The sequence below is a fragment of the Haemaphysalis longicornis genome, unplaced genomic scaffold (genome assembly GCF_048455015.1).
Source record: "Haemaphysalis longicornis isolate Haplotype H1 unplaced genomic scaffold, Haemaphysalis longicornis Haplotype H1 scaffold_6, whole genome shotgun sequence".
Lineage (NCBI taxonomy): Eukaryota > Metazoa > Arthropoda > Arachnida > Ixodida > Ixodidae > Haemaphysalis > Haemaphysalis longicornis.
This window is the reverse complement of record NW_027526407.1, coordinates 171,486,359-171,630,537: the sequence shown is the minus strand read 5'-3', so window position 1 is coordinate 171,630,537 and position 144,179 is coordinate 171,486,359. Positions and strand designations below refer to the sequence as shown.

At 48.9% G+C, this 144,179-nt stretch overlaps 1 protein-coding gene across 5 annotated transcripts; it reads left to right on the top strand.

Annotated features, from left to right (window-relative positions):
• Positions 1-25,942: 25,942 nt before the first annotated feature.
• LOC144141265 (uncharacterized) lies at positions 25,943-96,555 on the top strand. Of its 5 annotated transcripts, XR_013316504.1 has the most exons (6): positions 65,834-66,080; positions 70,553-70,671; positions 73,679-74,119; positions 77,377-77,598; positions 94,656-96,032; positions 96,118-96,555. XR_013316504.1 is itself a non-coding variant. In XM_077672838.1 (5 exons), the coding sequence occupies exons 2-5, from the start codon at positions 70,561-70,563 to the stop codon at positions 95,352-95,354; spliced, it is 1,473 nt and encodes a 490-aa protein (XP_077528964.1). In that variant the 5' UTR covers positions 33,528-33,656; positions 70,553-70,560; the 3' UTR covers positions 95,355-96,555. The 5 variants fall into 5 exon arrangements, 4 of the variants coding, with proteins under 4 accessions (XP_077528960.1, XP_077528964.1, XP_077528962.1 ...); XM_077672838.1 differs by lacking the exon at positions 65,834-66,080 and adding an exon at positions 33,528-33,656 and having other exon boundaries at positions 94,656-96,555; XM_077672836.1 differs by having other exon boundaries at positions 94,656-96,555.
• Positions 96,556-144,179: the final 47,624 nt, after the last annotated feature.

Here is a 144,179-nt window from a genome sequence, read left to right as displayed (position 1 = left end):
ACTCCAGGCCGCACTTAAGCGACTGGGTGCACCAAGCACTGGAAGGCTTCCTGTTCCCCACGGGACCGGAGTCTTCGAGCACCTACTCAACTTCCTGGTCGTGAAAGGACGCGCAGCATTTGTAGCCGTCGAGCCATGGACGAGACGAACTTGACATTGACTATCTCCCACTCTCCTCCCTCTTTCGTTTTTCTTCCTTATCTCTCCCTCTTCCTATCCTTTGGAACCCCCGCTCCCCTTTTTTGGACTGGGTTGTATAAGGGTGCAGCGGTGGCGTAGAGGTAGAGCATCCACCTCGCATGCAGAAGGGCCGTGGTTCGAATTTAAAAAAAATCCGCGTATTGATGGAATTGCAGAATGGGGCTTGGGATGCGGCCTGACCCCGGCGACCATTGCCGGTAACGCACTCGCTCACCAGAGCAGGATTGGCCACCATGGTGTAGTAACGGCCACAACATCCCATGAATACGCCAATTAACTCACGGCCCTCAGTCTCCAGTGGCTGCGAAGCAACTGACGACGACGGTGGTCAGACATGTGAGGCACCACAGGGTGCTAAGAATACCTGGACCCGGACAGGCTGCCATTGGAATCTGAACCTGGCAACGTTTAACACGAGAACCTTATCTAGCGAAGCGAGTCTAGAGGTGTTTTTCGAGGAATTAAAGGGCATTAAATGGGATGTCATAGGGCTGAGTGAGGTTAGGAGGACAGGTGAAGCCTTTACGGTGCTGAAAAATGGACACATCCTATGTAACCGTGGTCTAGTGGAGAGAAGAGAACTGGGAGTGGGATTTCATCATCATCATCATCACCAGCCTGTCTACGCCCACTGCAGGGCAAAGGCCTCTCCCATTATTCTCCAATTGCCTCGGTCCTGTGCCAACTGTGACCAATTTATCGCCGCAAACTTCTTTATCTCATCTGCCCATCTAACTTTCTGCCGCCCCCTGCAACGCTTGCCTTCTCTAGGGATCCACTCTGTTACCCTTAATGACCAGCGGTTATCTTGCCTTCGCATTACATGTCCTGCCCACGTCCATTTCTTCTTCTTAATTTCTACTAATATGTCTTCAACACCAGTTTGCTCCCTGACCCACTCCGCTCTCTTCCTGTCCCTTAATGTTACACCTATCATTTTCCGCTCCATTGCCCGCTGAGTTGTTCTCAATTTAAGTTGAACCCTCTTAGTGAGCCTCCAAGTTTCTGCCCCGTAGGTGAGTACCGGTAAGATGCAGCTGTCATACACTTTCTTCTTCAGCGACAATGGTAGGCTGCTATTCATTATCTGAGAATGTCTGCCATATGCACCCCACCCCATTCTGATCCTTCTAATTATCTCTGCCTCATGGTTTGGATCTGGGGTCACAACTTGGCCTAAGTAGATATATTCGCTTACCACTTCCACTGCCTCACCACCTATGTCAAACCGCTGTGCTGTCCTGAGGTTATTGATCATTACTTTAGTTTTCTGCATATTAATTTTCAGTCCCACGGTTCTACTCTGTTCGCCCAGTGCGAAAAGCATGCTTTGCAATTCGTCCCCCGAGTTACTTAGCAAGGCAACGTCATCAGCAAATCTGAGGTTACTGAGGTATTCTCCATTAACCCTTACACCCACCTGTTCCCAATCCAACAATCTGAATACTTCTTGTAAACATGCTGTGAATAGCATTGGAGAGATTGTGTCTCCTTGTCTGACACCCTTTCTTATAGGTATTTTACTGCTCTCCCTATGGAGCATGATCGTAGCTGTAGACCCATTGTAGATATCCTCTAGTGTTGTTACATAATGCTCATCTACCCCCTGGTTCCGTAATGCCTGAATGACTGCTAGGGTTTCGACCGAGTCAAATGCTTTCTCATAATCTATGAAGGCTATATATAGGGGTTCAGTATACTCAGCGCACTTCTCTATCACCTGATTGATCGTGTGAATATGGTCCATTGTTGAATAACCTTTACGGAACCCTGCTTGTTCTTTAGGTTGACTGAAATCTAAGGTTGCAGAAATTCGGTTAGCGATTACCTTGGTAAATACCTTGTAGACGACTGACAGTAAGCTGATCGGCCGGTAATTTTTCAAGTCCTTCATGTCGCCTTTCTTATGAATTAGGATGATATTCGCGTTCTTCCAAGATTCCGGTACCATTGCGGTCATTAGGCAATGCGTATACAGGTTTGCCAGTTTTTCAAGGACAATTTCTCCGCCATCCTTCAAGAGGTCTGCTGTTATCTGATCCTCACCAGGTGCTTTGCCCCCTTTCATTTCTTTCAAAGCCTTCCTTACTTCTTCGGTCGTTACTGGTGGGATGTCTATCTCCTGTGAACTACTGTCTCGTTCGGCATTATCCTGTATGTCCTGGCTACTGTACAGATCCCTATAGAACTCCTCGGCCACTGTGACTATTTTATCCCTATTTGTGATGACATTGCCTTGCTTATCCTTAAGTGCATACATCTGATTTTTCCCCACGCCAAGACGTCTCTTCACTGCTTTCAGGCTACCTCCGTTCTTTACAGCGTATTCGATCCTCTCCATATTATACTTCCGTATGTCAGCTGTCTTACGCTTATTGATTAGCTTGGAGAGCTCCGCTAGTTCTATTCTGTCAGCTGCGGTGGAGATTCTCATGGTTTGCCGTTTCCTGATTAGATCTTTCGTTTCCTGTGAAAGTTTACCAGTATCCTGTCTAGCTATAGTGCCCCCGACTTCTACTGCACACTCCGTAATAATGCGTGTAAGGTTGTCGCTGGCTTCCTGCGTCGTAAACTCGGCTTCCTCGTTAAGAGCGGAATATCGGTTCTGCAGCGCGATCCTGAATTCTTCTACTTTACGTCTTATTGTTAGCTCATTTATCGGCTTCTTTCGTACTAGCTTGTTGCGGTCCCTCCTCAAATCTAGCCTAATTCGGGATCTTACCATACGGTGGTCACTACACCTTACCCTTCCGAGCACTTCCACATCCTGCACGACGCCAGGGTTATCGTATAATATGAAGTCTATTTCATTTTTGTGCTCCCCATTCGGGCTCCTCCAGGTCCACTTCCAACTCTCCCGTTTACAGAAGAAGGTATTCATTATGCGTAGGTTATTCCGTTCTGCAAACTCAGCTAGTAGGTCCCCCCTGCTATTTCTACAGCCCAGACCATAGTTCCCAACTGCCTTGTCTCCAGCCTGATTCTTGCCTACTTTAGCATTGAAGTCCCCCATAACTACGGTATACTGTGTTTTTACTTTAGCCATTGCCGATTCCACATCTTCATAGAAGCGTTCCACTACTTGGTCGTCGTGGCTGGATGTGGGCGCGTAGCCCTGCGCCACCTTGAGCTTGTACCTCTTATTTAGCCTAATTACAAGACCTGCTGCCCTTTCGTTAATGCTATAGTATTCGTCTATGTTGCCAGCTATGCTTTTATTGACTAGAAATCCCACTCCCAGTTCTCTTCTGTCCTCTAGACCACGGTAACATAGGACGTGTCCATTTTTGAGCACCGTAAAGGCTTCGCCTGCCCTCCTAACCTCGCTAAGCCCTATTACATCCCATTTAATGCCCTTTAATTCCTCGAACAACACCTCGAGACTTGCTTCGCTAGATAAGGTTCGCGCGTTAAACGTTGCCAGGTTCAGATTCCATTGGCGGCCTGTCCGGATCCAGTGATTCTTAGCACCCTCTGCTGCGTCACAGGTCTGACCGCCGCCGTGGTCAGTTGCTTCGCAGCCGCTGGGGACTGAGGGCCGAGGGTTAGTTGGCGTATTCATGGGAGGTTGTGGCCATTACTACACCAGGGTGGCCAATCCTGCTCTGGTGAGGGAGTGCATTACCGTCAATGGTCGCCGGGGTCAGGCCGCACCCCAAGCCCCTTTGTGCAATTCCATCAATACGCGGATTTTTTTTTTTAATCCGGTGGGAATTGTCCGGCACCGGGATTCGAACCACGGTCCTTCTGCACGCGAGACGGGTGTTCTACCTCTACGTCATCGCTGCAATGGAGTGGGATTTATAGTCAATAAAACCATAGCTAGCAACATAGAAGAATACTATAGCATAAACGAAAGGGCAGCAGGTCTTGTAATTAGGCTCAATAAGAGGTACAAACTCAAGGTGCTACAGGGCTACGCGCCCACATCCAGCCACGGCGACCAGGTAGTGGAACGCTTCTATGAAGGTGTGGAATCGGCAGTGGCTAAAGTAAAAACACAGTATGCCGTAGTTATGGGGGACTTCAATGCTAAAGTAGGCAAGAATCAGGCTGGAAACAAGGCAGTTGGGAACTATAGAGTATCGGCACTCTTTTCTCTCATTGTTATGTGCCACCGAGATTTCCATTGGTCGGTCGGCACCACGTGATGTTTGTTTACATATGGGCGCAGCCATTTTGTTTTTGGACGCCTCTCCTCTCTCTCTCCTCGGCTGCGCGGGCGCTAGAGCGGCCGGTCGCACTCTGCCCGTCACAACCGGCGGCGGTTCCGGTCGGAGAGATGGCAACACTGCAAGCCAGAAACAAAATGGCCCCCAGACGCCTCCGGGTGCGCGAAGTGGCGGTACTCCTAAGCGTAGCTTATTTAGTGACGCTGCTAGGAACTATGGTCTGGGCTGTAGAAATAGCAGGTAGGACCTACTAGTCAAGTTCGCAGAACGGAATAACCTACGCATAATGAATACCTTCTTCTGCAAGCGGGAGAGCCGGAATTGGACCTGGAGGAGCCCGAATGAGGAGCATAAAAATGAAATAGACTTTATATTATGCGATAACCCTGGCGTCGTGAAGGATGTGGAAGTGCTTGGAAGGGTAAGGTTAGTGACCACCGTATGGTAAGATCTCGAATTAGGCTAGATTTGAGGACGGACCGTAACAAGCAAGTACGAAAGAAGCCGATGAATGAGCTAACAGTAAGACGTAAAGTAGAAGAATTCAGGATTGCGCTGCAGAATCGATATTCAGCTCTTACCGAGGAAGCACATTTTACGACACAGGAAGCCAGCGACAACCTTACACGCATTATCACGGAGTGTGCAGTAGAAGTTGGGGGCACGATGGCTAGACAGGATACTGGTAAACGTTCCCAGGAGACGAAAGGTCTAATTAGGAAACGGCAAACCATGACAATCTCCACCACAGCTGACAGAATAGAACTAGCGGAGCTTTCGAGGTTAATCAATGAGCGTAAGACAGCTGACATACGAAAGTATAATATGGAGAGGATCGGATACGCTGTAAACAACGGAGGTAGCCTGAAAGCAGCGAAGAGGTGTCTTGGCGTGGGGAAAAATCAGATGTATGCACTTAAAGACAAGCAAGGCAATGTCATCACAAGTAGGGATAAAATAGTCACAGTAGCGGAGAAGTTCTATAGGGATCTGTACAGTAGCTGGGTCATCCAAGATAATGCCGAACGAGAAATTAGTTCAGAGGAGATAGGCATCCCACCAGTAACGACCCAAGAAGTAAGGGAGGCCTTCAAAGAAATGAAAGGGGGCAAAGGTCCTGGTGAGGATCAGATAACAACAGACCTCTTGAAGGACGGTGGAGAAATTGTACTTGAAAAACTGGCAAACCTGTATACGCAATGCCTAATGACCGCAAGTGTACCGGAATCTGGGAGGAACGCGAACATCATCCTAATCTATAAGAAAGGGGACATGAAGGACTTGAAAAATTACAGGCCGATCAGCTTACTGTCAGTCGTCTACAAGGTACTTACCAAGGTAATCGCTAACAGAATTCCTGCAACCTTAGATTTCAGTCAACCCAAAGAACAAGCAGAGTTCTGTAAAGTTTATTCAACAATGGACCATATTCACACGATCAATCAGGTTATAGAGAAGTGCGCTGAGTATACTGAACCCCTATATATAGCCTTCATAGATTATGAGGAAACATTTGACTCGGTCGAAACATCAGCAGTCATTCAGGCATTACGGAACCAGGGGGTAGATGAGCATTATGTAAGAATACTAGAGGATATCTACAATGGGTCCACAGCTAGGTACCATTATCCTCCATAAGGAGAGCAGTAAAATACCTATAAGGAAGGGTGTCAGACAAGGAGACACAATCTGCTTGCCTTGCTAAGTAACACGGGGGACGAATTGCAAAGCTTGCTTTCCGCACTGGACAAACAGAGTAGAACCGTGGGCCTGAAAATGAATATGCAGAAAACCAAAGTAATGATCAATAACCTCGGGACAGCACAGCGGTTTGAGATAGGTGGCGAGGCAGTGGAAGTGGTAAGCGAATATATCTACTTAGGCCAAGTTGTGACCCCGGATCCCAACCATGAGGCAGAGATAACTAGAAGGATCAGAATGGGGTGGAGTGCATACGGCAGACATTCTCAGATAATGAATGGCAGCCTACCATTGTCCCTGAAGAAGAAAGTGTATTACAGCTGCAGTACTCACCCACGGGGCAGAAACATGGAGGCTCTCTAGGAGGGTTCAACTTAAATTGAGAACGACTCAGCGGGCAATGGAGCGGAAGATGATAGGTGTAACATTAACGTACAAGAAGAGAGCGGAGTGGGTCAGGTAACCAACGCGTGTTAAGGACATATTAGTAGAAATTAAGAAGAAGAAATGGAGGTGGGCATGGCGTGTAATGCGAAGGTAAGATAACCGTTGGTCATTGAGGGTAACATAGTGGACCCTAGAGAAGGCAAGCGTTGCAGGGGGTGGCAGAGAGTTAGATGGGCAGATGAGATCAAGAAGTTTGCGGGGATAAATTGGTCGCAGTTAGCACAGGACCGGGGTAGTTGGAGATTAATGGGTGAGGCCTTTGCCGTGCAGTGGGCGTAGATAGGCTGGTGGTGATTTCATTTCTTTTCATTTCATTTATTTTACCCTCAAGGCCAGAGGCATTACAGAGAGGAGTGGGTTACAAACACAAAATAGCAGATAGTACAATGTAGCAAAAAAGGTAGTGTATAACAGGTCTATGTCGTTCCTAAAGTAACAATGTTAGCTAAAGTTATGCGAAACTGTTGATGGTTTTCAATGGCGGCGATTGGTCCGGGAAGGTGGTTCCAGTCATATGCTGTGCGAGGCATGAAAGATTGAGAACAAGATTTTGTGCGACAGGACATGATTGCAACTTTATGACGGTGATCAATGCGGGCAGAAACATATGACGGCGCAGAAACCAAGATGGAACGCAATATAGGGATTGTGATAGTATATTCTATGAAATAAACAAAGACGAAAATACTGACGACGATGGGCGAGCTGGGGTAAATGCAAGGTATTTTTCATGGATGTTACGCTAGATGCTCCACTGTAATTGCCTGTAATAAATCGCGCAGCGTTGTTTTGAACGAGTTCGAGAGATTTGATTAAAATTTCAGTGCCAGGATCCCATATTAGTGCAGCATATTCTAATTTAGATCTTACCAAGGATGTGTACAAAAGTGTCTTAAGAGAAATAGGAGCAGATGAAAAGTTACGGCGAACGTATCCAAGCATGCGGTTGGCGTTGTTAATTATTTGTTCAATATGCAATGCCCAAGAAAGCGACGACGTTATGTGAACTCCTAAGTAGCGATACGACGTTACGGCTTCAAGCGGAACGTTGTTGAGATGATAAATGGCTGGAGAACATGAAATCCGTGAGACACGCATAGTTTTACATTTAGTAGTGTTTAGTTCCATGTGCCACTTCCTACACCATGCGGATACCGCGTCAATATCATGCTGAAGCATGTTAGTGTCGTTATCGTTGATTATTTCGCGAAAAATAACGCAATCATCGGCAAATAGGTTAATACTAGAAGAGACACAATCAGGTATATCATTAATATAAATTAAAAAGAGAAGGGGGCCTAATACCGAGCCTTGAGGCACGCCAGAGTGAACAGGGCTAGGAGATGATTCTTGGTCATTACACGTTACGTACTGTGAGCGGTTCAGTAGAAATTGTTTTATCCACAAAAAAGTGTTACTGTCTATGTTAAGTTGGCTAAGTTTGAAGAGAAGGGATTTATGGCATACTTTATCGAACGCTTTTGAAAATTCAAGAAAAAGGCAATCTGCGCATGAACCATGGTCAAGAATGGTATTAAGTTTATGAGTGAAGCAAAGTAACTGAGTTTCGCAAGTGAAAGTCTTCTTGAAACCGTGCTGATAAGGCGAGAAAACGAATTTGTTTCAAGGAAAGTTACTAAGTGGGAGTACAAGATATGTTCTAAGATTTTACATGGGATGCTTGTTAACGATATGGGTCGGTAATTGTTAGGCGAGTCTTTTTTACCGGACTTATGGATGGGCACCACCTTCCCGACCTTCCAGTCAGCAGCGACCGTGTGTCTGTCTAGTGACTGTTGAAAAATATGAGCCAAAATAACCGAGGAATGCAATGCAGTGTTCTTAAGAAATTTCGAAGTGATAAGGTCAGAGCCGGGACTTGATGACACTTTCAATGATTCAATAATTTTGGCAACACCTTGTGGATCAATTATGACAGGGTTCATTGATATTCGGTCTCACAGGAAGGTAAATCTCGAGAAGAGGTTACAAAATTTTGAGAAAATGCACTGTTAAGTACGGATGGACAGTCAACATTCGGTGTAGAAAGGCCACTGGAATCGACTAGCTGTATAGTGTTACGCTCTGGGGGATTAATAACGCGCCAAAACTTTTTAGGATCGTTAGTAAGCATAGAGGGCAATGTATGTTGAAGATAATTATTTTTCGCACGATTTAACTCGTCAACGTAGGCGTTGTTAGCCGTCGTCAACGTAGGCGTTGTGATGATGATGATGATGATGTATAAGGGTGAACTCCTCTGTGAGTTCAATAATATCCCCCGTTCTTTTCTCTTCCCTTATTTCTTAATCAATCACTACCACCACACTGCCTGGGATTGCAATTGTGTCCAATGCGAGTTCTGTGCCATGCGTGCTGACAACGCTAATGGCATGCGCATACTTTTGAGGTTACCGGGCAGCATCTGTTAGCGAACCGCTTGTTTGTTGTCCTCGTAGCATTTTCTTATAAGAAAATGCTACGAAGAAAACAAACCAGCGGTTCGCTAACAGATGCTGCCAGAAAATGCTACGAAGACAACAAACCAGCGGTTCGCTAACAGGTGCTGCCCGGTAACCTCAAAAGTATGCGCATGCCATTAGCGTTGTCAGCACGTGGCCCCGGCTGTCCTTCCGTGCGCATTGAATACGGGATGCACATTTCTAGAGATGAGAGCAACGGTGATAAGTTGGCGTAAGGCAAGGGTGGTGCGCTGTTTACTAAACGAGTTTTCTTGTGCGTCGTCGTAGCCAAGGTGACGTAGCGTATGGCGACCCGTTTTGGTGAGTTTGAGCCTTTCGAGCTGGCTGCTCTTGTGGGTTCCCGCGAGTTCCTCTCAGGTGTTGTGCAGACCAAGTTTGATTAGCTTGTCGCCAGAAATGTTCGGGGTGGGCCAAGTGCAAACCTGTAGGCCTTCCGAATAAGGATATTCAGTTTGTCGCGCTCGCTATTCTTGAGACTGAGGTATGCTAACTTTAAGATATCTCGCACTTTTTTCTAGGTAAGTGAACTTACACCAAAAAGTGTTAAAATAAAAAGTTCTTCTGTAATCTTGTTTTCTCTAATTTGTGAACAAAATGGTGCGAGAAAATGTCATTTCCGGGTTCATAAAAACAAGAAGAAAAGGAAAATTGAATAACATTTATTAAGATACTCTGCAGCTTTCGCATCTTCTCGTGATTCTTTTCTCCGTGTTCTGCCCCCCAACTCGTCCCCTGATGAACCCCGTACGAAGACCCAAATTTTCTGCATGCTCTAGGTGTTTTTTCAGTTAACAATGGCCTGGCAAGGGTAGTGTGAGATGGGGTCTACACTCCACCTCCCCCCTCAAAAAAATAATCACTGATCATCTCCGACGAGTCATCTCTAACGATTGAGTGATCATCACCTCCCTCTCTCCTTCTCTTCTTCCCCTTGTAGTTGGGGAAAAGAAGAAGGGGAGGAGAGGGGGAGGTGATGATCACTCAATCGTTAGAGATGACTCGTCGGAGATGATCAGTGATTTTTGGGGCGAAGCACCTTAGGGCCGAGGCTTGTCCGTCCGGCGTCCGTGCTCACGGCACAGCACCGTGTAAATCGAAACATCTGTTCACAAAGGTACACGAAAGGTTAACAAGAACAAAATGAAAGGTTCACAAAAGGTTAGAGAGAGAGAGAGAGAGAGAGAGAGAGAGAGAGAGAGAGAGAGAGAGAGAGAGAGAGAGAGAGAGAGAGCGCTGCGGTGCAAATGCGTATATAAGCGCGTTCCAGACCGGACATTCTCGTCCTGCCATGGATGAAAACGAACGTAAGGCGCGGCATGCGGCGGCTCAACGTCTACGCAGACAAGCTACCCCGGAGGTGAGAACTCGGGAAGTGGAGGCAAAACGGCAAAAAGCCAAGCGGACCCGGAGTTGAGTGCTCGGGAAGCAGCGGCTCAACGGCAACGCCGACAACAAGCTACCCCGGAGTATATACTGTACACACGCGTTGTCACTCATTTACATGCGCCAGTGGGCAATGTCACGGATGATTTACGGTAAGAACGAGCCCCAGTGCTTCGCCCACTTGTCATGATTCACTTCGTGGAGCGGCGTGAATTTCAGATATTTTGGGAGGAGGAGTGTAGACCCCGTATCACACTACCCTTGCCAGGCCATTGTTAACTGAAAAAACACAGGCATGTAGAAAAATTCGGTATTTGTACGGGTGGTAATCAGGAGACGAGTTATAGGGCAGAGCACGCAGCAAAGAATCGCGAGAAGATGCAAAAGCTGCACTGTGCCAAATGAGGTGTTTCAGGTCTCAAAAAACGTTTTGCTGGCAATGGGGACAGTGCAGAGAGACTGGAGAGTCCACGTGCAACTATTTCTGCAGTGTAGAGGATGTAATGGCAGCATTAGCGATTGTCTTGTTAACAAAGACTTCTGCCGAGCGGTGTAGGGTGGGGACACCATGCAGGTAAGGAGCGGACGTGATCCGCAAGGGCTCCGCATATTTCACTGATTGTGCCGTGTTAATTACATCTGACCGCAGTGATTTTGTGCTCATCGTGTGTGTGAAGTTCCCCGGAACTGATCGACACCAATTTTGGCCCCGAGGACTGGATTCTTCGTGAAATATCAGCGATTTTGTGCCCAGCCCCCGCTAGGCCTATTCAGCCACGCCTAGGCTTCGCACGAATACGGCTCCCCAGCGGCGCGCCGGCGGTGGCTGCTAGGCCTACCGCTCCGCGTCGGCAGCTCGCGCCGTGCGGGCGCTCGCTGCGCTCGCTCGCTCCTTTCGCCATGGCATCGCCTTCATCCACCGACATCAACCATGACCTACCAACGGCAGTTAACGCTCAAATTCCGGACGGAGCCGCCGAGGCCATGGATCTCAGCATGCCGGCTCCCGGCACGGACTCCACCACGTCGCAAGCCCCGCCGCACCGAGACACGTTTCGCCTGCACGGCCGCGGCGTCGTCGCCGTAGAGGGCGAAGACCTTTCACCACTAGACACCGACGGATGGAAAATATCAGGAAAGCAAGTAATACCCCTGTCACACGGCAGATCTAATGACATTTACGGCAAATGTCATTCGCTCTAAATGTCATTAATTCGGCGCTACACGAGAAAACCGAATGACATTCAAGGCGAATGACATTTACCGGCTAACTGAGGTCCCGGACCTCAGTTACACCTCAGTTGGCGGCCGAATGAGTAGCCTCGACAGCAGTAGCGCGTCCCTAGACCGGAAAATTCAGTAACAAACCAAAGAATACTGTTTCTAAAAACTGTCAGTAAACTTATATTTTCTTTTTTGTATTGTTGTTCTAATAAGGAAAGACCAGCAAGTACTAACAAAAAAGAAAATCTCGTCCCCAGTGCGCGCGCTACCCTAATCCGGATTTTTTGCAGACTTGTCTCAGCTTGGGATGTCTACTGATGTCACCTAAATTGGTGGTTTTCGTGTTTTTATCTAAAAAAATATTCTTTTGTTACGTTTTTTTTTTAAATATTACGTGTGAAAACATTCTATATGCGCTTGAAATGTAATTTTGCGGTTTTGCGAGCTCGCTAATCGTCACCGCAATCACAATCAAATGACATTTGTTCCGCCGTGTAGACCCGCACGGCCGAGCCGAATGTCATTTACAGCTAATGTCATTCAGTTTGAATGACATTAGATTTGCCGTGTGACAGGGGTATAAGCCAGCATCTACTAACACCACCGGCCTCTGGCTCCTCCGAACCGCGGCAGTCCAACCGCCCCGACCGGAACCCTAACTTCGCCCAACGCGTCTCCGCCCGTCTTACTAAAGCAGCCCGCATGCCCAACGTGCTACCGAAGTCCGATACCAAGATTATCATCCGCCCAAGAGGAGGCCTTAACTTCGCCAGAGTTGAAGCGAATATTATCATGTCCGCCGTCCTAGCAGCAGCACAAACACCAAGAGAGACGGCGCGAGACGACACCATATGTACCAACCCAGCTCAAAACATTATCGTGGTCAGTACCCCCAATGAGGAAAGAGCCAGGCAGTATGCTCGGATTCGATCCCTGCACGTCGGAGGCCAACAACACGAGGCGCACGCGCACGGCCGCTCGATGGAAACTAGGTCCGGCCTGCCCATTCACGCGCCGCCAATGGGCAGGCGCGTGACAGCGGAGTTGTCAGTTGCCGCCGCTACTTTCGGCGGGGGCGCCACACATCGGTGACGGCTCCCGCGGCCCTCGCTTCGGAGCGCCTACGGAATATCGACGATCATCGCCCCTTTAAACGTCGTTTACTCGCGTTCTAACACACGTATCTGGAAAATAATGACACCACAATTTACGGCAAAGATATATCTTCAATGCCTAAGAATTTCATCTGTTTGATGACGGTAATTCTTGTTCGCGGTTTAAAAAGACGAGTGCGATGCGGCCGCTCCCGCAACCCAGTTCCCGCGATGTTCAGGAATATGACTGTGCAGCATGTTACAATGCTAATTCGCTTTAAACACAGCAGCGCGTTTGTGTTGGAATATAAAACTCCATTACTGCTCCCATGCACCATGCTAACTGAAGGACAATTCTAAAACGGCCGTGTTTTAACCTTGCCAAAAACAGGCTCAGCAGCCCCAGGGCAGTCTCATGTTTGAATTCAGGCACGGTAATTTTGATCCCAGCCAAATGTCCCCAAATGCTGAGAAATTGCAGAAGGTCACATTTATTAGTAAACCGGATATTTACTCGTTAAACAGGGACATAAAATGCTTAGATGCGCTGTGTACGATGCGCGGCGTACGTAGATGCGCTGCTTTGCCTGAGGGAAACACCTCTGTACTATCGGTAATGTGTTTGGGGTTTGCTTTCTTCTTTCCGTATTTCGTTTGAATCGTGGTTTGATTTAGCATGTGCGGTCGAGTTTCCTCTATGTGTGAAATCTTACGTGTGAAATCTGATAGGCCGCTTGCGTGGATATTAATAGATTTAATAATAACTGCTTGGCAGTGATAACGTGTATTTTTGCGTGATTCTATGTTGTATAGCATTTACGCTGCTTGTCATTTTTCATTATGAACGGAACCGAATTAGCTCAGCTTCCAGTTTCAATAATCTGCACATGTTAACTTCAGGAGGGTGGAATCGAAATTAACGCGGGCAAGCAACACGGTTGGAAGGATGAATGCGGCTTGCAGCATCGCGCGTCGGCGACGGGCGAGGGCATGGAAGCGAAGTTTACGGTTGCCGCTTGTACTCGCGGTGGGGTGCCACGTATCGGCGCCTACTCCGGCTTGGGCGCGAAGAGCAGCAGCGGTGGGAATATTGAAGCACGCGTGAGCGCTTTGAGCTATTCGTTTCGCCGAATTCCGCGCACAGCTCGTGCAATATATCGTACTAGTGTGCTCCTGGTTATGAAATGCCCAAAACTGCTGCGTGCCGCGCTGCAAGTCGAATTCCTAGAAAACCCCGGGCGTCTGCTGCCACGAGTTCCCTCCAAAGAACGACTCCGAGACGCCTGGCTGCACAACATCTCCCGTCAAGGGATCAACAGGGGCAGCCAACGGAAGCCAAGCTCCAGATCGGTCGTTTGCTCGCTGCACTTCAAAGAGGATGACTACACGGTGGGATTGTAGGGCAAGTTGTTGCTGCCAACAGCTGTGTCGACAAGATTTCCGCCGTACCCAACGTACGTGCTGCCGGAAAGCCCGAAAAGGAGGAGGGCGCTTGTTCGGCCGCTGCTCGAGGCGTGTGCGTCGGCATCTCAAGTACGCAATCAAGGGCAAGTGAGCACAATGGTTGCAGAAAATGGAACGATTGAGCGTTCAATTCTGGGCCTAACGGATAATGAAGAAAGAGGTCAACCGCACTCACCGAAAGAGGTTAGACCCAATCCTGTACTCTCTCACGGACATGCAATCATGCGGCCAACGTAATTTTGAGACTCGAGAATGCCAGACTTCGTTCGATCTGACAGGCTTTTTCGATAACACCAAGAGAAATGCCCGCCGCCTTAATATGAAAGAAAACAGACTAAACGAAAAACTACAAAAACTGCAAAAACGCTGCGACGAATTTCGTGAACAAGTGAAGAAGTTCGAGGGGAATCGCGCTGTACATGCAGTTCGACACAGCGGACGAATTTGTAAGCTCCTTTCAAACGCCGTATTCCCACACCTCGCAGACTGTCCGCTGATGTGGTGCGCCAGCAACAGGGACCCGTACCCTGTCATGAGCTTTGCTAAATGTTCTTAAAAAAGCTATTGACGCTGCGTATTGCCACCTGGGCTGGCGACGTTACTAGCTCTTTAGAGAATCTACTGAAGCTTTCAGGAAAACATTTCTCGCCAAAAGTTTTCCGCTTGTAAAGCTGATTGCTGGTGAACCATAGGCGAAGATGAATTGCATATTTTCTCACAAACTCAGTAAATCCCTCTCTAAATGTTGTATTAAATTTACCTTTGCTGTCACATGGATTTAATACAGTTTAATTTATTTTCCAACTGTATATTACGTTGTGCAACTAGTGTAAATCAAAGAACGACTGCCGAAGTTTTACAGCATTCTACTGCATCCTGTACTCATTTCCGTGTTTTGGTTCCCATGTAAATAGTGTTCTTGTTGCAATAAATGAGTTCATAGTTGCGTTCGATCTGTCCATTTCATTCGTGTGTCTTCCATAATTTTGTGTACCCGGTAACCTAACGCGCCGTCGAACAATATTTCCAAAGCAAATGGACCAATGGATCCTAAAAGGTATTAGATTATTCCAGTTCTCTTTGAAAACACCGTTAAAGCAAGGTGTGAAAATATCCAGCCACATTTGTCAAACGCGCATTGAGAAATGGGCGTGTACGACACAGCACGAAACGTTCATGTAATTTTTACGTACGCTCAACTTGTAAGCTGTTTTGTAATAAACAAATGCGGTTGCTCAGACTAGCTTGCCATGCCAAATATTATTCCTGAAAGCCTTGGGAAAGTCTTTAGAAAGAAATCCGCCTATTGCGCTCGACGTTAGCAATACGCCACCTGCTAACGTCGCATGCGGCACGCTAAAAGGAAAACAAATGTAGCGCTGTGCCTACTTCTGAAATACTAGTTAGTCCGTGACGCCTATATTGTGAGTTTCCGCCTCACTTATCACCGCGTAATATTATAAATTATAAGGATGCTGACTTCGGCCGTCGGTGCAGTCATGAACAACTTACACCGTATTGAAACCGTGACCGCAGCCGGCAGCTGCCGCTCATCTTTCACCGATGATTAGCGCCACGACTGACGCTGCGGCGGAAAGGGAAACTAACGCCGTCACCGGCGGAGAGGCGCGTTCGGCAGGCCGGACCTAGTTTCCATCGAGCGGCCGTGGCACGCGTATCGAGCGGCACCGCACGGCACCGTCAAGGGAGTAATCCGAGGCATCGCCGCGGAAGACTCCCCCCTCGAGATACAAGAAAATGTTGTCAACAGTGCAAATCCCATGGCTTTGGAGGCTCATCGCATTGGCAGTACAACGACAGTGGTGGTGCTTTTCGCGGGTACCAAGGTTCCTAACTTTGTCAAGTATGGTTCCATACTCCTACGCTGCAGTCTGTATCGCCAGCACTATGACGTTTGCCGCCGCTGCGGCCACATCGGACACCGAGCGGACGTCTGCCCACAACCGCACAAGATTGTGTGTTTCGCCTGCGGGACCCCAAACCCCGGGCAAGGCCACGAAAAGCAGTGCACACCCCATTGCAAGTTGTGCGGCGGCAGCCACCCCACGGGGACAGCCGGCTGCACGAACAGGTACAAAGTCCCCATTGTCGTGACGCGACGGCGCTGGGAACGCCAGCTTGCAGAGCAGGAGCAACGCCACCAACAATATGCGGCCAACTCGGAAGAATTCCCGCAGCTGCCGCAGCTGGAACAGCAGCAGACGCCGCCGGTCGGAGGAGAGCGCACGGCACCCGGGACACGCAGGAGCCGATCGCGCATGCGCCAGACCGCCAGAGAGCGTTCAGCGAGTACCAGCGACAAAGGTGGAGAAGCGCGGCGCTCCGCATCGAGACAGCGGGCCGGAGGGATCACCGGCGCCACCGGAGGGACCGTCAGCTGGGCGGACGCGGTGCGTCCGATCAGCCTATCCCGACGCCCTCTTTCGAAGCACGAAACACCAAGACAACTGAGCAGCAACGCCGAAACGACCCAACTCCGACACGAGAATGCACAGCTTCGCCGACACATCGCAGAACAAGACGCCAAGATCGCCGCCCAAAACGCCACAATCAATGCGATCAATGCCAAACTTGAACAGCTGCTAGCCCTGCACCAGCCCTGTGAAAGCCCGGCACAAACTACCACAAGTGTACACAGTGCGCAGTCATCGACAGTAAGCACGCCCCCCGAAATGGACACTGACACTATGGAGCTCGCAGAGGCCCGCCCAATGGTGGACAGAGGCTCGAGAGTTGGCAGCGGCGTGGAACCTGGCCCAAAGCGCCGGGCGCTGGAGAACTCGAAAGAGCGACGTATACTCACCCGCCTCGACCATCAGCGGGACCGACAGGACAGGGTCGAGACAGAAATCAAGTCTATATACACACGTCTAGGGACCCTAGAAAGTAACGGACAACAACTCGTGAGCACCATGCAAAACATCCAAACCATGATACTTCAAATCCAAGCGCACCTACAGCTGGCACCCGCCACGTCGTCCTCATCACCACCCCAATACCCAACGGCCCAACCATGACACCGCCCTCGAACCGACACCGTCCTCTTAGAATCTGGCAATGGAACGCAAACGGACTCCACTTCAAAAGAAATACGCTACAACAACACATCCGGCAACTCGATCCCGAGTCCACACCGGACGTCCTCTTACTTCAGGAAACACACAGCGAGCAAATCCTGACGATGCCTGGGTACCATGCCTACGCCATTCCCCCCAGCGCCCGGGGTGAAGGTGCGGGAACAGCTCAAGGCGTAAGCATCCTAGTCAAGAAAGGCATTACATGCATCGAGCACCCACCCATCGCTGCCAGCCCCATAGAATACGGCGTAGCGGAAATCGTGCTAGGCAGACGTAAGAGCAAAGAAAGTATCTTCGTAGTCACTGCATATAGCAATCCGAGACACTACAGACAGAGATTCCGCCACTTCTTTCGAAGACTGATCCAACTAGCTGGAAGCAACACAGTGCTCGTCGGAGGTGACTTCAACGCCCCACATCAAGCATGGGACTACCCCCGAACGACAGCTAAAGGACGGTCACTGCATGACGAGGCAGGCGACACCGGCTTCTTGCTCCTCAATGACACGACGTTCCACACCCGCATCGGCACCTCGGTGCAACGGGACACCAATCCCGACCTCGCCTTCCACCGCCCGGCCCCGCACTGCGCCGCAGCCCAATGGAGCCATACGGGCCACTCCCTCGGGAGTGACCACTACATCCTCGAAGTCCTCGTCCCGACGAGTCAAGTGGTCCTGTCGGCCAAACGCCGCACGCAACATCTCACGGACTGGGACGCTTTTCGGCACGAACTCGAACAGCTTGACACCCTCGACGGAAGAGACAACATCCAGGCCATCACGGAGTGGACACAGACACTCCAACGAGTCAAGAAGCGCACCACGCGGGCCGTCGAAGTCCCCGAACAGGTGGACAGTGTAGACAGTCACCTAGCCCACATGCTCGAAGCTCGACAGTCCCTGCAACGCAGGTGGAAGCGGTACCGAAGCAGCCGAAACCTACGCAAGAAAATTGCCCAACTCAACAGGGAAATCGAAAAATACTGCGCAACTCTCTGCCGCCAACAGTGGCACGCAGTGTGCCAACAAGCCGGGGGCCAACTACATGTCGGACGCACATGGCATCTGCTCCGATACCTGCTAGACCCAGCGAAGTCCAAGACCACCCAGCGTACCCATCTCGAGCGTACGATACATCGGGCGACGCGAGAGAACGGCTCCCAAGACACGATCCGCTACCTGCAAGAGAAATATCTCCCCACCACCCCATCTGCAAAGCTTCCACTATATGGCGGAGCCGCCAACCCTGACCTCGACCGGGACATAGAACTCTGGGAAGTGCAGAAAGTGCTCCAGAACCTCAATGCCACCTCGGCGGCGGGCCCAGACGGCATCACCAACAAAGAGCTACGCAACCTCCCTGACACATCCCTAGAGAGACTCACCCGCTACTTCAACCACTGCTGGCGTACGGGCCACCTACCCCAGAGCTGGAGAGACTCCAAGACCATCCTGATACCCAAGCCAGGCAAACCGCCCCATATTGGCAACCTCAGGCCGATCTCACTCACTTCGTGCGTTGGCAAGTGCCTTGAACACGTGCTCCTTAATCGTTGGAACCACTACCTAGAAATGAATCACAGGTATCCCGACACCATGACCGGATTCCGCCAGGGCCTCTGCACGCAGGATGCCATGCTCCTCCTCAAAGGGGCCGTCTACGACAGGCGAACCAGCGATACCAAGGCCATCCTAGGACTAGATCTGCAGGGAGCGTTTGACAACGTGAAGCACGCGTCCATCTTGGAACAGATCTCGGCACTCAACATGGGAGAAAGGACCTTCGCGTACGTTAAAGCCTTCCTGTCGGATCGAACGGTCACCATCCACGCGGGGGACCTAGAACTCCCGACTAAGAGGCAAGGCAGCACAGGCACACCGCAAGGCTCAGTCATATCCCCCCTCCTCTTTAACCTGGTAATGATGAGAGTCGCTGCGGCCCTCGACAGAATCCCAAGCGTTAACTACAACCTTTACGCCGATGACATCACCATATGGGCCGTCCACGGAAGCGACGGTCAGATCGAGGAAGCTCTACAACAGGCGGTGCAAGCAGTGGAATGCAGTCTCGACGGAACGGGACTTAGGTGCTCGCCGACGAAATCGGAACTGCTGGTCATAGCACCGAGCCGCACTCGATACGGAGCCCAGCCCAACATCAACCTCCACACGGCGGACGGGAGCGCCATACCACGAAAGGACATGCTGCGCGTGCTCGGCATGCACATACAAGCTAACGGCGCCAACTCGCACACGGTGCAACGGCTTTTACGCAAGGTCACTGCGGCAATGACGCTCATCCGCAAAGTCGCCACACGCCACGCTGGGATGCCGGAGGCCAGTGCACTACGGCTAGTGCAAGCGTTCGTGGTCAGCCACGTTGCATATGTCGCGGCCTACCACAACTGGACGGCGGCGGAGACCCAACGCATAGACGCGGCCCTCCGCTAGGCATACCGCGAGAGCCTAGGACTGTACAGATGCACTAGAACGGACCGCCTCCTTGAGCTGGGTGTGCACAACACACTCGCCGAGATTGCTGAAGCCCAACGCATGAACCAGCTAAATCGCCTCTCAAGCACGCCCACCGGTCGCCACATCCTCGACAAAGCAGGACTTCGCCCTCTCTACGATCCCCCACCGCAAGCACAACCCCTACCCCCGGTCTTCATTCGCCGCCTGCACATCGCGCCCATTCCAAAGAACATGCACCCGGGCATCCACGACGCTCGCAGGAAAGCCCGGGCTAGAGCCCTCAGTAGACTGTATGCCAACGACGAGAGTGCACGATACGTAGACGTGGCCGCATACCACGCCAGACCCGGGCAGTACGCGGCAGCGGTCGTGACAGCGACCACGGGCGTCACAGTCACCGCGGCCAGCTTCCGAGCAAGTACACCGGCGCAAGCAGAAGAAATCGCCATCGCCCTCGCCGCAACCGACCCCGGCTGCGCAGTCATCCTCAGTGACTCAAAATCGGCCATACGCAACTACGGTACCAACGCTGTGGCGGCAATCGCGGCACGAATTCTCAGCAACGCTCCAGGCTCTACCACCCGACCCTTGAGACTGCAATGGTTCCCTGCACACGAGGAGCAGGCCCCCGGGGTAGACCGCGCCCGCAACCGCAACATCACTGCGGACCGGGCCGCTCGCGAACTCGCCAGTTGGGCGGCCCCCCAGGCGAGGTCTCCCCCCATGCCCCTGAATCCCGGACGGAGATCCCATGAAGATGCGCCCTACTTGCTACCTACACCACCAGAAGACTATGGCACCATACTACGGTGGTACCGCGACACCAGGAGACGGTTCCCGGCCCCACACCCCAACCTCACTCGAAGCGAGGGGACCCTCTATCGCCAAATACAGACAGACTCTGTGCTCACACCAGTACTGGGCCGCCACATAGCCCCCGCAATCTACGAGACATCCGCGTGTACCGTCTGCCGCGCCACTCGCGGCACGCTGGCCCACATACCCCAAGACCCCGCACCCTCAAGCATCCGACAGCTACCAGTGACAGTGCGAAGAGCTATCACCTCGTCAGACTACAACACCCAGAAATTAGTCGTCCAGTGCGTCCGGGAGGCCCTGGAGAGGCAGCGGGTAGGCGGCGCGAGCCCCTTGGGGCCGAGCGCTGGACGCCTGACCTGAAGCTCCTAGGGCTGGCCCGGATGATGCCATCGGCGCCACCGGACCGTTACTAGTCAATAAAGTATTTTCTCTCTCTCTCATGCAGGTAACCCTGCGAAGTCTTCTCAGCGAGCCGCTTTCTGCGAGAATGTCTAGCATGATCCAGTTGGAGGCGCGGATGTAGACCTGGATCAGGTACAAGATAGGGAGCAATCAAGGGAGGTGTAGACTGAAGGCTCTCCGGCGCTGCATTAAGAGCAGCGTGATTGCCGACCCCCTGGGTCACATGCCCCGGAATACAGTTCACGCGGACCTGCGTTCCGTTTCGGGTCAGTAGGATTACCATGGCCTGGGTGTGATGAACGGTAGGGTGATCAGAGTAAGCCCTATTGAATTCTCTCGTGGCGGCGTGGAAATCAGTGAGGAGGCGGACCCTGGTAGGTGGTGGTGCACGAGCCATGTAGGTCATGTGATCCAGGGCTCCTAGGAGACCGTGTAGCTCGGCTTGGGGAGACGACGGGGTGATGGTAGCCCTAGTAGTGGCGCCGCTAAGATCAGGACATTCTTCGCAGTGCCACGCCAAACCGATAGAGTTGTTCTATAGGCTGGCGTCTGTAAATATGTCCACCTCGTTTGGTAGTCTCTGTTCCATGCATCGGCGGAAAGCGCGCAGGCGCGGAACGACGCTAGCTCGAGGGATAGCCGACCTTTGAGAAGAAACGTACGTACGGTACCTCGAGCCCAAGGGGGAGGAGGAGGAGATGGCGTGGGTCCGATTGGGCGCGTTTGAGAGTTCCATGCAGTAAGAGCAGCACCCTGGATAGTGAGCATGCGCCGGCGTTGATGGTATTTTTGGGTCTCTTCAAGAATGTCTGGCAGGGGAGGCAGAGGAAAGGCTGAGAGGCGCACGCACCAAAGACAGTTGTCGGGCCTGAAAAGCTAGCCGAAAGGTTCAGACCACACAGAGTCCATGGTTCCCGGCTCCAAATCCAGCAGGATGGTCTTTGGCACGTACTTGCCTCCTACAAAGTAACAGAGGCATGGTCAGCATAAAGGCACCGGCCACAAGCACTGCCTTCCAAAACAAAGACTCTGGAACAGTGGAACCGATAAATGGATATGGACAAAAAGGAAGTCTCGACTACGAGATGTTCCGCAGGACAAAGCATAAACATGTTTGATCCTTTCGATTATTAACCGTGCCGAACCTTAAGGAGTGTGTAGCAGGCACAGCGAACACGTAAAGCTCATCAGGGAACGTAATATTGCTGAAAAGAACCGTGCAAAAGGCCCCCAGCGGAGGCCTCGTCGTGGTACACGTTTATGCGCTGGAGCTGGAGGTCAGAGTCGCCGTTGTACTGCCAGTGGTGTCGAGGCCGTGCTCGTCAGATATCACCTCCCAGAAATGCGCGGAAGAAGAGCGGCGGCGGATGAGCATCAGGTGGGCACAGAAGTGTGAATCAAGCTCAATTTGCGTAACAGATTGTAAGAAAGATATCGTACGAGGCTAAGTAAACTTCCGCCGTTAGTGCACACAGCGCACACCAAGTCAAAGAAGTTCAGATTTAAAAAGAACCGTAAAGAGAACAAGGAACCAACAGCTCAGGACAAAAGCGGCCCAGGATCTTGGCATCCTGGATCCTGGTCCAGGATCTTGGCATCCCTGTTCAATACGCCGAAACGTATTGAACCGGGATTTGAACCCCCCTACTCCCCGACACCCCCCGCCCCCCATGAAGGATTTCGACGGGAAGCGTATTTTGTAGCGCAAGCTACACTACACTACCTCGGCGCTCTTCGCGGAGGGACCAGTTTTGACCTTGAGAGCTAGAGGCCAAACCTCACCTCCTTCCGCAACCGCCCGGCACGGAGCAGCGGCCCGATGGCGGGGAGAAATAGGCTTATTCTTGGATGAAACTAGCGCGAACTTAAAGAAAGACAAGGGAAGCGAAAAACAAGGACGGCCGCTGGTCTAAAAACTTAATTTTAATGTCAGGAAGGGTGAATATACACACTTAACACAAAATAATGAGAAACACTGTGCATGAGCAAAACAAATACAGGTGATAAAGCAACTAGATAGACAGCGGCTACAGTCAAGGCCCGCGCAGATACGTAATCTCTGTGGGATGAAGACACACGCTTGCTTGGCAGATACACTTGTATATTCTTTCTGCTATTCCTCACTGTTCTATAAAGTTTTCTCCTGTTCCTCCTCCTCCTCCGCCTCCTTTTTTCTATGTGGAACGCTTCCACAATTTCGCGGAGCGTTTGTTCACGGTGCCTAAATAAAATGTCAGTGGCAGAAAAATTAGGTTTACATCCGCGGCAATTAGTACAATGACGGCGGGTCCTTTAATGACAATTCATGCTCTCTCAAGCGCACGTTGACACAACTTGTGTTCCACTTCCTTTGTCTTTGTTTATTTAAGTTTGCGCTGGTCTCATCCAATAATATGTCTTTACAACTAGCCCAGCTTGCAACCCTCATGCCAGGGATAGGCGAGGAGGAAACGGGGACATGCGCGGAACCCGTGTCGTCACCTAGCGGAGGAAGACGAGGAGCCGCCGCCTCAGCGATAATCGCGCGCCACAAATGGAGGCCAGGAGGCCACGTGCGGTGCAGAGCCGTGTGCGATGGAGGAAGACGAATATCCAGCTGTGGTCGCTCGTACAGCGGCGAGGCTTAATAGACGCCGTGAGGCGAAAAAAGATGATGAATAAGCAGTGTATTGCAAACATGCAAACATGACTGTATATCATTGCGAAAGCACACGTCGACCACACCTCGACAATGGGCCCAGCCAGGGCAGTGATGATCTCGCTGTCAACTAGAGTTAATCAAAGCTAAACCACAGCATTTTTTTTTCTTTCACTTCACGCACTATCATTCATTATCATCGTCAGGGAACGTTGGCTTCCTAGCATGGCGTGTTGGTGTACAACGGTATTAGTGAGGACACTAAAGCTAGCTTCGCTTTAATGAGAGGCAGTTATCAACAGCCAGGTCACTATATGTCCGCCATAACGTCATCGGTAAAAAATGCGCGGCACAATCGCTAACCTTTTTTTCGAGATACAAATCCCATAAACTGTTGAATAATGATCTTGAAGGCGGCCCAGCATGCAGCCAAAAAAAATAATAATATGCACCCATTTGCTGTTTTTTTTTTCTTCTCCATTTTCGCCTGGTTTCACTAAGTGACTGTGTCATTCAGAACACCGATTTTGGAGCAGCTCACCAGACGCTGGGCGATATTTGGCTGAGAAGTTGGAGCACCTGTGGCTAGTACATTGGGCGATTTGCAGCGGCCTCCTTACTTTATATTCCCTTGCGCAAAAAGACGAAGACACAGGAGAACACGCACGACTCCTGTACCTTCGTCTTTTTGCGGAAGTGAACGTACAGCATGGAATACCTACTCGCCCAAACTCGCATTCTATATTGAGGCATCTGCCCATCGCAAGAGGCCTATTAGGCATGCTACGATAAAGGTCAAGAAACAATATACACGTAGGGATTCAACGAACCCAGCGTCGCTGTTCCATTGACTGCGGCTCGGCATAGCTTTTACTCATCGCTACCAACACCTCATCGGGGGTGCGAGTGGCCCCGACTGTGAAGTGTCTCATATACCACAGGTTATTGTAAATGTACTGTGCAACTGTCCCCGTTACGTGCATCACCGTGGAAAGTTAGTCACGTCGTTTGCCCGGTTAGACAATCGGACATTGTCTTAGGACGTCCTGCTGGGACTCGCAGTTTTCAAACAGGGCGTTTAAAGCAGTGCTGGCATTCTTGAAAAGCAGCGGCTTGGCTTCTAGGTTACAATTCAAGCCCCGTTGTGGTGATCTACTAAATATGTATCTGTACATGGTATACGATTTTTTTTGTATATAGTTACACCCTCACCTCTATCTCAATCATCATACGTATGACCCTTTATCGATGCTCTTTTCCCTCTTTCCCTTCCCTCTCAGAGAGTAGCAAGCCAGAACCTATACGATCAGGGTGACCTCTGTGCTTTCCTTCCATTTATTAAAATTACTCATAGTACGTGCCACTTCGCAAAGAACTGAACAAGGGGAAAAACCAATACTGAGAAGATTGCAGGCAAACACGACCTCAAGTCCTAAAAGAGTGCAATGCTACATTCCCTGACCTCTAGGGGCCTCATTGCATGTACTGCTGTGTAGACGTGGGCCTATACCGGATATGGCATGCGCATGCAAAAACAATACGGAAATACCTAAGGTAATGTAATCCACAATTGAGCCGTGGGAGGAAATGCTGTCTAGCGTACACCCGAAGGTTCAGCAGGAGCTGATCGCAAGGCCAAGACAAGAGAGTCAGCGAGGTCCAAAGGACTTCCAGAATAGGGGGACCGATACCAGTATTAGATCCAAATAAAGAATGTTTTCATCATCATCATAATCATGAGAACTCAATGAGAGGCGATGCTCACGCATTCTGCAAGGTGCTGCCGGAATTTTGTCTCGAATGTCCGCGATTGTTCGCCAAGAACGCTATTGTTTCTATACTTTTGTATTGGGAGTGGGCCGGTTACTTGATAAGGTGAGCGCATGTGCCGACGTAGATTTTCCTCTTTAAGTGTACATACCAAACTTACAGTTGGTATAGTCAGTATTCGTCCTATCTTTCTCCTTCTTCTTGTCTCTATGTTAAGACGGCACTGTTTTGCCGACATAATACCTGACTAACCTAATCGTCCTTCGTTCCCAATATGTTTGTCTGAAATTTAATTGAGCCCAGTAGGATCGAAAAAGTAAGTTTTATTTGTCCTTCTGCGCACTCAAAAATTATAAAGTGGTTTGTAAAGCATTAGCACGGAAAATAATTTCAATTTTTTCACTTTGTATTTATCTTTATCCATAGTACGATAGATAAGCTCGCTAAACGCAAAACGAAACAGAGAACGGCAGCGTCCACTGTTCGCGCGAGTACGAAACCGAAACTACGAAACCGAAACTGTTGCGCTTTTGGATTGTAGCCAGCGCAGAAGCCAGTGTGCCGGCTTCGTATCACGCAACCACGACACCGGCAGCGTTCTTCGGACAACTGCATAAAAAGAACAAATTGAAAGAGATGAAACTTCGCGTTTCGTATTTCCTGCCAACTTCATATGTATAGTTCGTATCTCGGTTGTGTGGCTGAGACGCGGTTGATCCACCACTCCTGAATGAACTCTACTGTGGAACAAAAGGAACGTTGTTTCTTTTCTGGGTGTTTAGGGCCGCCGCTTCAGTGACTCGTCGAACCAGCGGCGCACTACCTTCGAGGTACGTCGGATATCATAGCCAGTTGATGTGTGACAACGTCTACCCTTGCAACTGACGGAAGTTGCGAACGCCACGCGGTAAAGCGGCCTCCCGATTTCTCAAGAACTTCCTCGTGCAACCGGTGACCATGGGTTCGGAAGGCGCGGTGAGAGAGGTAATCGAACTGTTTGGGGACCCCGACGAGCTTGCCGAGAGTCAGGAGCTGATTGTTCTGATTCTGGAAGAGCCCTGGCCGGAGAAAGGGCATTCAATCCCGAAGGGCATGATGCTTAGCCCGGATTCGCGGCGTCTCTGCACGAGCGAGGCGGCCTTCAGAGCCACCCCTGCGTTCCTGACCAAGCAGCGTTTCTCGGCCGCGGCGTTCGCTGGCTGCGCCAAGTTCGACTCGTCGCAGGCGTTCCTGGACACCGCCAAGAGCGTCTTGCAAGGCGCGCACACGCTGGTCCTCGTGCACAATAGGTGAGCGCATGGAGTCTTTGGTGCTACGTCAGACTTTACATCGCCGTGATCAGCTGCTGGCGTAGGGTACAACAACAACAACAACAACAACAACAACAACAATAATAATAATAATAATAATAATAATAATAATAATAATAATAATAATAATAGTAGTCGTAGTAATAATACTAATAATAAGCGCTCGTGTTTAAATCTGTGTGCCTGTCTGTCACAGGGATAAGCAAGAAATGTTTCTCGTGTCTTCGCTTGCTCATGCGATCTTGCATGATTGGCTGCCCGTTTTCGCGCTCGTAGCCAATCGCGTGGGACCCGCGAGACACCGACCCCACCGGAAGATTGCCGGCACTCAGCGCTCGTCTAAAAAATTTCAGGGTTCGCACAGGTCCTTGAAAACCTTGAAAACCCTTGAATTTAGAAGTGTCAATTTCAAGGCCTGGAAAGTCCTGGAATTTTTAAATGGTCCTTGAATACCCTTGATTTTTCCGGAGAGAATCAATGGCCCTGCCTTTTCACAAGAATTTAAAGTGTTTTTCATGGATTTTAGGTGTTAACAAATGTAAAGAAACATTGTAACAATCAAGTTTCAGTGTATGGTGTGAAATTACGTTTGGTGGATTTTCATTATTACAAGGCAACATTGGGAGCAGGCACTTGTCAATCCAATTCATATCGTGATACAATCCAGTGAAAGCCAGCTTCTGTTCTCTATCTTGCATCTTCCATCTAGTCTGCCTCATACGCTCCATCTACGTTTGCTTGTACGTGCAAATGGTGGACGTGCACATAGTTCATCCTGCCTTGAAGCAACACTTGCTCCAGCTGATGCTCTTGCTGACAAAACAGGACATGCAGGCAACATGAACTAAGTTTTGAAATCAAACAGCGTCAGAAAAACAAAGAAAAAAGAACCTGTAAATACCAGCCATGAAATAAAAAAAGTAAAGCTGGGGGAGCATTCACGAACCCGTTAGCGCCTATCTAAATGTGCACTAATGTGCTTAGGAATTGGGCAATAACGGAATTTTGCATTGTGTTGAAAAAGTTGTAAATAATCCCGGATAAAACATTAGATGGGGTACTTGGAAATGTGTTTTCTGGTCCTTGAAAGTCCTTGAAAACCCTTGAATTTTTGCTTTTGAAGCCTGTACGAACCCTGGACTCTTCTTCCCGTCGTAGGGCTATTTTTTCGTGTTTAGTCATGTGCGAAAAAACTCGCATGAACACACGGTTTTCAGCTAAAACAAAATGAAAAGGCAGGTAATGGGAAGTAGGAGGAGATGGGTGAAGGAGAGCAGAGGTGTTATTATACCTGGCAGGGCGACTCAGTCTGTCGTCCGTTGTCATTTGCAGCGAAGGAAGCAAATATTTGCCAACTCGTTCACACGTACATTGCGGGCACGCCGCTGTCGACACCGCAACTCAGTACTCAGTTGCGAAGGCCGAACTGTCCCCTAACGTTAGTGAGCAGAAAAACGAACCTTGGACCACGGCCGGCATGGAGAAAAGACGTCCGGTCTCGACTCTCCTCCTCCCACGCTCCCCTTACTTATGCCTTCGCAATACCGGCTCGGCGCATGGGATTTTTTTTTTTTTGACGCGTAGTTGGGGAGAGGGGGCTGACCGCACGAGGGCAGCACCACCTCACCGCAAGCTCTGCGTCGCCGCGTCTCCGCGCAATGCAAGAGCGAGGCAGCTTGAGCGTCGACAACGTAACCAGTGAGCTTTCGCGGCGGCATTTCCGCATGAAACGGGGGACAGTTGGTGCAACTGATAGGGCCCAGATTTTTTTTCCTGTTCTGGTATGTCGTTATTATACGCGAGGCAGTTGTTTACGCAATAAGATCAGAGCAAACGTTGTTCGCGTAATATGTACTATATTTGCTTGCAACATTCCTGACTTGAGGCACACCGTGACACATAAAGCTTTATTTTATGCCCAGCTTTATACAATTTTACGAAAGAAGCATATCCTGTATGACTATACCTGAATAAAAAAGCAACACACTCCACAATAACTGCCTGATATAGACGTGTAAAACGCACAAAATTACACCAATGACGAGAGAGGACGACAGGGACGAGCGCTACTTCCAACTAGCATTTATTGGCAGCTCAGGGATGCTGGTCCGATTCCCGGCCACGGCGGCTGCTTTTTTGATGGAGGTGAAAACCGAAAACGCCTGTGTGTTTGAGGTTTCGGCGGTCGTTTGAGGTACCTGGTTGGTCAAAATTAATCCGGAGCTTTCCACTATACGGTGCGCCTGATAGCCTGTTTAGTGCCAGTGCATTTAACCCCATAATCAACCAGTAAACATTTATTCGTAAAAACGCTCATATGTTACAAAAAAATGCGCACATCAGCGAAAAATTAGATTCCGCAGCGTATATCACCATCTGACAGGCAGCAAAATGGCAATATGTTTTGACACAGCTCGTGTTCTTAAGTACAGATAACAACTAGGCAACAACCGACAACTGTGTGACAGCCGGTGCCACACACAAAAAAGAGAGGAAAAAAAACCAACGCAGAGAAAGCAGGGTGTGGCCGTTTGGAATTATTCAGGGGCAAGATATACAATTTATTTGACCGATAATCCCAAGATATACAATTTATTTGACCGATAATCCCAATGACGGTATACTTATGCGAGTGTGACCAAGGCGAGCCATCTAAAACGTCCCAATGGTTTCCCTTGCGAGCTGGTTTTTTTGCTTTGCTATCCCTACAGACTCATTAAAGGAGCCATGAAGAGAAAATACAACTTCGCTTAGTTTGAAAGAACTAGGATTCAGTGTCTCACTCAGCTCCATTACAGCCACAAAAGATGATTTTTTAACGAAAAAAAAGCAAGAAGTATTTAAAAACTTTCAACTTTTGCGCCACAGTGACGTGTTATGAGCAAGAATGACGTCATACGGGCCAACGATAAAACATAATTTTCAGTGCGTTAACTGCACGTTAGCATTCAAGTGATGCGGTCAAATGGAACTAGAGGTCTCATTACAGACGTCCAGTCATGTGTCGTCGCGACAGGTCAGTTAGGCGGCCGCCAATCGCACAAACAAGGTTCCATGACGTCATAGAAAAGTTGCGGGAAATTGGCTAGAGGGTCGCGACTGCTTCACACGTTTCCTTCAATATCTCCGTTATTTGTTCGAAGATTGCAATGATATTGGTATCATTGTTGTCGGGACTAGGCAGCCTTTCTAATAAACCCAACTTGTATTTTGTCTTCATGGCTCCTTTAAAGGAGCCATGAAGAGAAAATGCAAGTTGGTTTTATTCGAAAGATTTCGTGTTTTATAGTGCCCCCAGCGCTTGCCGGATACAAACGATGCTTTATTCACTGAGAAATTAAACAATTTAGGTTAAAATTTTGATTTTCCCGCTCAATCGTGCGTTTTCGTGGTCCCAAGTGACATCACTGAAACCGACCGCTCTGCAGCCTAGAGTACCTTCATTCACGCATCCGCCGTACAGGGTAGAGACACGTATACGCTGGCGCCGCCATTTTCGGTTGCTCGCTCGCCGCCGAAGCAAGTCATTGTGTCAAAACCGCGCGAAAATTATCGCCGCAACGCGGTTTACTGAAGAAGTTTGAATCATATTGTCTGTTTCGCGTTGCTAGGTCTCGTGTGAAACGAAAAGAATAACGCGTTGAGCCCGTTGGCCCAATTGCGGCGGCACGGGACCGTTCAAAGGTTGTCTCCACCCTGTACAGCGGTGTTGGTTTGTTCCCGCGTTTCTTTACGTTCCGTAACCTAGATGGCGCCACCATACCGTGGCAAGCGTTTGGTTTGTTTTTGCCCGCATTTAAACCTGGCTTGTTTTTGTTCTGGGAGAAAATATTCGTTCCCTGAAACAGTGCTCGCTCGACAAATGGGGTCACGTAAGACACCGTTGCTTTCGTCAATCGGCCAGTGTCGTCTGAGACAACCCCAAGCCCCGTAGTGCTGTGTAGCGAAACCAAGCATGCTGTGCGCAGTACGAACAGCAGAACGCATCAGTACTTCTATGTTTACATGTGCTTTCGTAACTTCCACTGTTTGTCCCATCATTCTTATTGCTTTGTAAAGAATGTGCCCTAAATTTAAGCGCAAATCGCTCGTTCGTGTAGTTTGTAAGTTCTACCTAATTTGCGTCTGCTTCTGCCAGCCTCCGCCAATCGCAGAGCTTAGCTCATGTGACGACATAGGTTCTGTTGCGGGAAATGAGCTGGTGGGTCGCATGACCATTCCCGTTTTTCTTAATTATGTAGCTTATTTGAGCGAAGTTTACGTTAAAAGTGGTGTCAGTATGATTCTAACGAGACAATCTTTTGAATGAACCAAACTTGCGTTTTCTCTTCATGGCTCCTTTAAAGATAACCGTGCATTCGCATTTCCGGCAATGTGCACCATGAGTTGCAGTGTATATAAAAAAAATATATATATATTCCTTGTGAGCTGTGTTCCTCCCCCGCTGTGCAAGTTTTTCCGGTTGATTTCTCGGAAAAATTGGTGAGTCCTGGATATTTATATACAGTTTGGCAATGCTCCTTGACAAATCGTAAATCCGATTGTTGAGGGGATAGCAGTTCAACGGTGAGGCTTCAACTGACCAAATAATGCTAGCTTGTTTGAAGGCAACAGCACTACCATAAGGCGCTCGCTTAACTATATTTTATGTGGTTATTGTTCCGCCAGCGAATCAACAACAAGGCGGCAAAAATCGTCTGCTCCAAATCGCCTGCCCCGAGAAGGCGAGGCTCATAGTTACACCGTGCTTGCATAAGTTCACATCCGGGTGTTCGTTTTTAGTCAAACGGGGCTTGCTCAAAACGGACACTTTTGAAACGGGCACAAAACGGACAAAACACGAGAACACCGCCCCTGGACAGTCTGCTGGAGATAAATGTATATCTGTTACCGTTATACGGTCACCGGTCACCGTTGATCATACGGTCACCGTTGATCATACTGTGCGTCCGTAAACATTGATTTGAAAGTAAAATCGACTCTGAATTTCGTGCCTCTGTTTTGTGAAACCAGGAACCAGCTTTCGGACCTGCTGGCGTGGTTCCCCGATGTGAGCACCCTCGTTTTGCACCATGACCTGGCCCTGCACACCGACGGTGCTCATAGAAACGAGAGACACGCCAAGCCGACCAGACTGCAGCGGCTGCTGGGAACCACGCCGGCCTTGGGCGCTGACCACTTGCTTCTCGACAATAGGGCCATGCTATACCTGTTTTCCAGGACGTCCCAGGTGAGCTTGGAGTTTGGTAGTCACTGAATCACAAAGTCACGCGCAGTCAGTCAGGCTCTTGCGCGGAGCAAAGAAGCCAGTCCCAGTTCATTTCTGTTGCAGGGGAAAGCTTAAAATATAATCGCTTGATGGGCAACAAAATGGCTACGACAGGCGGGAGGCATTTGTAGGCTAAACGGTCGCCGTCGCGACTGACGACTGAACTGGTTCCTGCATGCGGCTCCCGGGACAGTGCGCGAAGCGGCTCCTGCTATCAAGGCTGTATGCGAGATCAACTGGCGATATGTATGCAACATGGTTTCGAGACTGCAGAAAAACAAAATGGCGAAGAGGTTGTTTGCGTTTTCGGTGGCTTTTGACTCGCGGTCTGAAGAAGAAGCGCGGAAAATTGGACGCCAAGGGTTTTAAACGTCCGAGATTTTGAACGGTGTGAAACATTGGCTCTATGGAGCTCGTGACGGTGCCACGACAGAGTCCGGACATTCAGGCAGGTCAGAAAACTCGGGCACCGAAAAAAAAAAATCAGTCGCGACTGTATAATCATTTAGTTGTCCATGTGTCTAGGCAATCGATAATCTAGGCGTGTGTCTAGGGAATTTCTTTCTAGTTGGTGATGCCTGCACGCAGTTCCAGTGGTGGGTGCCTTAATACGGTAGTGCGGTATCAGGAGATGGGGGATGTTGTGGTCTCTGTTTAGTGTCTCGTCTTAGCATGACCATACTGCTTGCGGGACGCCGTGGGTAACCGTGCGATCCGGGCTAGTGTTCCTGGTACTCCTGGTCCTGGTATGCACGTCGCATAACAAAACATTCCGAGCAACCGCCCTCACCCGTGCAAGCGCCCCAACCCGAGTTTTGGCAACTTCAAATGGCCTCCTGTTTCCGAGTAAGCACCGCCGCACAACAGCGGCGCCCCCTCAGCTCTAGCCATTGCTCTAGCCGTAGCCATTAGCCTTTGCGGGCGTGAACCTCAAGGGTGTCAAGTGAGTCACCATTCGTTCATTGTGCTTCAACCTTCAACGTGGTCATTTTGGCGCAGGAAGCGTTCTTACACGGCTGCAAACAAAGTTGGGGTGTTGTAGTCTCATCGCAAGGGTAAAAGAAATATCCTCAAGGCCTCGCGGCACTAGATGTCGCAGTGGGTCACTTAGCTGTGCTCGCCTATACTTGACCCGGAATCAATCCACCGCCCTTCCTTCGTGCCACGAGGTTTACACGTAACCTCTTGTTCTGATCTGTGCCTCCAGTCCAGCGTTAAAAATTCGAATTCCATAGGACAGCTTTCTAGACGTTGCATTCAAATAAGGTACAATTGTACGCTGGTCGCTTTAAGTGGAGCTGTGTGTGATCGAACGGACCAAAGAGCCAAACCAAGATATCTCCCCTAGAACCGACTACTCCTCACTGACACCGGCAACTAATTGTAGACGAGGCTGTGCGTGAGTGCGTTCGAATGGATACACCTTCCATCATTTGAGTGACTGTGCCCTCTCCCCTGTTGCAGCTGAAGGTGGTCCGAGCGCCCATGCAGGAGATATTCGAGGCGCTGAACAAACCGCTGCCCAAGGGTGACCTCCCCAAGCACAGCAAGGACAAGTGCACCGTGGCGATACACGGCTACGAGGAGCTCGTCCTCGGCTGCACCGTCACGCGCCACAACGGCAACCCGCTTTCCGTGACGGAGATCAGCCCCGCCGGAGTAGCCAAGGCCTACCACCACTCCCGCGCTGCCCGCTATCTCCAGGTCAGGCTCGCCGGCACCCTTGCGGTGCGACCTCGTTTAAGGGGGCTCACCTGATAAATTCCTACGGGACTTACGAATGTATGACCCACGGGCTTCAGTAGCATCGTGTACAATAACAAAAGTTTTACAAACCCGTAAAGGTATTCCTACCAGCGTAGTTTTACTTTTCGAAATGCATAAATTATTTAATGAAATAAAAGAATATTCAATAAACTGCTTGATTCCTCTGTCACAGGAATCGGTAAAACACGAAAGTGAAATGTGCAGCGAAATCTGAAGCTGAGCATGATTTTCGGGCCGGCGGCTGTCTAGTGGGTGTGCTTGGCGAGCGACGTCCTGCTGGCGGGTCGCTTCGCCAAAGGTGTACCGGCGTCATTTTCGTGAAGGATATGGCGTAAGTGAAATCTTGGTGTATCCCGTCATAAAACACTTTCGTGTTAAAATATAAAACCCAAAAACAAAATCCTAAGTATAACACCCTCTTCACTACTAAAGGTTGCTTCCCCGCAAGAAGACCTTTTGTGCAGGGGTGCACCCTTTACAGTCCGCTTACTTCGTTGTACTGGCGTCATTTCCATCACGGATATGACGTCAGGGAAATCTTCGTGTATCCCGGAATAAAACACTTTCGTGTTAACAAAGCAGAAAGAATAGCTCGTGTGCTGAAATGCTCGCCCGCAGTATCGGATGACCATCAGAATCAGTGTCGCAGCACTATGGCCAATGATTATTCAACTGGAAGCTGTGTAAGTCCTTTGTCGAGGTTTTAGGCTTTGAGTCGACATTGCCCAGAGTTGTAGGCGGTCTGAGCACAAAAAAAAAACGCTTTCGCGCTATCATCTTATTAGAATGTGCTTACAGATCCTCTGCTACGTTTTTACCGTAGAACATGAAGTCCGTATATGCGCGGCTGAGAGCCAAAATTTCGCCATTCGTAGCTGAATTCGGTAATCATTGTGAAACTGTGAGCGCTAAACTATCCTTGTCACCAAAAAAAGCTGTGTATAGCCAACGTATGCTCCCGGTAATGACATGTGGGACAAAAACATGAGGTCTCACGCAGCACCATGAAAGAAAGCTTGGATCAGCACAACGGGCCACGGAGAGAAGGTGGATAAAAGTAGCACATTGAGACAAGAAATCAGCGGCTAGGATTAAGCAACAAACTCGGGTGGAAGACACTCTAGTTCAGCTTAAGCGAAAGAAGCGTCGCCACCTGACGCGGATGACGGCCAACAGGTGAACGATTCGTATGAGTGGCTGCCATTGGACCGTAAACGACATAGGGAAATTGACGAACGGCTGGATCGATATCTCGGGGCCAAGGAACGCGCTCGTCAAACCGACGAAAAGAGTGGCTGCAAAAATTTTGGGGAGGCCTTCGTCCTGCAGCGGGCACAAATGGGCCGATGATGGTGATGATGATGATTGTGGTGGTGGTGGTGGTGGGGACATATGTTTGTGCGTATAAATAGTGTACGTTCGTTACGGCACTGTCGCCGCCATCGCTATCATCATAATGACCATCGTCGCCGTCGTTTTTCATGCTAGTGATCATCCCGAAGACCTCCACTTCCTGGCGGCGTATTTCCAAACGCTTCGCTGCACAGAGCACCCACGTGACATGTCGGTTCGCGCGATGCAGAACGGTAATGAAATGTCGTCATTGGATGCGCCCCAAACCGAAAGCGACCTAAAACATACCAAATTACTATTATTAACAAAAGCAACACGTATATTTGTGTTTAGACACAAACATTAAATTTAGAAAACAGGTAAGCAATGAAAAAAAAAAGAGATAGACCTGCTGGGGCTCGAACCCAAGCCGTCAGCGTCAGCACTCAGTACTCCACATCGATGACACAGAGCCCGACGGGCGGGCTACTTTTAGCAGGCGCTCAAAAGAATGGCGCACGCAGTGACATCACACATGTCACGTGGGTGCTCTGTGCAGCAAAGCGTTTGGAAACACGCTTCCTGGCGAGCGGCTTTACGCTCGGAGAGGAGGATTTTCCGTCGGCCGGAAGCATCACAACTGAGTTTGGTGATTAGTAGGGACCGGATTTTAAGCAAATGCCTATTCTTTTTCTTGCGCCATTTTGATATATGAGTACGAGTAAGAGGTTAAGAAGCGCTGTTATGGTGTTTTTATAGTGCCTATGAATGCCTATTTTGGCGTTTCTGCCTAAATGCCAGGAAATGCCTATTTTAAATGCCTATTTTTCATATCAGCCGCTATACGAACATTATTTAGCCTCAAGTTTCGCTTACGGGTGCAGTTTGAGATTGCTGTTTACGTTACGGAGCAGCATTGACTCTTCAGAACTCTGTAGTGCTCAACGTGTCATCCAGTTCAACCAAGTCCTGGAAAAGAACCGTCAACAACAGTATAGAATGGTACGCTCATTATTAGAAGGGGCACAATATTGAATAAAGAGATCTGGAAGCGTGCTATTATTTTCGCGGTTTTCACCATGATTCTTAGACTACGTTCCTTGTGCTTTCCAAACAGATTTCTTCAAACATGATCAGTAGCGTTTTCGTTTCTATAAGCATGCTCAAATCCGACCCCATTTTCAACGCAACGGTTGAGAATCGAACGCGCCCTTGTTAGCAGATCCCTCCCGTATTGTAGAGCCGACGGCGAAGCATCACTGCACAGCTGCCTTTCCTAATTACGCCTTGAAATTCACATGGCGAAGCGCTCGGAAACGCGCTTTTCCGTCAAATGTCTGTTCGGCTGCAAAACGCCGTTACAAAAACGCTCTTTAAAGGGACCCTGCCACACTTTTTTCAACTTTTTTTGAAATCCTAAATGCTCGCAGAACGTAGTCACCCAACACATCCAGTACTTAGATTAGGGGTTCGCAAAGTACCTCAGCCAAAAATTACTGATCTATGCCCATAGATAACTTCGAAACTTGCAGAAAAGATTTTTCCCTCTTTCCCGGTCTTGACGTTCTTCGACTCCTCGAATTACGTCACTGAGGCCATGTAGCGGCTGTTGGCCGGTTTTCCTTCAGTTGCAGAAATGAACGATTTTCGATAGCAACTTTAAAAATAAAGCCACAAAAACAAAGCAGAAACGGAAGGCGTGTCTGATGCGACGAGCAGTTCACGCAGTGGCGCTCCCTGCTGGCGATAACTAGCTTTCTCAGTGCTTCCAGACGCGAAAGAAAAAGTGAAAGCGTTTATCAAAACTGTTGCAGGGTCCCTTTAAGTGTATTTTCAGTGCATTTGCCAGTGTTAAGACGTCTTGATTGTTCAATTCGGATATAACTGCGTAAGAGAAAATTTAGGCTAGAGTTGTGTCTAGCAGTTTTCATGCAAGAACGCAATTATTTGTTGATAAATCGTGGTTTCTTGCTTTTATTATTTGTGCCTATTTCTGTTGCGTAGTAATTGAAATTCCGTGAGGCAGAATTGAAGTAGCGCTTTTTAGTCAGTACTCCCCGCTCTCAAGTATTCTTTTTTAGGCGTGTTTCACTACGTGCGACGCTCGAGCAAGCCACAGTGCCATTGAACGTGAATGTGAGCGCGGCGGTTGTTGAACTAGGCCAATCGATAGCCTTTAGTTTAGGAGTTTTATGGAACAACCGAACAGCCATGTTCAACTGTTGGCTCCTTTGTGCCATCATTAGTAATAAAAATTTAGGATTTCCTGTCGTCGCGCTCGTCTCTGTTTCAAATCATTTCTATTTACGTAAAAGTTTATTGTGCCTATATTTACGACGCTGGAGACCTAAAACGTTGTTTTGACCGCCTATTTTAGGCGCCTAAAACGCGCTTTGTAATGCCTAAAAATCTGACCTCTGTGATGAGCCAGAAAAGTGCCTGTGTTGTTGCGAAGGTGTCATCCCGCCGCTGACAACCCGTTGCTGCATACGGGAAGGCGTACCCGAGCCGATCTCCGTCGCCTCCGACATGCATGTGTAGCGTGGTGAAGCGAGCGGCCAGCCAATGTTGCTTCCTCGAAGAAGACCAGAAGCCGAAGGCAAACTTAACTTGTTTACTTCATGGCGAGAGATGGGCCGAAGCCAGAAAAGAGCAATGCCCCGACGGGCGAGCTTACAGTACAAGACTCGAGCAGAGTGACAGCATTGATTAACTGCTCAAACAGGAATGAACTACAGCGCTTGGGGGGGTCTTATTTATACCCAAAGCGCTAACGGTCAAACAAGCGTTCCCTCTAGATTGTGCACACGTCACGAACGGCACAGGCACACACAACACTCTTTCCAGAGTTCGTGAGCGGTCGGTAGTAGCGGCGCACGCTGAGTCCGAGAGAGGGGAGAGGGGAGGTCTTTGCAGCGGCTTCCGCGTCCTTCGGACAATTTGAAGCATGTTGCGTCGGCCGCCACCGAAGTTTGATCACGCCGATAGCGAGACGCCAGTGTTCCAGGCGTGTAGCAGCTTGTTTGAATCCGTCGGCTGCAAGCGTGAGTCACCGACAGGGAGGACTGCTCGAAAGGCGCACGTAGTGGAGGCTTCGCCACACAGCCCAGGAGTGTTGCACGAAGCCCAAAGCATTGCGGCCCGCTGATTCGTAACAGTGTGAGCGCAAGTGTGTGTGCGGCTGTGTGTGTGGGTATGTCGTAGGGCCGCGTGGGTCCTGAAATAACCTTTTCTGTACGGCATGAACGAGTCTGACTTAATCCCATATCCATTTTAGCGTTTATTTGGGGACGAAAGATGCCTTAATTGCTGAGAAATCGCTGATCAAACAGCGTTTTTTCCTTCCTCATTTACCTCGCAGCGATAGCCACTGCTTTGCGTCAACGTAAACCGGAGGAAACCAAGGTAGTGGGGATGTAGAGTGGTATAGGGTACCGGCCGGTGGTATAGGGTGCCGACCACGTACCGGCAGGTTTCGTGCTTTCCCACACTCCCACGTCCTTTGCTACTCCGGACCAATCAGCAAAAAGTTTCTTCACTGGACCCGCGATCAGTATTGTATGCTTCGTTGAAGAAAAGCATATTGTCCTTTATAGGCCGCGCGAGTGTTGGCGTGCTGGCGTCGAGCCAACCTGCACGCCTCCTCGCATAGCGGAAGAACCCGAGTGTGGATGCGTTGCGCCATCCAGCGGCCGCTAGGGAAAGCGCTTCGTGCACCAGGCGTTGCGCGTACTTTGTGGTGGCTGTAGCCCGCATTTTAAATGCAGAGCATTTCTTTAACTCACGATGTCACCCGTTCTTGGCGTCCGTAGTTGTCCGCATCGCTCGCCTCGACATGCCCGGCTCAGGCGTTTCGCTATCGGCGCGATCAACATTCGATAGCGCGCCCAGGAACGTTTCAAGGACACTCTCTCCCCTCTCCGGACTCAACGTGCGCCGAGGCTGCCAATTTTACTGCTGACGAGCGCTCTCTCGTCAGCAGTTGCCACAAGTGCAACAACATTAACGTAACGCAAACTACTTAACGTCGTGCGCCCCCGGAAATGCTCTGCATTTGATCGTGCCCCTCGCGAGGGGGATGTTTCACGGCGTATCCATGCGAACAGTTTGCCACGCTTTAGTTTCAGTTCCGTATCTCCCCGCCGCGGCCGTGGAGAGAAGGCAGCCGGCCGCGACTCTCGCCACCGCGGCGCTGTGGTTGCGAGTTGCGCTAGGAAAGCGAGCGTCGTCTGCTAGCGTTCCGCTCGGCATCTCCGGTCTTCGCCACTTCTGGCTGCGCACTGCAAAAGAAATTTTTTTTTTATTTACAAGGGCTACAGAAACGCCATGTTACGCATTGGCGAATTTCGGTGTGTAGGGGAAAGGGGGTACGTTATGGGCATTGGGGAAAAAGTTCTGAGCTTGGCCAAAATGAGCGTTCCCGTGTTTTTTTTTTTTGCGTTGCAAAAGCACGCAGAAGGTCGCAATAAATGTGGCTATGTCCAGAGCAGTGTACAAGGGGCGCACAATTATCTGGCCGAGTAGTGCACCTAAACGGAAATGAACTTTTTAAAAGCGTTTGGTGTTGCCACGTGATCTATCGACTGGGCTCCCATAATATTGTTTCCAGCTTTCTTTTTGTTCATCGACGTCCAAACATGACACTACGAAAACTTCAAGTTAAGTTTATAAACTTTAGAACGTGTCGTGTTAAACTATATTTGTCGCACAATTTTAACCACTTTCGATGTAAGTGCGCAGTATAGTCCTGACTTGGTGGCTACACCTATCTTCACCTTTTCGCTTTTTTACCTTATTTTATAAAAACTAGGCGTAAGAGTGGTGTATTGGTGTTCTCGGTTAGCTAATCTATCGATCAGTGTCCCTTTAAACGCAAAATTACTCCCACCTCCCCTCGCGGGAACCCCTGTGTAGATGCGACGCATAGTGGGTTCCGTAGTTGTTTCCGTTAGGTTGATTCTCCCATCGCGTGAAACGTGCCGTGAACCCCCTGCCGCGGCTATGACGCAACGTGGCGCGGCTATGACGCAACACAATCCACTTTAATCCAATCGAAATCCAATCCAAATCCAAGCCAAGCCAATCCAATCGAATCCAATCCAATGCCCCTCGCGAGAGAGTGTTCGCTATCGGAGAGGAGAGGGGGTGAGCGGCGGAGAGCGCAGCTCGCGCGGCGAGGAGAATGGGGGAGGGGTGTGGACGGACAACGACAATGCCGTATGGAGGAACAAGGCGAGTGAATGAGATGCCGTCGCATCTAATAATATGAAGCCAGCCTTGCACAGGTTGAGGGTCAGTCTGTAGAGGGTCAGCCAGAATAAAATACCTGGGCAATGCCTACCGTGTTTCGACTCTCTCCACGTGCAGAAGGGCGGATCATTTGAAGAACAATTAGATGAATCGTGCAGAATCCCATTTTTTTCAGTGGACACGTTGATTCGACTCTTATGGTCCGCGCATTCCGGAAACTAAGAAACTGCAGCTCTTGAAATCTGAAGCACGCTTCGTCATCCTTTTAACAACCATAAGCAACGAATGCGCTGACCTTGCATGCATTCTGAAATCACAGTTTGCCGATATCGGCCTGCTGTCGTGGTGCCTATTGTTCCTTATGTGGGGTTTTGTTTGAATATTGTTGCTTGCAACTCTAGAGTTTCTAATAATACGAGCGCTCTGATCTAAACTACAATTCTAGCGTGCGTCTAAATATTACGGCAACGTTTTCTACAGTCAGGATCAATTTGAAGGTTATCGCGGGAGTACCGACCGAGCAAGACGACAGCGCCGCTCCGTGGAACTTTTTTTCATTCGAGAAGATGAGATTATGCTACCCTCCCTCACCCCTTGGCTCTTGCATAGAATTCGCTCACCCCCTTCTGCAAAGGCCGACTCCCGCAGTTTTTTTCTTGATTTCTTTTTGGGCGACGTATCCGCGTTTTGTTCCTTGGCAATTTGACAACAACAAAGAGTCCTCGACGTTGCGGCATTGCGGAAGCAACTTACAAGTTTTTTTTATACTACAATGCCCCAGTATGCCGACAAAGTTACCCTGAAAAGGCTGCGTATCAGTGTGTAGTATATCGATGACGGGAGAAAGAATAAAGAAAAAAAGAAACGACCCTGGCATTTATCGTTTCTGACAGCAGTGCGCGCAGTGCATGGAACAGCCGAGGGAGAAGCAAACCTAGCATAATCTCGCTGGGGCTATTGTTTAAACGTGTCACGCAAAGGCGCTGTCGTCGCGGTCGGTCGGCGCTCTCGCGATAACCTTCAAATTGATCCCGACTGTACATATTGCACTTTCGGCACGCAGATGACAGCGTCATCGGAAGAGGCCTTCTGGAGTGTCGGTGGCTTCTGCTGGCTCACGCACGTCGACCTGACCTCGACCATCGCAAAACCCCACTGCTCCTTCGAGCCCAACGTGCCCGAAGCCCTGTCCAAACTCCCCTTGAAGCATCTGTCGCTGACATACTTCAACGACGTCGGCGTCTCGGCCATCGGGACCAGGTGGCGCGACCTCGAATTTTTCGCCATCACTGCGTGCGCGGTTCGCGACGAAGAAATCGCCTCCGACGCCTTCCCGAAGCTCAAGTCGCTTCTCGTCGGCTGCGACATGAAGCGGGCGTTGTTGTTCGACCTACTCCGCTCGTGTCCCGGTCTGGTTGACCTGAGGCTGGAGCGAGACAAGCTGAGCCTGATGTTCCTCACCGGGCCTCGTTCGCCCGGCGAGCGACCCAGGTTCGACCGTCTGGAGCGGCTCACTCTCCGGACCAGCTATGGCCGGGACTGTTCTCTGGTCGACAAGCGTGTACTTCCGTCGGATTTGGATTCGGCTCTGTCTCTGCTGCCCGCGCTGCGGCGCGTGCGCACAGACAGCTACAAGATCCGTTTCCACGTCAACTTCACGGCGCCGCAGATTTCGCTGGACTGGTGCTCGTGTACCATCTGCTTCGCGGAATTTCCCAAAGTCGACGCTGAGCACCAGAGGAGGTTTACCAACACTCATTACAAGGCGCCGAGCGAGTGGCACGTTAATATCAGGCACCGTCGTCCCGCTATGGGCATCAGGGTCGCTGTTGTGAGCAGTTAATTGTCTGCACGGAAGGACGAGCAATCTCTGTCATGCACTAACACAATGGATAGATAACTTATGAAGCAGTGGCTTATCCGTTGTGGGTAGACAAGCAAGGCACTTCATGTGTGACGTGGCGCCATCTAGTCATTCGTCTCGACCAAGGAACCGGCTTGAGGCCTCTGTGTTAGAGTCCTCTGTTATGGCGCTGACGGCCGGGTTCGAGCGGCAGTGGGTCGAGCAATTTTTTTTGTGCTTTCTTGTAAAAACGTTTTCTAGGACTAATTCTACTTGTTTTCGTTAATTGTGGCGATTTCGTACCTTAGGTCGGTTTAGTTATGGGGCGCAGCCTGTGGGCACGTTGAATTAATGTTCTGCATCGCGCCTGAAGTGTCGGGCTTGACCCTAGAAGGGGAGGGAATGTCGTGCTTTAGCTTGAAAGAAACAGGGGGGTTATCTCAAGTGTGCAATTAGCGAAAGTACCCGTGTTTTTATTGTTAGAGTTCTAATTTTTCTGCGCTGCTGGTCAGTTCAATGAAATGTCGTCCTTCTGTTAGCGTTTGAAAGTGGTTTGCAAAGCAGCACATTTTCTCTTGCGTTGCTGTCTTTTCAATTTAAAAAGCCCAGGGCCTCGACCTGGCTTCAGTGTTGTATAACATCTTTACGCCGTCAAAGTGTATACTTAACGCTACCCGCTCATTATACATGCAGTGAGCATACTAGCGTTGTGGCAGGGGTTTTTGTTTCGTCGGTGAACGTTGAAAAAGTAGTCATTTTTGTAACCTCCAGCATGCTTAGTGTCCTATCAATTCAACAAGAGGAGAAATAAAACCCTGTGTGATATGCTACCCCTTTCCCTGTCTGTCTGTGCGTCTGTGTGTTGGATTTTGGGGAGGCTACTCCGGACCAGCGTACCTTCTGTTGCTTGGTTGACTTGGTCTTTTGCCGTCTCTCTTGGGCTGCGCGTATCGGTCCTGATGGGGCGTTGGTTCCTCCCTCCTTGGGCCAGCTCGAACCGGGTCCTTTGGTTCAGAGGGTCGTTGATTTGTCTGGACTGGACTGGAAAGGACTTTATGTGTCATGGCTTTCGTAGACGTCGGCTTCGGTCAGGGCTGGCCAGCCTTCATCGAACCATCCAGGCCGTTCGTGTGTCTTGGGTGACTTGTTTATGTTATACCGGGGGGAATTCTGGGCTTCCTGAACATTAGTTAACACTCCTTAGATACCGTTCGTTTTGGAAAAGCGTGCATTTGGGTGAACATTTGTGTTCTTGCGGATTTGTTGAGAAGATGTTGACGTGGGGGGCAGGGCACACATCGGCCCTGTGCCCTGTCTTTATGCAGATTCGGCATATTTGTGTCGTTGCTTTGTATAAGTAGGTGCCACCGCCAGGGGGCCTACCTGAACAGACGTGCTCCGGATGGGCTCCCGCCTCATCGACCTCAAACTCTGGATTTCGGCCACGCAGCGAGCCGTGCAGTGAAATGAATCGACTTCCCGCGGGAACGCGATCACATTGATACCTGGCAAACACCCGGGCATCGATTTTCCATCAGAGTACCGCCTTCTGAAGACCCCAGGTGGCTAGGCCTATTTGGAACAACTGACGACTACGGGAGCGATCGCAGCGCTGCCGGCCCACGGCGTGGTTGGCCCCCTGCTGCCTGCCGTACTCGAGCTAAGCCTAAGCATGGCCGACATGGAGCCCAACGCAACCGCCCGAGAGGACACCAACCATGAAGACGACCAATGCACAGACGAAATGGAAACGAACGCCGCAGCCCACTCCGAAGGCGAAAGAGACGACACCGAAGACGACGACACGGGAGATTGGTTCACCGTGGCCCGCAAACGCCGACAACCCGCCCGTCAGTCACTGATGGCAACAACCATGACCGCGGGTCCTGCGCGCTTTAGCCACCAGGAACAGGCACGAAAACCCCGACTTCCACCGCCTCCCACGTCCGATTACAAGGTCGTCTTGCGTCCCCGATAGGGCCTGAACTTCGGCAAGTGGCCAAGCCACCACGTCGCTCGAGCAGTAGGCCAATCGGCCCGCCTCATCGCAACCGAATTTCAGGCACTTACGCTGAGAATTCGTGACGACCAGAATATAGCCGTGGCCAGCACGCCAAACGAAGAGCTGGCGGACCGCATCCGGCAAATCAAGTACAGCTGGTAAAAGGCTTGTCTATAACACAGCGTTCGTACTCTCAATTTGAATAAAACTACTGCGGAATTCTGAAGTCTTAGCCCTTCGCTTTTGCCTCCGACATGTTAGGAACGAGTATGTTTCGGCAGTTTTCGGATGTAGCTGGTTGAAGTTGAAATCGCTGTTATAGACAAGCGTTTTACCGACTGTACATTCAACTAGGCGATAAGATGTATCAAGTGACCGCGTACGTGGCAGCCCCCGACAAGTCATGCAAGGGCGTTGTCACCGGCATCGACAGTGAAACTCATTCCGACGAACTCATGGCCAATTTACGCTCCCCGAGAGTGCCCATACTTTACGCACGCATTCTCGGAAAGTTCAAGGCCGCTTTAATCACCTTCGACGGTCTGGCAGTCCCGAGAGAAATTTATTATTACGGAGAACTGCGATGTAGGCCCTACCGCCCACTATGCCAGATATGCAGCCTCTGCCTCAAGATGGGACACAGAGCGGGCGTCTGCCCCACGCCGGAGAAAACCCGATGCACAAGGTGCGGACACAAAAACCCACAGGAGGCACACGACTGACAACCAAAATGTGTGTTGTGTGGAGACGCACACCCGGCCACGGACCCCACCTGCCCAGCCAGACAGCGCATGCCTTATAACAAGTCACACCTGCTCCAAAACGCCGGAAATGTCAGTAAATGTAATGGCAGCGGCGCCACGACTAACGGCTACCGTCGACCCCAAGAGCAGTTGCTAAGACGGCTAACGCAGAACGAGGACGATCACCCCGACGATCTCCTAGGAAAAGAGACCAATCCAGAGACAAATCCAGGGACAAGTCCAGGGACAAGTCCAGGTCGAGATCACAAAGCTGTCCCCGCACGAAGACACCCAGGCATGATGGGAATGAGCCAGCTACAAGCGGCCACGAACTGAAACTCAGCTCACCAACCCAGGCATCGGAGACAGCGAAGACCAGAGGGACTACTGTCACGGGTGGACGAGAAACGCAAGCGCCGAAGGTAAGCTGGGCTGAGCGGCTTTCCATTCCTCCTCCCTCACCTTACCCAAATCGCCACTTTTCCCCCGCTCCCTACAACACCGACGCGCAACTCACCCACAGATCAGCTCCCTGCTAAGAGCAACTTCGCCACTACTGCGCAGGTACGAGAAATGATCGACGACATAGCCCGAACACTTAGACATGAAATGAAGACATTGGTCGACGAAGTGGCACGCTCGCTAAGAGAGGAATTGCATCAACTTAAGGGCGAGCTGCAACAAGATAGGCAACGGTTCAAAAACGATATGCAAAATGACAGACAGCAACTGAAACAAGACCTTCAACAATACAGGCAGGAGTTTCAGGAAGAACTAAAAAATACCGTCCAATCTATGTTCGCGGATCTCGCCAAAGAACTTAAACGAGACGAAAAGCAAGCAATCCCCTACGCCAACACCCATAGTCGCAGCCGGACGAGCACGCAGGATACACGTGATGATACCCGAGTACACCCATACACATGCCCTCACCCTCAAACTGGCACGCAATAAACCATGGCTTCATATAAAAAGGACGTACAGACAGAACCGATGCTCCAAACAGACCTAAACGAAACAACCAAAGTTATAGACACGTCCCCGGAGCACCCGGATGTAGACCGGCTCTTGATGCATCTCTGGGATGCTCGAAACAGCCTGCAAAAACGATGGCGAAGGCAAAAACATAACAGAAAACTCAAGCAGCGAATAGCCGCAATAACAGCACAAACAGAAAATTACGCAATGGAACTGACCCTAAATAATTGGAAAAACTTCTGCGATCGCATGCAGGGATCCCTCGGCACGGCTAAAACGTGGGCGCTGCTTAGAACCCTTATTGATCCCAATCAAACAAAAGCAACGATCAGCAAAACTCTTCAAAAGATTCTGAGACAGACACCCGGGGACGAAGCAGTCATTATCGAGGAGCTAAGGATCACCTACTTAGGCACTGGCGCCACACCGTCCTACAAAGACTATCCACACGCGGAGACCACGGAATTAGACAGGGACGTAACAGAGCAAGAAGTCAGAGCGCCACTCCACCGGATATCAAGAAACACAGCGCCGGCAGGCAGATGGCATACAATATCGCCTTCTAAAAAATCTCGACGACAGGTCAATACAAAAACTAACCGCCTATTATCAATACCACTAGCAGGAGGGAACGCTACCACAAGAGTGGCGCCACGCCGATATAACCATGATACCGAAACCGGGAAAACCACCGTCCCTAAAACAACTGCGGCCCGTCTCCCTCACGTCGTGCGTGGAAAAGTTACTTGAGTCTATCGTCTTAGCCAGACTGCAACCATACCTATAGACGAACACGCGCCACTGCCGCACACAATGTTTGGGCTTCGACCGGGGTTATCCACACAGGATGTACTAATACAAATTAAAGAAGTTATTGATCGAATTAACAGCACACAAACGAAAGCCATACTAGCTTTAGATCTTAAGGGCGCTTTCGAAGATGTGGCCCACGATCTTATACTCGACAACCTCGCAGGAACCAAATGTGGCCGAAGATCGTACAACTACGTACGAGCATTCCTCAAAGATCGCACAGCAACAATACGGGTGGGGAACATTCGCTCAGACACCATCCCTCTAGCAGGAAAAGGCACGCCACAGGGGTCAGTTCTTTCTCCAATGCTGTTTAACTTAGCAATGAGCCGACTTCCCCCCCTTCTAGATGCCATTCCCGGAATCAGACACGCGCTGTACGCGGATGATATTACCATCTGGGCCACCAGCGGCTCTGATGGAGAAATACAAGACGCGTTAGAGGAAGCAGCGAACGCCACCCAACAGTATGCAAGGGCAGGGGGACTAACCTGGAGCCCACAAAAATCAGAACTGCTCATAGTCAGAAAAGGCCACCGGAAAACCGACCCACCGCCCGACATTACGGTCACTGTCGAGGGCGAGCCAGTTAACAGAGTAGGCAGGCTACGGTTGCTAGGGCTGCATGTGCAAACGAACGCGAAGGCCACGTACACCTTGGGACTATTGAAAAAACAAATTAATCAAATAATCCACATGATTCGAAGGATAACCAACCGCTGCCACGGCCTTAAAGAAGCGGACGTAGTACGCATCGTGTAGGCTCTGATCATAATCCGCATAACCTATCATGTACCTTACCACCGACTTACCCAGGCAGAGACTAAGCAGCTGGACACCCTAATCCGCACCGCCGTAAAGGCGGCGACAGGCATCCCTGTCTACGCCTCAACGAACCTGTTATTACGATTGGGCCTACATAATACCACGATGGAATTATTCGAAGCACAAAAAATAAGTCAATTAGAAAGATTGAAACGCACCCCTACAGGGAGACACGTCCTCCGACAACTAGGTTACTCGACGTCTGAACTTGCCCCTCGCGAACTCAAACCAATACCCCCGGAAGTTAGAGCGACGATAACAGTATCCAGAACATCATACCGGCAGGCGTGCCGCGCGGGCTAAGGCCTTGCATCGCATATACGGCAGTAACCCCGACACCCTCTATGCGGATGCAGCAGACTGTCCAGCCATAAATGCCAAGGTGGCAGCGGTAGCCGACTGGAGGGGTGAGACGATAACGTCAGCCACCATACGCTCCGGGAACAGCACGGAAGCGGAAGAGTGTGCAATAGCACTCGCTATCAGCACTCGCCCTTCAGGGAACTTAATAAATATTATATCCGACTCACAAGACGCATGCCGAATGGACCCTATGCGAAATTGCTTGGTGATCTAGCAACACTGATGTAAACAAGACCGTCCGCCATATTGGTACGGGCGACGATCGCGAAGTCTCGCATTGTTTACTGTGGAAGAGTAGGTGACGGTAACGCGGTATGGCTCAAACTGGACTGCGTTTTTCGGGTCCCGACCACGGATTGTGGACGAAGGACTCGTCTGCGCTGCCGACTGTGTCTGAGGACTCACACCACTCGTGGTGCCGCGCCGAAGACCCATCCGAGCCCAGCGCAGCAGGGCATGCCGCCTAGCCACCGAGCCGCATTGCTCGCTTTCATCGGTGCGGACAAACACGTGCGACTCGCAGTAAGTAAATCTTTGTTTTTTCCTTGACGCGAGTTAACCGGTATGAGCATTTGTACAGCACTTTGTTCACCGCTGTTTACCATGTAAATGCGTAGCGGGGACCCTGTTGCAGTAACCCTGAAAGAGGAAAGCGACAATCGCCAGACCGTACCGCTAGTGGGTGGATTAGGTATTTTCAAATGCTGTACATCGAATTTACGGGACGATTTTTGGCGAAGATGTTTACGGAAAGGTTGCGGCCGTTTTCCGTGACGGTCGTCCGCCCGCGCGTTTGCCGCAAAGCACTCGTGCTTTGCGGCGAAGTCAACTACAAAAGTGCACATGCGCCTTGAATTTTCGTTTTTGTGTGTGTTTTCATTATTTATTGCGCATGTCCTGCCGCAAAAATCTGTTTGTGCGTCTGGCTTGTCCTTTTTTGGCAGTGGGGTGGTTGTGGTAGCTTCTAAAGCGCATGTTTTGAGTGTGCCCGAACAGATAATACCGTAAAACCTCGTTAGCTCGAACTCACTGAACTAAAATTTTTTTTTTAAATTCGATGGGTCATCGGTATAGCCAGAATGTTTACCTGTTTATCTGGAAAGGTTTTGGAAGTGAGTTCCAGATAATCATAATATTGCTTGCTTAAGTTATGACGAACACGAATATGCGGGTACTGGTATCATTACCCACGGTGAGGTTCTCTTGAAAGTACATTAACACATCATGCAGCGATACTTGCACGCTCGAACTTGAAAAACAATTTTGACATCATTGCTGTTTGAGGTGTAGATTATTGCCCTTGCAACATGTTAAGCAAGACACAAAATTTGGTCATTTTGAGTCGAGATATTCCTTGCGGCCACTGCTTTCTGCTCTGTCCCTTTAGCATAAACTGTAGCGGACTAGTCCTGTTCTTCCCTGAGTGCTATTTACTGTTACTCTCTCTGTTCTTGCAGGTTGGGCCTCATCCATGTGGTCAGCAGCTGCTTTCGCTCCCAGAGAAAAATTGACCGGCCCTATGTTGTGTGCCTCACCTCTGGGACGGACAGTGGGGCGATTGTGGAGGCAGCGTGCGAGTGCCCGGCGGGTTGCAGTGGAGCATGCAGTCACATCCTGGCATCTGTACTCGTCCTCTTGCAAGCCCAAGGTTTTAAAGAGGCGCCACCGGAGCTTGCGTGCACAACTGCCACAACAGTGGGGACGTCTGAGACAGTAGGGCATCAAGCCAGCGAGTGTCCAAGACATTGACTGGAGAAACCCGCAAGAAAATGGCCCCTCCCTTCCCTTGCCAATGCGTCTGTTCGGCGCACGTCGAGTGCAGGAGCAGTGCGAGCAGCAATAAAGTGCCTTGCAAGCGCTCGGGAGAAAACTTGGTAGCCTTTGGAATGGGTTTTTGCCTCAGTTTTGCTGGCCTCACCCCCCCCCCCCCCCACACACACACACACAGTAACAGAAACGAGGACTGGCATGTCACCTGGAGGGTCACCTATGAGCTACCAGCTAGCATTCAAGCAACATCACGCCGTGGTCATCGCGCGAACACGCAGAGGCTGGGCAATGTCGTGTTTACTGGACCGCTGCATGCAGGGGTGCGCGAATGCTGTTCCATTTATATCCACAGTTCGCTATGTTGCACGCGCTATAAATCAGCGAAGTATTTTAATTTACTTGGATTTTCACTGTGGATACAAAAAAAGTAAAACCACTCAAGCTGATGCGCGGTGGACTGATGCAACTCAGGCCGTTTTTTTTTTTTTTTGATGAAAACTTGAAAATTGCTTCACCTACCTACATCAATGGCCACTATCATTACGTCGGAGGCATGCATGCAGTATGTGACAAACTAGAGGAGTGAGTGTGTATTTTAGTCGCAAAATATTCGACAGTAAATACATCGCGGCTGAAATGACAATGGGCAACAAGTTAACTTGACGTAAACAAACCCGGCAAATCGGGAACCAAGTGCAGAAACTCGAATTTTTCAACGTCAGATCATCATAAAACAGTGTACGCCACTTCCGCAACGACAGGCGGCTAAATGCACCGAAAAGAAACTAAAAACATACTCCGATACCGTGCGGGCCCGCCACAGAGGAAATTTTCAACCGCGCCGTGACGGCGTAGTGCGGCAAGAAAAGTTTACAGCCCTAGATAAGATAAAGGCTCGTGTAGGGGCTAAGCGGTACCATTTAACAATGAAATGAAGCGGGCGTAGAGCCACAGGGACGAGTGAAGAAATAAAGCCTAATTTTGGCAACGTGTGGTACTGTTTCCCCGCTCGAGCGCCGCTGTCAGTCATAAATAGGTGACGCACGCTCAGGCTTCATTTATAATACAAAGGCTGAACCACGGAACTCCAACGCAGCTGTATTTTTCATCCGAACAGCGACTACGAAATCCCGCGCTTATCGAACCAATGACAAATACTCGCTCCCAGCGCAACGCGCTCAGCGTGTCACAAAGGTTGCTCGCGCCGGCGTAGTTCGCGTCAGAAAGTTCATTCAAGAGCGTGGAACTTCACGTGCCTTTTCTCCATCTGGACCGGTATTTCCTCGTTGCGTGCACTGCGGCACGCAGCAATGCTACGGCATTGTAGTCCATCAACAAGTGCGGTCAATGCCCGCCTTCTATGTTTTGCTACTTGGGGCCGAATTCTCTAAAACGACGGGGCGTCGCTTTGAAACGACGGGGTAGCGCCATGCAAATGCATGTGTTCTGGGGTTGGGGCCGTCGCTTTGGGGTTCCCAGCAGGGGCGTGAGCCGCAGAAAAGCGCTGTACCAAGGGCGCGAAGCGACACCCACTGCCCCCCCGTCGTTTCACTTGTCGCTTCGCGCCCTTGGCACAGCGCTTTTCTGTGGCTCACGCCCCTGCTGGGAACCCCAAAGCGACGGCCCCAACCCCAGAACACATGCATTTGCATGGCGCTACCCCGTCGTTTCAAAGCGACGCCCGTTTTTTAGAGAATTCGGCCCTTGGTTTCGGTTTCAAACGACCGTACCAAAATGGCGGACCTAGTTACCGGAGTCGACGTGAGATGGCGGGGCGCATTTTGCATAGGGTCTATTAAGGACGTATCACCCCGACCGCCTATCACATCCTGCAGCGAAACCGACAGATTCCACCAGTCCGTCTAATCTGGACACCTGGGCATGCGTGTTTCCCTGGCAATGAACGAGTTCATGGGGTAGCCCGAGGCCTCACACTCCGGGCGCCAGCGGGAGACCAACCCAATCCAGACAAGACAGAAAGTATCCCACTCACATACACTCATATATTACAACACTACAGACCCTCCCGTAGGACGCTTCCTCCGCCACACGCGCAACTCACCCGTGAGGAAGCCGCTGCATGGCGCCAGCTACAAACTAACGTTTCCTAGCCTCTCGCTCCGGCACAAATTCTACCCTACCATGTACCCAGACAGATGCCCATCCAGCGGAGGACACCCGAACCTGTACCACTCCACATGGGAATGCCCCATACCCCCGACCCAATTGCCTATACCCAGCGCCTCCCCCTCCTGATGGGAAGCCGCTCTTTCCAGCTCAGCCTTGGACGACCAGCGCGGACTGATCGACCGGGAAAGACGGATCGCAGCACCAAATGGGGCCCTGGACTATGGGCACCACCCTCTGAGAGCTAGTCTGACTTTATAATAAAGTTTTCTACTACTACTACTACTACTTGTATAAGTAGCAGGTCATCTCTCCGCCGTAGTAGTATACTGCGCGCGGGACTGTTTTGCCTTCGAATGTGATGAAAGCTGTTGATGACTTGCTAAGCATTCGTGCATGGACTATTTTTGTATTGAGTGTTCTTGCGCGGAGGGCCTTCATAAGTTCTTCTGAGGTCGTTCCGGGTTCGAAACCATGTACGACGTCCTTTGTTTCTTGGTCGGAGTACGCTACACGTACGAGGTGACTTCATGTCTGTTTCTTCCTATACTTGTATGCTCTCGATGTTGCTGAACTCGTTGGCCGCTTCTTGGTTCGGCGTGCTGACAAGGACAATGTTGGATCCCCATTTTCGCCATATAATGGATGTTTGAAGGTTCTTCGCCCCGTTGGGCCACGCGCGCACGATGGCTTGGGTTAGCTGAGGCACGGTGAAAGAGCTGATCGGGAGGCCTTTCTTGGGCCTGATTATTATCTCGAAGTGCTCTTTGTGGCGGTTCGGGGTTCTCCTCTTGTTCGCGATGTGGCGTTTCGGAGCCCGTGGTGACTTGTCTGCTAGGTGTGGCTTCTTGAAGTCTCAGCTCTTTTTTTTCTTTTCTTTTCGTTTTCTGCTTTTTCCGCCTGCTGATGGCTTGTTCGCACTGAGGCGTCGTAATTCTCCTTCTTTTTTTCTTGCTCTTCGTCATACTGTAGCACTTCTGTGGCGTTCTCGTTGCTTGCAATGTCGGGTGCCGTTCTCTGTTCGTTTTGTGCTGTGCCCGGTTCCTTGGGCTGGTTGTCTTCCGTTCGCATTTTATCTCCTGTTGGGTCAAGAAGCGTAGCGTTCTTCGTCTTGCTGGAGCGTTTCACCGCTTCATCAGGCGCGTCGGTGAGGCTCGGAAGAGAGCCGACGCACGAGGGCGGTGGTTGAACTGCGATGTTAGGTTTATGCGTGGCAAACGGCGTGCTCTTCTTTCTTCCACAAAATCGGCGTTTACCAGTTTTGGTTATTAAAATATTGTGGTAGGCGTAGTCCTGCAGTCCTTTGGAGGTCATCAACCATGTGGCCTGTGCCGAATATGACAGTCGTGCTGCGCGCGATTGCGCCGATTTCGCTCGAGGTATATCGGATACACGGTCACAACTTTCATAATCCAAGCATCCGGAAATTGGGGAGTAGGCGGAACTCGGGCCTTATGGAATAGCGCCCCAGGTGGCCCCGAAGGACGGGCTCTGGGCCGAAGTTGCAGGTGCTGTTTTATTGTGTGGGGTTTATATGGCGGAAAAGGTGAAGTGGGGGTAGAAGTCGGCCTGGATCCGGTGGAAGTGTGGCCGCCTCGGCTCGAGAAAGGGGATGGTGGGGTTGTGGGAGCTGCTGATGCTGACCATCCTCTTACGTTGAATGAACATCAAGAATAGCCAAGCGGCAAGGCAGGCACAGGGGAAGAAGTTCGTATATTAATTGTATGAACATAGAAATTTTTATGCAGTAGAAAAGAGGGGAAAACGCAGAAAAAAAAAGGCAGCCTCTCCACTCCATGGATGATGGCGAGGGTACGGAGTACGGGGACCCGAAATGACATCCAAGCTGCGCCCCGAGTGACAACAGATTTGCGCCCCGACCGTCATTTGATTTGAGCCGTGAGTTGCACCTTGATTATTCCGTAAATGAAACTGCAACTCACGGCACAAATCGAATTTCGCTTGATGGTGGCGTGTGCACGGATGGACGCGGACGGACATTGGGGAGGTCCTAAGGTACTCCGCACCGTTACAGGCGAGGAAGCAAGCCGTTTGACTTTCGGGTACGAACTGGCGGTCGTAGCCCATTGGGTGAGGCGACTGACATTAACTCTGTCCGGTCTATCTGACACAGGCTCGAATCCTGCCGGTGCCTGTGCGATTTTTTGCGATTGTAAATGCTATGCGCACAGACACGGACGGACATTCTGCGGTCCTAAGGTACTCTCACCTAATTCCGGCCTGCGTGGGATGCTAACCAAGGATCCACGGATAAAGTATATATCCGACGCTCCGATCGGGCTACAGGGGCGGCTCTGTTTCCCTCCTTTTTGCGGTGTGTTTATCATGTGAGTGTATCGCCCCCGCCCCGGCAATGCAGAAAAAAAACGGGGCGTTAGAAATATTATACAAGTTTTATCGTATATGTGGAGTAACGATAATTATATCGCATTTGTATGTCATCTAGTGAGCGCCGGAAATAGGACGACACTTGCTTTTCAGCACTTCAAACTTAAATATTCTTGATACCTACCTACACAGCGTTTTGTTCACTGAAGAAGAGTAATCATTCCCTAAAGTTTACGGAGGCGTGCTTTGTAAACCCGGCCCGTTTTCTCTCATTTTAAACAGCGCTCCAAAGAACGAGTTGTTCGATTCGCCTGCTCTTCCGGCACACGGCGCTCGTTCAGTAGTCCGACAACTTTCAGTGGCGAACTGGTGCAGGACAGTGCAGAAAAGTGAAAAAAAGACGAACAAAAAGAAGTGCAAAAATGAGCAGGCCTCATTCTGCTTTGCCAAAAACAATTGAACATCTGCTTATGACGAAATATATATTTGATTTTACTGCAGCATAATTCTTAGCGTCGACAGCATGCGTTGACCAAATTAAAAAGGGTGTTCAAAACAAAACAAAAACCACTGTCAATTTTGCAACGTATTCGTGATTTAGTCGAAAGCCAATCCGCAGTGACTTGTTTTGTCCATTACTACAATGCCTGCGGCGTCACCCAAAGCGTGCCCGCCTTACCCTCTCCCACTGCGCCTGAATTCCGCGTGGTGGCGCCACCCACCGATCCTCCCAATGGAGGAAAGAAAAGGTTAGGAGAGGCCCTGACGTCACATTTGTGAAGCCGAGTCCCGCCATGACTTGAGCCCACGGAGCCCAGCACTCTATCCCATCATACTTTGCTGTCTCCGGTTTGATTTGACTAACATGGCGTCGCCCTGCCCTCCCGCTTCGAAGCGAGAACAGCTTCGTCGCTGATTCCTCGCTGCGATATCATGTTCTAAGCTGTTGATTTCGCCCTCAATTTACCCATTCTAACCCTCACCCAAAGTTTCAATCGAAAAACGGCCTTCGTTTTTGAGATAGAAGGACGATTTTTCAGCTCTTAAGCCTGGCAAAGTATTCTTTCCTCCATGATCCTCCCACTACCGATCCTCTCCCGCTTGTCGCATGGTAGCAGACTATGCTATCCGCGGGCAAAGCGCGCTGAGCATCCTCGCTTCTTGCCAGCATACCTGTCGTTAAAGCCGAGTAAGTAATGACTGCCCGCTAATTAAGCGACGATTTTGCTCGTGAAACAAGTATACCTTCACAGCCGAAGAATGCGATGTTGCTGCGTTCCATTCTGTACATCAAGCGTGCGGAAGAAGGAGCCCAATGTCTCCTACCATGAGTTACCAGTGGACGAAGTCCTGAAAACACAGTGGTTAAAGAACATTTCTAGGTAGAATCCGGGAGCCCAACTCAACGTCCAACTACTCAGTGGTCTGCAGTCTTCACTTTTTGCCGGCAGACTTTCGGACTGACACGAAAAGGCGTAGGTTGAAGCAAAATGCTGTGCCTACTCTTTTCCCGCACTACCCTAAGTACATGAAGCCGGCTCCGAAAAGAGAAACAAGAAGCGATGCCAGCATCAAAAAAAGAAAGCGGGAACCCTCACCGGCAAGAACGACCATGCAGTGCTGCACACAAAGCATCATCCACGTTTGTTTTACCAGCAGCGACTTCACGAGATGCTGCCACGGTCGCAGCATGTTCAACTCGAGGCCAATTATCAGAGATGGAGGGAATCGATATTTTTGGCCAACGCACGTCTTCAAGCGACTGCCAAGAATACGAAACGGACATGGATGAGGCAGCAACAATGGCAGCAACACCTCGCCCTGCGTGTGCCCTACGGACCATTGGCACGCAAGCAGTAGGTACACCTCGGCAGCTTACTTGGAAAGGAAAAACATGGACAGATAAACAAGGAGCATGGAAGGCAGGCAATGAGAGGTTGCAAGCAACTGTTGATGCCTACAAAAAAAAGCTTGCTCGGCTGAAAGAAGGTAATAACGTGGCCAAGTTAAGCATTGTGAATGACGCGCACCAGGGAAATGCAAAAGCAAGGCTCATCGTGGATCAGGTGGTCAACTACGAGGCAAAAAAGCCGGAATGGAGCGAAATTACTGTCAGACATTGCATCATTCTCAGAAACCTTTCAACAAAATCCTATGAATACACCAGAACTGAAAAATTGCTCGGCCTTCCATGTCGCACCTGCGTTGCAAAAGTATTTGGGAAGCACTTCAGGAGAAACCGGTTTCAGTGACCTGGTGAAGCAAAGGCTGAACACCGAGCTGGAGTGCCTCCAAACGCCGCAGGCAAAGGTCTGCAGCCTTGTTGTGGACGAGATGCGGATTAAGCAGAGGCTCGAGTACCACAAGCAAAGAGACGTATTTCTTGGAGACGTTAACGTGAGCAAGGATCTTGACCACCTTTTATTTGCATCGGATAAAGGTGAACTCGCAAACTCACTTCTCTGCTTTCTTCTCTGTGGGTCGCACGCCAAATTTAAGGTTCCCGCGGGATATTTTTTACGAAAGGCTGCACGGGCGAGCTGCTCGCAGAAACTATCAGACATGTCATAAAAAAAACCGAGGAACTTGGATTTCAAATTGTCCGGCTGGTTACGGACAATCACAGAACTAACTTTGAAGCGATGTAAATCTTGTCGGGAGGGCAGCTGCAAACTCACCCATCCGGCCGACCCATCTAGGCAACTGCTCCTTGCTTTTGACCAGAGTCACGTTATCAAGGATATCCGATCACAGTTTTTATCCAAGGACTTAGGACAAAACCAAGAAATATCATCGACGTATGTTAAGGACCTCTACGAGCTGCAGCGGGGAAGCAGTGTGAAGCCTGTCCGGTTCCTCACCAGAAGACACCTTTACCCATCGAACCTCGAAAATATGGGAGTCAAGACTGCACTGCAAGTGTTTGCGCCAGCTGTAACCGCTGCCTTGAGTTTCATGAAAGGCCAGGCAGGACACACCTGTGACGCAAAGTTTGTTGGAGTAGGCCCAACAGTCGAGTTCATGAGCAACATGCACAAGTGGTCTGTGCTTATGGATGTGAGCAATTGCCAACAGCACGTCCACCAAAACAATCCAGACACCAAGGAATTTTCTTACCCTGACGATCCACGACTTACTGGCTTGAACTTGTATTCATCGAATACATTGAAAAGCTCAAAGAGACAAGCTCAGAAGACAACTTTCTCACAAAGGAGACCTACCATGCTGTCGTGTTCACCACTGTCTCTAACGTGCAGTGCATCAGGCTTCTGTTGAGTGAGCTTCGGTTTCAGTTTGTTTTGACAAGGAAACTTTCTAGCGACCTAATAGAATCATTCTTCGGAAGACTGCGGCGCTGCGCGGGCTGTAACGATATGTTGGACATGCGCAGCACCCTTTGCGACATAGAAAAAAATTACGCCCACCTCCCCTCACGGGAACCCTGGTGGGATGCGACGCTGAGGGGGGTTCAAGCGCAACGGAGAGCAACCGTCGACCGAAAGGCCGCCGGAGAGCGGCAGAGTGCGGCACACTGGTTATATGCGCAGCGCGCCCGAAGGAGAGGAGACCGCGGAGAGAGAGAGAGAGTACTGCACATGCGCAGCACCGCGCGCAGCGCCGCCCACCGGCGGAGTGAGAGCGCGCTGGGCCGCACACCCGCAGATGTTGAGAGAGTGTGTTCGCCCTCACCTGGGCACGCGCTGGCGCCAGTGCGTTTGCCGCGGCTATGACGCAACACAATCCACTTTAACCCAATCCAAATTCAATCCAAGTCAAGCCAATCCAATCCAATCCAATCCAGTGCCCCTCGCGAGAGAGTGCTCGCTATCGGAGAGGAGAGGGGGAGAGTGGAAAGGCTGCGGACAACAACGGACGCACGCAGCCGACAAGAGATTCTCTCAGCGTCGCATCTAAAAATGCTGAAGACCGGAATCGTGGCTTCTTCAAAGAGCAGCAATGTCAGCAGCTCGACATCTTTCTGCTCATCCCGGGCCATTGTCGGAAGCAACGTGCACAGCACTGAGATCACCCCGTTTCCCACAGCAAGCGCGTACGAGACGTCTGCATGCATGTCGGCGACACCATTCCTGCCAACAGCAGACATGGCCGAGCTTTCATTCGTCGGAGGATACATAGCTCGTGCTGTCGCAGAGAATATCGCACGTGACAAGTGCGTTGCTTTGGTCCAGAAACCGAGGGGAAGCTGCGCCACGGACGGGCTGATATCCCACCAGGACAGACGTGGGCTGTCATATCTAGAGTGAACTAGAATCTAGTTCACTCTAGTCATATCCGACGCAGCAGCTAGTGCGACTGCTGCATGGATTGACGAAATTTGTTGACGCCACGCTTTCTGATCGTCGGTCGCTTATTACGAAGCGCCTCGAAGCATGCTTGACGCACAGCTTTGAGCTCATCACGTCAATGCCAGTCTTGGTGTGCGCGTCATCGACGAGATCTGTTGGTGGAACGTATGTGCAGAAAGTTGATCAAGCCGCTGCTGACCAACCATGCATTTGATATGACCGATAAGAATGCAATGAGAAGGATATGGTGCACAAAGCCTCTCTCACGAAAAGTTCTCAAACTTTGAAAATCAGCCTTCCACCCATACGAACGTGCAGGTGCGGCGCATGCATGCATACACGCGTGTATGTATTCGCAGTGTAACATAACAACTCTGTTTTCACATCTGTTTTGTTTCTTTTCATTTTTAATTGTTCTTAATTAAGCTGTTTTATGCAGTTTAATTTGTCTGAATTTGTAATAAACGTATGAGTGTTGTCCGATACGTCTCGATCGTATCGTTGCCCAATGAAACCGACAGCTTCACCGCTGCTGTCATGAGTCGAAACACAACCATTCAGAACACATGAGAACAGCAAACTGTACAGGAAGCTGATTACATGTAGGGAGACCTGTATATTCAAAGTAGCCAATATATCCGCCAAACAGCGACGAAACCGATACAGTTAAAGCGCGCGCCCCAGCAAACCATAAAACATCTTGTGGATGTCCATTCAATGTAACTTCCCTGATATCCAATGTGCAGAGGATATCCGTGAACGCCCACGTTATGTCCACAGGATATTCAGGCGATGTCCCTATTGCCTCGGAATAGACATCCACAAATACTTTCGTCTGGATATCCACAGGATGTCCTTAAAATTCATGGAAACTTTGTGTGGACATTTCACAGATATCCGGACGACATCATGTAATGTCCATTTGATGCCATGTTGAGGCATTCTCAGGACCTTATACTATTATTATATAACTATTTATATATTATTATTAGTGACATGAAACCATCCCCAATTTTGATTGCAAAGAAAAATGGTATTTATTTCAAAATCATTTCAATATCCACCAGATGAACCTTGCTGGAAGTCCAAGGCCTAGAAAACATTTAAAAAAAGCACCAGTTAAACGCTTGTTAAATGGCTATTATTGAAACTGCTGCTTACACCATTCTGCCTATTGAAAGAGTGACAGGTTAAAAGAAAATTGCAATCAACCGGGCGGGTCAAATACTTTACATACAAATTCACCATCAACAGGCGTGCATATATGAATCGTTTCTTAACTGTGCAGCTAAAATGAGACATGAGAAAAACACAGCAAAGATTTCAGCAAATAATGTGATTCAACTTGAAGCCGTCAAAACTTAAGCAGAGAATAAATTTTAAATGTAATAAACCCACAAAAGAAGAAACAGGGCGGAAAAGCAAAGGCAAATTTAGTCTAAAAAATGCAAAAAGAAGGCACGTGCTTGGATTCATGTTAACGTGTTCTGTAAATTTGCTTCTGAGAAGTTGGGCCACCAGTTGAAATCTTGCGTTTGATCCAGAAAGCTTGTATCTTCAGCAGAAAGAGCGGCAGCAAACTTCGCAGCAGCGGCAGCAGAATATACATTTGAATAAAGGGAAAAGGAACGAAATGCTAGGTACCCTTCTTGGAATGGAAGAATCTGGAGAAAACGCTAGTTGTCCTGCAAGAAAATGTCGCATTTCTTGGTTAGCTTCAGCTTACTGCTGACATTATGATAGTTTCTTACCTGCTACTTGAGACGTTGATCAAGGGGCTAGGATGAAGTTTTTGTGATGTATTCACTGGCAGTCGATCTCAGAAAGAAAACTGGAAGAAAATACCAAGCAGTAATTTGGAGCCGCGAGTAGCATCACAATCGCAAAGAAGAAATACCTTGAACAGAGATTGATGGTAATTATTGAAGTAGAAGTATACGGCCGGGTGTGTAACGTATGTTACACTGCGAATAACAACTCTGTTTTCACATCTGTTTTGTTTCTTTTCATTTTTAATTGTTCTTAAGCTCTTTTATGCAGTTTAATTTGTCTAAATTTGTAATAAACGTATGTGTGTTGTCCGATACGTCTCGATTGTATATCGTTGCCCAATGAAAGGGACAGCTTCACCGCTGCTGTCATGAGTCGAAACACAACCATTCACAACATATGAGAACAGCGAACTGTACAGGAAGCTGATTACATGTAGGGAGTTACACCTGTCTATTCAAAGTAGCCAATATATCCGCCAAACAGCGACGAAATCGATACAGTTCAAGCGCGGGCCCATACACTGTACGCGCGAAACAGAATCTGTTCATTTAATGATTGCACTATAAATCACTCCGGAAAAGAGCAGTTATGTAAAATAACAACAAAAACGCAGGGATACGAGTTTTGTTTTGTAATATACTTCAGATGGAAGCAAAATCGCGCACAAAAACCCGGCATGAGCTGACGGCAGCAACCGCTACCGATGATGATGATGATGATGATTAGTGGCTTTCCCTTTGAATCGGGGCGTCGGTTGTCAGCAATCGACTTGCCTGTTTTATTACGTTTACATGCCCTACTCCCAGGTTAACCTATAGATTTGCTTCCTCCCTCCCATTTCTCCCTCTTTTCTGTTTTAAACTCCTCGCCCCCACCCCCCTTTTTTCTCCCCTCGCTGTTCTAAATTCTCGTCCGCATGATTACTCAACCTGCGTACCCATCCCTTCCCTGCTTTTCCTCCACCACCACTCCAGTCGCCTCTTCGCCACCTCTATGGCCTTGAAGTTGAGGTTCCCCCTCGCCCCAAATCCCAAAGCCTCCGCCAGCGTCGTTTCCCCCTCACCCCACGGTGGCCGTATCTCTGTGCAGCTCCTGACAATATGTTCTATAGTTTCTCGATCACTGCCGCAGCATGCACACGTTTCATCCTGCTGCCTGTAGCTACCCGTGTATGCCCGGGTTCTCAGGCACCCTGCCCGTGCCTCGAAGAGCAACGCACTGCCTCTCGTATTGCCATAGAATCCCTCCTTCTTAATTTCCCGTTTCTCTGTCCTATAAGTCTCCAGGGTTTTTTTCGCTTCCATTCTCTCTGCCCACTTCGTCGTCTCTGCTGTCTTTACCTGCTTTTTAACTGTTGTGTAAACCCCGCTTTCCCCTACCGACTTTCCGTACCGCTTGGTCAGCTGTCTGGTCCTCCGTCTCCACCGCGTGTCCACGCTCCTCAAATACAGGTACTTAAACACCCTCGCGGCCCATCTTTCGTCCTCCATGTCACGAAGTCGCTCCTCAAACTTTATCTTGCTCTGCGCCTCCCTCGCCTCGAAAGACGACCAGCCCATATCCCCTTGTACCGCTTCATTTGTAGTTTTACTGTGGGCCCCTAGGGCCAATCTGCCTACCGCCCTCTGATTTACTTCCAGGCCCGCTTGGGTCTCTGACTTCATGCACAGAACCGAATTAGCGAAAGTTAATCCTGGTACCATGACCCCTTTCCAGACTCCCCTTACCACCTCGTATTTGCTGTATCCCCAGAGGGCTCTATGCTTCATTATAGCCGCGTTCCGTCTTCCTTTCGTCTTAAGGTGAGCCTCATGCGCCTGCGTGTAATCTTCGCTGTTGTTCAGCCATACTCCTAAATATTTATACTCTTTCACCAATGGTATTTCTACTTGCTGTACTGATACTGTTTTGTGCTCCTCGCCGTCATTAAAGACCATGATCCCCGATTTTTCTCTGCTAAAGGATAGCCCTAGGTGCGTCGCTTCTTCACCGCATATATCCATCAAGCCCTGCATACTTATCCGGTTGTCCGCCATCAACAATATGTCGTCTGCATACATTAGTCCCAGAACCCGTTGTTCCACCACCTGCCCGTTTTTCATGTAGGATAAGTCGAACCCCATCGTGCTGACTTCTAGCTTCCTTTCTAACCCCGTCATGTAGATCATGAACAGCAACGGAGAGAGAGGACATCCTTGTTTCAGACCCTTGTAGGTGTATACAGGCCTATTGTATGTTACCCCCTCCCACACTATTTGCACTTGGTTCTCCCGGTATAGCTCCCTGAGTAAGCTAATGAATTCTGCCCCAACTCCCTCGTCCTCCAGGATACTCCAAAGCCGCTCCCTGTCTACATTATCATAAGCCGCTTTAATGTCCAGAAAGGCTAACCACAAAGGTCGGTTTTGCATTTTCGCCACCTCTATGCATTGGCTTACCACGAATAAGTTGTCGTCTAGTCTTCTGTCCTTTCGAAACCCATTTTGAAGCTCCCCTAATATCCTATTTTCTTCCACCCACTGCTCTAGTTCGAACTTCACTGCCTGCATTGCTAACCTGTACAGCACTGACGTGACGGTTACTGGCCTATACGAGCTGGGGTTTGTCCTGACTCCTTTGCCCTTGTACACTAAGTTCATCCTGCTCATTTGCCACGCGGCTGGTATTGCCTTTTCTTCTATCCTTGTTCTGATGGCTTGCAGTAGCTTTCCCTTGCTCTTTGGTCCTAACTGGTTAATCAACTCCATCGGTATCCCATCCGTGCCTGCCGCGGTATTCTTGGGGACCTTTTCCTCTGCTCTTTTCCATTTCAGCTTGTCCCCATCTATCTCCAGACCTTTCGGCCTACCCGACGCGACATCTCTGTGTCGCTGCGGGGCCTCTTCATCCACCTTACCGAACTTCTCCGTGATGATTTTGTGCAGGTATGCTAATGCTTCCTCTCCCTTGAGCATCTGTCCCTGCTCGTTTTCTATAGTACCGCCTTCTGTGGGACTCGTACGTTTCCCTAATGCCTGCACATGGTTCCAAAACCTTCTCGGCGCGTCTCTACCCCTTCCTCGTATTTGCGTTACCCATCGCTCGCTGTCCCCCTTTATTTTCGCCTGCACTAATTGCTGCACTTCCTGTTTCATTTGCTTATACTGCTCCCATTTTAGGTCCACCTCCTCCTGATGTCTCCCCATCCTCTTGGCCTGCCTGTGCTCTCTAGACGCCTGTTTACGCCTCTCTATCGCCGCCTTTATTTCTTTGTTCCACCAGCTTTTGGGTGTTTTTTTTCCTCTCCATCGGTTGGACCCCTCTGCCTTGACTATTTTTTCCTGCATAGTCTTGATGAGCCTGTCATATTCCCACTCTTCTCCAGGATTTCTTTCTATGTCAGCCTCAATGCTTTTGGCTATATCCGCAATTTGTTTGCTGTTTAACTTTGTGCGCTGCTCCGGTCGACCCGTTTTTTCGCCCCCCAGTTTCCCAAAACTCAGGTTTATGCGCTTGTGGTCACTGCCCAGACTGTGGCCCCCTTCCTCATCTATGGTCATGCCATCCAACCATTCATAAAGTCCCTCTGAAATAAGGCAGTAGTCAATACTCGACTGTCTCCTGCCACACTCCCACGTTATTTGACCCTCGCATTTTTGTTCCCTATTTACTATGATCAGCTTCTGGTACTCACACATATCTAGCATTAGATTTCCGTTGAAGTCGGTGTACCCGTCTAGATCTTCAGTGTGGGCGTTCATGTCCCCTACCAATAGTACCTCCCCAGAACGCTTCAAATCTTCGATGTCCTTTTTCAGACACGCCACCAGTTTTTCGTTTTGTTCTTTGCTATCCTTACCCGTCCACAGGTAAGACACCCCTAAAGCCATCTCTCTACCCTCCACTATCCCTTTCATCCACACATGTTCTTTACAGTCTTCTTTCACTCTCTTCCAATTAGTCCCCTGCCGTACCAGCATACCTACTCCTCCGCCTTTTCTCAATCCAGCCGTCCTGTTACAACCTTCCCATACATACTCTCCGATTACCGGAGGTTCCTCCAAGTCCCTCAGGTGCGTCTCGGTCACAGCGTATACCTGGATATCTTCCTCTTCTAGCTGCTTAGTAATCTCCATCCACTTCTCTCTTTTCCTGCCACCCTGCATGTTTATGTACGCGATATTCAGTTTTCCCCCTCTCTTCTTTACACGCCGTCGTCGTCCCTTTCGTTTGTCTGCACCGATCTGCACCGGCCCCGCTATCTCCCTTTGCTCCTTGCATTTGTCTACGCCATCTTCGCAAAGGCCTGTGGGCCCCCTAAAAAAGCCACAGTTCGCGCCGCGTGTCGTCTTCCGATGGCTGCTCCCACCTGCCCGCTGAAATGCACTCCGTCACGCTGGAACGCCCTTTGTCGGCCCATCCATCGGACATCCCTGTTGATGTCTACGACAGCGAAACTCAGCTCCTTGCCCAGCTCCCGTATGTCTCGGTTTACCGCCACAACTTCCCTTTCCACATGTACCCCTCTCCCAATTATCTCTGGTACTGTGCTCACGACGACCTGCACATGTGGGCACAGCTCCCGAAGTTCCTTCACCCCCTTTTCTAGCTGCTTGCGCACTCCCGCACCCCTTCCCTGCAGAACGTCATTGGTTCCTCCTGCGATAATCACTAGGTTCTGCCCCTGCATATTTTCCCACATTCTATCCTTTGCTTTTTCTAACACTACCCTGACCGTCTGCCCCGGGAACACGCCAACCTGCACTCTCTCGTCCTCTCTCACCCGGCCTCTAATCTCCATTTCTGAGTACCGCATGTTGGAGTCCCCCGCCACTATCACCATGCGCCTTTCTTCCTTTTCCTGGCTGCCCCCCGGCGCGGCCACCTGCTCCGGCACCGGCTGAGTCAGCGCCAGTCCGGGATCGTCTTCCGGCGTGGCGTCTTTGTTCTCCTCCTTTCCCTTCTCGGGATCCAGCACTGCCGACGCATCTGCCTGGTGACCTGCTTCATCCTTTGTTTGGATGTCAGCCTTCGTCGCCATTTTGACCTCCATTTGCGCCAACCTCGCTTCGAGTGCCTTCTTCTGCTCTTTTTCATCCTTCAACTCCTCCTGTAGCTCGCCTACCTGAACTCTGAGCTGCTCCTTTTCTTCCTCGAGCCGGTCGAGGCGCGACGCTAGCACACACACTCTGCACATGAAGTCCTGTCCTTCCGCGTCCTCGACCGACTCGAATCTCGTCTCCTCGAGCGGGTATTCGTGCTCGCATCCCGTGCACATCACACCCGGCTTCTTCCTCTGAGGCATGGTACTGTCCGTCCAAGGCGTGCCCAACTCTGGTTTACTTCAGTGCCGCGTTCTCGCGCGCTCCCTTCCAATCTAAAAGTAAGCCGCAACGTGCGATTCTATCCTACAGCATCAATTCTTCTTTCACGAATTACCAACGCTTACAAACCGCCACGTGCAACAACCGCGCGACACCTCTGGTTCGGTCACTTCCCTACGCTAACTACCGCCTTTTTCAACTAGTCTAACCTACATCTCTCTCTAAATCGGTCACTTGCGAGGATCGGTCACTTGCGCCACCGCGCGGTGGGTGACTGAAATAGGCCGGCGATCTGGCAGCAATGGGAACCGGCGTGACGCCGCAGGCATTGGCGATGTTGGCGATGTTTTGTCACATGTGTTCCATAAACTGTGCCCCGCTCAGTTCCACTGCGCTGTGTGCGTTCTGTACAACTTTTAATAGGCCGTTAATACTTACTAATCTATCTGTCAAGAATAGCCCAATAGAACGCCGTGCTGGGGCAGTTGGTCAGGTATCGCTGCGAACGCGCCTGGTTAGCTGTCAAGCGGATTGTGGATGACGTCTCCGGAGGCGACGCTGCTGCTGCTGTTCGAATAGACACGTAAGTTGCACTCGCCAATTCGATACTGCCACCAGTGACTGCCACTAGCTCCGGTCTCAGTTTTCTTTACGGCGTGAAGTTGCTGAGTTCATGACACGCGCGCGACATTGAAAACAGAGATTGCTCCCGGCGAGGCCTCACTTTTGTATTCACGAGCTTGCGCGGACAGAGCGTGAGTGGCTGAATAAATTTTGTACCTTCGGAAGCGTTCTGGTACCACCGCGTAACTTAGGGCGGAGGCCGTGTATTCAGCGAAACTGTGTGATAGTGAAAGCCAAGAGGGATTAATTTTGTTTAGGACGCGGATATATTGCCGGCAGCCGGCACTTTAGCCGGTAAAGACACTTTGCAGCCGGTGCCCTCTGATTGCTGTGTGACTGGTATGTCTGCGTCTGCTAGGCGCCAGATCCGGTATGGTTAGCGTAGCGCAGTGGTTTCGCCTCGGGTTTCTGATCGCGGAGTTGCATGTTCGAACTCGCGCTTCTCCATATTTTATATTTCTTTTTCAAAACTTCGTTCCTTGAGAGATTTTCTTCGCCTTATCAACTCTTCAGAAACTAATTTTTTTTTTTGTTTGCAGAATTATGTCTTTATTATTTGTTCGAGAGCTTCCTTTATGGGTTAGGTTGGGTTGGGATAGGACCTGTCTTTACTGGTTCGGTTGGGTTAGGTTAGATAGAATTCGTTGGGCTAGATATTTGCTTAAAATACATACGTATGTATTTTAAGCAAATATCATGCTTTATTCGCGTACGCGAATAAAGCATGCATAAGAATAAATGCATCTGCGCGGGAGATAGTAAAATGCCGACTGCCGGCAAAAAAATTCAGCTGGTTGGTAACATAGTTACGACCAGCCAATAGTGGCGCAAAATATCGTGTTGTTTTTTAAACGCATTAATCACTAAGTGAAGTACAGCCAGCACAATATCTGTGACAGATAAATTGACCGCTGCCGGCACAGTATCTGAGAATGGTAAAGTTTCGCCAGCATAATATCCACACCTTTTTGTTTATGTATTGGTGTTTAGCAATGTCCGATTTCTTGGTGTAGTTGTAGAAAAATTTTCAGTCATTCATATGAGGTTTAACGCACCGACACAACGCAGGTGATGAGGCGCGCCGTAGTGGAGGGCTCCGGATTAATTTTGACCACCTGGGGATCTTTAACGTGCGCCAAAATCTCGAACGCATGGGCGTTTTTGCTTTTCGCCTCCATCAGAAAAGCGGCGGCGGCGGCCAGGAATCGAACCAGCATCGTCTGGCTCAACAGCAGTTCAGAACAACGCCTTAGACACCGAGCCACCGCAGTGGAAAAGCTGCAGTTTGGGCGAGTGGAAAGCGTCACCCTGTAATCACCTCCAATTTAAAATTTGCTTGGCATTTCTAACCATGACACCCTTTGAGGGCTCAGATTCATTACTTCGATGCTTCAAATGTAATTCCCCCCCCCTCCCCCCCCTTAAAAATCCATTGAACAAGATTCCAAGTATTTGCGGTGCTACGCATCAACATATTGATAGGACTAAAAAAACTCAGGGCGCTAAAGAGTTCTCAGGTGGCTTTACTGTGGATGCATGTGGCAGTGGAAACTGTTGGACGCGCGGGACCCTTTAACAGCGGCTGTCATTTTCACTGCCCAGTGTGTGTGTGTGTAGGTATGTTCGAATTGGAGTAAGGAGTGGGGGGTGCCGGTGCGCTGACATCGCAGCCAAATGGGCATGGGTCAACCAGTACCTTCTGACAGCAGCAGTTACTGTCAGTGGCCTTGAGTGTGACCATTCTGAAGACCATTCGGAACTCTAATCTGAGAAGCTACAAATATGTACAGTAAAGGCTCGTTGATTCGAACTGCAAAGGAATGTCATCTCAGTTCGGATTAATGAAAGTGAACGATAACAACCATGCGCTGCGATCGGGAAGCACTAGAGCCCAACACTTCGATGCTAGAAAGAGCTCTTCATTGTAGCCTGCCTTTTGTCCCTAAATCTACAGTCAGCACTTTTCACTCTAACGAATGAATCTAGTGGAAAGCCTCATCTTTGCCTTTTTCAAAACTGAACAAAAAAGGGATGGGCGGCATTCATCCAGCCATGAAAGCTGGGCGGATGGCTGCACTATGTGTTGTCGTCGGCAGCGACAGTTCTGCACAGCACGCCCCATACGCCAGTGTACCCGGGCCCTCATCAACGCAGCTTGCAGAGAATGTGTCTTTCAAAACGTTTGCCTAGTGGGATTTAGATTGGTTTGGCCCTAATTTGCCTTCTCCATTTTACACAACCTCGTGTAGGGACAGAATACGTTTCTCTGGCTGGGTACCATGCGCTGTCGCAGTGGTGCATAGTTCGAATTCTCTGCCAGAACCTGCTCGGGTTTGAATCGACGGACTTGTTTATAAATAGGCTTCTATGGAGACTTGGCCAAACCAAATCATACGGTCTGAATCATCCATAAATTTGAACGATCGAAGTTTGAATTCATGAGTTTTCACTATGTATGGTAGCTTCATAGTACTAGCTTGACACGGGGTATGTAGGTGTGTAGCACCACTAGGGGAAGTCGTTATGCTTTCACACTTGGAGCACGTAAGCAGACAAGTGTACTTCAAAAGTTGTGGCTTGCATTGCATAAGTTTTGAGTAGTGTAAGTCGCTTGCCTTTCACCATGCCTCTATGAATTTGAATCCTATTTTTGCCAAGGCCTTTTATTTTTCTGTAGCTAAAGGCATGTACAATTTTGGGGTTAATCTGCAGTTCTCATTGCCAAGTCATTCACCTCATGGTGCACATAAGGCTTTGGCATAATAACCAACCATCAATCACGTTGTGTGGTACTTGGGTAGTTAAAAATATTGCTTATATGGTTACCAATATCAAACAGGTAAAGCAGCCCCTTAATATTTAACAAATACTGTACATTTTGTATATTGAACTATTCATTACTTTTAAGTATTTTTCAGTTGCTACTGAGTTCGTAATATGTAGATTTAACTGTCAGTAGCAACCACAAGTATAGTAAAAGAAACTTCTTGTAAAAGAAATTTGTTGATCAAATCGGAAAACTCATTGATGCACTATTTTGGAAAGTCGAAGTTTCAACTGTGCGCGGTATTTTTTCAGGTGTATTCAAATGTTTCTGTTTTTAAAAGTCAAGGCCAGTAAAAGTCCATGCCTGTAGCACACCCCCACATGTGGCCCCCTTTGTTGGGCTCTCGAGCGCAGTCAATGAGGGAAACTTGCCCCCATTGAACAGAAATTATTCTCAGTTGTTTAGTCGTGTGGTTTGTGCCTTACTTTTCAATATGAAAGCACATTTATATTCTTCTGCGGAAGCCGGCCAAGAGCTGCGTCATTGCTCAAATGGTTTCATTTGAGTGTGCAAACAACGCCAAGACCAGGAAAGAGAGAAAAAAATCTTTTGAGCAAGTTTATAAGTTCTCAGATAATGAATGGCAGCCTACCGTTGTCCCTGAAGAAGAAAAAAGTATGACAGCTGCATCTTACCGGTACTCACCTACGGGGCAGAAACTTGGAGGCTCACTAAGAGGGTTTAGCCTAAATTGAGAACGACTCAGAGGGCAATGAAGCGGAAAATGATAGGTGTAACATTAAGGGACAAGAAGAGAGCGGAGTGGGTCAGGGAACAAACGCGTGTTAAGGACACATTAGTAGAAATTAAGAAGAAATGGGCGTGGGCAGGGCATGTAATGCGAAGGCAAGATAACCATTGGTCATTAAGGGCAACACAGTGGATCCCTAGAGGAGAAGGCAAGCGTGGCAAGGGGCGGACGAAAGTTAGATGGGCACATGAGATCAAGAAGTTTGCATGGATAAATTGGTCGCACTTAGCACAGAACCGGGGTAATTGGAGATTAATGGGAGAGGTCTTTGCCCTGCAGTGGGTGTAGACAGGCTGGTGATTATGATGATAAGTTATCTGATGTGCACAGAGCAGCAATCCTTTGGTGTGGTACTTTGTGACCACCTAGTTTAAGTGCTGTATGCGCTTCTTGACTGTTGTGAAAACGTTTCAGATTTATAGAGATGTTGAAAAACTGTCGCAGGTTCCTTTTAATGTGGAAATCAATGTAGCCAGTACAGTTAAAATCCTCAAAAAATAGTGGGCGCACAAGAGGAGAGGTAGACGGGACAGTGCTGGTCTGACATCCCATTCTTTTCCTCTGCTTTCAATTTGCCACACAACCCTGATTTCCACTCTCCTAAAGTGCTGTGCCCTTTAGGAATAACATTATATGTTGGGATGTAGTGGTCATGTTAGTGGTCGTCTTCTGCATCTACTGGACAATTTTTGGACTGCACTGAGTGGCATTTGAAGTGCGGCCTATTTAAAGATATGTTTGGACGTGTTTTTAGTTTACATGGTCGTTTGCAGCTCCACAGGCCAGTCTTTCGGTGCTGCCTTGCAAGGGCACTGTGCTAATGAAACCCACACCTATCACCCTTCCACTGCAGCCTTCACGATGGATTCCCGGAGCATCATCCTGGGCTTTGGTGATCCCGACAAGATATGCAAGTTTGAGAACCATGTCTTGCTCAAGCTCGAGAAGCCGTGGAAGGAGCCTGCGTCATCGGTGGGGGCTCTCACAAAATGCTGTAGAAACAAGTTGCTGCTGCAGAGTAGGGCCACTGCAACTCGGAGTTACCAGTTTAGCTACTTTGTGGCTAGACCTAGGTACTAAAGCGGAAGCTTTCTTAGCAGGATCAATCTCGTCCTGTCGAAGAACTAATGCATTTCCCCGTAGACTGGTTGGTCGACCGAAAAGCTCTAAGACCCCTGGACACACAGCGCGTGTGTGAAACTGGGATTTTATTATGTCAAAATGTTTACTTGGAAATTGCGTAAAAAGAATGGTTCTAGATGAGACAATACACTCATCAATCACGAAGGAGGAGGAGTACAGCTGTATACCTTTACTTCATAAACTACATATCAGTATACAGTGCGATAGCATTTACTTAGTCTGTCGCTCTTTATTTGCGAGTTGGGTCTTAGCAGACTCAATGCTCGATTGAAGGCACTTCCAGTGATGGCTGGATGCAGTTTTCATGCAGTTTTGATCTGAGAAGGCTTTCACGCTTCTCTCAACTTTCTTTGGGAAGGGAGGGTGGAGGAGGGCTGCAGATGCTGATGTAGAGAGCGCCATTCACAAAAGCTCAGGGAGTAACAACTCTGGTTCTCTTCCACCTGGCACATGTTTCGCCTCCTGGGGTCTTTTAAAGGGAGTAGTACTGGCACAAATTTTAAAGGTTGAGATAACTACGTAAAAAGCTTCCTTTGTATGGGGAGATCTCTCCCGGGAAGTTTCAACCGTAACCGTTTAGTGAAACATATCTTAAATCAGTTTTATTCTTTGCCTCCACGAGGAAGCTTAAAACCCTTTCGACGTCTGTGTCAGCATGACGCATTGAGCGCCTCTCACCCCTAACTGCTGATGTCACGTGACATCGCCAAGGTGCCAGCTGCTGTTGTTGCGTGCTGCTTTGCCTAGTGCATCGTGTCACAGTCTTGGGTCGGACGTCTGGCTGCCCGGCTGTGTGCAACCGTGGCCGGTTTGGACGCGCTCTTTCTGGCGTCCAAACCGGTCGTGGTGCAACAAGACGGGTGATGTCATCATCGCCTTCGTGGATGCCGCCTCAGTAGAGGCATTTTTTTTTACCTGAAGTGGCTGCACTGGTGCAAGCAGTGCAGCATATGTTCATTTTTTTTTTTTACTAATTGATATCCCCAGTAGCACTTTGCACTGGCCTGCATGACACTGCACTACTCTGCACCAGTTCAGGTAAAAAAAATGCCCCTAGTGTTTGTTTTGTTAAAACTGAAACTGACAGAAATGAATGAAGCAGTGAATAATTATTTATGCTGCGATCGGCCATCTAATGTGCTTTTCTATGGCTGCAGTGCTGGTAGGCACCCATAGCAGCAAAAAAAAAAAAAATGTAGCTCAAAAATTTCATCAGAGTTTTTCGTTAATATTTGCACGCTGGCAGCTATGCTGTGTATAGGAACCTTTTTTCATAAACAGTTGTGTAGCTGCCATTTTATGTATTCCAAGTGTAGAATGCTATGTTTGTATTGGTCACTCAGGGCAATGACACCGGGAATACAAATTTTAAACAAATCTTGATTTAAAACCTACCTGTGGTTAAATACTGCTAGGGCTAAGGACCGTGGCATCCGGAAGCAAATCAGTGCTTCATGCTTGCAGTATTTAGGAGAGGGACACGACAACCATGAAGATGCTTAGCAAATAAAACTAAACGTGTGTAAAATATAGTGCTGCTTTTGTGCGGCAAAACATTATTTTTCTATGAAGTAAAGAGGGAACACGATGCTGTTCAAGGTGGCTTGAAACAGTGTGTGATTGTGAGTGATTGTCAACAAATCAGGTCCATTGCATGTGTGTGGGTCCACCTCATTGCTGCCCTGTGGCAAAACGGGGGCCGAGAGGCAGGACTAGGAGAAGGGAAGGCTGTTAACTTGGTGGAGAATTGGGTTAAGAAAATTAAGAGGCAAAGAACGGGCTCAGGCAGCACAGGACAGGAGTGGGTGACAATCAATGGGAGAGGCCTTCGTCCTGCAATGGACCTAAATAGGCACCTGTAGTACGTACGTCAGGAATTTCGTTGAGCCCCACGGGAGTGGAGATTCCAGATAAGTGGAGATTGTAGTGCACAGTAGTGGTCACATCCGTGCCACACGTGCGTGAACTAAGGCCGTAAAAAACCGATTGACATTATTTGGGCGGACCGTGCTACTATGGTTTCTAGGGACCATAGTGCTACACGCCGAAACACAAAGGCATTAAATTTGTACAGAAACGTGGTGATAATTTGCCGAAAGAGAGAAATGTACTCATATTTTAGAAGTTCTTAATGTAGAGAAAAACATCTTAGAAGGGTTAACAATGTTTTTGTGAAAGAAAACATTATGCCAAATGGTGTTTTCTAAAAAATGATGTGAGCAGTTTCTAAAGTTTCTAAAAGTGGCTTCAGCAGCTGCGTTCCCCCTGCCAGCAGTAGCCAAATCCGGAAAATTAAAAACGGTGAGTAACATCACGTTCTGCCTTTTGCCGCTGTTTTAGTGAACTTCGTCTTCTTCCGAGCTTCACCACCAAGAGGGCACAAAAAATCGCCCTATTTTTAAGTTCAGCTGCGTTTCCGCATCAACACTCTGGTGCTGAGAGTTTTGTTGGTTCGTTTGGTGCCCATCGTGTTCGAGAGTAGGCAGATTTAAGGCGTTTGTGAAGGCGAATGAGTTGTGCGGAACTCATTAATCTCCAAAAATGACATAAAATGACGTTAGAGCAAGTGGCATTAGATTTTTGAATGTGGCAACAAATTAATGCCATTAAAACTTGAGGCATCATCGTCGTCATCATCGTCAGCCTATCTACGCCCACTGCAGGGCAGAGGCCTCTTCCATAGATCTCCAATTATCCCATTCCTGTGGTAAGTGCGACCAATTTATTCCCGCAAACTTAAGGCATTGGGCTTTTAAAAAAATGTCATTTTTCGTGTAGATGTAGCACTGCACATGAAGCACTTTGCAATAATAAGTGGAACTGGTTCTCTGCCCAGCTCCCCAAGGGCATGTCCCTGGACGTGCGAAGGCTCTGCATCACTGCGACGGTGGACAGCTTTGTGGAGCACTGGGGCCTCTTTGATCAAAACGGCCGCAAGGTAGCCGCACTGCTTTTCGCCAGCTGCCCCTCGTTCGAGTCCTCGCTGCTGCTGCGAGCGGCCTCCTCCAACCTGGTCTCCTCGGCAGTGGTGCGCACTCTGGTGGTGGTCCACAACCGGGACACTGTGCGCAACCTGCTGGACTGGTTCCGGCCCCTGCACGTGCTGGTGCTGCACCACGACCTGCGCGCACAGGACGGGGACGGCAGCCGGTGGCGGGAGATTGGCGGAGAGGGGCCGCAGCTGCAGAAGTTGATGGGCAGCACGCCCGCGCTGGGCATGCACAACCTGGCCCTCAGCACCGAGACCATCTGCGGTCTGCTCAGGGACTGCGTGCACGTAAGTTTCTCTCTTCCGAAGCTGACAGCTGCCGGGCTAGTTGGCGTTCACTTGGAAACGTATTACCGGCGAAAAAAGACACGGACTGAGAAAGAAGCAGACAGGAGAATCGCTAGACTTCAACCGAAAAACTTTACTTGGGACACGTAACGTATGGTAACACTAACAGACGAGGCTAATATTGAAATGTATGAATAAAATATTTAAAGCGAAAACAAAGAATGTACAGTCACAATCGCATGCAACTCTACACAGCCAAGCTAGGTCTCGCATATGCACCCTTGTGCACTCAGCTCTGACCGAACGTTGTTCTGTTTTGTTTTTATGCATTTGTTTAAAAGTTTAGTATTAGTGAATGACTGTACATTGTTTGTTTTCGTGTATTTTTATATATTTTTTATATATTTCAATATTAGCCTCACCTATCAGTGTTATCATGTGTTGCATGTCCCAAGTAAAAGTTTTCAGTTGAAGTTTAGTGATCATCCTGTCCGCTTTTTTCATGGTCAATGTCTTTTTTCCCTGGTATTATATTTTCAAGTTTCGCATCACAAGGGGAGATCTGTGCTGAGGAAAATTGAGAGAAGCTTGTGGAGACCCCTCAACACGGTGGAGCCCTGCTGGTACGTCCCCCAGTCTTAGGACGACCCGCTTCTTGCAACACGTCACCGCGGTCCTGGCAAACTCCCCGTAGAAACAATACATTAAAAACACTGATGATACGATACTTCGGGGCATGTGGTCCGCTTCATACGACAGACCTCGCGGGGATGAACCAATGTTTTAGGGACGAAGCACCTTAGGAGCTCACTTTGTCCGTGGCTTGTCCCTCGGCGTCTGTGTACACAGTGTTGCGCATGCGCGAGGAGCATTGGATTGGATTGGATTGGATTGGCGTTCCACTGCCCCACACAGCAGTGGAACGCCAACATGCCAAGCGCAAGAAGTCCGAGTCCAGACTAGTGGCCTACGGTACCGCACATTCAGAGCTACCATCAAGCCAATTAACGTGAAAACGCATACGACGAACCCAACACCCGCTTTCCTCACCCGCTCGGTTGAAGTTTCTTCCTTTCATGACTCTCTCTTTTTACCCCTCTCTCTGCTTATCAGTGTCTATCAAAGCTGCATTGTTGCTCCACTCCTTTCTTTGCTGCATTCTTTCCATTGCCGCCTCGTACTATCGTTAATTTTGCTTGGCCTTGGCAGCTTCACACTCTTGCTTTTTCCCCTCTCAATTTGCTCGACCACGTCGACCTCATCTTGCGCATGCGAGCCGCAGAGTTGGTGGGCTACAAGTAGCACCGGACGGCACAGAGGTCTCGCAGCATGCGGTGCATGGCTGGCGATTTAGTGCAGATGACGTGGGGAGCAGAGGAGCACAAACAAGACGATTTATTTTTAGAAACTGTAGACTTCATTTAGAAGTTTGCAAATTACGCGAGAATGCACTAAATATAGTAGCTTAAATATAGGTAGTTCTTAGCCCGCCTGTTGGGTGAGACCCTCTACTAGGCTGACATTTGAGCATACCCTGATCATACAACATCCTGGTCATACGACACTTCTGTGCAGTCCCTCGAAGGTCGTGTTATCGGGGTTCCACTTTACAATGACTTTTAATGCACCGAAGCTGCACCTGGGCTTTGAAGCTCGCCATAGTAGAGGGCTTCGGATTAGCTTTGACCACCCGCTGATCTTTACCATTTGCCAAAATCTCAACACACGGGCGTTTTTGCTTTTCGCACCCATCAGAAAAGTGGCCACCGCGGTCGAGAATCGAACCCACATCCTTGGGCTCAGCAGCACAATGCCTTAGCTGATGAGCCACAGTGGCGGGTCCCTTTTAAATACTACGGCTTATTTCAGCATCATAAAGAATACTCCAGACGGGATGCTGAGGTGTTCTTTGATGGGGAATGTAAGTTGGGATTTTGCAAGGCGATTGGCCAGTTAGAAGGCTGAAATGGTAGTGGCTGCTGTACTTCCTGATCTGACTTTTACAAAAATGTCAGAGGGGGTGATTTACGCAGGAAACTCTAGGAGTATGCATCCCTGAGAGGTATGTGTGAGATGTTTGCACACAGTATTGAATATTCCGACGTACCGTTGTCGCTGAAACCTGTTTACTTGCAATTCATTGTGCCTTGTTTTTGGTTGCACCATATTTTGTGTTTTAATTCATTTGTGTACTCCTGAATGGTAGCTCACGTTTGTCAGTATGCTTGCTGCTTCTTTGCCTGCCAGCAGTGGTGTGTTTGTTCTTATATCGTTTGTTCTGCTCTTTGTTTAGATGTGAAGTAGACTTTTCAGTGCAGAGCACTTAAGGGGCTCACCTTGTCGTCGTAGCTCGCTCGCTGGACCCAAGTAGAGCCACACTGCGTTCCGTCGTCGCAGCGTACCGTCAGAGGCTTCGAAAGCCAAGCAGTTTATATAGTCATAAGCATTTGAAACTCGTGAACCGCTGGCGCTTGTCCCACATCTCCCCGTTGTTTAGTGCAGAGAAAACTGCGGGTACGTTTCAGCCAAATATACGTAATTAAGCAGCAGCGCCCGCGTTCAATTAGTTAGGAACGCTCCTTGGGTTGTTTTTTACAATAGTGGGCGAAAAAAAAAATGGCAGTGCAACGCTGGCACGTGCGGGAGGAAAAGCGAGTACAAAAAGAACAGAACTAACGCTGGCGTTGTTTCAGGCGGGGGGGCGCGTGAGCACTGCGAAGCCGGGAAATTTTAATTGCATTGGGCAGTAGCAGTGAGCGGATAACGGCGCTACAGCCCATTATGGCGAAAAACTGCTCTGCACTTCCGACAGCTTTCACATTGAGTGGAACGGCTGTAATTTTCTTAGCTTTCCTCGAATATCAACATATTCGAAAGGTGCCTTTTACCACCACAGACAACAGCCTAGAAAGTGGCCGAAACCTGCGTCGAGAAGTGATACTTTGATTGACTTTTCTTGACTTTTCTGGGTAGCCCATGGGCAAGTTGAATTCTTGGGGGAGCAGGTGCCCGGAGCTCAGCTTATTGCTGGAAGATTCTTATGGGTGATTATTTCAGCATTCGTGAGGTAACTGAATGGATATTTTTTGCGACTTTGTACTTCAGCTTCTTACAAAACGTGCCTTCATAAGCTTTTGTCGCGTCTTATTCAGGCGAACAAGGCTTGTCACTGGAAGCAGAAGATGTGGCTTCACTGTGGCTTGAAAGTAAGAGAATCTGAGCACCACTGAGCCTGTGGCGGCCGCACCTTTTTGCAGCTTTACAACCTGCAAACATCGCTGCACGACTTCGCAAGCCCGGCGGCCGATCCACGGGTGAGCGCGGTGCTCGCCACAGCGCGCTCGCTGCCGGTCTCGCGGCGCGTAGCGCTGGGCTGCACTGTGGAGCGCCTGGACGGCAGTGCAATGGCCCACTGGAACATCACGCCGGGCCATATGGACCAGGCGGCCAAGCTCTTCCCATACCTCAGTCATCTCGAGGTGAGGAACGGGACGGGCATGCGCTCGCTTCTACCGTATAAGGGGGGGACGTGGCTCTTAAAACAATCTCTTTCAATCGTCCAGTAAACTCTCTGCAACTTGCTAGTCTTGCTGCTTCTTTTCCACTGATTTCAAATATGCCATTATTTTTGGAGTCAGTCAGTTAGTTCCCCAGGTAATTAGAGATAATTAGCTATTTTTGGATGGACAATAGGCAAAACAGTGTTAGTCATAGCACTGTAATCTTTACATTTTCCAATCGTGTGAACCCTGCTGAGTGCAAACGAGAGAGTTGTTTTTTTGATGCACTGCTTGGAAGTAATTTTATAGCTCATTAAAATCTGGTGTTTGAAATGGGCATTTGAAATGGTTCCTTGCCACTGGTGCCACAAAGGTTTAATGAGCTGTAAAATTAGTTCCAAGTGGTTCATCAAAAAAAGGAACGATTCTCTTATTGCACTCACCAGGGTTCATAGTATAGGGACATATAAAGATTACAGTTTTATGACTACCACTGTTTTGTCTATTGTTCCTCCAAAAATGAGTTATTATCTCTAATTACATTGGTAACTAATAGACCGACTCAGAAAATAATGCATGTTTGAAATCATCAGTGGAAAAAAAAGCACCAAGAGTGACAAGTTTCACAGAGTTTACTTGACAATTAAAGGGAGCGGTTTTAACTCTTTTGGGACCGCCGCAAAAAGTGATGAAAAAGGGAGGTCTCGGTACAAATTTTTTATTACATAAAGCAAAGGCACCATTCTGCCTTAGCATACACCAAAATGCAGCTAATTATATGTTCTTTGACATAGAATACCAAGTTTTCCTTCAACACTGACGACAGAACCATGAAAAAATCTGAAAGTAAGAACTTCGTAAAAAAACTAAAGAAAAAGATAGAAAAAAGCGCAAATATAAAAACATTAATAAAGAATAAAATTATTTCAGGATATACAAAATCCAGCACAATGCTTTGTTTCTTTATCGCGAAAGTTTGATGCGGCTAGGTGTAACTCGTTTTTTGTTTTGTGTGTGATCTCTTTGGCACTAAGGCCTTGGCTACGTCGTCGCCCCGGTACACGCCTGGCTCTCGTCTCGGCGAAAACTTGACCTGTTTCTGCGCTGGTGGCAGGAGATCACTACCATAGGTAGTTAACACCGTAGCGAACAAATATAAACCAGCCAGAATATATTTCGAGCGCACAAACCTACTCTAGAGCCAATTGAAACTAAAACGAACACCCACCTTTGAGCGCGATTTGATGTTCCAGGCTGATTGACACCCGAAACCTCACTCGAGCTGAAATCCGATCTCTAAAGCCGCATTCCGACTCTTCACTGCCACTCTCATCGTTAAAATCAACAGTAGAAGGCAGAGATATGCGACACGAGACGAGGCGGATTTCTTATCGCGCTTGCGCGAGTATGACGCCATGTTTGTTTACATTCGAAACCACTGCCCGTCAGAATAAAATATCTGATGCGTTGCCACCTGGCAATAAAAAAAGGAGCTTCACAGAACAGAAAACTCCAGGTTTCAAACTATCTCCTAGATGTCGCTAGGTGTTCCATCGAGCGAAAATTTGTATTCTGCAGGCTCGCGAAACCATCGATCATATGTGATCGATCGCCTATGGAGCGGTCCCGAAAGAGTTAAGAGCAGTGTCCACCCTTACCTTGCTGTTGCGAAATTGGATAGAAAATGACGTGCACAACATCATTTCATTGAAGCTGCGAGCACTTATTTTGCATAAGGTTACTCATTAGAGCTGTCTGAAATCTTGTCAGACGGCTGCTTCTGTCTGGTTGTCTCCCACAAAGCAAGCTGTGCTCAGTGCATTCCCGAGCATTGCTTGTGGAGCACTTTTTAAACACCCACAAAACCATGTCATCAGGAAGCATGTAACACCCATCTGCAGACCGTCGCAAAAGACTGTTTTGCAGGCGGCCAGCAAGTGTCTTGGGGTTGTTGCCGACCAGCATTCATGAAGACATCGCGCAATGCTCACGGGCCAATGTCACAACCTTATCCTTGACATTCACAAAAGAAGGTCTTTCAAGCGGTTGAATATTGGGAGCGGCCCCTTCAGCTTGCACTAGGAGTGTGCACTCTTTTCGGTGATGCCGAAGTGCTGCTCGGTTGGCTTGGGCATGCTTATAACAATTTTTTTTTAAATGCTGTGGAGAACTGGCGCCAAGTGCCTGAACTTATCTTGAGCAAAAAGAAAATAGCACGCACACGCCCACTGACAGCGAGAGAAGAAACAAAAGAAAGCTGGCAGTGCGTTTAATTGATGTCGGTGGCGATGGTGCCTTTGCAGTTTGGATGGGCCCGATGGACTGCCTGGTTGCCAGATGACAACTAATATTAAGCCAAGTACCGGCATATAGGTCGAGGGGTGACTTTTCGGCAAATTTTTTGGTAGAAAATTTCGACCTATATTCAAACTTGCACAATAAACTTTCGCGGCGGAGAGCAAGATATGGCTTGTAGAACAAAGAGCTCAGTTTTTAAAGCAAAAGCTTCCTTAGTGGGGCCCATGATGTCCCGTCAAGAAACTAATGCATTTCCCCATAGACTGGTACCCGCTGTGATGGCTCAGTGGCTAAGGCGTTGCGCTGCTGAGCACGAGGTCGCGGGTTCGATTCCCGGCCGTGGTGGCCGCTTTTCTGACGGAGGCGAGCAGCAAAGGCTCCCGTGTGTACGAGATCTCGGCGCACGTTAAAGATCCCCAGGTGGTCAAAATTAATCCGGAGCCCTCCACTACGGCGCGCCTCATCGCCTGCGTTGCGTCGGCGCGTTCAACCCTACAATCAATCAATCAATCCCCATAGTCTGGTTGGTTGACCAAAAAGCTCTGATAAGATCTCTTAGCTTGCAGCGGGTGCGTGAAGTCGGGCTTCTATTGTGTCAAACTGGTTACTTGAAAGTTGCGAAAAAGGAATGCCTCTAGATAAGACAATACATTCATCGATCATGAAGGAGGAGCACTATAGTATAGCTTAATCTCGTAATTACCACATATTTGGTAGACACTTATATCGATTGTAAATGTGGTTGCCTGCGTCGCCTGTGTTTGATTTCCTAGGTTTGCTCGTCGTATGCAGTGATTTCGGTCTTGGGAGGTGTGATGATTGATTGGATCCACTTTCAGCGAAGGTTTTGATGCTCTTCTGATGTGAGAAAGCCTTCGCGCTTCCATCAACTTTCTCTAGGAAAGGAGGGTAAATTTTACCAGCTAGCTACATACACGGAGAAGTGAGCCAAGAACAAAAAAGATTCTTCCACTTTTCAGCAAATTATACAGTGTAGACCGCTTGTAATGCATGTCGCAGGGGCCGCAAGAATCCGCACTATATATGTGGTACAGGACTATAAGCAAAACATGCGCAAATCCAACCGCATTGTAATCTACCTTTCAGTTCTGTTTTGTTTACCATCACTCAAACAAAGGCCATTTAAAAATAGCGCTGCGGTCTTTATTTCTTTCTTTTTTTTTCCCACTGCAGACACTACTGCAGGGTTTACAAGCTGCTGCGTGGTTTCACAAAACGCGAGTGGGTACGTACCACCAAACCAACTGGGACATAACTGGTAGCCCCATGAAATGCGTTGTTAATCAGTTGGAAGTATTAAAAACAGGCTCCGTTGCAGGCGAAGCTGCACTTGCCAGCAGATTGCGCAAACAGCCATGAAGCGGAAGTGACCTTGCGGCTGGCCCCGCGCTTTTTTCTACAGCCAGTTAGGGGAGCCGGTTGAGCTCTGCTGGGCGTGCTTCTACTATATTCGGGGACAACTTTCTGTGGCAATGCAGTCAAGGCTACGGAGCCGGACCATGCCTTTTCACTGTGCACCTGGAAGTAGTTCAACAAAAATAATTGGCTGGCGGTAACCTCAGCAATTCAAGAATATTTAGTTCTTATGTTTTAGACTTGCAGTGATAATCCTACTAAATTGCTAGCCAGAATATATGAAACAGAGAACATTTGTTTTACATTTCCAGATATTTTTGGTTGCGGCTGTCGCCGCTGGCGTCGCACTGGTTCCCTCCCGAAAAAAAAACAAAAAAACATGGCGTTCTTGTCGACGGCCTCGACGGCTTTCGGCAGCTCGCCACTTCATTCTCGGCATAGGATTTGTAAAGCTTCGCTGTCTAAACAAACGAAGCGAGTGGTTTTGCAAAGTGTGAGCCCAAGTGAGACTGATGCAACCGGGACTCTCCGCTGTTTTCGCAATCCGTTCGGTTAGCCAGTTTCCCGGCGTAAGCGAGCGTGAGCGTCAACATGTGTGCGTGCTGGTCTTTCGGTATACCGTGACCACGCTATGTAAGTACGCCGCACATGCCGGTGGTGCCACCCAATAGAAGAGTTTACAGACCGCGGTGCATTCCGTCACAACTGCAGCGCTTACAAAATTCACTTCTTTTCTTAACGATACGGAGTCCACAGTCGGTCTGAGTACTCCAGTTCACGGCCGCTCAGGCCGTGTCCAGTCAAAGCGTTGGCCTGTGTTTACAAACAAATGAAGTGTGTGGAAGGAGACGCCAATATGCCTGTATGCTCGGTGATCGTGGTTCAGCGCACTCAACTACGGAGTTTATGCGAAGAAACGAACTGTATCAAATGCATATCGGTCACGCCGAAACTGAAACCGAAACCAGTTTTTTGGGAACTACTTCGCGCAGTAACACAGAGCAGTTGGCTTCCCCCTCCCCCTCCCTCCGTAGCTTTCGCTCCATTGCCACAGAAAGTTGTCCCCGAGTATAGGGCCGCGGCGAGGGTGAAGCTTGTGCGCCGGTTTGCTCAGGCCTGTGGGCTGCGTGCGGACGTTCACTCACCCGCCGAGCGGGCCGGCTGGAAGCGTCAGTTCAGCTTGGCCGAAATGGCCGCACACTTTACAATTTTCGGTTTGAAAATCTCCGATTTTTGATGGTCGTTTGTGCCGCGGATACGCACATTTGAGCGGCCGTATTTTGTATCTTGCATTCTTTTTAGGCAGACCATGCGGCAGTGACGTTTTTAAGAGGTTGAAATTTTGAATGCAGTTAGCCTTTAAATACAAAGCAGGGTCTTTTATTTGGTCTTTTCTTCCCCACGTCCTACACTCCTGTACAGTTAGTGCTTATGTTTTGAGGGAGTGTGTCTGCATTTCTTAACTTCTAGAAGAATGGTGGCCACAGGAAAAGAAAAAGACCTGCCTATGCCTGCGAGACAATGGGATAAGAATGCAAGTGCGATTCTTTTTTTTCACCCTACCTTGCATTTGCGATAGGGGGTGTGGTGGCTCCATATTTCCACTTGTTCAAAAAAGGTGGTTGCTTACCCGCACAAGGTTCTAATAGAAGCCACTTATGGCGCACCTGGGGGCTCACTATCTTAAAAGAGGTGGGCCAAGAGCTAGGGCAGTTGTGGGTATCATGCCAGTGCAAACAAAACACGCGAACTGAAGGGTGCCTGCTTTTTTTTTCTTTTGTGTGATTAAGTTAGAGGAGAGCAGGGAGCACGGCACCCTGCATCGACTGCTTCCTTCTTTCGTTTTCTTTTTTTTTTTTTTTTTTTTCAACAGAAAAACGGTACCCCAGTTGCGCCACTTGCTCGGGAGACCCACCGAAAAACCGCACCATAAACGGTATTTTGCCTCGGGCGACGGCGTTTTAACCGCTATGCTTATGCATTGAGCTCAATAGGAAGCAAACCGATTGTCACGAAAAGCCACGTAATATCGAGCCCCGTTGCATTATAAATGGTCTGCACTGTATGTGCAGGCTTGCCTTTAAAAAACTTTGCAGATTCATTGATTTGGCTACCCTTTAATGCCTGTACAAAGTCTAATGACTTAATGTCTAAAAGCCGGCAGGTCTGTCATTACGGCATGCTTGCAACATTTGCACGTGAAGATGTGTGTGTGTGTGAGAGAGAGAGAGAGAGAGAGAGAGAGAGAGAGAGAGAGAGAGAGAGAGAGAGAGAGAGAGAGAGAGAGAGAGAGAGAGAGAGAGAGAATGTTTATTGAAAAGGAGAAGAGGTCGGCCTGAGGCCTGCTACTTCCCTCTGGGGGGAGGGTGTTGGGGGACAGAAAGAGAAAGGAATGAATATGGGAGGTATGGGAAATGACAATGAAAGCGACAAATTAACTATTTACAAGCAGTAAAACCAATAAACGTCTCACATACAACGCGGCGCTAAATCAGATGACCAGAGTGCAAGTTCTGGCTCAGTCATGCTCCTCGTCTTCGCCGAAGTCAAGAGACATTGCTACACAGGCTGCGTCTTGGAGTAGCATTGACTCGGAAGTGTCTTCACACAATCGGACGAGAGGACAGCCCAGACTGCCTTCTGTGCGGGTGTCCTGAGACTATCGAACATTTGCTTAGCGCTTGCCCAAAGTACTCTAGTGAGCGTGAAGGTGAGGTTTCATGGTGCACTGTGGACAGGCCATAACATGATGCTGAAAAGGAGCCCGCATGCGTTCTTACAAATGTGGCAGTGGCTCACTCTTGCTCACTCACAAATACTTTTTAATCATTTACACTCGAGCGGCAAAAATTTTGCCATCCCTTTTTAAAGAAAGTTGAGAAAAGTGTGAAAGCTAAAAGTGCACCCAGTTGATCATTGAACCTTCAAAAACCCAAATCACAAACAGAGAGCGAACCAATGCGACGATTTTTCACGCATTAAGCAAATGCGTCTACGAAAGACCTAAGTGTATTCCGATACATGGCTTATGAGGTAAAGGTATTCTAGTGTAATCCTTCTTCGTGATTAATGCATGTACGGGAAGCGTTTCTTTTTCAGCATGTTCAAGTAAACCGTTTTGACACATTGTAAGCCAGGGGCCGAATTCTCTAAAACGACGGGGCGTCGCTTTGAAACGACGGGGTAGCTTTGAGGAAGCTTTGAGCTTTGAGGCCGTCGCTTTGAGGAAGGTGTGCACCAAGTGGGGGCCGCAGAAAAGCACTGTGGCAAGGGCGCGAAGCGACGCCCACTGCCCCCCATCGTTTCACTTGTCACTTCGCGCCCTTGCCACAGTGCTTTTCTGCGGCCCCCACTTGGTGCACACCTTCCTCAAAGCGACGGCCCCAACCCCAGAACACATGCATTTGCATGGCGCTACCCCGTCGTTTCAACCCGCCGCGGTGGCTCAGTGGCTAAGGCGTTGCGCTGCTGAGCACGAGGTCGCGGGTTCGATTCCCGGCCGCGGCGGCCACTTTTTTGATGGAGAGAGAGAGAGAGAGATATAATACTTTATTTCCTTTCAAAAGGGAAGGGGAAACGGGGGTGGCGGGGAGGCTAAGAGCCGCCTCGTTCCAGGCAGCTTCTGGTGGTCTTCAAGATGAAGTCCGCCAGGCTCCTCTGCTCCTCCAACTTGGTTGCAGTAGTCAGCCACTCTCTAGTGTGATGTGCCCTAATTGGCTTGGTGTCTGGGCAGACCCACAGGATGTGGGTTTGATCCTGCGGTACCTTACAGCGTGCACAGTTTGGGAGGGGTGTGTGGGTTTGGTTCCTGTACAGGTGAAGTAGAGCTGGTGTGAGAAGCGTGTTTGTCTGGGCTTGACGAAGGGTAACCTGTTCCTGCCGGGTCAGTCTGGGATGAGGTGACGGCAGGCGTCTCTTATCGGGTAGGTAGGTCTTTAGTGTGAGGGTAGGAGGACTAGGGTTCTGGACTTGGTCACTGATGTCGGGAGCCCGGAGAAGGGTTTCGCGGGCGAGCAGGTCAGCTCCTTCATTCCACGACATGCCAGTGTGCCCAGGGATCCAGTACACCCTAACTGGTCCTTTGACGGCAGAAAAAAGGGGTACCGCATTTGGATGGCTAGTGTTTTGGCCCAAAAGAATGCATGCTTTTTTCGAATCGGTGTAAATATTGGTGATTCTACTAGGTTCGGATTGGTGAGCTGCTGCAAGGGCTATGGCGAGAATTTCCGCCTCCTCCACTGTGTGGCAGTTGCGGAGATCAGTGTTCGTTTCTCCTTTCGTGGTCACGTAGGCAATCGCACACATGTTGCCTCTCTTGGCCGCGTCGGTGAAGACATGAGTATTGTTCGGATCTCTTGCGATCTTTTTGCAAAAGTAGCTGGCTCGAATTTTTCTGCGGGTGGGGTTTTTTTCTACATCCATATGCCGTGGGATTGGGGCTACGTGTAGGTGCTGCAGAACGTTTTGCGGAGTAGGGATTGCATCGCATCGGTTCCTCCGGTTTGGGTTATATCCCAATTCAGTCATGATGAGGCGGCCTGCTTGGGTGGATTCGAGTCGGCGTAACTGATTATATCTGTGCACTGCGATGACTTCTTCAACCTTGTAAACTGTTCCCGTAGCATCCAGGCTTTCATTTTTAGTGTTGATGGGAAGGCCTAATGCTAACTTCGTGGCTTTCCTGATTAGCGTATCAAGTCTATTTTCAAGAGTTTTTGTGAGATTAACATAGGGTATTTGGTATCGAATTCTACTGGTGATGAGTGCGTCCCGTAGTTTGAGAAGGTCTACTTCCTTCAAGCCCCGGTTTTTGTTAGCGACCCTTCTCATCATGTGGAGGGTTTGCTCCCCTTGCTTGAGTATGTGGTTGACTGCTTTGTGTCCACCTCCGTCTGCCTGTATATGAAGTCCAAGGATTTTGATGCTGGATTGCGGTTCGATTGGTTTGCCTTGATGTGTGAGCCGCACAGTGGGCGGCTTCCACCGCGGGTTGTGTACGAGGAGAAGTTCTGTCTTTTCGGCGGAGCATTCAAGTCCGATCCTCTTCGCGGAGTCCTCTACCGCATGTAGTGCGTTTTGAAGGTTGTCCTGAATTTGTCCCGCGTTGCCTGAATTGGTCCAGATTGTGATATCGTCGGCGTACAAAGAATATTTAATATCGGGAATTGCGGCGAGGGCTCTATGAATTTTTAGCATTGCCAAGTTGAAGAGTGTTGGCGACAGGACAGATCCTTGAGGAATACCTCTCTGGGGATGAGAAATAGGACCTGATCTGTACTCGCCGACACCAATGGTAAGTTGTCTTCCACGCAGAAAATCTGCGACATACCGGTATAGGTGGTGGCCACAACCTGTATGTTTTAATTCTTCAAGCATGGCGTCGTGATGAACATTATCGAATGCTTTTTTGAGGTCGATGGCAAGAATTGCTTTAAGTTGGGCTAGGCTAGGGTCCTTATGGACATCCTCGTATATTCGGAGCAGAGTGTCTTGAGTTGAAAGTTTGCTACGGAATCCGATCATGTTGTGCGGTAAGATGTTATTACACTCGAGGTAGTGTTGGAGCCGTTTGAGGACCATGCGTTCCATTACTTTTCCCACGTTAGACGTGAGAGTAATGGGTCGAAGGTTGGTGAACTGGATGGGCTTTCCGGGCTTGGGGATAAAAATCATGTGCCCTAGTTTCCATTCTGAGTATAGGGCATGTCCCTTCCAGATTTTATTGATTTCGACTAGTAGGGTCTCCAAGTCTTCATCTGCAAGGTTTCGGAGGTGAACAGTAGTAATTGTATCCGGGCCAGGAGCCTTATTGCCCTTGCATTGACGTAACGCTGCCCGCAATTCCGCCATAGTAAATTCAGTGTCAAGTTCCTCATTGTCCGGTCCTGTGTAGTCAAAGTAGTGCGGTTGGAATCTTGGAGCTATGTATTGACTTTTGATATCCTCTAATAGTCTAGTAGGGTCCTCATATTTATTTATTAGGCTTTGTAGCTTGTGCTGGGTCATAGTCTTCGTGGCGTCTGGTTCGATGAGCGCTCTTAAAATGCGCCAAGTTCTACTCATGCTGAGTGTGCCCTGTAGGCTTTCGCAAATCTCCATCCATTGCTCCTTACGCAGCTGATCGGAGTACTCTTGGATGTGGTTATTGAGTTTAGAGATGCGTGCTCGCGAAAAGCAAAAACGCCCATGTGTGCGACATTTTGGCACACGTTAAAGATCCCCAGGTGGTCAAAATTAATCCGGAGCCCTCCACTACGGCGCGCCTCATCGCCTGCGTTGCGTCGGCGCATTAAACCCTACAATCAATCAATCAATCAAATCACCCCGTCGTTTCAAAGCGACGCCCCGTCGTTTTAGAGAATTCGGCCCCTGGTTCTTTCACGCACGCGCTGTATGTCCAAGGATATTATCATAACTTTTCGGTCAACCAATTGGTCTTTGGGGAAATGCATTACTGCAACATACGGAGCAAGCGCCCTCCCTTGACATGGGGATAGTTCAGGAGATTTTGGGGAGTAAGCCTTTTTTGGAATGTCCCCGAAATTCCATATGGCGACACAAAAATGGTGACCCCCTTCCCACTGGCTCGACGTAAGAAAATTGCCCAGCTGCAACCTGTGCGCTATTTTAACAGCTTCCTCAGACAGAAGCCTGTTACCATAATTGCCCTATTCTAACGCGCACCCAATTTTCCTGGCAAAAAAAAAGAGAAAAAACTTGCACCTCCGGTTGTAACGCGCACGACACTTTGTGAGCAAGAAAAATGAATGCGAGAGACACGGGCGATTTATTTCCCGAAGTAATCTCACTCTTCGTCGCTCTCCGCTGACCACAACATCTCGTCCTCGGTGCCGTCAAGCGCGTTCGCGATGCCACACTTCTGAACGAACGTTCAACCTTGGTCGATGGGATCGTGGCCCATGCCTCGCACACCCATCCAGCAAGCTTCTCCAGAGGCGCACGCTTCAGCCGACCGCTCGTTTTCAACGCGTGAGAGCCGCTGCTGCCATTGCTGTTACCAAGCGCACAAGTGGAACGATTAGACGGTTTGTGTGAACGCCGATAGAAAAGCCTAGGCGCCTAGGCTTGCTGCGTCCGAAGAATCGTTGCTAAAAGCTCTGGCGCCATCTTGAGATGGCGATGGCGATGGGTGGGTGGAAATTTCTGCTGTTACGGCAGTTTCGGTTTCGTATCCGATTCTAACGCGCATGCGATTTTTCTACCTATTTTTCCGGAAAAAAAAGTGCGCGTTAGAATCGGGTAAGTACTGTAATTACCCGATTCTAACGCGCACCTGATTTTCCAGGCAAAAAACCGAAAAAACTTGAACCTCCGATTGTAACGCGCACGGAACTTTGTGAGAAAGAAAAATGAATGCGAGAGAAACGGGCGATTTATTTCCCGAAGTATCTCACGCATCTCACTCCTCGTCGCTCTCCGAGAGCTCCTTGTAGCCTTCCGCTGACCGCGACATCTCGTCCTCGGTGCCATCAAGCGCGTTCGTGATGCCACACTTCTGAATGAATGTTCAACCATGGTCGATGGGATCGTGGCCCACGCCTCGCACGCCCATCCCACGAGCTTCTCCAGAGGCGCACGCTTCAGCGAACCGCTCGTTGTGAACGCGTGGAAGCCGCTAGTAAGCCGTGGAAGCGGCGCGCCTTCGTTGCCGCTGCTCCCATTGCTGTTATCAAGCGCGCAAGTGGAATAATTGGACGATTTGTGTGAACGCTGATAGAAAACTCTAGGTGCCTAGATCCGAAAAATTGCTGCTAAAAGCTTTGGCGCCATCTTGAGATGGCGATGGCGATGAGTGGGACGAAATTTCAGCTGTTTCTGTAGTTTCGGTTTCGTATCCGATTCTAGCGCGCATGCGATTTTTCGGCCTGTTTTTCCGGGAAAAAAGTGCGCGTTAGAATCGGGTAATTACGGTACGTACTCACAGCCCGCCCTGTGCTCCTTGCTCATTCAAGAAATTCAAAAAGAGCGTCATCCACTTCTTCTGTACACCGGTGCTCCGTTGCTTATCTTTTACTGAAGTCTGGCTGTGCCAGTTCTGCTGCAGCAAACTCTCGCACTTTTTGTCCCACTCGCATATCCTCTTTCGATCTTAACCGAAGTGGTGAGATGTCACGTGCATGTTTTTTAGATGCGATTGCATCTCATTCACTCGCCTTGTCCCTCCATACGGCGTTGCTGTTGTCGTCCATCCACACCCCTCCCCCATTCTCCTCGCCGCGCGAGCTGCGCTCTTCGCCGCTCACCCCCTCTCCTCTCCGATAGCGAACACTCTCTCGCGAGGGTCATTGGATTGGATTGGCTTGGATTGGATTGGATTAAAGTGGATTGTGTTGGATTGTGTTGTGTCATAGCCGCGCCACGTTGCGTCATAGCCGCGGCAGGGGGTTCACGGCACGTTTCACGCGATGGGAGAATCAACCTAACGGAAACAACAACGGAACCCCCTATGCGTCGCATCTACACAGGGGTTGTCGCGAGGGGAGTTGGGAGTAATTTTTCCGGTGTGGGTGATGCCGTTCCACGACTTCAGTTTTCTTCTTAATTGTACAGGAATGCATGTCACTAGCGGATTTGGCACTGTCAGACAACAATAACAAAAATGCAAGTGTCCGCGTGTAATTTACGGGTGAGATTATAGCGTGTCATGCGTTCTTGGATTGGATTTTGGATTAGACGCAGCCAGAAGCGTTCCTGGGCGGTTGCGGTTTCGGTAGTTTGGGTGGTCAGAAAGTGGTTGGGGGAGGGGGGAGGGGGTGCTCATTTCGTAGTACACGAAAACTCGAAGGGGGGGGGGGGTTGCATGGGTGCGAGCGGTTGATCGGTATTTTGCATAAGTCTTTTGACAGGACACCATCAGTCTCAATAAGAAAGCTTTCGCTTCAAAATTTTTGAAGCTCAGTTACACTCACTGCAGAGATACCTTTTTAAGCGGGAGACTAAAGAAAACATACAGTGCTGCTGCTGTTGCTGTTGTGAAAAAGGATGGCTCGGAGCAGTGCAACGATGTGTGTGCCACCTCGAGTCGTCGTTTTACTGAATAAAAGGAGCAGTGCCCTGTATTTTATTTAGTGTCTGGCTAGATCACACGAAACCTGAATGAAGTAAAACACGCATTTTTTATGTTAATACCGGGCTGCTTTGAAATGTCGGCCTCTGCTTCACAGAATTTGGCCCCAGCGAAGAGACAGCAATAGTGCAAGCTATGGGCGCTAAGCAACGAAAACAGGCTCGTGGGGACCAGTTGAGCTTATTGCAAATGACAAGGAGTAAAGGGAACAGGCGGCACCGCCCTCCTCTGTTGCTGCTTTCTCCTGCCTGCGTAGGAATTCCATGCGCCCGGCTGCGTGGGTTACCAAAGTCACTTGCACTGGCATGCTTTCCCCTCGGCTGTCCATGTCGCCGCGAAGTTGTCCTTATGGGTCAATTTTTTAAAATCTGGGGACATTGTTAGAATGAAATTAAATAAAAACTTGCCTCGGGAAATCGAGATTTGATGTACGGTCATGGACAAATGAAATGGGGACTTGAAAATATGAACCAAAACACGCAAAATCAAAGAATATGGATAGTGGAGATAAGATAATGGCTCGATAGTGGTATAATTTGGAAAGACACACGTTTAACCTTTGTCACTGTAATAGAGCCACGGGGCAATTTCACATATGCCCCCCCCCCCCCCCCCCGAAACATCACCCATTAGGGGGAAAATATTGAATTTACTAAAAGATCCCAAATAATGCCCACCCCCTAAAAGTGATGGCTTTAGTGCTGATGAGAAGACAAAATAAACGCGAATCATCTATTCATTCATGCAGTCACTTATTTGTCCTTTCTGGACTTTACCTGGAACTTCACCCATCTGGTATTTTTTCTTAACATCTCCGCGGTTTTGTGATTGGCGGAGTGGCCATTTTTTGTAGTTTTTCGCAGCTGACCCGAAAGTTCGCCTGCCCCGTATTCTTAACTTGATATCTCTGTACTCTGGGTGGAAGTTCTTTCAGAACTTTACGGTAGCTTGCGTACACCTTCTCCACATCTCCTTTTTTGTGCAAGCACTATGGAGTGGTTCGCAACAGTTGAGGAAATAGGAGCTCATATTTCAGGACTACTTTTTTTCTGTTGCGGAGCCATCCTATGCTCTTGCATTAAAACTTTAGAAAAAGGATGGAATAAGGAGAGAACGAAAATCTAGGCGATGTAAGCATCAAAGTGTGGTGGGGACCTTATGTATCATTTTATGCCTGGAGGGGCATTGCAAAATGGCTGTGGTCATTGTGGAAGAAGATATTGCTGCCGCTTAAGGTTAATGCATTGCTTGTTACATAAAAATTATCGTCAGTAGTCTTTGTGTTGTAGGCAGAGTAATGCCTGTGCTACACGGTAACTTTCAATTGAAAACTGGATTTTCCACCACAACTGCTCCCTGTGTATTAACAATGGGAGACTCGATAGACAATCGGTTCAACGGCCTTCCGAAGGCCTTCGAAACGACCTTGTAGCACAGGTATAAGTGGCCTTATCTGCTCCTCTCCCTAACCAAAATTCTATTCTTGGGCGTTACGATCTTCAACTCCTCCCTTCATGTGCAAATTTTCTTTTGCGCGTCTATTACCTTTCTGTAGTGGTGGGTGGCGTGGTGTGGGATCGGCATTTGCATGGCGCCCAAACATAATCAGAGCAGACGCATTACAGTGACAATTGGTAGGTTGACAGAAATTACGACTAAAACATGGCAGTCGTACAGACGACAGTATTGACGAAATGAAACGGGCATGCTTTGTTTTTCTTGCTTGGAGAAAGTTGCCCACAAAGGATACCCAACGTGTATAAATAGCAGTGTCAAGCACTGCCAGTCTTCACTGCAAATTTCTCCCGTTCTTATTATTGAGTTGTACGTTCTGCCTGTTAAACCACTGGGCATTTTTCGATGGGGCAGAAGTACGCAGCCAGTCATTTATGTGTTGTTTTACGGCCATTTAAGACTTTTGTGCAGCCTAAACCAGTAGCGCTGAACTGAGGCTTGGAGCACTGTTAAGTTGCAATCGAAGTCCCCATAACTAGTGAAATTACCACTGCCATCCTCGTTATTACACTGAAAGCATATCACGAGATCAGGATGCCGCAGCGGGGTTAGTGACACAGTTGGAGTAGTCTTTATTGGTGCAGCTTCTATTGTGCTCCATCCTGTCGGGGGGCCAACTGGAAAACTGGTTGCACTTGGGCGAAGTGTGACTGAAGAAAGGCAATTCTACTGTAACAACTTTTGTTGTGGTACTTTACCGGCTGGGGGACCCACTGTGCTACTGTGATGCCGCTTTAACTCCTCACGAATTTTTCAGGTGGTCACATGACTATTCTCACTGTTTAGTAAGTAATCGCCAGTGTCAAGGTGCAGCAAAAATGCAGCAACACTTGTTTTCTTGCCCAGTTGTGTTATCAATCAACTAGAAATTATTGATGATCAGTATGCCAAACAAATGAGGTAAAAATGTGGTTGATGTCTCTTTCATAGGAATCGGTAAAACATGAAAGGGAAACGTGCCTTCACAGGAGCATTTAAATGTTTTTTGTGCATCCATGTGAACTTGCACATTGCTATTTATATTATGTTGGTATGGCACCGTTAGGTGCATCAACTTTAGACACTGAATTGCACGCAGCAGAAAATTGTGTAAATCTGACTGAAACCACAGCCCCTTGAAAACCGCGCGAACGAAACGAAACCGAAAGTAGTAGGTGGTGGAGGGTGCCTCAATTCACCCGCGTCCCGCATACACGAAAACGCTGGCATTGAGACGCCAACTGTCGGCACTCATTTGCGTCATGATGAACTAATTCACTTCGCCTCTCCTAGACGGCAGCACCATCTGAATGAATAAGGCAGTGGGAAAGATATAAGGCGCGTTTGTAGGCCTACTTGCGCTTGAGTTCATAGTGCGGTGGGCGTAGCACTGTGTGCTTTCCATTGTGGTGAGAGATTTCATGCCTCGAATCTGGGTGCAGCCGCGACAGTGGAACTTTTTCTGGCGATGTCACTTCCGTGACGTGATGCCAGTCACTTCCGGTGATGATGATGTCACTTCCGGATATGATGCCAGTGAGATCTTGGTGTACCCGGACGTAAAACACTGTCATGTTAGCAATGTGAGAAGCAGCGCAAAGTAATGGGTGCAGAGTAGAAGACACAAACACACTTTACTCTGCATCCCATTATTTCGCGGTTTCTCTGGTTTTTAACATGCACCAACCAACCCACTTGCTTCTCGTTCTTAGACATGTAAAGAAGAATGTGGCGGCACAGGTATTGTGTGTTTTGTGTACATGTGTGGCGTCTGTTGACAATGGTAGCTCATGACAGTTGGTATCAATGGTCGGCATCGATCAGCTGTGGCAAAGACCAAGTGCTCTTGCATTTCACAATACTGCGATGGTCCATTGCAGCACATTTGTTCTGAGAGCGGAACTTTTCTAGCGCCGGCCAGCCTTCTGCTGGTATCGTTTTAGGCTCTCTCTGGAGCGTAACAATACAAAAGGTCCTAGGGCCCTCATGATGGGTTTATATTACCCCAGCAAATATCTTTCCAGCGAAGCACTTGAGCTTACAGTTGAAGTCGACTTTAGGGCTGGCGTGGTCGTTGTAAGCTGTCCTTCCCACATTGCATGTTGCGCAGTGAGGCATGGCCATCTACCTAGAGAGCGCGATTCCAGGAAACGGCTCAAAATTTTGTGTTATCGAAAGCATCCGAAGACAGATTGCATGACAATTAGGCACAAGACAAATCTACCGTTCTGCCGAGTTTCACTTACTTGTGATAATTAGTTGTCAGTGAATTTGTGAATGTCCTGTGCTGTTAATACGTGGCCATTTGTGGAAGGAGTATGGTTGCAGAAAATAGCTGCAATGGTTATTTTGTGAAAACTGTCCTGAAACAAATTATGGGACACTTGGCCGCTAAGACGACTGTAACATTATGCTCAAGAAAGCATTATGGAAACAGCATTATGCTTTGCTGTTTCAGCAGATTTGACGCTGGGTGGAACTGGGTTTGGTTTTTTTTTTTTTTTTCTTAAACAGCTCGAGGGAAGAAAGTTGGAAACTGTTTCGTGCGATTATGTAGTAGTTACAAAAGGTGTCACCTTGACTCTGTATGTGGCAAGAGAGCTGAGTTGAACACCAAGTATCAAGTGGCTTGTTCGGGGTACACGAGAAAAATCGTATGCATTATTTTAAAATGGCAGCGATTCCCCACAATCCTCAGCGGCCTGTCTTGCTACTTCTCGAAGAAGTGCTCTCAGTGCATCCACGTTTTACAACCAGGTTGCCGATTTTTTTTTCGCAGGTCACCACATCGCACAAGGAGACAATAGCCAAAATCGCTTCGTTCAAGAACCTCATCGCCGTCTCCCTCACGTTCATCACTCGAGACGGGCTGTGCCCTTTTCGGGGCTTGCTGGAGCAGACGCTGAAGGAGCTGAAGCTTGAGTGCCTCTCCCTCAGATTCATCGAGGGCGTCAGCCTGAACACCATCGCTCACAGCTGGCCCCGGCTCCAGAGCCTGTCACTCTCAGAGTGCACCATTGAGGACGAGAGCTTTGTTGCCGGCATGTTTGCAGGCCTCGTAAACCTCCGGCTGGGGCTGGGCGTCTCGTTCCGAAGCTTGGAGCTGCTGGTCAACGCAGCGAGGCGTCTTGTGACGCTGCGTCTTGACGGGGACCAGCTGTGTACTGCCTTCGTGGGGTGGTGCTCTCTCGCGTCGCTTGAAAGCCTGGAGCGGCTGTACCTGGGCACGGAGAAAGCGCTCAAAGCACTCGCGCTCACCGCTGAGGACCTGCAGTCCCTCGTCAAGGCGCTGCCCTCGCTGCGGTTTGTGTCCACCAACAGCTACGACCTGCGACTGTTCTTCGACAACTACATGCCGAGGGTGACCACCGAGTGGTGCCAGTGTGCCACCTGTGCCGCCCATTTCCCGCTGATCAGCAAGAGCCAGCGGGACATTTGGATGAAGGTGGTGGTGCCGCCGAGGAGAAAGGCGTTGTGATTTGCGGGGAACAAGCGGTTATAAGTGCCGGGTCACAAGCAGCCGTTTTTGACGCTTCGCTGGAACCAGATCTCAACGGGGACGTGGACCGTTATGTTTGTTTGCTTGTTTGTCTGTTTGTATTGTCATTGACAGACGTGCGACATCTGTTTGACCTCGCGGCATCTGCCTGGGGTGAGTGTTGACGTCTAGTGCCAAAGTTAGTTTGCCTAGCAAACTTCCAGCTTCATGGGCCATACGTTCAAATGCAAAGTGATAAGCGGGTTGTCTGTATTAGTGTGGAGAAGTCCAAAAGCAAAATCAGTGGCCAGTGTTTCGAAATACTTTTTTGTTTGTTTGTTTGTTTGAGGCAGGAGTTTTTGCACTCAATAGCTGTAGGTGATGTTGAAATTCCTGGTGAAAGATATTTCTTAATTTGCTTTTCTGCCTCTGTTATCACTGCCTTACGAGAATTGTCTGGTAGGATTTTCCCAATGCTTCGAGCATTAGCTATATTGCTTGCGGTGATGCTGCAACTGTCATTATTTGTTGTCCACAAGATATTTTAAAATAAGGTTATTTTTGCCAGGTTCCCATGTAGAGATACTACGTGGTATTGTCGTTAGTCTTTCTAAAACCACATGTGGACATTAGGCAGGCTCGATTTTGTCTTAGTGTGGATCTTCATGTAGACATTAGGCATTGAATCTTAATGTGAACATTAGGCAGGCTTGATTTTGTCCTAATGTGGATCTTCATGTCGACATTAGGCATTGGATATTAGGCATTGAATCTTAATGTGGACATTAGGCAGGCTTGATTTTGTCGGACGCGGAAAACGATTTGTTAAGTGTGCCAAAATGCTTCACTGGAAGTGGCATTCGCCGTGGTTTTGTTCTTTGTGTTGCTTCACTTCAAGTACTTTGTACTGTAGATAATTGCATTCTGGTCATTGCAGCAGGGCAATTTTTTTCTTTTTCATGGCAGCTAAGGTCATCGGTGAAAAGTTCTTTATTCCTAAGTATAACATAAGCATTTATGTTCATGTGTTCGGCTGCGAATTGCAGACCACTTGACCCCTTTTGTGTCATAGTCATGTCACACCAAAGACTCTGAACTACAACTTCTCTTTGAACTTAAGTGTGTAATTTAATAATTGCACCAGAAGTGCAATAGGATTTAATATTTTGTATATTTAAATAAATGTTTTTTTTTACCTAAAGTTGTTGCGTGTTCTTTGCAGTTTTTATGTTTTAAAAAGTTTCGTGGTGTCTGTTTCTTAAAGACACCGTTTCAATGTGGGCGCATTAACTATTACGTGACTTGCTACGTCTATAAATCAGCGTTGTTGTAACAAAGGGGCGACACATAAAATAGCAGAGGGTGCAGTGCATAGAAAACGGCACAAAGAATGTCTGCCTTGATGATAAATGGCTGGGTAAAGCTCCTGTAAGCAAAGTTAATGATTAAAGGGGAAACCTAGTGGACTTGTGTATGAATGCAATTCAAAACCAGGGCCTTCGGAATTGCGGGCCTCCACTTGCAAGTATCCGCATGCTACCAAAGTGCCTTGCACCGCTCCAAGTCACCACTGGCATCATATTTCCTGTGGAATGCCCACTTGCATTTTATGATTTCGTTACCCTTCAGTCATGGACAAGCTTCCATTCTTCTGAAGCCATCAGGGGTCCAGTCCAGCTTGCACAGCTACTTTCCGCTTGCATCACCAACGTGTATCAACATGCATCACCAACTCGCCCAAGTTTTCACGTTACATTCTGCTGTTCCTTGTCCGGAAGAGTTAAAATTTTCTCGGCAACTCTGGGTCTTTCAAAATGTGCTTGTTTTAAAAGGGATGTAGAATGGGGCTAGTTGGCGATGATTGAAATTGAATTGCGCCACGTATACAAAGACAAATAGGATGCTAACGGGACTGGGACGAGGTGCTTGTTAATGCAGTAGCTGGGAGCTCCTCTTGAGTGTAGTTTCTGGTTAGCAAGTTGGTTGGAGCATCTTTGTGGCTGAGTACCACTAAATGTGATGCCTAATGACTGCTGCATAGCATTTCACGACGGACCAGTTTCTGTGTTGTTTGCGTTACCAGTATCGCTATTAATTAGTTCTGACAGCGTCCCATGACTCATCTTAGCTTTGTTCAACTTGAAACATTGTTCTCGCACATTTTATGCTTGGTGGTTGCTGCTTGCACACTTAAAGGAGCACTGACACGAAAATTTTGTTACTCTCTTATTGCTTTTATCGATGCTTAATGGCCTGGCGAACCTGAAACAGCACTTCAAATACTTCAGCACGGGATAGTTAATTACATTGAACGGCCTGAAAATCGTTTGTTTCAAATTCATCCCGAATTTAGCACTTTCGGGATTTGGCAATTTGGCACGATGAAAGTGCCAAATTCATCTTGAATTTGGCACTTTCATCCCGAACGGCGCATATGACAGACTCCCTGCCTGACCTCACCGCTTTGTGCGGACGTCACCGGCGCCCGCTTGAGAGGGTGTTGCGCCCACTCACCGCTCGTAGGGCCGCGCGCATGAAGTGACGTCACGAGTTTTCGACGAGCGCTGCCGCGTCACTTCTTTTGGCTCTCCCTGGATGATGTCACGCTGATGTCCATTTGCCGAGTGCCGCTCCGCGCGCTGCTCCATCGGCGCGATAAATGAGACCCAATTAAACTATGTTCTTCGCGTCGCAGGCCGCTCATATTTCAGCCAGGGTATTCTGTTGAGTGAAGGAAGCGAACTGCGCAGTAATATTAACGCCGAAAATTGGTGTCAGTGCTCCTTTAAGTTACGTTTGTGAATACGGGGCCGTGTAGTAGCAGCAGGCTGAAGTTACGCACTTAATTCAGTGTGAAATATATCCTCGATCAAGGCTGAGTTCAGCATCACTGATGTCTAGCATATTGGTTTCGTTTCTGCTTCATTCACGCGAGCGTTGTCTCGAAACCTGCTTGTAACGAAAACCTGGATGTAACGAAAAAATGCACATTTTTGCCAACTTCGTTGTATCCAGGTTTAACTGCATTTCAGATTTCGGCTTTATCTTTGTTCCTCGGAACTGGCTTGCGAGCGCCACCGGCTCGTTCGCCGTGCAAACCATATTTTGGAGTTGGTAGACATGTGAACAGCCTTTTTTTTTTTTTTTCTTGTAGTTGCTATGGCAGCGAATAATAGTAAACTGTGCTTCAAAGTATATTTTTTCTCTCTGAATTTTCGCAAAAAATAGGGGTCACGAGGAGACTGCTCGTGCTTTACGCTTTGCTTGACTTCATCAGAAAAAAAAAAGGCATTCAAAAATGCTTCAGTTGCGTTTCCTTAACTCCCGCCCTGATCTCCCATAATCTCTTTCTTCCCATTCTACTTCCAAACCCGGGTCCGGGCTTCGGGCAGTGGCAAAAAAGCTTCCTTTTTTGTTATGTAAAGGCCACGTAAATGCGTGTCCATTATCATATCCCTCCTGCACGCAGATTTTATATTTAATAGCGGCTGTTTCACTCAAAACGTTTTCGTGTGAAAAAGGAAAAAGAAAAAACTCAACAACTACCGTTTTTTTTTCTTTGTATATGTCCCTTCTTTATAGTTATTTACAGTATTTATTTACATTTACATGTATTATTTTACTAGCTTTATTTAGATATTATATATTATATTGACAAAATTTCACCCCCTCTCCCCAGACAAAAATGCTGCATGGGTGCGCTAATGGCGGGATGACTCTAGCTGACTAATGGCGAACGTATCAATGGCTTGCGGCCTTCTACTTAGAAAAGTGTCTCGGTTACAACCCAAGAACGGCACCACCTGATGTAGTGTATCACTCCGCCAAAGCGCCGGACCCGTGACGTCAGTGCGCGCGCGTTTTGAAAGGGGTTTGCTATGAATGCGTGATATCGTCTACCTTGTCTCACGCAGTTTGTTTGTCGTCACTGGAGTCGTTTATAAGCATATTAAGTCCAAAAAATCACGGGAACGGCTTACGCCATGTTCAATATATTCCCAGTAACGCCCTACTTGCGCCGCGCGGAGAAACATCCTGCTACGGTGATGGCACCATTCTTAAGTTCTCGTTGCCGGTGCCGTTCTTGTACGGTGCCGGTGCCAGGGCCGGTGTCGTTGTACGGTGCCGTTCTTAAGTTGTCACCGAGTATAGTCATGTATACTAAGTATATATGGGAGAAATTTGGTCGTGGTATCACATTCCCGGTGCCAGCTCTGTCGTGGCTCATATTGAATGGAAGAAGCTTGGGTTTGAGAAAATTAAAAAAAAAAGACGTTTAATGAACCGCGAGAAAAACTGGGATTACGTATATATGTTACGAAGGTAGGGGAGCACTCGAATAAAACGTCTGAAGCGCTGCTCGGGCGTATACGGCGACTCGCATGGGCGAACCGTACACACACTCACCACGCAAGAGTCCAAAGCACCGTACACGCTCGTTTGTATAAACATCTGGCCGCGGTTTCATGTGCTTAGTGCCCCGGGCTTGGTCCCCTCGGCAGGCCGCCGGTGTCTGCTTTCGTTTTGGCGCGAGAATTAATTTTGGGCGCGAAATTATCCGAAGCTTTGGAGACGGCTGACACCGGTAATAGCGCGCATGTAGGGCCAAGGAGGGCGATTGACCAAGTCTGTGAGTTACAGTAGCCGAATAAGAAATAGGACGTCGCGAAGAAAAAAGGATGATGATGATAATGAGAGGTCACGTGGTAGTACAGGACACGTGATGCTGTAGGCGGTGTGTCGTTTTCACGCACGCAATAACCGGGCTGCCTTGCACGCGACACGTTTTTTTTTTTTTATTGCGGAAGTTTGCTAATCAGCATAAGGGGAAACTAACTGTATAGATACACGCCGGATTCCCGAAGGAACCGGAGCAGGGGGCCATGATGTGGTCCTTGTATCCACGCCATGAAGTCTGGCGGACGTCTGGGGCGCGGGCCGCAGGTGGCGATGTGCACAGCGCGTAGGCTTCGCAGAGCAGGGCAACTCCACACCAGGTGCTCTGCTGTAGCCTGGTCAACTGGAGCGGGGCAAAAGGGACAGGTGGAGTTGAACGGGGCATGGTATTGAGGAGGCCAGGACCTCGTCACAGCTGGCGTGAGGGCGACTCCCAGGCGAAGACGTCTGAGCAGGACCTCATCTTGGCGAGACAACCCGCCAGGGAGATCTGTACCGCACGGGGGTATGAGAGCGCGCGCGGTGCGCCGTAGACGTTCTTTTGCACTGGCAAGGCGAACACCGTTTGACGAAGGTGCAAGAGGAGCTGGATAGTGCACACGCACGGGGTGTGTTCCGGCATCTGCAGCCTGCATTGCGGGGTGGCTATTCCGTTGGCGCCATGACACGCGCACACGACACGGATAAGTGTCCATTATGTCCTGGATTTCTAGAAGTAGTTCGTTGGACGTGAGAGTTTTACGGAGCTCTCGAACAGCTGCCGACGAATCAGTGTAAATTGTACACTGTGGTGAAGCGTGGTTGATTAGCAACGATGTGTGTAGCAGAGCATCCCGCACTGCAAGGAGTTCTGCCTGCATTGACGGCCACTTCTCCGTTGTTATGTAAGTGCAGGTCACTGGATCGGGAGCCACAGTCGGGCAGAGTAGAGCCGTATGAAGTAAGGTATCGGAAGCACTGGCGTCGACAAACATCAGCGTAGACGAGGGGCTACCAATCTCCATAGAAGGCGGAATCGGAGCACCAACTGTCCGGGGATGAATACGGGCAACAGGTCGTGTATCCGTTAATTGGTGGAACTTCCATGGGGGCCGTATATTGGTGTTTGATAGTGGTGGGGCTGGTGAACCGGTCATGTACGCTGCAAGAGCGGCGGAATCAGGGTCAAGGGCTTGTTTTTGGAGGCGGGCTTGTCGACGCTGATGCACTAGCTCATCAAACGTGTTGAGCTGCGCTTCCTGTTGCAGAATAGGGACGGGGGTGAGGGCTGGAAGACCAGTTATAGCTCGCATAGCCGAATTGTTTATTGATTCGAGTAGTGCCCAGTCTGACTTTGTAAGAAAGTGGAATTGCGCTTGATAAACTATGTGAGGCTGAAGAATGGCTCGGACAAGCATGCGGGCCATCTTGGAGGCCGCACCGCCGGCTTTTTGAGACATGCGACGAAATAGATGCAGCGATTGTGAAGCTTGATGCTTTGCAGAACGAATCCAAGGTTTTGCAGAACCGGTGGCCGTAATATCCAAGCCCAACACCCGCAGGGTAGATGTATAGGCGTGCCTTGAACCGAAAGACGGATCGGGGAGGTTGCCAACCGCCGACGGCCCCATGCGTTGGCCACGGTGAGAAGGGCTGTTTTGTTAGGCGAAAGCGTGAGGCCAAGATACCTGCACCAAGAACTGGTTTCATCTAGAGCTTGTTGCAGGCGGACACTTTGGACGTGAAGGTCCTGGTGAACAGACCATACCGTGATGTCGTCTGCATAGATGATACTATAGATGTGTGAAACAGCACCAAGTCGCCAGGCAAGAGGTATCATGGCCATGTTAAAAAGCAAGGGGGCCAAGACAGATCCCTGAGGCACACCACGGCGGGGCTGGAAGAAACCTATGGGAGATCCGTTGAGACGTATGGAGAAGGTGCGGTTTCGTAGGTAGTAGGAAATGAAATCACATAGGCGGGATGGCAGGTGAAGGAGATGAAGTACCGCAATGACGGCACCGTGGCCAAGGTGGTCGTACGCTTTGTGAACGTCCATGCCCAGCACAGAGCGAACACGGTGGGATCGGCCGCCAATAAGGATCATCTCGGAGAGGTGGCCCAGACCATCCTCTGCACCAAGGTGAGGGCGAAATCCAATTTGGCATGGGTGGTATAGATGGTGCTCGTCGAGCCACCACTGAAGGCGTGTGGCAATCATCCGTTCCAACAGCTTCCAAATGGTTGCCGTAAGCGCTATTGGTCGGAGGCTGCGGATGTCTGTACTCGGTTTACCGGGTTTCGGGATAGTGATAACATCCGCTTGAAGCCAGGCCGGGGGGATTGTACACGTGAGCCAAACCCGGTTGTACGCCTCTAGGAGTCCCTCCAGAGAAGAATGGTCCAGGTTCTTGAAAGATTCAAATGTTACTCCGTCGGGGCCAGGAGCTTTGCGGAGTGCCGCCGTGTCAATGGCCGCGGTTAGTTCCGCAATTGTAAATGGTGAGAGTATGCCCTCGGTTGCTGCTTCCGATGGCGGCGTACCAGCACCGGAAGGAAGAGTGAACGGAGGGGGCATGATGGCTGGGTCCAAGTCAAAATCGGGGTATAATGTATGGGCCAGCGTATATGCAAATTGCAAAGAAGTCTGGTTGGACGTGAGGAACGCTGACGCAGCAGGATCTGGGGATCGTGGTGATCGCTCCAAAGAATGAAATATGCGCCATATGGAGCGTAGTCCAGACTGAGGCCCTAACGAAGCGCACATGTCAAGCCAGCGCTGGCGGGACAGCCGGCGTTCATGGCGACGAGCCGCGGCTGTGAGCTGTTTAAGGCGGATTTGGCAAGTCGGAGAGTTGGGATTGCGACAAGCAAACACTTCTGCCTGGCGGCGCTGCGCCCACAGCTGAAGGAGGCGCAAATCAGGGTTAGGGCGGCTCTCGTCAACCCAGTTTACAGTCGTAGAATCTTCAAGAGCCTTTTGTATGGATGATAAAGGGTCCTCTTTGAATGCTGATATCTGCCTAATCGACGTCCGAAACTCGTCCCACTTGATAATATGGCATTTACGACGTAGGCGACGAGAGGGCGAAGATGGAATATCGAGGTAAATGGGATGATGGTCGCTACCCCAGCAGTCTGGCTCCCGCCGCCAAGTAACGGCCGTTGGACCGAGCCACCAAGCTAGGTCTGGGGAATGTGGAGGCATACGAGTAGACGTGGAGCGGCGAGTTGACTGGGTCGTGTCATTAAGTAGAGTGAAGCGCGCATTCTCCATGATCTTGAGGAGATCTGAACCTCGCGCACTCGCCATGTTATAGCCCCAGGCTGGGTGCGGAGCATTAAAGTCACCGCCGATGAGGATGGGACAACCGGGATGATGTGCTCGTATATGCGAAATCCACCCAAACCGAGCCCGCGGGGCATGACCACTGTGAGGACGCACATAGCAGGACACCAGGATCACTGCACAGGGACTTAGTTGAACTTTCACCGCAACAGTTTCCTGCCACGGGGAGCACCAGCTTTGAAGGTCAATGGCTTGCTGGGGCAGGCGCGTGAGGACATATACCACCGCTTTACCCCGTGGCGTTGGTGGGGCGTTACGGTGGTCAATAATTGTTGGAGACGCATAGCCGGTAAAAAAGGGGATACGGGGTAGGCCATTCGCTTCCTGAAGCAGTAGCGCCCATGCACGAAGTGAGCCTAGGCGAAGGCGTTCCTTAAGTTCACCAACTTTTTGGGGCAGGCCCCGACAGTTCCATTGTAGGATAGTGTCCTTGCGTGTAGTTGCAGGTACGGCAGGTGCATAATTTAGCGGAGGCATGCTGCAAGAGTCGTGGTTAATATGTGCAGCTGCTGCACCACGTAGTTAAGAATGGAGCGAGCGTCGGATGCTGACGAAATCGAGGCTGCTGCTGGTAATGATGCCGGAGGAGGTGGAGGCAAGGGAGAAGTTGACAGCGGAGGTATAGCTTCACATGAGCTCTCTTTTGCAGCAGCACGCTTTAAGCGTCTCTGTGCCAGCAACTGGGCACGACGAGCGGTCAAATTCGCAAGCTCTGTTTGTAGTGCCTGGAGGCGAAGATCTACCTCTTCTAGGGCCGGGGAATTCAGGTCGGTCTCTTGAAGACGGGATCGCTGACGAGGTCGACGCAGTCGCACCACCTGACTGTATGAAACTGAATTCATAGGTGGTGTGGCAGAGACCGGTTCTGGTACGTGATCTGCAATATCGTCGTCGTCATTCGAAGCTAGGAGTTCGTACCGGTTTGAAAGCGGGAGCCGTTGATCAACCTGGGATCTCGGGGAGCTCTTCACACGCGCACGTGGCTTGGCGTTAAGCTTCGTCGGGCACTTCCTGTCTGTGATATCGTGATCATCAGACTTGCACAGCCCACAACGAAATTTAGGGGCATTTTCATTTCCAGCAGTCGCGTTCGGAGTCGCCGATGTTTCAGCAGGAGGTGGATTTGGGCAAGAGATGCGCATGTGACCCTGTTGTAAGCATTGGTAACAAAATACTGGCCTCGTCTTGTAAGGCCGAGGGCGAAGGATGCATCCATTGTATATGAATCGCACCGGTGGTTCCGGAGGACCAAGAACAGTCACGAGGCATGTACGATGACTGCCAAGATACCGGGCTAGGAGCACTTGGTGCGTCTCGCATCGGATGGTGTCCCGAAGCACGTCGGAGGGCTCACCGGCATCGACGCCCGAGACAACATAACGGCGGACATGAGTACCCCCTAGGAGGTAAGCTTGTACCGGCAGGTGAACTCCGGGGGAGATGGGTATATAAGTGAGGCTGTAAAGCTTGTGAACTGCCTCTAATGACGCTACCCACACAGAAATTACAGGCTGCATCGGTGGCGTGTATGCGGCGATGGAACCTACCAACCACTAAAAAATATAAATAAACGTTTTCCCTCCCTCCTCCCTCCCTCCTGAGCCGGTTACATCAACAGCAGATGTGAAACGTGGCGGCGCACTCAATACCGCCATATGCGCTCCAGAATTCACACTAATTCTTTCGCACTCATTGCACCATAAAAGGTGCCAAATGTTGTAGATTTTTTATTATACGTTTTCTTTTTCTTTTCATAGCATTGCCTGCTTTTTCTGGCAATTCCGCTGTCGCTCACCAACCACATGCCTCACACGTAAACGGTGTCACCAAACAAGAAATTGTTCTTAGTCAGTTACCAGACCTAACGATAACTGCAGCATCACATCAAGGGCCCTCTCACCTGGAAACTTGCGAGAGCGCGGAAACGTGTGTAACGGCGCAAGCCAAATGAAATATCTCACGTGTAACAGTTGTCAAAGGGTATAGTCATTGCTTCACGTGAGTTGGTGCCTGCTCTTTCGTTCAGAAGAAGAAGAAGCAGTTGTCGTTACCACACTCGGAGGAACAGCAACCAACAAGAACGTTACTTCGATCCATCCCGACTTCTTAGGGGTGCTATTTAGCGCAGAATATTTCCAAACGTCTCCTTATCTGGCTCTGGTCATCCACTAGCAAGCCATCATGGGAGACCATTCACAGGTGAGGTCTCGTCCAGCTTCGCGAAAATACGCGCTTTCCTCGGCTCCGTACCATGCATCGGTGACAATGGGAAACGTTCGGTAACGCGCGCGGCACTCAAGTGTGGGAAACAATGGGAAGAATACCCGCAGTTGGTAAACATTTCTTGATGAAACTGTACGCGCTATTAGTCTGCATAAACCAACGTATCCTATTCTGTGTGACGGACTGTGTAGAGCAAAAGCATAGGCTGCGTTTAATCTCACGGCAGCCGTGAGAATTACCTGCGGGAAATTCTCACGGCAGTTTCCATAAAAGCTGGCTGGCCTGAAATTTGCTGAATAATGTTAGGTCCCGCCGCTACCTTTTCTAACAACCTCACCGAACTTAGCGTAACCAAACCGAACGCGTCATAACCTACCCAAATCCAGCCCAACTGCAAGAAACCTAATCTAACCCAGCCCAACGACGCAGACACAACCTATATTAAACTAGAGTCCTTCATTATTAAACGTAATTCAACCATTCTAGAAGTCCTGGGCGTCGATCTCTTGCTATAGTAAGAACCAGAGTAAAAAAACATTAACAAAATCACGATGACCGAAAAATTATGAAAGCTAAAAAAAAAAAAACGAACATCGCAATGTCGGCCTAGAACCTGAGCCTTCTCGTTGAAAACCAAGTACTATACCAAAGCTCTACAGGGAAAGCTGCAAACACGGCTTTTTAGGGAATATTTCCCATTAGCATCTCCGCGTAGCGTGCTTAGCCAATAAGAGGCGACTGCCGTGAGAAATTTCTGACGGTAATTCTCCAGGTTGCCTGGATAATAGACACTACCAAAAGCATATTTGATAAGCTAAATGGGCTAGCGTGGCGCTGTGTGTAAAGAAGCTTGCTCAGCTAGTTGCATTGACGCCTGAATGTACCAGAAGGGACAAAGGCCTCACAGCTGGAGGCATCCAGTCATAGATTTTGTTACGTTGGTGGCTGGCTTCGCCGTGAACTTAACAGAAAAGGAAAATTTTGCGCAGCCCTAAATATGCACTATATAGATATTCAGTGCTAAATGGCCACGTGGAAAGTGGTGGCAGCCACGATATAAAAAAAATGGCAGCATCTCCACTCCGTGGATGATGGCGAGGGTGCGGAGTACGGGGGCTCGAAATGGCATCCAAGTTGCGCCCCAAGTGACATCCGATTCGCGCCCCGACCCTCATTCTATTTGAGCCGTAAGTTGCACCTTGATTATTCCCTAAATGAAACCGCAACCCACGGCTCAAATCGAATTTCGCTTGATTTTCGCGTGATGGCGGCGTGCGCACGGATGGACGCGGACGGACATTGGGAGGTCCTAAGGTACTCCGCACAGTTAGAGGCGAGGGAGTAAGGGGTACTAACTCATGGCCGTGGTAAGACGACTGGCACTGACTGTCTGGTCTACCAGACACAGGCTCGAATCCTGCCGGTGCCTGTGTGATTTTTTGCAATTGTAAATTGTATGCGCACGGACGCGGACGGACATTCTGCGGTCCTAAGGTACTCCGCACCTAAAAATGCTGTTTAGGTTGGGAAAACACTGTGACGGCTGTGTGAAACTTTGCCGCGTTTCCGGGTAAAGCGTTTTTCGCTTATTGCAAATGTAGCGTCGTTGGCGCATGGCCCAAGCTTCTTGGTTGACTAGCCATTCAAGGGGCTCACCTAATGGATGCGCAGTGGTTCTGGCATTTATCATGTTCCATCTCGGCGAAAATGTTGAGTATTAGTAAAATGAAACCAAGAATAGCAGACAAAAAGTGGCAAGCGCATCTTTCACTGGCAAGCTATTGCAGGCAGGTGAATGAAAAACTATTGTTATAACCAAGAGTAACTTATCGTGTTGGGTGAGAACGAGTCTAGCATGTGGGTAAGTGTTGTTCAGTTCACAACACGGTTTCCCGTCCCAAATTTCTGGCCTCAGAGTGAGTAAATGCAAGAGGTTTTCTCGTTGCCATAGGATACCTGATGCAGGAAAATCTTTACATAAGGGAGGGTCTAGGGATTTTTTGATGTCAAATGCGAAGGAAGACGTACTGTTGAGATCGCTTGCTTCAGCAGACTCGAGTTAGAAGAACGCCCTTTGTGCAATGCTAAATGTCCTTGTATTTCCGGTCTTGTAGAGTAACACCAGCTATTATGGCATGTAGCGTAAACGTCGCCCGGTATAGAACGTAAATAAGCAGGTGACATAATCACAATCATCATCATCAGCAGCCTATCTACGCCCACAGCAGGGCAAAGGCCTCTCCCATTATTCTCCAATTACCTCGGTCCTGTGCCAACTGTGACCAATTTATCCCCGCAAACTTCTTGATCTCATCTGCCCATCTAACTTTCTGCCGCCCCCTGCAACGCTTGCCTTCTCTAGGGATCCACTCTGTTACCCTTAATGACCAGCGGTTATCTTGCCTTCGCATTACATGCCCTGCCCACGTCCATTTCTTCTTCTTAATTTCTACTAATATGTCTTTAACACCACTTTGCTCCCTGACCCACTCCGCTCTCTTCTTGTCCCTTAATGTTACACCTATCATTTTCCGCTCCATTGCCCGCTGAGTCGTTCTCAATTTAAGCTGAACCCTCTTAGTGAGCCTGCAAGTTTCTGCCCCGTGGGTGAGTACCGGTAAGATGCAGCTGTCGTACACTTTTTTCTTCATGAACAATGGTAGGCTGCAATTCATTACCTGAGAATGCCGGCCGAATGCACTGCACCCCATTCTAATTTGAATTACCTCTGCCTCATGGCTGGAATCCGGGGTCACAGCTTGGCCTAAGTAGATATATTCGCTAACCACTTCCACTGCCTCGCCACCAATCTCAAACCGTTGGGCTGTCCCGAGGTTGTTGATGGTTACTTTAGCATTCTGTATATTAATTTTCAGGCCCACGGTTCTGCTCTGTTCGTCCAGTGCGGTAAGCATGCTATGCTTTGCAATTCGTGATAAGTAACCCGGGGGGCGAATTGCAAAGCATGTGGCGTACTTCGCAAGAAAGCAGAGGAGTGGATAATGGAAACTGAAAGCGCAAAATAGACACGGACAAAGAAAGGGGACAACAGGACGAGCGCTTTGTCCGTGTCTATTTTGCGCTTTCAGTTTCCATTATGCATCACCAACAGGCCCAAACCATGACCCTTTTGCAGAGGAGTGGGCAGTATAGCTTGCTAATGCACGAGGAGACCAAAATAGGCCGCTATCTGCTCGCTCCGCTACCAATGCCATCGAAAGACGATACTCTCCTGCCGCCACTGCCACTTAAATGCACCTCTACTATGCCCCGGCCACACCTCACGCTCTCGCCTTCTCGTCTTGCTCATTCCACGATAAACACAGTGGATGTTTTCTCACGTCAGTTCACCGGGCGGGCGCCCCGACATCAGCGTTTGCTCCTCTCCAAATAAACGGAATATATATACTTAGGCCAAGTTGTGACCCCGGATCCCAACCATGAGGCAGAGATGATTAGAAGGATAAGAATTGGGTGGAGTGCATTCGGCAGGCATTCTCAGATAATGAATGGCAGCCTACCGTCGTCCCTCAAGAAGAAAGTGTATGACAGCTGTATCTTAACGGTACTCATATACGGGGCAGAAACTTGGAGGCCCACTAAGAGGGTTCAGCTTAAATTGAGAACGACTCAGCGGGCAATGGAGTGGAAGTAGGTGTAACATTAAGGGACAAAAAGAGAGCGGAGTGGATCAGGAAAGAAACGCGTGTTAAGGACATATTAGTAGAAATTAAGAAGAAGAAATGGGTGTGGACAGGGCATGTAATGCGAAGGCAAGATAACCGTTGGTCATTCAGGGTAACAGAGTGGATCCCTAGAGAAGGCAAGCGTTCCAGGGGGCGGAAGAAAGTTAGATGGGCAGATGGGATCAAGAAGCTTGCGGGGATAAATGGTTCGCAGTTAGCACAGGGCCGGAACCATTGGAGATGAATTGGGGAGGCCTTTGCCCTGCAGCGGGCGTAGATAGGCTGGCGATGATGATGATGATGGAATAAAAGTTTATAGTATCTCTCAATTATTGCGCGTTCCACTGCCCGTGCGCCATCTCTTGGAGCCTTTCGTTACGGTAAGACTCAGAATGTCGCCGCGAGGCCTAGGCTCGGGGCGAGTTCTTTCTGTATTTCCGGGTCGAAATTTAGTTTTCAAAGCGTATTCTTAGTTGCTATCGCAAATATCAAGGGCCCATAAGTTTTTTATTTGAAATAACACTGCCCATAGTACCACTTATGTATTGATGTTTTGATTCAAATTTGTCCTAATGGTTTCTTGTTGCTCAAACAATGTGCACTGTGTAGTGACAGAAGCGGGTAGTGTGCAAGGTGGACCCGCCGCGGTGGCTCAGTGGCTAAGGCGTTGCGCTGCTGAGCACAAGGTCGCGGGTTCGATTCCCGGCCGCGGCGGCCGCTTTTCTGATGGAGGCGAAAAGCAAAAACGCCCGTGTGTACGAGATTTCGGCGCACGATAAAGATCCCCAGGTGGTCAAAATTAATCCGGAGCCCTCCACTACGGCGCGCCTCATCGCCTGCGTTGCGTCGGCGCGTTAAACCCCACAATCAATCAAATCAGTGTGCAAGGTGCGATAAGCGTAGGAAATGTGCATGTGACATAGGCTGCTCATTCATTTCGTGTAATTAAAGGAAGCCCCTGGTGGGTCAACGGCCGCTTAAAGGATGCTGAGAAGTTCCCGACTTGGTAATGAGTGTGAGGTCTGCATCATTAGAGGGAAGCATTTCATATTTCGTTGTCTTAAATATTCCTCGATTCAAGCACTCGTTACCCAGCACTTTTTCAGATCGTACGACAATTCTGTGAGCTCTAGTTTTTCCGCCAGGCATTTATTAGGCCAACTACTGCAGAACAGTAGTAGACCTATTAAAATACTTAGGTGTAAATTCCCTTGGCGCTGTTTCGGGACGCTCAGCTGACGATGTCATTCTGAGAATGAAAGTGCCACACAGGAAGGGGTTAAGAGAAACATCTCACGTCTTGACGCCTAATAAAGTGTTAGAGGGCTACGCGAAACGTTTTTTGGTGCCATATTGCCAAATACGCCCCCCCCCCCGCTTTTTTTCACGCTGAAACGGCTGCACAATCGTTCCTACAGTCCAGATATCAAATAATACAAATGCTTAAATACTGTCTTCCCACTATGTAAACGAGCTGTGTAATCCAAACTTTGACCCAACCACCATTTCTTTCCATAATTTGCGCTAAAGGTTTATTGATACGGAAGTGTAAGCACTTCGTTGTAGTTTCTGTTTCATTTTTCTTAATTGTTTCTGGTGTTGTCTACTGCCCTGCCTCCCGAAACTACCCGAGGGCAATCAGGTCTCATCAAGCCGTCTCCAGCTTTTTTCCGGAATACCTTGTGTAGTACTTATTTCTTAAATGTGGATTTAAAAAAAATGAATTGTATTCAAAACTGTGCAGATGTCGGAACTGTCTGTACCAAGCCCTGGCAGCCTGCCGGGCGCACGCCACTTCAACATCGAACACAAGCGCATGGTCGTGAAGGTTGGCACCGCCATGATCGTGGTGCTGCTTATCATCAACGGATTGCTGATCTACCTCCTCCTCACGGCGGAGGAACCAGTGCGCAAAAAAGTCAAGGAGGAGAGCCAGCTTTTGCGAAGTGCGCTCCACTGGAGGGACAGCGAGGCCTCCTACCTGCTCCTGGTGGGGCGACCATTTACAGTTATCCGCTAGTCACTGATTTCTAATTGACGTAACAGTGCAATGCAAGTTTATCTCATGAATCGTCCTTGTTCACACGTCATCGGTGAGCTTGGCCTTTATTATTACAATCTGGAGTCTATCTTCGGTGAGTTAGGGACCTTTGTGGGACCTGAGTAATATACTGCCTTATCCGGTGTTAGAATATCCGCTATTAGACTGAATTTCCTCGCCTTGTAGATCGACACTTCCGCACCGCGCGGAAACCCCATGGGAGGTGGGTGGAGATTGGGCCGCACCTTCGCCCTCAGCTCCCGTTTTCTCGCATCTTTTGACTCGTATACATTGTCTGGGTAAATGATCAGGGAGGCTTGAGAGACTGCGTCAAAAAGGGGAACGACAGGAAACGTAGCAGCTCACTCGCCGCATCATTGGCGGCGCAGTTGCCGAAGCCTCGATCCGTCGTGCCCCGCGGTTTTCCCTACCACCATGCCGCGGAGCTCGGCGAGGGCTGCGCAGGAGACTTTAACGCCATGTGCTAAAGTGCCGGCTATAGTTGTCTTCGTCAATTATTTTATGGCCTCCTATGATGCGGTGAAAGCGGGGACGCATTAAAATCGACAGAAATTGGGCGCGTTCTGGCTCATTCCGTTAACTTCCATAATGCAAAGAGGATGGCCTGCAGTCATGGACGTCGGCAGGGGGGTGCAAAAGGGGCACTGTCCTCTCCCCCCACCCCCCAAGCCACCCCAGAACAATGGACCTTTTTCCAGTAGCGATCTGCGCATGCAGACAGGCGCCGCTTGGCAGGCGCCTCCGGCAAAATAAATAAAAGGGTGCCGGTGACTTTCTGCTCGGGGAGCGGCTATGAAGTCTAGAGCTGCGCCTTTTGGTGTTGTTCCGTTTGAGGAGTTGAATTTGAAATAGAATTTCGTGGACGACAGGGCCATTTTCTTCAGGCAACCAGGCGGCTCATATGGCCGCTCAGGAGAGTTCCCCCTCTTATCCTCCACTGGTGCCTGGGGTAAGGCCGTCGCGGTCCCCCTCTCCCTCCCCAGCGATGCGTATTCACCAGCACAAGAAGGACCGACGCACACGTCTAAAAGCCCTAACTCCAGCTGGCTACCTCAGCCACCTACCTCCTATTCCCCGCTCAGGCGAAATTTTTATTAACAAATATATTGCAAATTCAGCGTACACACCTGAAACGCTTCGCAAGTGGTATACCCCTCACCTGCCCCCTCGATGTCCTTACTGCCGTACCACAACACCATCAGACCTCACACACCTAGTTTGGTGGTGCTCAGCTTTCGCCACGCACCGTACATTTCAATCTCCTCAGCCCCATCCCGATCCACAACAAACTCATGCACAACTATTATATGACATAGCGGTTTATTCAATCAAAAGCGGTCTGGCACGGGTTGTTTGAGCGGGTCCTCCCCCGAACGAACTGGTGTATGTGCACAAACCCTATTGCGATCACCATGAACTGGCCCATGAATTGCAGGTTCCAAGAACCCAGTTATTGACTACTGAGAACGACCAGCATTAATTTGTTTATTTTCTCTTACCCTCCCTCCCCATTCCTTTCCCCATCGTGACCAGTGGTCATCCTTTTCTATTAAAGGTTGTCTCTCTCTCTCTCTGCGCCTTTTGTATTTTTTTCTCATTCTACTTCTCGTGGTAAGTTTGTACGTGCACGCACGCGCACACGCGCGCACACGTGCGCACACGCGTGCACGCGCACGCACGCACGCACGCACACAAAAGGCTAGTGGCAGAGATTTCTAAGCAAAGGGGTAAAGTCTGACCACACTGCGAGCACATGTATGGCTGTCAGTGAGGGAGTAATGAAAAGGAAAAAAGTAAAGAAAAAGGGGTCTTGCGACCACTGCGCGGGAACATGCGCCTGCTGGCGTGAAATTCATGCGAAAGGTGCGGGTTACGGATGGGCGCGGGAGGGACTGCAGGACCAGGATATTTTATGCACGTGTTCTCCGAAAGCCCGCATTTTTGGGGGGCGTGCCTTACTGCCATTTTTAGTTCGCCGTAGCGGCCGCTATGAGGACCGGTACTGGAAAAAGGTCCATTGCCCCGCCCCCTCACCCTCCCCCTCTTTCCCATCAATACAATGGGTTCGCCCTCCTTAAGACAAAATCCGGCCGACGCCGATGCCTGCTGTTCAAGTGGTTTAATTCATCGGTTGCTCTTGGCGATATCGAAACGCCTGCGGGTCCCCTCCTTGTCTTCTGACGGCCTCCAGCGCTCCCGGCACAAAAACGATCGTTTCTTGCTACGAAAGTGAAACCTGACGTCAACAGGCTCTCAGGAATGTGGTGACGATTGAGTAAAGTAGACAAGAGCTAGGGCCGTAGCTCGGAGCCTTGTAACGTTCTGTTAAACGTCGCAAGAATGGTAGGGGAAACGGGAGGCAGATAGGGTTCATTATTTATTTTTGCGAACCCCTAACCCTGCCAACAGCGAACGAATACCTCACGAGAAAGCTGAGTGTTCATCGTTAGATGAATGGGCGTTTCATTTATTTTGCATAACTTTTATCTTTCCCCACGTGGGTGTTCATCCCGGGTGTGAGCGTCGTGTTTGGGTCATACTTCCTCTCGTGTTTTCGTCTGTTCGCACTTTTTCCGATCGCACCCCAACTGGCCCAAGCTCCACCCTGGTCTGTTCGCACGAAGCCTCCTCGTTAATGTCACTTCGCAGGAAGATGTACCTCCCATTGGTCGCGACATTGCGGGCGAACATCAAGCAGCGACTCTGTGCAACTCCTCCGGCTGCACGTGGCTTCGGAAGTACCTCCGCTCGGACGATTCGGGCGAAAGCCGAGCGGGTCCTTGCGACGACTTCTACGACCACGTGTGCGGTGGGCGCCGGCACTCGGTCTACGAAGACGGGGTGGCTAGGCTGATGGACGCCGTCGCCGCTCGGCTCGCGAATAGAAGCCGCAGGTCCTTTCGTGGCAGTACGGCTCGGGCGGGCACCAGGAAGGCGGTAACGATGGAAGATTACGCCAGTGTCCTGGAAGGATGTCTCGAGACTAGAGCCGTGGTGACCACCGACGACGTGTCACGGTACGTGCACATATTCGAGGCCAAGTGACAAAACGTGTGGGCAAAGTTCGTACACCGTAGCTGTCTTGTTTAGAAGAACTTGTTGGTGGGCGAGTTGGCGCATCTTCAACGTAAAGTGAAAAAAAAAAAAAGAACTGCGCAATTTGAGACGGCCACAAGAGGACAGGAAACACAAGGCAGGCGCAGACTTCCTGCTCTCGTAATATCGCTTAATGTGAGATTACGAGAGCACGAATTATCGATACGGAACAGCGCAAGGGGGCCTCTCCCCACCCACTGCTCGGAATGCACGTGTAAGCCATGCAAGCCACTCTTGAAAGATGTCAAGCTCTTGTGTCGGTGCCGTGATAGCCGGGCGAGAGAGATACGCGAGGCATCTTACATAAAAGAGCTGGGTCATGATTGCGTCAGTGAAACGTCGATCTGGTTGCACAACAGTGAGATGAAGTTAATTGACGACCGGAGTTAGAATGTTTGCTTTGTTGGTTTTTATTATTTTTATGCGAAGTGGCATCACTTTGTTTTGCGCATGCGCAGTGGCGGTGGTTCCGGCAGTACTTATATGTGACTTTGGTGTAATAAATGTTAGTTGCAAGTCTGCGCCTGTCCTGTGTTTCCTTCCTTTTTGTGGCCGTCTCAAATTGCGCAATTTTTTAAAAAAATTTACTTTGAAGCTGTCTTGCGCTAAGTTCTGACCAATAAATATTTCGTGCGTCCATAGGGTCGCGTCGGCAAAGGATCGCACGCGCACGCTTCAGAGGTAGTGTAAAAGGCTCTGTAGCTCTCAATCGAAAGTAGTTACTTTAGAAAAAGTCACACCGACCTCTAAGACAACTCGATCATTACGGCGAGTTTAATTTACAGTTAAAACCTGATCTAACAAAGCCATCAAAAACCGAGAATTACTTCGTTAAGTTGAGAATTTCGTAAAATAGGGACTGTCATTTTACAAGCAGTTGATTCCATAAATTCGACGTCTGAAGGGAGGTGCACCCCAGCAGTTACTATATGGTAATTGCGGCGGCCGCGGCGCTCGCTTGCCGATTATTAACGATGCGCTATAAGTCCGAGGTAAAAATAAATACAATGAAATGCTAGTGTTTCTGCGGAAAACAAATTTATTTGCTGCCAAACAAGCCTGTGATTTTCTCCTGCGTGTGCTTTGTTATCATTGGGAAGGCAGACTTTTCGTAGCACGCAACAGCGCGCAGCGCGTCCTCAGTTTCTTCGTGAGAAGCCCCAGCAAAGCTAACAAGAAAGTCAATAGCGTCCATCACCATGGCCTAGAGCGGGCACAGGAGCTTCAGCAGTTTCTGGCTCGTCAGCATCCTTTGATACCTCTTGTGCGCCGGAAACTAAGCGTACGGTTGTTTCATCCTTCTAAACAACCTCTGTCTTCTCGGCATCCGCGTCTTCATCGGCGCTCAGGTATATAGTCCTGGAGGCTCAGATCTGCTGCCACCTCGTTAAGCCGTCGGAGCTGTTCCCAGGAACTGGGCGGCGTTTCTTATTCTTGCTCGTGTTGAGGGATTGGGGAACTCCAAATACTTCTTTAAATATAGAACGGTGCTGAATCTAATTCATTAATTCGAGTTCATCAAAGCATTTAGCCGTATAGGCACCTGCAGGGAAATCCGAATTTATTTGTTAGATCCGGAAATTCGTAAAATCAGGTTTCGTTAAATCGAGTTTTTACGGTACTTGTCATAATTGGGTCCCAATGAAGTTGCAAATTGGCGCTGTCATGGGGATAATTGGAAAAATGTGCGAGAAGCCTTTGCCCTGAAGTGGGCATAGACAGGCTGATGATGATGATGAAGCTTGGGGTAAACGTCACGAAATTCTCGTCTCCTGTCAAATCACGCCCGTCTACAGAGGGATCACGGCTACAGAAAATGAAATTATGAGAAATAATTTAAAAATAATTCTAAGGAAGTTAGGTGTGTAGGTATTTATAAAATCAATATAATAGGTCACCATACATCACTCAACATGGCTTCTATATATACACATATATGTTATTCCTAAAAATATGTAATGCGCGATAGTACAAAAAGGCGCAAATGTTTCGAGTTGTTTTTTTTCGGGAACTACTGGGGAGAAGTTTCATCTCCGTTTTCTCTCCACTAGATTGCCCTAACAGTCGACCAAATCGACAAAGATGTCGAATAACTGGCGGTAATGCCATTGCGTCCATTTGCGTAATGCCACATACCAAGCGCGATGCATCCAAGAACGCTAGCAAGATGATTGCATACGTAACGCATTCAGAGCAATGGAAGTACTTGGCGCAAATTAAATGTTTGAAAGTCAGGTGAAGCACGCGCGTGACGCCGTGCAAATGTACAGTAGTAAGTATACTAACCCCCTAACGGTGGTTCGTTTAATGTGTCAGAGTGAATTTCCCCGTAGCCTGATGGCGCCGAACTCTCTCACGGTTCGTGTGCGGTGTATCTTGTGTGTGGACATTATCTCCGTCCGCCAAGCAGGTGCGCAGCAGACAGGCAGCAGAGAGAGAGAGAGAGAGAGAGAGAGAGAGAGAGAGAGAGAGCGCTTCGATTTGGAGCCTGTGTCCAAGGGCTGCTTGACTTCTTGGTAGAGTAACAGGGACTTATCCATTCCCGGCGTGTTTCTCACGTGGGTCAGTAATGTGATCAGTGGCGCTCTTTAAATTCCTTGGGGGGTGTGACTCATGCCTCTCGGCTAAAAGGGTGCTCGGTGGTGGATATTGGTTGCAGGAAAGATCTCAGGGTGACCTGTATGTAGGGAGCGTCTAGATGGTGTTTTTACATTGGCGAAGGGGTCCCTGTACAGAGCTCCGTCATGTAGTGGTAGCAAGGTGGACGAGCTGCCTCCATTTGCAATGATAAAGAGCCGAGAGCAGAATTTAACTTGTTTTATACATGGCGAGGCGAGGGTAGGGATGATACAGGAGCAGCAGCCCGCTGGCGTGCTCAGATGACCCGAGCGGAGTAACGCCTGCTAACTCATCTCGCTAAAGGGCGACAATTTATACCTAACAGTGCCGATTGTACCCAACAGGCCTGCAGCATGTGGCGCGGCACGAAAAAGAACAAATACACATAACAAATATTCCCTAGATGTACTGTTCAAATGTCCCTAGAATCAGCAGCGAGTTCCCCAGAAGTCAGCGCACTCTTCGCGAAGACAAACGATGAGTCATGAGCGTCATCGCCGCCGCTGGCATGGGTTACCTACCTCAAGCGCACTTGCGCTGGGCAAACTCCGGCGTGCGGGAATTCGAGGGCGGGCTTTGCCGCTATACGCAAAAACTTCGTCGCAACACATCCAACTTGTAGCACGCGCACACAGGGTAGCGGCGCGCTGAATCGTAAGAGTGTGTTCATTGTTAGGGCATTGGTTTGCAAATGCAAATTATGAATGCTTCTGCTTTCTGCTTCTCATTGTCCGAAACCTGCCACATGATGTTATATAGACATGTCAGATGCACGCCAGAGAATTATAAACATAAATGTGTTGTGTTGGTAGCGTTACTCTTCGTGCTCGTCGAACGAGGACAACTTCAGGCCGGGAAATTTTTTTAGAGAGGTTCTTCTATTTCTGACGCCTCGAAAGTACTGACTGCGAGTATACGATGCAATTTTCAGCAATGCTGTTTTGGGCTAGGGAAGCAAGAGAACTCGCATATAAACTGTATGCGTTGTAGACACTTTGTTCCCGAACTATACCTATAACTGGCGACGGTACCTAGAAAAAATGTACCTTTATCTGGCTTTAGTAACTGCGCGTTCAGTAGCGTGTACGTGATAACAGTGATGGCATTTATTTCTTGGCATGAAAAAACAGATTCGCTCTATCTGACTGCAGCGCTTGCGAAGGCAGTGGCGACGAGCCTTGTCCGTGGTCCTTTCCAGAAGCGCCTCTCCAAATTTCTGAGAGGTTCTTCCAGAAGAACGCCGACGCTAGCATTGGCGATTTCGGCCGTTTCGTAAAAAGGTATGTTACCTCTGTGGCTTCGCAACTCCAACAGCATGCATGCGATAGTCCATTGACATTATCGAAGCTACACAAACAAAAAACGAACTCCAAAGACAGAAATTCAGATATGCAAACGTTATCATGCAGTGAACACCAAAGAAAGTACAACTATACTCAGTTGTTTTGTATACACGTACCTTTTGTGGCCTTATTTTATATCAATCTATGCAAAGAGTTTGTCACGATTACCCGCTATACAGTCGAAGGCATGAGTGGGGGCTTTTATTTCATTTCGCTGTACTTTGTTCCTGGCCCCGAAATAAATGAAGTTTGTAAGGGTTTTATGCAAGGGAGGCACTACAAAGGTGCACCCACTTGAAGCACTTAACTTTTAAGACTGGGCAACTGTTTGTGCCATCAAGAAAACGTAGCCAACGGAAATGACCCTTATAATTAGCGTAACGTTGGTGGTGGTAGCAGAGCTTGGGCATGAAATGCTTCGGCACAATTAATTTTCCAACTTTGGGAGTGCCTGGAAGTGTGAGAGCGTAACAGCGCATATGTTAAAAAGGAGGTGCATGAAATTGTGCTCAAATCAGTGTCTCGCTGGTTACACAACGGGAACCGTACAACTTCGGAGAGAGAGAGAGAGAGAGAGAGAGAGAGAGAGAGAGAGAGAGAGAGAGAGAGAGAGAGAGAGAGAGAGAGAGAGAGAGAGAGAGAGAGAGAGAGAGAGAGAGAGAGAGGCTTTATTTGTAGCCCGTTTCCGAATGACTGCTCGCGACTTCTTTCTTGGTGGGGTTACAGAGACTCGTCTATACTCGGGAACAAGTGAAGAACGGCAACAGCTCATCTAGGTATCACTCCGCCTAAGTGCCGGACCAGGATTTCAACGAACGCGCGCTTTTTGAAAGAAGATTGCTATGAATGCGTGATATCGTCTGCCTTTTTTCACGCAGTTTGTTTGTCGTCGCCGCAGTAGTTTATAAGCATATTAAGTACAACAAATCACGGAACGGCTCGTGCCATGTCTAAAATATTCCCAGTAACACACTGTTTGCGCCGCGCTGAGTAACATGCGGCTACGGTGATGAGGCACAGCAGTAACTTCCGTTGCCGTTAACTTGTTACCGAGTGTAGTACTGGTGTATTTTTGATGTGACTTGCTAATCCCGTCCAATCCGATCCAAAATTCAAGCTCCTTAGGGGGTGTGACCCATGTTTCCCAGGTAGAAGGACGCTTATGAGGTATTTTATCTTCAGCTTTCTCCCTCACATAACCAACAACCCATGAGCGTAGCAAAAACCACCGCAGACGAGTGATATTTTGCATAGAGCAAGCAGCCGACGTGAATACTAACACGGTAAAATACTTTGCATAACTCTAAATTGTTCTTGTGTTATTCAGTCAAAAGTTAGGGTCCATAGACACAAACTCCATAGTTTATACGGTTCTGAACCTGCTGGTAGAGCAACGCGCTAAATATAAAACAGCGCTGTGCGAATTTAGTGTTAGGTCCGCAGTAATACTTTGAATTACGCTGAATAACTCCAGAGTAATCACATCTGCGAGAACTGCGACGAGCCGGGAAGCTGCATACATACATACAAACTCCATAGCTAGTTTATACGGTTCTGAACCTGTTGGTAGAGCAACGCGCTCAAAAAGACAGCACTCTCAGATTTAGTGTTAGGTCCACGGTAATACTTTGCATTACGCTGAATAACTCCAGAGTAATCATTTCTGCGAGAACTGCGACGAGTCGGGAAGCTGCACCTATTGTACACAAAACATCCGTCTCTCGTACGAGCAAGTGTGTGCCACGATGTTAATGTTCATGGGAACATACGTGCTTACGGGTACACGTCCCTTGCCAATGGTACACAAGTAAATACAGTAGGAAGACGGGTAGCCATGACTTGAGTTTAATCCCCGAGCAAAGCTCACAAACCACAACTTTGTTTGATAGATCATCATCATCATCATCATCAACAACAACAGCCTATCTACGCCCACTGCAGGGCAAAGGCCTTTCCCATTATTCTCCAATTACCTCGGTCCTGTGCCAACTGTGACCAATTTATCCCCGCAAACTTCTTGATCTCATCTGCCCATCTAACTTTCTGCCGCCCCCTGCAACGCTTGCCTTCTTTAGGAATCCACTCTGTTACCCTTAATTACCAGCGGTTATCTTGCCTTCGCATTACATGCCCTGCCCACGTCCATTTCTTCTTCTTAATTTCTACTAATATGTCTTTAACACCAGTTTGCTCCCTGACCCACTCCGCTCTCTTCTTGTCCCTTAATGTTACACCTATCATTTTCCATTCCATTGCCCGCTGAGTCGTTCTCAATTTAAGTTGAAACCTCTTAGTGAGCCTCCAAGTTTCTGCCCCGTAGGTGAGTACCGGTAAGATAGATGCAGGTTTGATAGATGCAGCTATAAATCATTTTTGTTCTGACAGGTTCAAACAGGTGATTAGGATGTAACACAGTTCACACTACAGCAACGAAGGAAGTTGTGCGCTTTGGTTCGTGTATTCTGCGAATACACGAAGCCGGAAGTATTATTAGAGATGGAAGGAATTCATAAAGACACCAATTTCACAACTAATGCGACAATAACAGTTACGACGGGGCTACAACCCTACAGTTGAAGCTTCTGAAAGCTTTGATATTGCTACTTGATACTTCCCGGCTTGGCAATGTCAGCCAATCAAGTTGTCGTAGACGGCAAGGGTGTACAGGTCGAACAGTATTTCCGTTTTTGTCCATGGCCGGCTAATGAGCATACGTTTAACTACCCGGACACCATTAGAGACTGTCTTTGGCCGGACTGGGTCTACAGCAGTCTTGCAATCATCAGTTACCAGTATACGAACAATTTCATAGACAGCTACCGAGCTGCCTAGCGTCACTAAATAAATGTAGCTTGTTTAGTGACGCTAGAGCTGCCGAAACAGTTATTTCTGCAAAACAGCACACTTAAAAATTAGCGCTGTGACGTAAACAAACCACGATAGAGCGGCGAATGTTCGACGACGCTGATAATCTTTTGCACAACATTACAAAACAAACGCTGTGCGATGGATTTCCAAAGCGGTCGATGGCTTCGACGAAGAATTCAATACCGTAGTCTTCAAATAGGCCCACTACAACCATGTAACGCGGGTGTCGTTTGATTGTTTCGAAGCCAACTGTATGCTGTCAGCAGGGAGAACTGGTAGGCCGAACTACTGGGTGTCTTCTAGATGCCCATAAAGGCGTTGGTAACTTTTGTGAACCAGTGACTTGTAAGCCAGTCTAAAATACATATGTGTCACTTGCTCACGTTCAGCACTCATAGTAATAAACTGTTTGCAGGCATGAAGTATCTTTTTTAGGAACCGTTGTTCATAAACATGCGCCGTTTTGAAGTGCCGTCGCTTGACAGAACTCTAAATCAAAGCGAATCGTCCCCAAGGGCAGCACGGTTGCAAACAAAGCTTGCTTGCACTGTCCATTCTCGTCACTTACAGCATTATTTTGGATTTACTTTAACAATGAGAAGGGAAAGTTTGTGTAGGCGACTATTTAATCCGATTTCAGGCCAGTTCTGGGGCCCCAGAAGGATGCACCGAAGGTTCGAGCCCATTTGCCACCGTTTAGTCAAGCTTTGCTTGTTGACCCCGAACACCCGGACAAAAATGATAAAGTTAACTTAAAGCAAGTCTGTGACAAGTTTGTGAGGCAACCAAAATTGTGGGGTTTAACACGCCAAAGGTACAACTGGGCTGTGAGGCACGCCGTAGTGAAGAGCTCCGGATTAATTTTGACCACCTGGGGATCTGTAACGTGCCCCGAAATCTCGAACACATGGACAGTTTCGGATTTCGCCTTCATCAGGGGCGGTATTCTCGTAACTGTCCCTTTTGAAAACGTCCCTTTTGCGTCCCTTTCATCGTGACGTACTTCCGGTTAAGCAGTGAGCTTTGGCAGTAGGTTTGCCGCACTTGCGTTACGGCACTTCCTGTTGTTTGCTTTTAGCCAATCAGGGCTCGTCAAAAGGGACACTTCTGAAAGGGACGCAAAAGGGACAAAACTCGAGAATACCGCCCCAGGAAAGCGACCGCTGTGGTCGCGATCGAAACCGTGTTCTTGGGCTCGGCAGCACAACGCCTTAGCCACATCACCACTGTGGCAGGTTTGTCGTAAAACCCGTTGGCGGAAAATAAACTTCACTAAGTTGGGCTGTCTTTCCTGGCACTTTTTTGAAGCGTTTGAGTCGTCCGACTAATTCACTCGAGGTTGTGTGTTTGATTTCTGCTAAAGACACGCAAAATTAGCGGCGTGTACACAATGTTCACAGGCTTCAAGAACACAGACTCTGTTTTTCGTCAGGATGACACACCTCATGCCCAACTGCTTGTGCTGGGCAAGGAAACCAAAATTCGAAACTTTAAAACCGAAATTCCGAACATTATACAGCCGAGTACTTTCATAAGAAGCACAGTTGTTGTGCCACATTTCTGCGGCCTGTATTGTTGCCATTGTGTGGAAGCCAACTCGACGAAAGCGATGCTTTAAAGCCACCACATTGTTCTGTCTTTCAGATAAACACTTTTTGAAGAATAAGAGCAATTACCTTTTAAAAGTAGACACTGTTGCCGTGAACAGCTCATCTAAATCTCTAAACAGCACTTCTCGAAGCCTGGCTGTTTTCATCCGCGAAATGAAAGAGGAAAGCTTTCAGACGACTTTGCATGGGCAGCCATTTAGGCCTCCGTTGAAGTCCTGCTCGTCTTGCAGCCTGGCCCCGGAGATGAAGTTGGATCGCCTGCACGTCCTGAGCAAAGCCAATGCATCAAGGCCATTCCGAAAGCGCTGGATGACCCGGGCTTGCCTCCAGGTGGCGCTCGCCTCGCGGTGCCACCTGAAGAAGAGCCATCGAACGGTTACGTTCAGCCAACTTGCCCTGTACCAGGCCATCTGGAAGCTCTTCTTTTTCGCTCCCCTTATGGGCAAGAAGGTACGTGCTCCTACTTAAACGATACCCTGGAACACCTTTTTTCAAATTTTTTTCGAAATCTAAAATGCTTGAAGAACGCAGTCAACCAACATATCCAGTACTTAGACTAGAGGAGGGGGGGGGGGGGGGGGGAGGGCGCAAAGCACCTCAGCCGAAAATTGCTGCGCTATGTCCATCAGATGACTTACAAACTTGCTCAACGCAATTTCTTTCTTTCCCCGTCTTTGCGTTCTTCGACCGCTGGACTTGCGTCATTACAGCGGCCGGTTTTCCTTAAGTTGCGGCAATGAACGCATTCAATAGCCACTTTTTTAAAGAGGCAAACAACCGATTTTTGTCGAGTATATTTTATTTATCCCAAACGAAATAGCATCACTTAAAACACCTTTATCCGGAACGGTTTTGCTGATAGCGCCCCATATCTTCTGAAATCGGTATTTTTAGATCTACCAGCCGTTCGTGTCCCGCCAAAAGGAACGCTGGCAACCGTGACCGTGAGCCGTGAGGCAACAGATTGAAAGGAGGTATTTAAAGGAGCAATGATGAGAAAATACAACTTCGTTTAATTTGAAAGAACTAGGATTCAGTATCTCACTCAGCTCCATTACAGCCACAAAAGATGTTTTTTAACGAAAAAAAAGCAAGAAGTATTTAAAAACTTTCAAATTTAGCGCCACAGTGAGGTGTTATGAGCAAGAATGACGTCATACGGGCCAACAATAAAACACCATTTTCAGTGCGTTAACTGCACGCTAGCATTTAAGTGATGCGGTCAAATGGAACTAGAGGCCCCATTACAGACGTCCAGTCATGTGTCGTCGCGACAGGTCAGTTAGCCGCCCGCCAATCGCACAAACAAGGTTCCGTGACGTCATAGAAAAGTTGAGGGAAATTGGCTAGGAGGTCACGACTGCTTTACGTGTTCTTTAATAGCTCCGGTATTTGTTCGAAGATTGTGATGATATTGGTATCATTGTTATCGGGACTAAGCAGTCTATCTAACAAACCCAACTTGTATTTTGTCTTCATGGCTCCTTTAAATACTTATCCCCGGTTAAAACAACAGTAATGAGCTATCTTTCATTTTCCTTCATGTTGTTTTTTGAATGAGGCTTTGAAATAGTAGGAGTTGTTTGGTCACGTAACGTAGTGTCACTTTCAGACACTCGTGTCACCTCATTTCCAGACTTCGGAAGGTCTACTGCAAAATTAGAATTATTTCCGCCTGCCTGATTACAAATTCCTTGGAGTTACCCCAGTATATAAAATGCTGCCTTTCATATGAACTAGACGACATGAACCCCACAAGAATCGGTTGTCTGTTAATTTAAAAAGAAAGCATAAGAAGAAGCAGAAACTGAAGGCGTATCCTGCGACGAAGAAATGACGCAGTGCAGCTACGTGATGGCGATAACCATAGCTTTCGCAGTGCTTCCAGGCGTGAAAAAACGAGTGGAAGCGTTTGTCGGGAGTGCCGCAGAGTACCTTTGATTTCCGTACCTTGAGGTATATTGCTTTAAAGGAGTACCGACATGAAATTTCAAAGCGGGAATATAACTATGTAAAAGGCTCCCTTTGTATATGGAGATATCTACCAGCAAGCTTCACGAGTAACCGTTCAGTATAACATATTTTAAATCCATTTTGATCTACGCACGCGGGAAAGCTCAGATCGAATACCCTTTCTCAATCGGCATCAGCACTGTGCCACCTGCTCCTCCTGGTCCCTAAGTGCCGACGCGAGGGCCCCCGTGACGTGGCCAACGCGTTGGCTGCGGCTGGCGCGCGCTATTCCGCCGTGTGTATCACGCCACTGCTTTGGAACTGACGTCAGCCGAAAAAAGCCATTGGCCGACCTATTGGAATTTCCAATGGGTCGGCCATTTGGTCGGCCATTTGTGTGTCAGGCACCCATTGGCGTTCCCATCGGCCGGTGAACTGGGCGACCAATTGGACGGTCAATTGGGCGACCATTTGAACACCCCATTGGAACGCCATTAGGTCGTCCCATTGGAGGCCCCATTGGACTTCCGATTGGCCGCCAACTTGTTGCACTTTTAGTTCGTTCTATCCCATTGCCGCAGCCGCTCCATCTGAGTTTCCGCTGCATTGCGTTGATTACCTGTATCACAAATATGAGAACTCTTAGAATGGATGAATACCTTTATTGCTCTGTTTGTATACGCGGCATTTGTTTAAACAAATTTTCACAGGCCATTGCATGTCCACGCCGTGCTCCGCCCACTGCCGGCTTGCTGGACCTTCACAAAGTGAGCGGCAAAAGCGAACAATAGGTTAAGTTTTAAGTGCAATGCACTTCTTAAGCGACCCTGAACCTGCGTCCACCGGCGATGTCCGCATCACATACCCACGTGGGGGATTGGCCAGGAATCTCCTCGTCTTCCTTGGCAACGGGGGGAGATGGGCGCGCGCTGCCTGGCCGCTGACATGGCACATACCCACGTGGGGGATTGGCCAGGAATCGGGCGTGAGAAGGGCTAATGCACCCGCTTAAAGGAGTACTGACACGGAATTTCAAAGCTGAGATCCGCTCTAGCAATCAAGTACAACGACAACACAAATAGGTGTCTGTGAATAAATGCATCTTTCTTTCTTTGTAGTTGTGTGTGTGTGTGTGATCTCTCTTTCGCGAACATTACCGAACCGCGCAAATTCAACTCGTGCATTCGCACTTTCACATTCTTCCCCTCGGGGAAATGCGGGGAATTTTATAATAAACCGCAGTTTCTTGCATTATACAAAAACAAGACACTAAAATGTTGAGTGGCGTGAGCTCACTTCTTCAACAACGTCCCATGCATGCTGAACTGCGCTGCGCGGTGCGGTCGTGAACCGGCCTGTCGTAACATGAACAGCCCTGAAATATATTTAGGTAGACAAATTAATTCCTAATAATACCGCTCACGCTAAGAGGAGTGAAAATGGCAAGGAAAAATGAACCAGCTAGGTTACTCACATAAACAGACACTCTTCCTTCGGTGCGAGACTTAGCGGCGTTCAGTGTAAAGATGCGTCTTGGAACACACTGCTATGGGTGTGCGACATCATTGTCGCCACTTCTCACGCTATTGCAGACCACCTTACATTTCCAATGCAACGTGCAGTCAGAGAAGACTGCGTGTGCAATCGACCAACACGCCTACATCGCCAACACCACGTTGAATACCACTTATCCACTGTAGGTCTATGGAGTGGATTAGATTGGATTGGATCGTGGTTGAATTTCGAAACATTTTGCTACTCGTGTCAGAAAGTTTTTCTTAGTGGTTGTTTGTTATCATGTCTTTTGAGAACTTTATTTTCAATTGCTGATTGTAATATTCAACATTAATTGCTTCATAAAAGAAAATATGTAAAGGTTGAAGTTTCGAACATTTTTGAAGGTTTCAAATGAAGGTTGAGAGAGAGAATATATTTTTACCAAATGGTTGCCGTAATTGAATACTATCCAAATGCCACCCAAACAACTATCCAGAATGGCCCCTCAATTCGGTCATCATGTTGGAGCGTTGGAGCCAATGGATCCATTGGGCCAACTGGCCACCCTATTCGAGCCAATGGACCCAATTTGGATCGCTACAATAGGTTCATACAGACCTATTGCGCTTCCAATTTTACCAATTGGGTTCCATTTCGACCCATTGGGTTTCCATTAGGGCCCATTGGGTTTCAAATTGGTCCATATGGTCGGCCAATGGTTTTTTCGGATGAGCGGCACTTGGAGATAGTGGAGACCACGGCCGGTCTGTGTGCGCGCGTGGTCTCCACTATCTCCAAGTGCCGCACAGCCGAAAAAAAAAAACCATTGGCCGACCATTGGGTGTGCGTGCGTTCACAGCACCGGCAGTGGTGCAACGAGAACGTTGACGTCACGAACGCCCTCCCGTCATGGAGGCCGGCTCGGTGTTCGTTTTAGTTACGGTTTCAGTTTATTATTCATTCCAAAAAAGTAGTACAGTGATAGTATTATACAGACGAGGGTCCCAAAGTTAAAAACTGTAACGGGACCCTCGATGAATTACAACAAACAATAAATTAGATCAAGTAAATAGGCAACATGTAATACGAGTGAATGGCAATCAATTATACAATATATTGGGGTGAGTAATCATTATAAGTTAAGTAATACATCAGGCAACGAGAAGCAACGCAAAGAAAGAAAGAAATCGAAAGTGACACAAATGAACGAGGCTGTAAATAGTTATTTATGCTTCTATCGACCGTCTACTGTGCCAGTCTATTATTAGGGGGCTCGCACGTATCCATAGCAGCGAAAAAAAAAACTTAACACGGAAATTTCGTGTTAGTACTCCTTTATTGTCACTCTGCAACGCTTCCGAGAAATGCATTCACTCTTTCCTTCACGTCTGGAAGCACCCCAAAAGCCATAGTTTTAGCCAGCACGAAGCGGCAATGCGTGATTTGCTCATCGCAGCAGATGCGCCTTCCGTTTCTGCTTTACTTTTGTCACTTTCTTTTTAAAGTGGCTATGCATTGCGGTCATTGCTGCAACTGAGCGAAAGCCAGCCAATAGCTGCTACGCCGCTGTAATGACATAATTCCAGCAATCGAAGAACACCAAGACCTGGAAAGAGCCGAAGAATCTTTTGAGCAAGTTTCCAAGTTATCTGACGGGTATAGAGTCATAATTTCTCGCTGAGGTACATTGCGACCCCCTAATCTAAGTACTGGAGGTGTTGGTCGACTACATTCTGCAAGCATTTAAGATTAAGCTCTATTCGATTCAGACGCGATTCCATGCAACCCCTGCAACGGTGCAGGGTGCGGTGCACCAAAACGCTCAATTCGCCGTTGCTGGAATGGCGCCGTGCACAGCGTCCCTCGATTGCTCATGGTGCAGCCGCGGTGCCGCCGCGGTGCCGCCGCGGTGCATAGAACTGCTTCACCTGCCACGGAGGAGGTGCAACGAGTCGTTGCAATGAGCGCGCGCCGTAGTTGGGGCGTTGCGGGTTGGCAGGCGGCAACCGGCAGTTGCGGCGACCGCGTGAAAATGTATTTCGAACTCGAAAACACGCGAGACGACTTTCACGTCGTCGCTGATGCATTCGGCGCAACCGAGATGGCCATAAACTTCGAGTTGTACGGGACGGCAGGCGAGGATGATTAGCACACGAGAATGCCTGCACCTTGATCGACTGCAAACACGCAGGGGAGCTGCTGGTGGTGCAGCCGTGGTGCACGGCACCGCAGAACCACGCGCACGGCACCGCCCCACGGAAATTTCTCTGCACCGGTGCCGTACACCGCTTTTGAATCTGAATCGAACGGCTAGGATTTCCAGAAAAGCTGCCCTTTAAAACCACGAATGCAACGAGTTGTTTATTTGAGCAAAAGCTCTACGGCGCTTCACCTTTCAAGGTCATTCATGGCGTCGCAAGTAACCTTTAGCCGGCGGCGCGAAAGCTGCGCCTTTTTAAATGCAGAGCATTTCTTTAACTCACATGTAGCGTCCGCCGTGCGTCCGCAACAGCTCAGCGCGCAGGTGCGCCCTCTCCCCCACTCCTCCTCTCCCGCATCACGCTACCCTCCTCGCTCTCAACAACAGGTCCGCACCCCCCCCCCCCCCTACACTATATAAAAAATAATACTTACCGGCGCCTGGTTTCGATCCCACGACCCTGCGGGCGGAACGCAAGGTACATGGTGCTCTTCCCACTGCGCCACAAAACCGACACAGAATCAAAGGCTACGAACGCGCCTTATATCCTTGACTCATTCAAACTACGTCAAGAAGCTGCTGATACAACGCATTCACTATCACCAACTCCCCAAACACTAAACGTTAACGCAATACACCCACCCCCTATGCGACGCATTTACTCGAGTCCCCCTAGCGGGGAGATTGGCCCTTTTTATCGGTTCGCTCGCTAGGAGCCTCGCCGCTGCTGTACCATGTGACCAGGCGAGCGTGAAACAGCTGCTTCGCCTGCGCTTGATCGCTCAGCGCCGGATGAGCCTACTGTGCGTGCCCTGCAGCGCAAGCGAAAGGATGAATCCAATCATCCGGTAGATATAGCTAGATGGCAGACTGCGAAATCGCAAGCAAAGGCCCGTCTACAAAATACTGTATGCATTGTCCTTGATATAGATGGTATTCATTGAAAAGTTTAGCTGTCAATTTCTTCGCTTGGCAACACTGGAAACAGCCACGGACATGGCCGAAGCGCCACGGACATGACGCGGCTTGTGCCACTGCGCCCGCACGCCGAAGAAAAAAGATAAAAGAAACACCGGAGTGCGTCGTCTGCTCCGTTTCAACCCGATTCTCAAGGGAGGTGTCAACAGAGATGTCATTAATCGCGCTCATATTGGAGTCGACGAACTACCTTGCGTTCGGTGGGGTAGAGTTTGGAATGTCCAACACACATCATGTGCTTAGCACGGACAAGTACCGTCATCCCGCGGAGCTCGACGTAACCAGTGACGGCGCACTTATATGGTTGCCTGCATGCGTGCCTCGCTAATGAACACAGCCTATAGGTCGTAATAACTAGGTTTAGGTGTGTTAAAACTGAGCCTTTTTAAAATTTCACCTCGTTCCTGAAATTCTTCCTTAAAATTTACCATGCACGCCCGCAGAGACACACGTATATACCACCTGTGTTTGCAAATTGTATCATAATACGCATAGTTAAATGACTCTGTCGTGCGTTGCGCGCTCCTGAATTTTCACAGGCACGACAACTGGTCAAGCTGGCCTACCGAAGCCCCCCGGAGCGCCGGCTCGAGCCTTGCCTCCTGGTCGTAGAGGGCGTATTCGGTGGAAAGACTGCCGAAGTGGTCAATGCGGTGCTCACCGAGGCCATCGAGAACCCGAAAGACGCCGTCAGCAACTTTTTGTGGGAAGCGCAAGAGGCAAGAACCTTAGGCTTTAAAACAGCAAAAAACGCAAATGCGGTATGTGAACGCCCGCGCCAAAAAAAAAAAAAATTCTGTGAGGGGCACCCCTGTTTTTATTGATGGCGAAATGCGTTCATAACAGTACAGACAGGCGTAATGTCCACATAAACCATTTTGTGCTCAAAAAAAAAAAAAGAAAAAAGAAAAAGAGGAAGACTGATTTTAGGCTTGTCACACGGTGTTCAGACACGCTATTTTGGGCAATAGTTTTGAGGGTGTGCTTACACAACTGGCTGCCTTCATGTAAATGGAGGACGTCTCAAACACCTCCAAGTTATACTTGTCCAGATACCATACCACAAGAGAGGTTCTACCAAACTCTTCCGACCTGAAAGTTTTAAAGTGCTGAAGGTTTGGCAGCTAGCCTTGGATTAAGAACATTGCTTCTAGCAGTCATTTAGGCGCATCTTTTGGTTTTAGGAATATTTTCGTGTCTGTGCGACTGTACTCTCTTGCACGTTATGCAATAGAGACGTGGTATGCAGGGCCTAGATAGTTCTTCTTGCTCAACGCTCCTTCGCCAGCGAAAGCGCCCGTGAAACTTACCCAAGGATCAGAAGCTGAAGTTACCGAAATCTTCAAAAGTTCCGAAACTCGAAAAGATTGAGAACTCCTTGAAGCTTCCAAAAGTCCCGAAACGCTGAAAAGTTCCGAAAATTCCAAAGCCCCGAAACTTCCGAAAATTTCCCAAACTCCCAAAAATCCGGATAGTCCGGAAACTCGCAAAATAACGAAAGTACCGGAAGCAGCCACCGTGCCCTCTTCGAGTCGTCATTGCACTCGTGCTTGGAATCGGCACTGTAATGACTTTTAAGGAGAATATTTCTATGCTTCCCTCGTGCCGTCCACCGTTACGTCAAAACGCACTGCAGGAAAGTTAACTTATGCAACGAATTCCTAAAGAAAAAAAAAAAACGCTGTTACCCTGGTCGGTATCTCACTCGGTCCCTCGTGTTATGAAGCCTACGCCTATCCGTTTGAGTCCTTTGGACCCAGGCGAAGCAGTTTGAATTATCGACTTTGGCTTTCACCCAGGTGGCACGGGAGAAAGGTTCGTCTTCTAGCCATCTTTTTCTTAAGAAAGGGACTTTGATTTTTTCTTAGGTTTTTGCAAGCTCATGACGCTTCCGAATCACGGCAAACACGCATTTCGCCCGCCAGTACCGCGTCATGTCGAAATGGCGCCGCTGTCTTAATTCGGCATCTGGGATTATTAGTGAAATCTGCTAATGACATACTGACTGCTCGAACACCTCGCGAACTCGAGAAAGTTGCACTGTGAGGTAGTAGAATACAGATCTATGCTTTAATCAAAGCCCTGTTTGTGCACTCGTAGCCTGTTGATGGGTAGTTATGGCGCATTGACCCTTGCTCCTTAGTCGAAAGGTAGCCTTTTAGCCAGTGCGGTACAGGAAGGTTGAAGATAAGAAATTAAGTTCAAGTTATATATCTCTACAGTTTCGCGTCGTAATATACGGAACAGCACAAGAAACGCCACCTAATATTCGAGAAGCAGGTAGAGTTAGTATTTTTGCGACTGATTATTCCATTTTTATTTGAGTGTAGAAATCAGAAAAAGAAAACATTCAGACAGCGAGACAACTGTATTGTTCATTGTTTTAAAGAATAACCGCGCAAAATGCCCACTTGCATTAGGCAACATTGATTCATTGAATCCGCTTGATCACGGCCCTCGAGCGGTATACTATAGTCACTCTTGGTCAGGCAATACTTGCAAAGTAGAGGCACATCTATTTCACTCAGCTGATGGCAGCGGCATGACAAGTAAACAATCGCAGGTAATGCGGCGGCTGGTTCCTTCATGGATAGCCCACACGTTCCGTGGCAACGACCATCACGGTACGGGGGTGCAATCGCCATTTTCGACACAAAACTTCTCAACGCAGCTGGGCGGCTTAGATGCAGTCATATACGATGGTTCTGACTACACGAAACCCTTCGGCAGTTCGTACTCCTGGCAGGCAAGTGCACTTTTGGCCTTTACTACGCCATATATTCTTCGTATTACCAGACACCGAAAACAGTAACGTCACTTCATGGGAGGACGACACCTGGAAACGTTTACGCTTGTACTGGTAGCGGTATAAAATGGCACTAAATGAAAACGTTATACGATCTAGCGCAACGAGAGTCTCCACTATAGTCTCACGGTCATGTTTCTTGGCAGTCGGCGACCGCCAATCGCACTAAAAACCCTCCTGAAACGTCCGGTATAATCGGAATTATGGGAATACGAATTTCTTACCTTTGCTGACACAGCGCGGATTTACAAACAGGGATATGTTACCAAAACACAAAATAACAGAATATGTACTACATTAGAAAATTTCGACACCATTTTTATCTTTGTAAGAGTGGGAGAAACTCCAAACCATGGTCCGTATGAATTCGTATATACGGAGAATACAAAAAGAAAATAGCTACCTTATTTAGCGATTTAGTTAGGATACAAACCAAAGAAACTGTGTAAAAAAGTTTGTATTCTGAGAAATGATTTGATTCTTTTGTTTTTGTAATGATTATCTGCATAAGTTATGCCTGGGTACGTAATACTCCGTATGAAATCCGCACTCCCATCTTTCCGTATATACGGAACGTTTCGCTAGGGAAGACTCAGTGACGTCGTAGATACTGGGCGAGAAAATGGCTGATGGGTCGCCACTGCTTCGTATGTTTCCCTCAGTATCTTCGTTATTTGTTCCACGTTTGCGATAAAACTGGTATCAATGTTATCGGGTGAAAGGAGTCTTTTTAATGAACCAAACTTGTACTTTCTTCATGGCATACAGATGAGAATGTCGCGGGCAGGGGGTTGCCCGCGGGCACGGCATACTACAAAACCTAACGGGAGCTCTGCCCGAACAGATGATAACAAAACTAACAAACAAATCACAAAGAACAGTTTGTCGCATTATCTACACTCTGAACGCTGTCCGCTTCTTTTGCGATTAAAGGTAAGCTACGCGGAAGAGCGCAAGGCCCTGCTAGTTCCAGCGGGTTTGCTGGGGCTCCTGCTCAACGCCTCGTCGATTGTTGAGCCCGTGCTGGTGCCTCTTTTGGGCCGACCCGTGCTGCGTGCCCTGATGCCGACGAGCCGGGGGCCGTACGCGTGGGGCCGGCTGAACGAGGAGCACCTGGGGGAGATCGTGGACTGCGTTGCCTCCGGACTCGTCATCGCTGGTGGCAAGGAAGGTCTGCGCTTACTCTGTCTACGTGATCGCCGAAATAGGACTTGTTTGAAGTAAATTTAGTAAATTCACACACGCAGACAACGTATAGGTACTCCAGACACAAGCACGCACGCACGCACGCACGCACGCACGCACGCACGCACGTGTCTTTATTCTTACATGGTAATATTTATAAGATATAATGAATTGGATTGCCTCGTGTGTGCAGTACGTTGTTACGAAATTCTCGGCTGCCATCTTATGTCCACTGGCATAACATTCACGTGAGCTGTTCCGTACATGAGGCATATTCTCAGCACCAATCAATCAGGCCGTTTATTGGTACATAGATATTCGTTGTGGCATGCCAGCTGAACCTAGAGAAATCATCAGTGGTTCGCTGCGCCGGTTACGGGATATCGTGCGAAAGCTCATTTCTTGAAACTAAATTACACATATTTGGACAAAACTAATATTTTTAGGCTTCTGTTTAACTGGTTGCTAATTATGGTTTTGCACCAGGGATGTTGTTTGAGCGTGAGAATGTGCCATATGTGTATATGAGGGTAAGGATCTGAACGGAGTATTCCATTTTCGGTCACTCACGTCTATACGTGCCTTGTATGCTGGCTGGACGATTCTCTTTTTTACGAATGTCTGACGATAATCATGGCGACGGGATAATTAGAGATCAATGGGAGAGGCCTTTGCCCTGCAGTGGGCGTAGGTAGGCTGATTATGATGATGATGATGATGATGATCATGATGATGATGACAATCCTAATTCACATTCCAAATTTACGTCACGCATATGCAGGCGGGCATTGTTGCGCACAAGGCGAGCCTTCAGCATCTGTAGCAACGCGCGTTGCGCAGGCCTCACGTCCAGTGCATCGGTGGTAAACAGCGAACAGTCGTAGAACACATTAGAGCGCGAAGGCAGACGATGGCTGAAAAACAGAACCCAGGACTTTTCCCGTGTTCTGCCTTTGAGTCTTCGTCTGCATTCGTGTTGTAACGTGTTCCACAGACGAGTATCAACTTGGCCAACAACATATTCTCCTGCAGCGAACAGTTGGCATGTAATAATCGGTAGGGCTTCAGTTTCACAACCGAAAAGACCCCGGTTCAACGCCGCCCTCGGCAGCGTTTGTTTCTTTTCATACCTCGCGGGAAGCTTCAAACCAACAAGTTTACAATGCTAGTGATGACTTTGTACCAAAATGCGTAATATCTCCATACCTCACCACAAGCGTTCCAACAGCCCATTTGGCTGCCTGCTATCCGTCAGCGGCACCGAGGGACCTACCGATGCCGAATAGAATGGCTGTATATTATATCTTAAGATAATCGGCACGCACCGTATAAACAAACAGCGTGTAAATAAACACAAAACAAAGTTTTTTTCAGACGTAGGACTTAAGGAGGAGTACATGTGCTTGGCCTTGTCCTTGTAGAGTCTGTCCTGGTTCTATAGCATGAAAACTTTTCCACGCTTAAATGTGTCGGTTATGGACTACCAACCAGCTCCAACAGATGCGCCGTAAAGGTAAAGACGCAGCTGTACAATAATCATGACAAGGGCAGGTATAAGTTGTAGCTAAGATTGTCAGTCGTCGAATATTCCGTCTTGAACCGTATCAAGCGCAGACATTCGTGACTTGGCCACGGAGACGGCCCTGGAGTCCGGGGTTCTGACTCCGCTGATGGCGCTGTACAAGAGGCGGCTGCTTGAAGAGTTCGGCCACGGCGTCCGGCTGCACCGGGACTACAGCAACACGGAGCTCTTCTTCGTTCTCTGGGCCTTGGGACACTGTAGTCAGCGTGACGCTGACGTCCTGGTCAACGCCGCGCTGAGGAACTCGGCGCTGTTCGCCAGGGTTTTCCAGTGCTCCGTGAACAAGGCAATGTGGGAGGGTCACCGGTGTCCCTTTTGGCAGTAGAAACTGTCATTTTTAGTACTTATTTCTAATTTTTTCTTTAATTTTGTACTTTCTAGTTTTACCCGACTCGAACTGCAATGAAAATGAATGGAAAATTGTGTGTTTATGTCATAGTTACAATTTCATTACGCGTTATTATTGCCTATGCTCTGTATGTTGGACTCGTTTGCTTGTAAGTTCTCAAACTGTCCGTGCAGAGGTTTTCCCAAATAAATAATGCAAAAATATAGGCAGCAGTGGTCTATCGTATTCCAGTGGCAACTTTTGTCGTCATTTTCCTTCCAACAAATTACAAGCATAATTTATTACTGCGAAAGGCCTAAGTGCCCCATTGTGCAAAAACCGCCGTTATTTTCGTAGTCTATATGCAGTTCTGCAATGCGGTGCAAACGGTAATTAACATTCGCGTTTGTACGGGATTTGAACCCGGGTCCCCAGAGTTGGAGCCTGCTATCTTTACATTGTCAGCGGTGCATCAAAAGGTAACCTAATACGTGCACCAGGTTGACGTGAAAGCACGTCAGCAGGGCAGGGTATACTCGGTTTAGATATCTCGAAAGCCTTCGACACTGTGCGACACTCGGCCATACTACAGATGGTGAACAAGAATGGCTTTGGAGAGCGCACGTACAACTACATTAAATCGTTCCTCTCATTTCGCACCCTCACCCATCATTTCGGAAACATTCACTCGGACCCCATTAAGCTGGGTAGCCTAGCTAGGAACCCACCAAGGATCGGTACTGTCACATTTCTTGTTTAACCTCGCCATGAGGGACCTTCCGCCCCGTCTTTCGGACATACCCTACCTACATCATTCCATCTATGCAGACGACGTCACCCTGTGGATGGCTCGAGGCTCCGACGGCCAAATCTAGGAGGGAGAGAGAGAGAGGAAAACATCTTTATTTGCCCTTCTATAAAGGCTTCTGCGTTGCTGGGGGAAGGAGCTGCTGTTACCAGTCGCCCCCAAGAACTGCCTCAATGTGTTGGAGGAGGGCCTCCCAGTGCTCCTCTTCTGTCAGTCGTAATGAGGAGGTGGTCAATTGTCGGACTGAGGGCGCGTACCGGCCGGCGCTTTTCGTCCGCTTGCGGAGAGCGAGTTTGAGTTGTTTTTGGGGATCCTCTGGGGGGTCAAGCCACTCCGCCCAAGTGCCAGGAGTAGGGGAAAGGGAGTCTGTGTATATGTTTCTTGTCTGTATAATCTCTAAGCAGTCCCACATGTAATGCTGGTTGTTAGGGTACCCGTGACCGCAGCGTGGGCAGCTAGGGTGGCCAGGTTTATTTTCTATGTAGTGCATGATATGTGGGGTGCGTAGGACACCTGCTTGAGCTCGGCGGATGCAACTTGTCTTCGATCGCGGCCAAGAGATGGGAGGAACGCAGTGTGTGTCTTGATCGGTGCGAAGGTCTACCAACTTTTGGTGCCTGGCTTGTCTTTCTTCGATGCGGCTGGTGTGGCGGTCGTATTCCTCCGGCAGCGCAATTGGAGGCTCAGACTCGCGGAAGAGAGTTTCGCGCGCGAGTTGGTGAGCCGCCACATTTCCTGGTATCCCTTGATGACCTGGGATCCAGCGGAGTTCAACCGAAAGCTCTGGTTAGGAGGTTAGATGCACTTCGAGAATGTTGCGAATGTGCGTGGCTATTTTATTGCGGCAGAAGAGGCGGATCGCATCCTGGCTGTCAGTCAGTATAAGCAGTTTCCGTCGGCCGGTGAAGTTCGTGATGGCATCTGCTATGGCTAACGCTTCGGCATGACCGGGATCACTAATTCCTAGGAAGCGACGAGTACTTTGTCCGTTCCCGTAGTACGCGGCGGTAGCAACTATACCGCCGTCTGATACGGCGGCGTCGGTGTAGACCGGAGTGTAACCCTGGTCTATCTTCTGCGCCACTAAATGGCGGGTGGCACGCGCTCTGTGGGCTCTGCGCTCGTGGTCGTTTTCCACACTCATGTGGCGGGGGATAGGATGTACAGTCAGCCTTAGCAGGTGTTCCCAAGGAGGGCGTTCTGTAATGTAGCCTTCTGGTTCCTCGATTTGTGCCCCTAGGGAACGGAGTATAGCTCGTCCCTGTCTAGAGGCGCGCAGCCGAGACTCTTGCGCTTCTTTGTGGATGTATATGCGGAGTGATATTGGAGTGTGAACTCCCATTCGTCGAATCTCATGTAGTGGGGTGTAATTCGGGAGTCCCAAGGCAACACGAATAGGTTTGCGCAGTTGCGTTTCTAATTTTTCTATCTGAGTGCGTGTTAGCCGCATGTAAGGGGCTGCGTACATGATGCGCGGAATGATGAACGCCTCGAAAATTCGTAGTAGTTCATGTTCTTTTACCCCATGTCGCTTCCTTGAAATCCGTTTCATCATGTGCGTGATCTGATTGATCTGTGTCGTGATTTTTTTAACCCAAGTGTCCGCTTTGCCTTGTTGGTGAAGCCAAAAGCCGAGCACTCGAATTTCTTCTTTCCTTGTTATGTTTGTGCCGTCTAGTGTTAATTTGATTAAATTGCGGTTATGGTCAGAGCGGCCGGCTGGACCATCCTCCACGACGATGTATTCGGTCTTAGAGGGGGAGCAGCTGAGACCAACTTCTTTCATGTATGCGGTGACGACATCAATCGCTTGCTGTAGTTGGTGCTCCTGGTGCCCGGGGGAACCCTGACAGCACCACAAAGTCAGATCATCAGCATATATGTTGAAGTGAACGTCGGTGATGGGGTCTAGTTGGGAGGGCAGGTCTTTGAGGACTATGTTAAAAAGAGTAGGGGAAAGAATAGAGCCTTGCGGCACTCCTTTACATGGTTTGAAAGGGCCTACCAAGCGGCCGTCTACAAGGACCTCCGTTGTTCGGTCGCTTAAAAAGTTCCGTATGTAATTATATAATCGCTCACCGCATTGTATACTTTGGAGCTTTTCTAAGATGGCTTTATGACTTGCGTTGTCGAATGCCTTGTAGATATCGAGCGCTACAATTGTCCTTAGTTGTGCACTGCTGGGGGAGTCGTAAATATCATGCTTGAGGCGGAGCATGCAGTCTTGAGTCGACACGTGCCGCCTAAATCCTGTCATGTCTTGGTGCAGCATTTTAGTGTGGCAGAAATCCATCCACTGTTTCGAGGCCAGTTCATTTGCGTAGCGCACCATATCCTCTGTAATGTTTTGCACGATCTTTTTGAGTTGTTTGTCTCTTTTGTCCCTGCTCCACTTCTTCTTTAGTTTCCTTTGCTTTGCGAGAAGGTTTAACAAGTGCCGGTCTGGAACGGCCTCCTTGAATTCAGCAGGGCAAGTCGTAGTGTGCTTTTCTTGAGCCTCTAGGACCAGTTGGGTCCAGTCGCACAAGGGAATGTTCACTGTCTGTGCGTTTCCTATGGCCTCTCGGAATTTATCCCAGTCAGTGTGTTTGCAACGGGCAACCCAAACCGCTGAGGAGCACGCAGCCGCGCGCGGCTTATCGTGTTCCCCCAAAAATCGGTGCTTTTCATCTACAAACCACATAAAAAACCCACAGATATTGAACGTAACCAGATCATCAGGGGCCAGAATTCCCATAATTCCCTCCGTAAAAGTTTTGGGACTCAGCCTAAATGCTAAAGGCCGGCATACAGATACACTCAGGGAGATCGAGAAGAGGGTATATCAAACCACCCGGCTGATCTCCAGGGTTGCGCCAAGGCACAAGGCCATCAAGGAGTCCAACCTCATTAAGGCGGTCCAGACCTTCGTCATCTCGCGCGTTACATACGCATTGTCTTTTCTCACCCTGCGGAAGACGGAGCAGGAAAAAGTTGATAGCCTCATTCGTACGGCACACAAGCGAGCACTCGACCTAACACACATCAACTGCGAACCTACTGCACCTCGGGATACACAATACCCTCTCCGAACTTATAGGGGCGCAGCGAACCGCACAGCTAGAGAGAATCTCGCATCTCTACCGGTCGGTGCATCGTGAGGTCTTTGGGCCTGGAACCACAAACACCCCACTACACACGACTTGTTGCCATTCCGTCTTCTCTGAGGGATGTCATGAGAGTGTCCCCAATGCCTAGGCGAATGCACCCCATCCACAATAAGGAACGCCGTGAGGCAAAAGCGAAGGCCCTTGCCAAACAACACCCACCGGGGTCTCCTCTGGTATACACCGATGCCGCCTCATATCAAGACAGGAACGCATCGGTACTAGCGGTGGTTGACTCCACGGGTAGCCCCATCGCTACAGCATCTGTAAGCTGCACTTACTGCACAGAGGCAGAGGAAATTGCAATCGGTCTGGCCATAGCCCACAGCCGGTCTCCGCATCTGAGCATCATAACAGATTCTAAATCGGCCGTACTAAATTTTTTAAACGGCAGGGTATCATCTAGAACATTGGCAACCCTGTCGCAAGGGCCCACATCTCATAGCCAGACCTTCCGCATCATCTGGTCACCGGCACATACTGGCCTGATGGGAAATGAGAGAGCCAATGAGGCTGCTCGAGATATGGTTCGCCGAGAGCCTCATAGGACCCCCGAAGATAGCCCGCTACCTTTCGGCTATAAGGACCGCCTCCATAGTTTCGGCGATATCCTCGACCATTTCCGCCAGGATCGGGCAGTTTTCCCACAACCGCATACAACGCTCAGTCGAAGGCATGCAGTCCTCAAGCAGCTTCAAACATTATCATTCCCCACTCCACATCTCATGTCCATCATATACCCTGGGGAATATAAGGACGCTTGCCTCTTCTATTCTGTGGAACGAGCTTCACTTCACCACATCATTTGGTCATGCCCAGTAAAACCCGCATCACATAGAAGAAATTATCCCATCGTTCATGACATATCATCCTTACCAGAGTGGGACGCTGCCATCTCTAGCCCAGCTCCCCACGTGCAAGAAGCCCTCGCCCAGTTGGCTGAAGGCACCGAGCTCCCAAAACACCGGGAGCCCCGCTGTCTAGATGACTGAGTGAACAACTCCGTGGTGCAATCACCACACCTTTTGGGCAAAATAAAGTTATTACTACTACTACTACTACTACTCACCCCAGCAGCACAGAACGCATATATGGGAAGCTGTTGCATGAAGTGTCATCAGCGTGCCCGCTGAAGTAATTCGGGCCAAAAAATAAACTAAGGAAGCGATGCAAACACGATGTGGCAGTGAAGAAGCCTGCGAAGTTATTGGCGCTACAAGATGGAGAAATGAACGTGATGCAGGTGGCGCTGCACAAACAGGACTGCCCTTCTTAAGCAGCACTCTTCTGCAAGTGCTGTCTTTGCAACAACCTTTTTCCTACTGGAAAAGCGTTTCATCTTGATCAGCATACCGTATGATACCGGAACTGCGGGACCGCGGCTGTTCCCACTAAACGATTAATTCGGTGCTGTCCTTAGTGCAGTCTTAATGGTTCGGTTTTTCTTCAAGACAGAGTGGATTATCGCTACCAACAGTTACTCTGCCTCGATGAAACAGCACCATTTGATGCCACAATGAAAAAAATTCAGCAGGAATTCAGAAAAGTGTCTACCAATGCGTATCATTCTTATGCCGCTTGTCTAGGGTGTGAATTATCGGGTACCAAAAGACGTTTGATTATTTTTATTACTTTGAGGTTTTCGTTCCTTTCGTCTCGTCAATGATGTCAGTTTATACCATTATGGCCATGAAGTTCCTTTACTTTGCTAAGTATAATTTTCCAAAGAAGCAAAGCCTACTGCAGATTTGGTTCGTTCACGCTATTTTTATTCATATTTCCAACGTTATTTTGCGGAAATATTTCGTTTACTATTGTGTTTGGGGGGTAGGTGCATAAGATGCATATTTATGATTTTACCAGATCATTTTCTGAAATTTTTTTCTACTTTTCTTATTTTGTGGGTTTTCGAAATGTTGTCTCCATTTACGCTATTATAACGATGACAGGTGCTACTTCCACCAAATCTGCGTTTTAGTGAAAATGGAGGATGTTACATGGTCCTGGCAGCGGGGGTACTCGGCAAAGGATTAAAATCTCTGCCTTGAGCAGCGGAAAGATACGCCGCGAACTTGCAGGAACAGACCATCTTGGTTGTTTTGCAACTTTTTCCAGACTAGGGCACGAGCGACGAGTTGAAAATTCCTTTATTAATGTACAACGTAAAAGAGTCGATTGGTCGTCGCGTTGGGACTAGAACTTTACTTATGTCTGCCCCTTTCTTAAGAGAAAGAAAGTTAATTGGCCGCGTATCTGCTCCTTTCGTTGCAAATGTCGACGGAAGACAATAGTCGACTGGCGCCCCTGGCAAATGCCTCCCTTCTATTTCCCGCTCACCTCTCATGCTGTTCCTCTCCCGTCTGGTTCGTCCTAAAGTAACACCCTAGAGGTTTACTCAAGTAAATTTAAATTTGCCGCGTTCCACTGCTCCACGTCGGGTGCCTCGATGCCAGTGCGGCCGTACAGCGAAGGCGCGCGTGAATCGAGGCGCCCTACTACAACGTTTATAGAAACACGTTGTCCTACTCCGCGAGTGTTCTAAGCGGAACACGGAACCTATCTAGTGGAACCTTTCATTGCTGTTGCCGCTTGATTTTTAAATGTCGCCAGGTAGCGCGGGCAACAGCAGGCGACGGTTTTCTGCAGTTGATTTAGTATTTAATTTGCTATCGCAAGAACCAAGCATCCGTGAATTTTTTAATAAAAAACACTGCAAATATCACTCATGTACCGATTTTCTGCCTTATATTTGCGTAATGTCTTGTTCTTGTTCAACAATGTTGACAAGTATAGACATTAACACCGGACTTAAACGGTTAGATTTGGCTGTTGCTATATAACACTATTGCGAAGTTTGTTTCACTTTGGCCGGGTGGCTGAATGGAGTCACAGACAGACAGACAGACAGACAGACAGACAGACAGACAGACAGACAGACAGACAGACAGACCAAAATTGTTGAACAGATGATGAAAAACTTATTTAGTATCAATTAATGGGTTTTTTAAAACCCTTGCTAGGAGTCGGCCAGTATCCCTTGGGAATTGGCGGCTGCCTCACCTTGATTGATGATTTTCCGTTGGACTTCTTGGTCTGAGCTGAGCATCAGAGCCTCCCATGTGTCTATGGTGTGTGTGCCGTCAGATATCAGATACGTGGGGGATTGGCCAGGAATCTCCTCGTCTTCCTTGGCAACGGGGGGAGATGGGCGCGCGCTGCCTGGCCGCTGACATGGCACATACCCACGTGGGGGATTGGCCAGGAATCGGGCGTGAGAAGGGCTAATGCACCCGCTTAAAGGAGTACTGACACGAAATTTCAAAGCTGAGATCCGCTCTAGCAATCAAGTACAACGACAACACAAATAGGTGTCTGTGAATAAATGCATCTTTCTTTCTTTGTAGTTGTGTGTGTGTGTGTGTTATCTCTCTTTCGCGAACATTACCAAACCGCGCAAATTCAACTCGTGCATTCGCACTTTCACATTCTTCCCCTCGGGGAAATGCGGGGAAATTTTTGTCCTGTGTTATAATTGTTTATCGCGCTTTTGGAGCCGCAGATAATTACTTCGGTATTTTTGAACGTAGCTGCCAGTGCTCTCGCCACTTCTTCCGCCGTTGTGACAGACCTATTTCTGATCGTGCAGCATGCACGTATGACCACGTTCTCATCGGACGCAACCGCAATCTTGTCTCTACTGCGATGGTACTCTGCATCATCAGTGTATAATACATCGCACCGTCCTCCGTACTTCCTCTGTAGCGCTTCAGCCCTGCTCTGTCGCCTGTCCTCATGGAACGCTGGGTTCATGTTCTTTGAAAGGGGAGGGATTCGGATATTGTTTATGATGTCCGGGAAAGACTCTCGTCTTTAAAAATTGGCGCAGCTTGCCCTAGTGGTGCAATCCTGGAGAAACAACAGAGCTGGCGGCCCCTCTCCCTTCGTAAGGGAACCAGCTGTTGCATTATCATCATCAGCAGCAGCCCACTAGGTACACTGCAAGACGAAGGCCTCTCCCAACTACCTCCAACCGCTCCTACCCCGCGCCGCTCGAGTCCACTCTTTGTTTCTGAATTTCCTTATTTCGTCACTACAGCGAGTAATTGGCCTTATCCCTCTTTTTCCACACCCGCCTCTCCGTGTCCATTGTGTCACCCTCGTAGTCCACCGATTGTCATTTCGCCTAATTACGTGGCCAGCCCAAGTCCATTTCTTTTTCTCTATTTGAACCGTGACATCTTATACCCTAGTTGTTTTCTCTGATCCATGTAGCTCGTTTCCTGTCTCTGAGTGTTGTTCCTATCATTATTATTCGTTCCATGGCCCGCTGAGCCGACCTAAGTTTGCTTTCGAATTGTTTAGTAGGGCACCAAGCTTCCGCTACACATGTCATCACATTCCGAGGCCGGTCCAAGTGCTCATTACCAGAGCACGGATATGCTACGCCATCACTGACGATATAGTGGCACGTTAGACACACTACAGGTAACCCAAAAACGTGCAAATTCCGAATTACAAGCACCTTTGCCATCGATGTCACAGATAAGCGTCGACCATTAGCCATCTACTCTGGTCTTGCCCGGAACTTGTAGATATTCGAGACACGCAGAAGCCTTCGCGAGTAGGAAGCCTCAACGAATGGCTCTACCCAAATGACCAAGTGGAAGACGCGCTGCTCACGATGTGGGCCTGCGCCGAAGAGGAACACCTCGTGGGAAAGACCTGAAAATGTGGACTACCTTTCCTTCCTTTCCCCACCCCTTTCCCTCTTCGGCAATAGCGCCATAATTGTGAAATAAATTCATTCATTCATTCATACGGCACCGATTG

Bases quoted from the DNA above. Each gene is read 5' to 3' on its own strand.
- LOC144141265 (XM_077672834.1), top strand. From the start codon at position 26,331: ATGGGTTCGGAAGGCGCGGTGAGAGAGGTAATCGAACTGTTTGGGGAC. The intron at 26,663-31,696 runs GTGAGCGCATGG...TTGTGAAACCAG, and splicing joins CTGGTCCTCGTGCACAATAG to GAACCAGCTTTCGGACCTGC. The intron at 31,914-33,416 runs GTGAGCTTGGAG...CCCCTGTTGCAG, and splicing joins TGTTTTCCAGGACGTCCCAG to CTGAAGGTGGTCCGAGCGCC.